General features: G+C 41.6%; 1 pseudogene; it reads right to left on the bottom strand.

Moving 5' to 3' along the window:
* Window positions 1-41,242: 41,242 nt before the first annotated feature.
* Window positions 41,243-121,604, bottom strand: LOC101616078 (annotated as a pseudogene).
* Between the last annotated feature and the right edge of the window lie 22,575 nt (window positions 121,605-144,179).

Genomic DNA, 144,179 nt, shown 5'->3' with positions numbered 1-144,179 from the left:
CAGACCAGATTTAATCTTGGAGTGTTATTAATCCTACCTTTTGGAGTCCCTTTGGTATCGTCTAGGCGTGTTTCTGTTTCTTCCTCCACCAGCCAGTGTGTACTTGGAGGGAAATCTTATACTGGCGATTGGTGTCTTAGCTCAGTTCTCGGCTCAGATCCAATTGTGTAGCTCCTTGTCTATCAGACGTGTTGAGCAAGAGCAAAATAGAATTAAAAATCCAGTTTGGTCACCTTTATGTGACAGAGAGTTAAGCCAAGTTGTGGACAAAATAGGAAAGAGCGTCTATACCTTACAACTGTTCATATTAGACCATAAAACAAGTAAGATGGAGAAATGAGAGATATCTATTTGGGCTATTAGCTTTCAAGGCAATGAAGAATAACTGTAAAATACAGGCCTGTGGTTTTAAAAATCTTTGGATGAATTTTTCCTTTAATATTCCTATGTTTTACCCTGTTGAAACATATAGATTTTTTCTGAGGTAGTATTTGATACACATTTATAATTGTGACTCTTTATTAATAGAAAAAGTTTGAATATATCCCCACATATTTTATATAAATTACTCGCCTATATTGCTCTTTATAATTCTATGTATACTTCAAATTACAAATTGTAATTAAAAGGAAATTAAAGAAAATTATATTTACTCCAAGCCGAGCAATGCTGCCATATATACCCATTGACAGGAAAACTGTCTTTAACTCTTCATTCTCCAGACATCATATTTCAGGAATGACTAAGTGCTATCAGTGTCATCTCCACATTTTTCCTCAAATTGACATCTGTGATAGCTGCTCTTGATGGTCAGATTAATTGGATTGAGAAGCATATAGCGTATTTATTAAAGCACCTCTCTTGGTGTGCTTGTGATGGTATTTATAGGTAAATTAACTACAGAGTGAAGATCTATCTTCCATGTAGGCAGCTTTATCCCATAGGCTGGGGATTGGGTGGAATAACAGGGGATAAAGGAAAACGCCAGATGCAAAACTTTCAGGCAGCTACGCTGTGCTTGGGATGGGATATACGCATGCTCCTATCCTAACAACGCACCTGGTAACCCCGGGCCCTCTCCCTCAGCCAGCCATGGACACCCTACTTCAAGCAATGGGGTGAATTGTTCCTTCCCTAACACCCCTTTCATAACTTCCCTTTAGTGGATAGTCTCCATTCAAACATCCTAGAGAGTGGGGCCATGCCCATTGGAACCAGTGTTTGTTTGTTTGTTTGTTTGCAAGGAGAGAGAGAGGGAGAGAGAACAAGGGCCTCCATCTGCTGCAAACAAACTCCGGATGCATGCACCACTTTGTGCATCTGGTTTTACATGGGTACAGGGGAATCAAACCTGGATCCTTAGACCTTGCAGGCAAGTGCCTTAACTACTAAGCCATCACCCTATCCCAGTCTGAACCAGTTATTTTATTTTATTTATTTATTTTTATTTTCGAGGTAGCCTCTCACTCTAGCTCAGGCTGACCTGGAATCACTATGTAGTTTCAGGGTGGCCTTGAACTCGTAGCGACCCTCCTACCTGTGACTCCCGAGTGCTGGGATGAAAGGCGAGCGCTATCAAGCCCGGATTTTGAGCCAGTTTTGACTGCAAACACAGTAAGGCAAAATATGACATCTGAGTGAATTGTTAGGGGAAAGCAAACTATTTTGGAACTTTATATGATTAAAATCAGACATGCATAAGAGAGAAAAGCTTGCATAAGCCATGTCTATAAATCAGAACTGAGAACCTCACAAACCGCCTCCTAGCAGCCAGCTCCCCCTTCTGAACCTAGAAGCCCCCATCCAAACGACTGCCTCTGAGTGCTCTGACTCCAGGGCCCCAGGCACTGCGGCAGCTCACGTGCTCCCCTCCCCCAAGTTCCGCATCACACCACGCTCCCTGCCTTCCCGTCCTCACTCCTTTGCACCGGAACCCATGCGGCTGGAAACATCCAGTCAGAGCCCACCATGCACACTGAAAGCTGTTCTGCCCTGCTTTGCCTTGTCTGCTGTGATGGACTGACTCTCCTGAAAGTGTGAGCCACGCAGATTCAGGCATTTTCTTCTTAAGATTGAGCTTGCAACTTGAGTCTCCAGCTGGCTGAGCCCTGTGGGGAAGAGGAGTGTCCCCAGGGCCGATCTTGTAGCCCAGCCCTGACATGTGTGAAGAGGCCTCTTGAGTGCTGGCTGCTCAGGTTTGCTGGTGGCTTAATCAAGTCTTTCTGCTGTAAGCTATGGAAGTGAGCCAGCCTTTCTGCCATTGAGCAAGTTTCCCTCAGGTTCTGTAAGACTGGAATAAACAGTTTCCTCCCATAAGCTGCTTCTGGTCAGATGTTTGTCCAGCAACATGCAAGACAATGGCCACATGGTCCTTCCTTGTTTAGATTCTCTATTTGAGGTACTTGTAATTCAGTGACATAAAGTCTAACACACCAGTTCTCCATTTTCTCTACCACTGCTACAGGTTAGAATCTCATTTCCACAGGACTCCTACCTTTTTATTTTCTTTATCATTTCCCCCCTTATATGGACTTCATCCAGTGGCCCAAGAGCACTTTATAAAGCACAGGAGTGGTCTCTTAATGTAAGTCTTTCTGTGACACTGCTGTCCCTCTGAACATCATAGCAGCAGCACACATCTGGCTTTGCACACCTCCCTAGCGAACCCTCCTCCTTCCCCAGCTGACTCCATGATGGCCTGGTTGTCTGCGCCCAAAGTCACCAGTGATTTTCTTCCTTTCCTTCTCACTCTTCTTTGGGATATTTTATCTATCAGAGTTAGCTTTTACTTTTTTAAAATAGTTTGTTTATTTATTTGAGATAGAAGGACATGGACAGAAAGAGAGAGAAAGAATGGGCATGCCAGGGACTCCAGCCACTGCAAATGAACTCCAGATGCATGTACCACCTTGTGCATCTGGCTTATATGGGTCCCAGAGAGTCGAACTAGGATCCTTTGGCTTTGCAGGCAAATGCCTTAACCACTAAGCCATCTCTCCACCCTAGCTTTTACTTTTTGTCTACTTGGAAATCCTCATGTTCAGTTGAAATACCACTTCTCTCAAAAGGATCTCCTTAATACTCAATACAGAATTAAGCACTTCCCTTTCCTGTGCTCAAAACATATTGTTCATATAAGATGAGATAAGTTGAGCATCTGTCATACTACTAGAATGACTTTGAGGTTCTAAGTGACAGGGACTGGTGAATTTTTTGTAGTAGTGTACTTGATCTGCACTAATGAAAAGAGCGGCGGGGTAACTGCTTATAGAACAAATGTCTGATTTTGGTAGCCATAAAAGAAATGTTAAAATGTATAGTCTGAAATAAACCACAAACATGAAGACAATTTCAACTTCTTATCTGGAATTTATCATCTTTCATTAAAGCTCATCAGCCTTAAGGTAATTTTTAAAGGTATGTTTCATTTTTTTAAAATATTTTATTTAGTTATTTATTTGAGAGAGAAATATGGAGAGAGAGAAAGAGAGGGAGAGAGAGAGAGAGATTGAGAGAGAGAGAGAGAGAGAGAGAGAGAGAGAGAGAGAGAGAGAGAGAGAGAGAGAGAATGGGCATTCCAGGGCCTCCAGCCAATGCAAATGATCTCACGTAGCAATCACCACCTTGTGCATCTGGCTTATACACTGAGAAATTGAAGTTGGGTCTTTAGGCTTCACAGGCAAGCACCTTAACTGTTAAGCCATCTCTCTAGCCCAAGTTCTGTTTCTTATATTGCTTGATTAAATCAATAAATAATGATAATATAAATAACATGTATGAATAATTCTTGAGCCTCACCTTCATAAGAAATGTATTTCTGGGCTGGAGAGATGGCTTAGCAGTTAAGGCACTTGCTGGAAAGACAAAGACAAAAGACACAGGTTCGATGATTCTCCAGGACCCACGTGAGCCAGATACACAAGGGGGCGCATACGTCTGGAGTTCTCTTGCAGGGGCTGAAGCCCTGCGGTGCCCATTCTCTCTCTCTATCTGCCTTTTTCCCTCTCTCTCTCAACCAAATAAGATAAAAATAATAAAATAAAATATTTTTTTCAAAAGAACTGTATTTCCATATCTAAGCCACCACACAGCCTTTAGAAATAGCTGCTGGTAGCTCCTTGCATGCGGCAGTGGCGTTGTAAGGGGCGCAGGGCGACTCTTTCCAGTGGAACACCGCGGCTCAGAGACGCGTGTCCTGGAGGCGGCGCACGGTCACTGGAGGGCGTGGACATAGGAGGTCGGCCACGCGGCGGGGAGAGCACTGCGAGCGCTGGGCGCTGCCCGCGCCGGAGAGAAAGGCGAAGAAAGCAGAGGGCAGCCTTCGTGCAGGTGCCGTGCGCCCGCCACGCCGGGTGACTCCAGTTCTTTTCTCAGAATATCCACCCTGGCCTTCAGGTCCTTTCCCTGCTGCCTTGGAACATACCCAGCATTTTTATGAGTGCTGCCAGTGAAATATGCAATAAATACCACGGTGACAGAAGACGTATGTTCCACGAAGTTTCCAGAAACCCTTTGGAAATATCCCGCCCACGATGCTGAGCGGTCGGCAGGCCGAGGGCTTGACTTGCGCGCCCGGCCCCCGGGCCGCGTGCCGGAGGACTCCGCGCGTCTGCACCGGCCTCGCCTCGGCTGGGGTCTCGTCTCAGCGCTAAACTGCTTCGTCGTTTTCCACGGAATTCATAGTGACGTAGGTGGCGAGGGAGAGCTTTAAAAATGCTGTTTGCGGGCTGGAGAGATGGCTTAGCGGTTAAGCGCTTGCCTGTGAAGCCTAAGGACCCCGGTTCGAGGCTCGGTTCCCCAGGTCCCACGTTAGCCAGATGCACAAGGGGGCGCACGCGTCTGGAGTTCGTTTGCAGAGGCTGGAAGCCCTGGCGCGCCCATTCTCTCTCTCTCCCTCTATCTGTCTTTCTCTCTATGTCTGTCGCTCTCAAATAAATAAATAAAAAATGAACAACAACAACAAAAAAATGCTGTTTGCTCTGTTTTAAGTCAAAATGTTGGTTTTTGTTAATTTTTAATTCAAACATTATAATCAAGATGATGCTGTTAGAAATATGTGTGACAGGATAGGACTGTAGAATAGGGAAAATTAAATGATAGCTAATGAATTTAAATTTGGAAAAAAAATACCTATTTATACAACTTCATCTGATGCGCAGATGTTTTGGTATTTTTTTTTCTGCTACTTTAGAACTACTTAATGTAATAGGTATGTAGCTATTTTAGTAAGTAATGTAAGAATTATATTCTTCCCTCAACATGGGAATGAAGAAACAATTTTATTTTACAAAATTTTAACATCAACTATCAACAACTCAAAGAAAACCCATTGAAAATAAAATGAACTTCCCATTAATAAAAGAAATCTCTTGAAAGTCCTTTTGCAAATGTAAGCCATTTATTTAGGATTGATTTGTCATTGTCTGTATCAAACAATATTTATTATACTTCCCACACACAAGACTACTAGTCTCCACAAAGCAAATAAAACAGGATCACACAGCACTATCAAAACCTACGATCATTAACCTGCTATCATTAAGCCTTAAGCAGGAATTACACTCATGAGTACTTTCCTCCCATTTCCCAAGGCCAAGCTTAATGACCAAGCAGAGGTTTCCAGAGGGCCCTGAATATGCATGCAGAAGCTAGGCATAGCGGTGATTGTAGAATGTGGGATTAATAAATAGAAAACTTTTAAAGGATTTCATCTAGCTCCGATTTATGCCAACAACTTAGCAATGTACACTTGACACAAACCTAGCTCCCAAATTGGAAAGAAAACTTGGATGAACGTTGCTTCCTTGGCATACCTACTTAAATGTCTGTGCCCCCCCCCCCCCCCGGCCTGCCATTGCTCCATTGCCCTCCATCTTGGTGATGGTGCCAGTATGCATACATTCATGCCTCCCCTGGCATGGGATCACACTCATTTTCTCTCCCTCTTGCTGTCCACCTGCTGTCCAGCCCTCACCGTCTTATCAAGCACATGCAGCGTAGGGCCATGCAGGAGCCCGCACTGCATTTCCTCCTGAACAGCCTTCATAGCGCATCTGATTCCACAAAAGCCAGCCTGTGTGACCTGGCGCCTTCCTCCTTCCTCACCTTCTTCTCTGTCACTCCTTCTCATAAACTCCCCAAACCCTGATGCTTATTTTTTTAAGCTCCAATGTTCTCTGCAGGAAGCTCTTTATAAATGGCTACTTCCCACATTTAACACTTACGCTCATCCTTTTCTCGGTTTCTTCCTTCCAGTCATGAAGGCGTCACATTTTTGAAGAAATGCACCTTTTCCTCCACATGACCTTATCTGACTATGCAAATCATCTGTGGTTCTCTTCCTATTCCCATGAGTCACGTTTGATACTATAACATGTTTCACAGCATTCTTTTTCAAAATTTTTTTTTTCAAAACATTTTTTTTCACAACACTTAAACCATTGGCATGTCTGTATTTACCTATCACTTTGTCGGACCGTTGTGTTTGCCCAGCAGACTGTGCACCCTCTCAGGACAGGGTCCTTAAACCACTTGCTCACTCTGTGATGACCATAGCCTGTAGTCCATTATGGCAACTTCATAAATGGTTGTCAAGCAAATAAAACTAACCCATAAAATCTTTAGCTTTCTTAGCATTAAAAAAGGAAAGTGAGTTACAAGTGGTAAATCTGATTTCCAATAATATACAGTGATAAAAAATAGGGAGAAATACCAGAGACGTATCAATAAGAGTAATTAAGTATATACATTCAATTACTAGCTAGCTTCAATGTACGCCTGTTTCAAATGACCTCCCATTGTGAAATCCAATAAAAGCGATGTTGATAAAGGACTGTACCCCATTTTCACTTGCATGTTAAAAAGGAACCATAGAGCTGCTGAATTGCTGCTTGGATTTTTCTTCTTTCTTGCACAATTTTTACATACAGACAAAGCGGTAGGGTGACCTGCTCCTGCTACTTAGCCAAGGGACCCACATCGTTATCACTCACACAGGGCCTCAAGTTCCATTGTCTTTGCAATTATTTCAGAGATGAGAGCATAAAACTAAAATTCTACAGTAAGCCAACTGCAGCTGGAAACCATTAGCAGCAGAACTGGGTATGGAGAAAAGAGCAGTGGGAGGCTGCGGTTATCTCAATGGAAAGAGGAGGTCAAAAGCACTGTGTGGAATCCTGATCCACAAATAACAGTGCCTCATGATGTTATTCTCCCTGCAACCCAGGTACAAAGCACTCTACTTATTATTTCCCTTCTAAGAGTTTCATGTGTGTCTATAGATTGGAAAACATAAGTCAAAATGGTAGCTGCCCTTGGACGTGGGGACAGTATTAAAACACATCTGTAAAAGAGAAGCCAATGGGCAGGAAAATCTAGTGGCAATTCAAGCCTTGTGCAGAAGTAACTGGAAGTGATTTGTGAAGATTATGGTCTTAGGGATAAAGCATCTCCTAAATTTTATCAACATTAAGCAGTTTTATGATTACCTTCTGGGAAATATGAAACTAAAATAAAACTAGGTGTAACCAAAGCCATGTAGCATGGCTACCAATAAGGATAGTTTCAGGATAGAAAGTTTCTGCATGGGGTGGCAGGTAAGTGACATGTATGATCTGAAAGAGACCAGGGCTGAGCCCTTCCAGTAAGCCTAACCAGCCTACAAGACAGGTAGTGAACACTGTCAGCTTACGAGCCAGCGGCTAGAATCTCCCCCCCCCTCACAGAAAGCTCTTCTAGTGACCATCACATAATATCTGTACTTCAGACACTCTGCTGCTAAAATAACCATTAAAATAACAATGATAGAGATATTAAGCCTTTTATTGTAATCTTATTTATTTCCTTATATTTAAAAGCCTGGGATAAATAATCCATCCATACTATACTCTTTCCTGGAAGTTTTACCAGTCTTCTTTCATCTTGGATAGCTATAAATCACCAAGTAAAACCTATAAATGTTCAGATTTTAGAAAAAGTTGTTGTCTTTTCCTACTCATAAAGCTCACCTTCCCCACTGCCAGCTGCAAGTTGCATTTGTAAATATTACAACCTGGTTAAATATCTTTGTATACAGGAACTATGATTAGCAAACAAAATAGGACTCTGGCTTTTATAATGTGTTGTTTTGGAAGTCTATTACATAGATGGAACAATACTTTTAGTTCATTTGCTTACATATGTAAATAATTACATATTTTTTTCAGCAATCACTTCAACTAGGCAGCTTTTAACTTTTGGAACTTAGGAGGGTCTTTCTAAATCATTACTAATGGTAGTCACTTGCCTCCAGCCTCTTCTTTCCACCACTCCCCTTTATCATGATATCATTACATATAAATTCCACTCACTTAATGTCTATAAAGAGATACATCTTTATAATAAAATCATTACACTACAATCACAGATGACATGGGAAAATGGCAGAAGGAAACAGGTGTTTGAAAGACATTTATGTAGCTCTGTAGAATTAGTGGAGGCTGTTGCTATGCACTGTTAGCAAGAGGGTCTTATCATGCCTTCAGTGTAATTACTAGTAATGTGGTTTTCTTTGGTGCATAGGATGAAGGTGGGGCCATGAAGCTGAGAGGCTTTGAGCCTAGGTTCACCTGAAAGTCTGCGCCTGTATACTTCACTGGGATGCTGTGTGTTTCTGTGTGTGTGTGTGTGTGTGTGTGTGTGTGTGTAAATGTGTCCCTGTAAATGAATACTTCCAGTTTGAAAAATTCTCTCTGTGACACCTGACATGTAGATATAACATAAGGTGTATGTTTTTTTAACTTCAGAATCAAGAAATAGAATATGTCTTTAAGCTGTCTAGTGGTATCTTTTAAAGTTTAAATAATTTTTTCTTTACATTGTTATGAGAACAAAGTGGCCCCTAGGAATAATAATTCAGCGATGAGTTTACCATTCGAGTTTAAGTATCCAACTGTTACAGTGGCATGTACTTTGTTCAAACAATGAAGGTTTTCTTCTTTTCATTTTACTTTGTTGGTCCCATCAAACTAGGCTCACTTTATTGAAAGGGATTCATCTTTTCTTTATTTTGTTAAAGAACCCTTACATAGGGACACAGAATAACACAATGTGGGGCGTATTTCTATTAAAGATGGAAAGAGCAGCAGTGCTGACGCAGAGGCTAATCCTCCCTAGAATGAAGGCTTCAGGTTCAAAGGGCAAAACTAGCCCATGCTTCTTAGGAGGAAAGTGATGGGGGGATTGCTATTTTGACCTAACGGGAACCACAAAGAGAAGAATGAGGTTACTTGACCCTACGCTAGTTTGTAAATGACCACTTTCTTACAGAACAATTCCACTTCCAGAAGCTGTCTACCAACTACATTCAGAGAGAGAGAGAGAGAAAGGGAGGCAGGGAGGAAATTGAGGTGATTTTAACCACCCTTCCATTCTAAATACAAAAAATATGTCTACCTCGAATGTTATTCAGTAGGTTTAAGGCAAGTTAATTCAAAATTATCCTACATTATTCACCCAGGGGTCTTGCCTTTCTCTTTAATCATCTTTGTACAAGTTCTTTCTTGAGTATGTTTAATGCAGGCTTTGTCTTATCTTGGCTGCTTTATGCAGATTTTTAAAAGACATTTGGGTACAGAAACTTGAACTACCCTTGTGTCTCTTCAGGGACCCACTCAGCAAGAGAGAACAATTGTTCGTGCATCACAAATGCTTCCAAGGCAGCTTTTAACCAGGCAGCCCTGGCACAGATCCGGCTGCTGCTGCAGTGCAAAGAGCTTTCTGTCTTGTCTGACTCCATTTGATCAATATCTTTATGATAATACAATAGCACTATGAAAACAAGAAAGGAAATACACATGTGATTAGCACAATTGAGAAATCTTCAACCTGAAATGAGACTAAAAGGCTCAGGAGTAGAAAGCAAGACAATGGGACAAGGGTGGACAGCAAGAAAGGAAGCCATGGAGATGGGCCCCATGCAGGCATTGATCGGCCGTATCGATTTCTCTCCTCTCATCACCCCTCCTCCAAAGCAGCAAGCCAGCTTCAGACTTAATTCCAGAGAGAGGGCTGGCTGGGTGTGGGATACAGAAAGAGGAAAGAGAGACAGAATCTGTTCAGAAGGAAAGCAGCCATCACTGCTCATTTTTTAAAAGCACTTAGGGGTCATTAGTCTAGCACTGCAGGAAATGCATTATTCATTTTGCCTTAGCCCAATTCCTTGGCTAAGAGTTTTGCAAGAAAACGATACACAGTTCAGTAGAGAGGTGATTGATCAAGCCAGAAAGAACAGAATTTGGGCATCCTGATAAAATTTTTTCTCAGTCTTCTCAGTTAGAATAAATCAATTTTATTTATGTAGTATCACTTGAATACTAACAACCCTGTGCCATCCGTTGGGACAAAATTGATGGCTATACCTTTAGGTTAATATTACTTGAACATTTTGTTCTGAATAATTTATACACACTTCTGTCTGACTGTCAATTCATGATTGTTTATCTGGATTCAGCAAGTGTAGCTGAACCTTTGCTTTTATTAAGAAAAGGTTTTCATCTCTGTTTATTCTGCACATTAAAAGACCCTGCCCTGTTTGGGGGCCTTAATGTTATTCCCTAGGAATGGGAGCATGGAATCATGATGTGCTTATCTTTGGTTGCATACATCTTCTTATCTTCTTTTTAAAGAGCTTTTTTTTTTTTTTTTTTTGGCTAAATTATTTGTAGTTTGCAATGGAGAAAGCAACAAGGATTACATAGAAACATATAAGAAGCTGGCAATGTGAAGGTGAGCAGATATTTAATAATAACCCTTACACATTTTTTGTGAAGAGGATGTGAGTACATTGCATTAACAGCCTCAACTGCCATTTTCACTCTTTGGCAAATAATCTAATCTGCCCACCAAGGCTAGTGCTAACACTACCTTCTCTTTCCGGGTGACTCATGGCTATTATTCAACTTATAAAGAACGTGACACATTTTATAATCATTCCATTTGTTGCCAGTGCCTTGGGTTTATGGTAATCACCTTCTTATTGGGCAGACAACATGAAAACATGCCTGTGTTCAGTCTCTGTGGCTGAAATGAAATGTTCATGAGGAAATGCTAGTCAATTTTATGCAGCAAGGGAACAGCTTTCTTCTCTAACTCACCTGAGAATCTTGACCTCTTCCAACCCAATTATGAGCTTTTAACTAATTGTGCTTTGATTCTGAACAAGAGCCTTCTGTGGCCAGGAGGAGAATCAGCAGTTCCAGGTACATGCTTGCAAAGCCTGTTGACACAAAATTAGCATTTGTCATGATAACATGCCTCCCTCAATGGGAGGCAGAGTCAGGAGAGGCCTGGCTCGTGTGCTGGGTAGCTATCTCTTATACACACATTAGTTTTCTTTTCAGCAACTTTCTCTTAAGCAGTTGCCATACATTTTGTCCTCATGAGATTGTCTAACAGCCAGTGGGAGGAAACAGCACGTTATGTGAGGTAATCAGCCTTATACTTGAGATGAAGAGAATCAAAATAAAATGTGAATTTCAAATAAATCAAAACTCTGACTTGATTTATGAAAATAACTTTTTTCCATGCTCAGAGTCCTCATTAACACATACCTGTACAGCTGCTGAATTTTATAAATGCACATTGAAACGCCTACACACACACACACACACACACACACACACACACAGAGAGAGAGAGATGGAGAGAGAGGGGGAGAGAGAGAGAGAACTGGAAATGGATCCTTGGCTCCATTAGGATAAATGTCTTCGGACTTGTCTCAGATGCAATTAATATGTTCACTAATAAAAATAAAGTGTAGCTACAAAGATAGATGTATGTAGCACTGATTAAAAAGTAGCCTAGGCTTACCTCTGCTGTGACGGTCACTCTTGAAGCTTTATCTCTTGAATACCTTCAGTAATCTATTCAGCAGATCTGCACTGACTTCCAATTAACTGGAAGACACTGCTGTAGAAGCCACATTGTTTCCAAGCTAACTTTGAATCCCTCAGTGACCTTATAATTTAAAACAGGTTGGGAATATGCATATTACAATAAGTATTGTTATTATATATGTATACATAGTATGTGTAAATACCCCAAGCAGAACAAACTTTGTAAGTGCAGTATAAAATACTTGGGAATTACTGCAGCATGATAAATTTTACTGAAGGCGTTTATTCTGGTTGTTCTGTATCCATTATGCATAATGCTATGCAATTGATCTAAGTGTAAATGACAATATTTTAATTAACAAGCTTGTAAGTACTTCATATGCACCATATTGTTAGGAAGGATTAGCAATTATTAGAGCCACACAGACTTACGGGCCATAGGGAGGATGGTCCATGCATTCCTCTGGGCTCAGGTGGGAGGATAGGCTCCCAGCACATCATGTTGAAAGTAGTCCAGCAGGTGGTAACCTTCATAAGGCTTAATCACACTGGTGCTTTGTATGTTTAAAAAAGATGTCTCATTACTATGTAACAAATCTCAGATTTTATAATTACAGTCTATACAATACAAATCCTAATATTATAATCATATCTTAGTGAGCATTTATTTATCGTCAATATGAATAGTATTGTTTTAGGAAATTAATTTGACCCTAGTTTGTAAAATGTAACATGCCTAAAACCATACCATTGTTATAAATAGAAATGTAATCATACATAAATTGCTTGTCTAATCTCAGTTAAGAGGCAGTCTATACAGAATACTTGTTAAAATTCAATAGTCTTAACAGTCAACACTGCTGAAGCAGCAATTAGAAACACTGACCACTATTGTTTCTCAATTAAATGCATATTTCAAATATTCAGTTTTCTGTACTACTAATTTGCATGATTTCTGAAATAAACTTAATTAAAGATTATTTCTCTTTTATGTAAAAATTTAACTTGGAATGCAGGTTTTAAATCTACCCAAATGCACAAAACTGCTTCATGGAGATATTTTTGAGAGGTAAGTAAAAACAAAACAAAACAAAAAAATCAAGAAAATGTTACGACTACCAAAAAGAACCTGACTTCTTATATCTGGAATAATCTCTAAGCCTCCTTGCTTTTGTCATTGACTTGCAGATTATTAAATTTTTCAGAACTGAATCCATTTCAATAGGACATAGACAACTGGATTTATGGGCTGCTGTATGTCAAAATGAAGTGGTATTCCAAGACTTTCCTGTTTAGATAGCTCTGTTGTGACTTGTGTTTCCCTGGTTCTGTTGTGGAGTGGGTTGGAATGAATGTGTTGCTGGGTGATTTGGCCATTATTTGTTTTTAGACCTGAGCAATACTGAGCACAAGAGGACCAGTCTTAACATCCACATTTCTTTTCTAAAGATCTTCCAAGCTTCTTGGGGTGATAAACTCGTAAATACTTAAAATAACCCAGCATAATAAATGTTACTCCAGCTATATGGTAGGAAACAAAGGCTCAGAAACCAGCACATAATAAAAATGGCTCTTGAGCTAGAAGCCAGATCCCGTCTAAAGGACACAGTTTTGGCTATTCAACTGGAAACCTGAGATCGACTCCTTAGGGAAAGGTACATAATTAAAAATAAATTTTATTCTGTAGATTTTTAATAAATAAGGACTTATGACCCAATTAATTGAAATAGACACTCTGATCAACGAGGTAAGGCTCTGGAATACAACAAAACTCACTGTTTTCTCCTGTGAATCCTACAACCATCTTAAGATAAAGCTGGAAAGTATCATCTTTGCTTTTGCCTGACTTCTCTTGTATTAGCTGATTTATGAAAGAAAAACACTACCTCATTACATTTTTCAAGTGAGTAAGAGAAAATAAAAATATACTTTTCACATTACATTAATCTGAGAGACATTCATTATGTTAAAATGGGCATTCTATCAATTTCCTATTTCTGCCAATGTGAGAGGCTTTCCCCGTGTGCCATGTTAGTCCACTCAGCTTGCTCTAACAAAATCTCTAGGCTGGGTAGTGGATAAACAATAGGAGTTTCTCGCAGCTTTGATGGCTGTGAAGTCCACGGTCACTGTGCTGCCAGTGTGGTGTCTACAAAGGGTCTTGTTCCTCATACACAGCCCACCATCGCCCTGCAACACGGCGAATGGAAAGAACGAGGAGGTTCTCTTGGGTATCTTCCTTAGAGGGCACTCACCCTACTCACGAGCAGTCTGCCACAGGAACCAGTCACCTCCCAGAGAGCTCATCTTGGGGACTGTTAGTTCACTCAGTGACTCGTCATGGCGCAGACTTCTGCACTGTAGTGGTGTTGCATAACAATGCCAAGCAGCAGGAAGGATGCTCACCTGGACCCATACTCTTGGCAGGAAAATCTGTCTTATCTTAGCCGTTTTGATGCATCGAGCGTAAGTATTATCATTAGCAATGCCTGAAGAACTTTGCTGGCGTATTTCTTCTATTGAGAACTTTAATACAGGGACATGCACTTGCCCTTGCTAAGGGGTAACTTGCAAGTCTGCATTGAGGAAAACCTTGAAACACTTGCATAACCTCCATGTAATCCCACTTCATTTAGAAACTCTTGGCTGACCTTTAGGTATCTGTAATTGGAGAGAAAAAAATTTACTTTGTAGCCAATTTGTCAACGGATGCTAAGTGGCTCCCTCTGTGTTAACTAAAGGTCTGGTTCTGTTATCTCTTGTCACAGATCATTTACTACATGCTTTACCACACCACTGTTGTTCAAAATGCCACATTGGTCATAAACTTATTTCCGTGTATTCAGTCTGCTTCCAGGCTTTTCATTATGTATACAAACTATGCATTCATGTTCCAAGATCATACTGTTGTAATTACTATAACCCCATAGTATGCTTTCATAGTTAAATGGTTATTTCCTCTCCTTGATTTATTTGCAAAACATCTTTGGACTAATTGTATGCTATCTATAGCCTATAAATGCATAAATTCATCAATAGTTATATAATTTTTTAGAAATCAGGTTGTGGTTACATTAATTATATAGAATTTTGTGGAAATGAATATTTAAAAGAACAAACATTTTAATGTGCTTAGATTCCATTTAAAGTTTTGATGATTATTATTTATCTTCAATATGCTAAACATTTCTTGTCAGGTTTATTCCAAATATTTTGTGCTTTATTAGCAACTACTTTCCTTAGAATTTTAATTGGTGACTTTTGGGGTATTTAGGAAAGGAATTATATTCATATACCTATGTATATAGATACACATGCACACACATATTTGTCTCTCTCCTCTTCCTTTCTCTCCTCTCCCCTTCATGTAGGCTGACTGCTGGAATTATTTGTGGTCTCCTGCCTCAGCCTCTAATGGGTTGGGATTTTTGTCCTGTACCACTGTCTGGGGCATAAGAAATACAATTTAGGGCTGGAGAGATGGCTTAGCGGTTAAGCGCTTGCCTGTGAAGCCTAAGGACCCCGGTTCGAGGCTCAGTTCCCCAGGACCCACGTTATCCAGATGCACAAGGGGGCGCATGCATCTGGAGTTCGTTTGCAGAGGCTGGAGGCCCTGGCGTGCCCGTTCTCTCTCTCTCCCTCTGTCTTTCTCTCTGTGTCTGTCGTTTTCAAATAAATAATTAAATAAATTTAAAAAAATACAATTTAATTCAAAGATATTAATAGTTTCTTCTCTTAATTACATCTACTGTTTCCACAAATTTTGTATATCCAAAATTAATGGCTGAAAATTTGAGGAGTTTATTTTCTTTCTTTCTGATATTGATATATCTAAGGTTTTCTTCCTTACTTCACTGGCTGTCTTTATTATAACAATGAAGACTACTAGTGATCACAGTGGGTAGTTGTTGACTGGGCAAGTGCAAACTCAATAACAATTGAGCAAACATCTGTAGTTCAAGTCCAATACACATAACCAGTGACTGACAGTCTCCACATTTTTCAATTCTGCCCCTCTAGCTGGGTTGAATAGCCAGGGCAAAAGTCCATCCAGAGCCAATAGGGCACTTTGATAGCTCTTTCATACTCCTGGTATACCTAAACATCCTTGCGTATCCACTGCAAACTGTGGTCCATCTTACAATGGACACACTAACCTATCAGGATCACCACTCCATGCTTTTATGCCAGGTCTCAGCAGTAGCTTCTGGACACATGTGACCTTCATGCCCCACTCCACGCACTTTTTATTCTTCTAAAACCAATGCCAGGTATTCAGGACATAGCCATGTTAATTCAGGGACAAAATAAATCATAACCTTGAAGAACAGGTTCTTTCCTTTCAATCAACCCCATTCAAAAGAGTTTAAATAAGGGAGGGGAGTACTTAGTAGGATGGTATTGTATATATGTAAGTAGAAGAATAGATTAGTTGGGGGTTGAAAAGGCCAGGTGAGGTTAGGGGAAGAGATTGAGTAAAGGAAAGGTGGAGGGAGGGTGAATCAAAATGTAAGAGGTTATAAATAAATGATATGCAAACCTACTGTTTTGGACAATGAACACTCAGGAGCCATAGATTGTTAATAGAAAATTTTCAGCGATAGGTATGGGGTACTTTCCAGTAAGTTGTTGGCCAGGAAGATCTCTGATGCCCCCAAAACATCACAGGCCATTGCTGAGGTCCTTGGTTTCCCACCAGTAATAGATGGTAAGACCCTATTGCTGAAGAGTCCACATGCTTGGGCTACAAGCTCAATGAGAAATCCTGCTGGAACTGAGCTGACAGAAATCTAGAAGAAGCCATTCTGCATACAGTTCAATGAGAGAGAGAAAAATCACCAGTGAAGATACTCAACAGTGGACAATGCAAGCTTTACATTTGGTCAGCCAGGCCAAATGAGCCAACAGGTGCAATAGGGGCACATCTGTCATGGTGGAAACCAACTGCCTTCTAATTAGACTGGGGGCCTACTCCATGGGAGGGAATATATCCCTGATACTGAAAACCTACAAGAGGGGTAGTCATGGGCCCTAGGGGTATAATATCTGCTGCTGTCTGGCTAAATGTATAGACTTTGCTCATCAAACTGCCCAGTAAGCACTTCCCTTAATGTTCATACCTATATACTAATGCTACTTTCACTTTTGGTAGAGAACCTTCTCTTGTCAGATGGCAATCACCTTGGAATGACTCAGAAGGCAACATGGTGCTGAGAAGAAGTGACAGGAGTGCTTAGCACTGCAATATCTCTATCACACCTTCCAAGGCTCAGGGTCCATTGTGGAAGAGGTGGTGGAAAGAATGTAAGAGCCAAAGGAAGGGTAGGATTCCTTACAATGTGCTCCTTCCAGACATAAAATGGCCTGGATATCCATGACCTCATAGTGCCAGACACTACCTACACAAGGCCATCATATAGGAGGAAAAGATCATGACATCAAAATAAAAGAGAGACTGATTGAGAAGGGGAGGGGATATGATGGAGAATGGGGGGGAGGGAGGGCATTACTGTGGGATATTATTTACAATTATGGAAGCTGTTAGTAAAAAATACTAAATAAAAGAAAAGAAAAAAGAGAGTTTACATTTCTACCACTCAGTCTTTCCTCAGGCATTCTTTCCATTGTTTCAATGTAAAAATAGTTGGGTTATCTTGCTTTCAAATGCTAATGTGTTTGACAATAATAGTTTCCATAACTTAAACTAGTCTCTGTGCCTATAAGTTTTATACTTGTTTGAATTTCTCCAATTTTAAATCTTATATTTCTCAGTTTCATATCTTTAGCTAAGCACATCAGTCCATTACAGATTTAACCTCAATCAAACTCTTTAGGTAGGGACAGAAGAAAACAGCCACCCTTTTTGGCAATACTACAATTCCAACAAAATTGTATGCAAACTTTTCTTCCACTTGAAAATTCATAAACGAAGTCTCCTAATACAATTCTCTCTGTACTTATCATTTTCAAACTCACACCAGAATAATCCATAAAACTTAGCTTACCACTCTGGAAGACATCTACAGTTGCAAGTACCAAGTCCATGACTATTCCTTCAAAACAAAAATTCTAAAAGACCAAAATCCACATGGTCAGATTCATCACACAGCAACACCCCACTCTCAGTACCAATTCTGTTGTAGTCAGCTTCATGTTGCTGGGATGAATTTTGAAACCAGGCACAGTTTATGAGAGGAACAGGATATGTTGAAGCTTACAGATCCAGGGGAAGTTCCATAATGGCATAAGAAAATGTGTTCCTCTCATAGGTCCACACACAGAGAAATACCACCACTACCACCATAAGCAAGAACACTCCAGGTACTTCAGACAGAGGTAAGATACTTTGCATACCTTCAGACTGGAATTGCATATCGGCCATCAAGCACACCTCAGGGCTTGACCTAGGATCTGCCCATAGTGACATCTTCTCCAGCCAGGCTAGAGATCTAAGTTACAAGCTTTAATAAATTCCTGAATCCATTGGAGAACATCTGTTTAAATGACCACACCCCCTACTGTGAACAATGCTTTCACAAACCTTATCATGTCCTGCATGTGTTTCCCTATAATGTAAAGAAGCATATGCATGTATGTGTGTATGTATGCAATCATGCATGTAGTTATGCATACATACATGCAATACATGCATGTATTCATGCATGTGTGTATGTATATCTGTCTGTATGTGTGTATGTATGCATGCATGTATCTTTGCTTTCATACATGTATGTATGCATGTATGTATGTATGTAGCATGCCAGGTGTTCTATAGTGAGTTCCTTGGAGTTGAAATGTTACCTCTGGATGGAGCAAGAAGACTCATCAGACTCAATGGGTGAACAAGTCCAGGAAAGCTGAAACTTATAAGATGCACAAGTACCCCCGCTAAAGTTCTGGAAGCCGTAGATGAGCCGTGAAGAGGCTCTTTTACTCCCACTGCCTGTAAACCCTGTAGTGATCTCTGGAAAAGCAGCTTTCGTGAATCACGACATATACTGTGCTGGACTTTGGTGCTGCAGTTGTCTTTGAGTCATCCAGGCTCCTGTCAGTAACCCCTTACCCTGCTCTGCAAGTAACGCAATAAACTCATTGGCTTACCAAGTTAGACTGTGGTGGAGCCTTTACTCCAGGCTGTCATCTGTGCCCTATCTGGAATGAATAGATATTTTTTAGTGCTTCCCCAGAAAAAGTTTTCACAACACCTGGTTATCAATAATGAATGTTCAACTTCAGAGCAACTATATTTCCCAAAGTTATATAACCACTTATTATGCATAAAAGATCAAGCTCTAACCCCTCCTGACATTTAGTATTGTCGAACACTTAAATTTTATCTCATAAATGGATTAAAATTTCCTCTTGTTTTTACCTAGAGCTTTTCCCCTTGATCTTACCAATGAAGAACATGTGTTCACAAGGGAGTCATGTCTAAGGAATAAGAACAAACAGCTAAAGAATTTTTTTCACCAGGCACAGTGGTGCACACTTTTATTCCCAGCACTCGGGAGGCAGAGGTAGGAGGGTCTCCATGAGTTTGAGGCCAACCTAAGACTGCAAAGTGAATTTTAGGTCAGCCTGGACAAGAACGAGACCCTACCTTGAAAAACCAAAAAGAAAAGAAAAAGAATTTTAATCTTATCATGCTCATAACCTGAAATTTTCTTTCTAGGGAAATATTTCTACATTTTTTATTATTTTAGATCAAAAGCCTGATTTCTTTGTAAAATAATTTAAAATGTTGTTTTACATGATAAGAAGTCTATGTCAAAATTTCTTAGCTGTTCCTTTTAGAAAGAATGAAGGCATGACTAATAAATAAATGAACAGCTATGGTTTGTATTCCAATGAAAATTTACTTAAAATAAGTAGGTGGACGGTCAGGTTTGGTATTTGGGTTATTGTTGGGTTATGCCTGGTTTAGATAGATCTTCAGAGCCCTCTGTTGCACTGCAGGCCATGGCTGGTTGCTAGTTTATCTGCTGGCAGAATGGCCAGATCTTATTTAAGAGAGTCATGCTGAACTAAATACATCCTTTGTGTTGGACTATATTATTGTATGCTATGTCCTGAATTTTAAAATGCATGTATTTTTCAGGCTTTTTTTTTTTTGCAGATAGCAAGAAAAATATATATAAACATTTTTAGCACAACTTTTAAGTTTAGTAGAAAAATTAAAACTTTAGGTTGGTATTTTGTATAGCAATTCAAGAAAAATAAATTTGATTTTTATCTCACTTATACATGAGAAAAAAGTGTTTTAAAAAGCTAATTAACTTTCTGACAGTCACACAGTAAGTAAATAGCAAAACTGTATTTCAACTGGGTTCGCCTGGCTCAGTGCTAATACTTTGACTTCTTCATGACCTCACGATGTCTGTGTGGAATGATCAATCACTATGGTCTTTACTTCAGGATCCTAACTGTCACCATTGCTAATGTATGCTTACTTAGTTTTGTTATGGCAAGCCTTTTGCATGCAGTATTGCAATTGCAATATTGAGTTTTTAAATTGGCTTTATACTACCCGGTTTTGCATGCAAAGAAGCTGCACCTTGTATGTGTGGTATGTTGCTCAAAGGTGTAAACACAGTGATCGACTGAACCAGAAATCACGCCAAAGCACAAAAACTGGGGACTCCAGGGACTCTGACTCACTGCCCTGCCTCCCCTCTGACCACATAAGCTTAACAGAGACCATTGACTTTTCCAGGGAAAAGGCAGACATGACAAAATTACTGGCTATATATTGTCTGACTTTGTGTTATTGTCATACACTGTATTACCATGTGTGCTTTCCTGCAATGTGTGATTTTTCCTCCAGAGCCACAAAATACCTCATGTTCTTCATTTCCATAATCCCAAGTATTTCTTTTTGGAAATAATGCCACTATTTCCTTTGAATAGCAGAAAAAGGCTGCTTTCTGAGGAAGATCACTCTGGCATGGTTGTCAAATATTGCTGTAAAGGACTCTGAAAAAATTGCCTTTTGATAAGGTACATTTATTCATTTGATTTGAGAGACATTCATAGTAATTCTTTTCCCTTCCTCCCTCCATCACTCCCTCCCTCTCTTCCTCTCTTTTTTCTTCCCTCCCTCCCTCCCTCTTTCTTTTCTTTCCCTCCCTCCATTCTTCCCTCCTTCCTTCCTTCCACAGCACTCAATTGTTCATTTTGTAAAATATATCTGTGCAACAACTAGTTAGTGGGTGACTACTATGTGACAGTCATTGCGCTCAAATTAAAAATATGACTATGATGTAAGGGGTCATTTTCTTCCAGGATACATGCACTGAAGAAAAAAAAAAAAAAAACAAAGTAAGTAAGTGCCATGAAGCCTTGCTACGAAACGTGTTTACTTGGGAGGTTGTTGAAAATGCGGAATGGTGGGGCTGGAGGGATGGCTTGGCAGTTAAGGGTCTTGCCTGCAACACTAAAGGACCCAGGTTCAATTCTCCAGTACCCATGTAAGCCAGATGTACAAAGTGGCACATGTGCTTGTTTGTTTGGAGAAGCTGGAGGCAATGGTGGGCCTATTCTCTCTCTCTCAAATAAATAAGATAAAATTTTAAAAAATTAAAAGTGCAGAATGGCAGTTCTACCCTCTTGAATCACGCTCTGCATCGTGTTTGTGTGCAGTAAACTCTGGGAAACCCTGCAGCATGGTGTTGTTGAACTGTGCAGCCCTGTGCACAGAGAAGCAAGGTGAAGGCTCTGCAGTGGCACCTGATACTTTGGGAGGTTCTTCAGATTGAGGTGTTGGCTAGAGAAGTGAGAACCAGGGTGGCTTAGGAGGAGGAGGGAGTCAGAAGTGTGAAGCCCAGCCTCTGTGAAGATCTGAAATTCTCAGTACTTGAGGGAAGTCACTGTGGATAAGGAGATGCTCTGCAGTGATATTGAGCCCATGCAAATATGAGTCCAGCCACCAGCTAGACCAGCAGTAACTCAGTCACTGTGACAAAGTGTCAGCCACAATGTAAAAGGATGAAGGATTTATTTTGGATTGTAGAAGTTTCAGCTGGATCCATTGTTTGGACCCTGTGGGGACCCAGAACATCATGGCAGTGAGCTCTTGAAATAAGTTGCTGAGAAGCAGGGGCTAAAGTGCAAAGCACCCTCGTCATCATTTCCTTCCTCTAGCCCTACTTCCTGAAAGGTCCACCGCTCTGCAGAGCGCCACAGTCAGGATGCAGCCTTTGCTTGTACTCTGTCCCTCGGGGAACATTTAACACTGAATCCATTAACAGTCAGTTTAGGATTTTGAGCCAGTGGTTTAGCCCTTGCTGCAAATTGATATCACTTTGAAACACGTTTGTGTGTGATGTGCATGTGCATATACCTGTTCACATGTGTGCTGGAGCATGTATATGTGAATATGTACACATATATCTGTATGTGGAGTCCAGGTGACTTATTTTACTGAGTCAGGACCTCTCACTTGAATGCAGAACTCACTCACCGGTTTGGCTAGATAAGCTAGTCTGCTTAGCAGCTTGCCCTTGGAAATCTCTTGAGTGCTAAGCGCAGAGATTTGCTAAACCTACCCAGCCTTTATGTGGCGGCGGGGAATACAAACTCTGGTTCTCATGCTTGCAGGGCAGGTAAGTTCTCTAGCCACTGGGCCTTCTCCCTAGCCCCTGACTTTGAAAGAATTTGGAGTTTATTTGTATGGAGTGAGACTTGTTTTAAAGCTTCCCAGGTAGTTCAGGTGTGCATAATGGATTGTTGAACCACCTGTTTTAGTCAAGGGGAAGCCTGTGACAAGTGTCAAGTATGAGTGGGGTGCTCTGTCCCCTCTGCTGATGAGCACAAACTATGGAGTCCTTTATAAGGGGGAATGTGGGATGAGCCTGGGAATGCCTACAAGAATCGAGCAGGTGTCCTGACTTTGGAATGTGGCCTGTGGCTGCCCAGGAAAGGTGGCACCAGTAGCAGGTTGGAGAACCAATGGCACCTGGACACAATTACATCCCACTTTCAATTCAAGATATCCATGAGCTGAGTCTAGTGCGGATTGCCCATTTATAACCCCAGCACAGTAAGGCTGTGTTGCAGACAGCTTCAGTTTGCTCGGGTAAACTTCTAAATCAGGCACAAGTTATGGGAGGAATGACATTTATTGAAGCTTACAGATCCAGGGGAAGTTCCATACTGGCAGAAGAAGTTGGTCCCCTTTCACAGATCTGTGCAGAGAGAAAAGCCACCACCCGCAGCACAGGCAGGCACACTCCGGGAGCCCCAGGCAGAGCTCAGGCACTTTGCATATCTTCATGCTGGAATCCCAAATCTGCCCCCATACCCTAGGATCTGCCCACTGTGACACTAAGTCACAAGCTCGAATAAAACTCCTGAATCTACTGGGGGATATCTATTCAAACTACTATATTCTGCCCTTAGCCCCCAATAGATTCATAACCATCTCACATTATAAATTGTATTTAGTCCAACTTCAAAGATCCCAATGGTCTTATCTGAGAGATTTAAGATTGTCTCGTTGCTGTGAGTCCTGTAAAATCAAAACAAGTTATATACTTTCACAGAGTAAACGTTTTCAACTGACATAAGACATAACAAGGAGAGGCTGAAACAATGAAAACTCAATAATTATCAAGCAAACATCAAACATCTGCAGTTCAAGTCTGATATCGTAATCAGGGACTGACGGCCTCCATCCATATTTGTTCCCATTTCTGCCCCTCTAGCTGGGCTGAGTGGCCATCCTGAGCCAACAGTGCTCCATTGTAGCCCTTGTTCAGCCCTGATATATCGACAAACTCTTTGGGTCTCCAGGCAAACTATAGTCCATCTTCCCCTGGGTTCACCAACCTCTTTATTAGTTCAGAGTAGGCATTTGAAGTACTATGGGACCTGCGAGACTACATATATCTTGTACTCTGTGGCTATTTGGGGTTGGAATGTAGATTAGAAAGATGCTGGTGTTGGAGCCAGAAGAATGACTGAGAAACTTGTGAAGGAACAGGCAAGTGGAGTAGAGGGATAAGGTCTGCATTTCAGGAGCTGGAGACTGAGAACGAAAGGTCTGTGTCTTAAAGAGCAGTGGAGAGCTGAGGTGAATAATGACCCAAGGAGCTGTGGGGATCAATGGCGCACTTTTGCAGAGTTGCTTTCTCATATGCATTCTCAACACTGTTATTTTATACTATTCAAAGATCAACGAACAGAGCATATAATATTGGAGTTAGAAATCCTGGAAATTAATAATGCCTGAACTTTTCTATTACATGTCCACATTGTCCCAAACAAGTGATATTGTTTCTGATTTAGCATTACTAGTGAAGAGAAATGTCAACCTTACAAGATAACTCTTTCTTATCTTATGAAAAGACTAAACAATTGTAACAATTGTCATATTTTAAAAATACTATCTCTTCATATTACTCTACTCATCATGCATACCAAGTCGGATTTGTTTCAACATTTATCTAGTAATCTACCTACTATGTAGGCACTGATGGTATAGAGGAGAAAACAACTGTATTCTAGTCCTTAGGAAATATGTCATATATTGAAGGACACAGGTGTCACCAGTTGCTTCCAACACAGTGTGGCAAGTGTAGCCAGGAAAATGCACCTGTGTTGAAAATAGCCTGACTGATATCTCCTGATGTGGCCTGGTGAGTCAGAAATGATAACAGCTATCTGGAAAACATTATATCTGTGCAGAATGATGAAGGCCAGTGAAAAATGGGCAAAGAAAAAAAGTACACATGTAAAAGCCAGATGCACAAAGTGCTGCAGGCATCTGGAGTTTCTTTGCAGGGGCGAATACCCTGGCGTGCCCTTGCATCCTCATTCTCATTCTGTCACTCTCTCTACCACTCTCTTGGCTTGCCAGGAATTAAATTAAATTGTTTGTTTTTTGTTGTTGTTGTTGTTGTTGTTTTTAAACTGGGCAAAGTAAAGGTGCAACATCTTCCAGGCAGTAGGAATGAACGTAATACTGCCGTCCTCGTCAGAGCTGCGCACAGGCTGATGGGGAGTGCAGTGTGAATGGAAAGCTACCTTGCACCACTAAGAAACTGGAGCCATGACTCATGGAGCCATGTGGCATATTAAGAAGCTGAGACTTTAAACTCTGAATCTCAAAAAGCTTTGCTGATATGCAAACAAATGCAGAGACCCATTAAGTCAAATGAACTTTGAAGAACTGGATGCATGGCTGTCTTCAACAGTCTGAACCATGGACCAGTTTCTGGGATATCTGCAGAAAATGAACTCAAAAAAGCAAAACAGGCAGCAGGAAGACCAGGTAGGAGGCTCTTGTCATTTTTCCTGGAGACAAGTGATTAAGCAATCAAATAGAAAGATCATCATAGGGAGGTCATTATGTGAGGCAGGAGAAATGGCCACATTAAAAGTAAAAAAAAGTGGAGGGGACTGATTACAAGTAAAGACAGGTAAAAAATATATATATAGTTTAAATGAACTTACATATTTGACTCAAGACAAGAGATATAATATAAACTGTGCCACAGTTCCTGACCAGAGAAATTTCTAAAGAAGCGATACAACAGTGCACCAACGATGGGCAAGAAATGTATAGTGAGTGGTGCACTGCTCTTCTCAACAGCAAAACGGAAATGCTCCTTAGTTTGGAGACATAGTCTGAAGGAAACAAACAAAACCTCTCAAACAACTAGGCGGATACAGCCCTACACACTCTTATGAAGAGAGTAAAATAGGTTCAAACACTGAGCCCGTTGGCTTGAAGCTGTCATGTGAAAACCTTCACTTTGATTAATATAACTGAAGTGTTATGTATGTATCTGCTAAATTGCAATCAAATCAGTAAAATGTTATTCATTTTTAAAATAAATTTGTCAGAAATTTTATGTGCATTCTGCCAACTCTGAATTGGATTTGCACAGCTTAACTGCACCTGTTACTATTTTTAAGAGGGTAAACTGAGGCATTGAAAACTCAATTTTTCATGAGATGGAGTCAATAGCTGACTTGCAAATAGACAAACCAATGTCCCCGTAAACCAAAGCATGTTGCCTCTGGTGATGCCTTTGAACAATGGAGCAGACTTGATTAAAGTTCTAAGTCAGCATATTGAGAGGCGCCTAGGTAGGTAATGCAAAGTGCACTGCGTTTAGTCTGTCCCAAGTCCCCACAAGAGTAAGTATCGATGACAAGTATTTTAAGTTTCTCTGTGGGATTCATTCTCAGAGGTAAACCGTGGCTTCCAGCCCAAGGAATTAACAAAGAGTTCGTGTGCAGTCTCTATTTTTCTAAGCCTGACACTGTAGACCTAGCAACCCTCACTGTGTCTCATGGCTGCGGCACTTCCTCCTCCCCATCTTCCCTCTCATCTTTATCGTCCTTGGCACCCAGTCTTTGATAGCTACTCATTTCGAAAATGTAAAGATTTGGGGAAATGTATAGAATCCTGTGAGAAGAAGCAGTAATTGAGGGCTATATCTTATATTAAGCAATGTATGCTTGAAGAAAATAGCACTTTATTGAATAAAATTTTAAAAATTCCATGCAACACCATATTTTTTTCTTCATTATTCATTGTGATAGTTAATCCTGCGAACTTGATTATATCTAGACTTACCTATGATATAAGTCCCTAGGCACATCTGTGAGGGAGTTTCTAGGTTAGAATGAAGTAGGGTTACTCTAACTGTGTGTGGCACCATGCCATAGCCTGGGTGACCTCGAATGAATAAGAGGAAGAAATCAGTCTGAGCGCTGGCAGTTTTCTCTCTCTGTTTCCTGACTGCTGATGCAAAGCTGCTTCATGTTCCTGCTGCCACGCCTTCCCTGTCCCAGAGGACTGTGCTTCCGATCTGTGAGCCAAACAAACCCTTTCTTGAATTGCTCAGCAATAAGGAATGTTAGCAGTTCTCTCATCAAAAATTTTGTTCCATTGCTGTCAAACCTGAACATTCTGTACGTGATTTTAACAAAATCTATGCACAAAAGGTTTGAGCTGTTGTCTTGGCATACCTGTATGTCTTCTTTACCCTGAAGCCTCTCCACAAGTGAGCCACGCTGTTATATACAAGTAAAGTTACTGCGTCGTTAACTCCTTGAATTGAATTGTAAGGAAGAGGGAAGGATCAGAGGTATGGTTCTGTGCAAGAAATGGTAGAAGGTAACTTTGAAATAGGATGTTTACTTATTCCATCCTTCCACCTTCTGAGATGTATGTTTTTATCCCCATGGACAGATGCAGAAGCTGTGGCTCAGACAGTAAAGTGATATGCCCTATGTGGTGGTTGGATTCAGGTGTCCCCCATAAACACAGGTGTTCTGAATGCTAGGTTTCCAGCTGATGGAAATTTGGGAATTAATGCCTCTTGGAGGGAGTATATTGTTGGGGGCGGGCTTATGGGTGTTATAGCCAGTTTCCCCTTGCCAGTGTTTGGTACCCTCTACTGTTTCTATTGTCTACCTTATGTTGGCCAGGGGGTGATGTCCACCCTCTGCTCATGCCATCATTTTCCCTGCCATTATGGAGCTTCCCCCTTGAGCCTATAAGCTAAAATAAACCTCTTTTATCCCGCAAGCTGCTCTTGGTCAGGTGATTTCTTCCAGCAATATGAACCTGACTGCAACAGTGATAGTCCTAGCATTAAGGAACTTATCTGTAGTACTGCTTGTCACCAAGAAATACTGGCTTGTCTGTAGTACACAGTGAGACCCAGCTATGGACCTCTTTCTCCTAATGGCCACAACAATGGCGTGAGCTTCTAGAATGAAGGTCTTACAAAAGAAAGGGTTGTTATCATTTCTATCCCAAGGTAAGAATGTAGGCTACCTTAGAACCATATAAAAAATAATGTTGCTTCTGAGTTGTCAAATGACTTTTGCTTTTAGCCAGCAGATCTTGAAACATGAGGCAATAATAATCTATAAATTTCAGATGAGTTATAAGATTTCAAAAAGATAAAAATGCATACATTGATTTGTTAATTGTTCCAAAACCCAAAAGAAATCTAACCCCAAAGGATTGAAGATCTAAGTCACATAAAAAGATATTGGAATGAAAAATCTGAATTTGTGATTTTCAAAAGCTACTGCTAAGAAGTACAATTAGATTATAAAACCATTTAGAAAGCTAAAGATTATTGGAACAGGAAAATGTTCATACAATATTGAGGACTGGTAGTTATTGGATATCTCATTATAGGGGAAAACTAATTTCCCAGTATATTTAAGAAAATATTTATTACCTAAATCTTTAAATTGATTGTAAGAAGTTAATATCACATTACACTATGGTTTATTCAAGGCCCACTTATAGTAAATGTGTAGGGTTCTTAGCATGTAATTTGTGTGCCAAATTTCATACTTTTAAGCAAATTTCAATTTTTACTTATTTGAAACAGAAAAACAGAAAAAGGCAGATGGAGAGAATGGGCATGTCAGGGCCTCTAGCCACTGCAAATGAGCTCCAAATTCATGCACCATCTTGTGCATCTTGCTTATGTGGGTTCTGGGAAATCAAACCTGAGTCCTTTGGCTTTGCAGGCAACTATCTTAGCCAGTAACCATCTCTCCTTCCCAATTCCATGCTTTGTATATGCTTCTTAATCTCATTTTTTATTCTAAATGATCTTCATATTAATGGATGGATATACCAAAACCAAATCATTCCGAGATAGAACAGCTATTTAAATGGCAAAATAAATGAGATTCACATGTTGAGCACCTCTAATCCAGAAGTCCCAGGTCTAAAGTTCTCCAAAATGTGAAGCTTTCTAGTGCCAACATGATGTCAGAAGTGAAATATTATACACCTGACCTCATGTGACAGTTTCAGTCAAAATACACATGTATTAAAAATGATGTATAAAATTACTGTTAGGGATTCCACTCTTTCCTCCAGGGATACTTGCTCAACTATGTTTGTTGCAGCTCTATTCATAATAGCTAGGAAATGGAATAGCCCAGATGCCTATCAACTGATGAATGGATAATAAAAATGTAGTACATACATGCAATGGAATTCTACTCAGTGGTAAGGAAAGAAATAATGAAATTTGCAGAAAGAAATGGATGGCGTTGGAAAATATTCAAAGCAGTCATGTAGGTACTGACGGCCAAACACCACTCTCTCACCTGTGGCTCCAAACTGCGAAGAACTGAAGATGAGTGCAAAGTATGGAAGCACAGGAATGTGGCCATGAAGCTAGAATGGGACCAGGGAATGAGGATGAGAAAGGCGAGGGAGAGAGAAGACATAAGGAGAGAGGAAAGGAGGAGTTACTCGATAGGTCAGGGAAAGGACAGACCATTAGAGGTTGGAGGGTGGCTTAGGGAGATAGGCAGTCGGGATGAGGTGGGGGGGATTATACAAAAGTTGAGACATGAATCAGCTCCACAGAAACCTTCATTTGGGCTAGCATTCTACAAGATATAACCACTAATAAAGGGGGAGGGCAGACTATCCGGACAGAAGGTGGAAAAAGCTTAACTTTAAAATTACAGACTCTGGCAGGTAAATTCTCAGGCCTGGAATTGGGTGTCCACCCACTATGAGCTGTTGGCCAAGGAGACCCATGAAGCCCCCAAAACAGTGTAGGCTATTTCCAAAATACTTGATGACATACCAGATCTAAAAGGTAAAACCCTATTTCTAAAGACACCACATGCTATAGTCACAGGGCATAGGAACATCATACTGGAACTAAAAGAGAAACTAGCTCCCACCTGGCTGGTCTTTAGAGTGCTGGAATGCTCTCTGGGAGCTATTGGAAGATAATCATCACCAACATCATGAATAAGCAGGAGATCCTAAGACAACAAAATCAGCCAGTCAGTGAAGAAGTGCACACTGGTGCAACAGTAGCAAGCAACCTCTGCGGGTCACTGACTATTCTCTGCTTAGTGGGAGAGAACTCATATCTGGCATTGGAAACCCACTGGCAGGAAACTCAGACTTCAGGCAAATGCCCTGCTGCTCTCTGGGGAAAAAGAGTGGACTTTCACACACATACAAAAGTCTCAGATTTGCATACGCCCAAATAACTTAAGCTACTCTCACTGTTGTTTAAAGAATCTGATTGATTTACAGATGGCAGAGAAATCAGAGGAAAAGTAAGATCCATCAATAAGACAAGAAGTTAGCTGACCACCTAATATGAGATGTGCCACCTCTACCACATCTGCCAGGGCCCAGGAGAAACTGCAGGGGAAGTGCCTACATGAACACTGCTCCTACTGCTGGCCTGACAAGCAGTGCCAGGTTGACGGTGACAAACACTGTGATCAATCTAAACCTGTCAAAACAGAAATCCAGAGTCTACAGAGAATTCAACGCCAAATCGGACTGACAACAGGCCTGCCACGGCTCATGGGACATTGTGGAAGACGGGTCGAGAGACAGGGAGAGCCACAGAGTGGGTGAGGATATCCTGCAGCAGGTCCCCAGCCACCCCACAGGGACTGATTGAGGCCTTCATGACCCCACAGTGAATACCATAACCCCACTGTGGAGGGTCTCCAGGGTAATAGGAGCCGGGGTGTGAGGATAAGAGAATGACCTGTTATAATTAACATAAAATAAAAATTAATATTAAAAATTACCTTTAGACTATGTGGATAAGGCATATATGAAATACAAATTAATTTTTAAAAATTTTTTATTTATTTATTTGAGAGCGACAGACACAGAGAGAAAGACAGATAGAGGGAGAGAGAGAGAATGGGTGCGCCAGGGCTTCCAGCCTCTGCAAACCAACTCCAGACGCGTGCGCCCCTTTGTGCATCTGGCTAACGTGGGACCTGGGGAACCGAGCCTCGAACCAGGGTCCTTAGGCTTCATAGGCAAGCGCTTAACCGCTAAGTCATCTCTCCAGACCACAAATTAATTTTGTATTTAGGCTTGGGTCCCACCATTAAAATATTTCATTGCGTGTACTAAAGTAGTAAAAAAAGATTGAAAACCTTGAAATACTTCTGGAAGTTATCTGGTGTCAAACATTTTAGACAAGGGATAATCAACCTGTATAGCCATACTCTAGGCAAACCATTTGCAAACCAACCAACCTCAAAAATAAAATTATTTGTTACTAATAACATATTCTAATATCTGTGGAGGCATCAAATGAAGTCTATTACATCTCCCCAAGATTTAATGAGACTTTCAATATAAAAGCATATTTCTTGCTCATAGATGCTAAGAGATGAGATGAGGGCGATGGGGAAGAAAACGGTCTTCTTTCTTAGAAATTACGTGCATGGTGGCTGGAGAGATGGCTCAGTGAACAAAGCGCTTGTTCTTCATAGGAGCATCTTCCGTGTAGGCCCAAGAGAAAGGAGGCTCACTGTACACTGTGAGGACCTGGCTTCAGTAAATTGTCAGCCAGGAGCAATGTCCAAAGTGACCAGATCTGGTTGTCTCATGAGAAAGGGGCTTAGGGGGACAATGCCGGGAGTCCCCAGGTTGGGTGACTGGGTTCAAGGAGCAGCATTGCAGAGTCGCAGGAGCTCAGGTAGCTGTGGGCACCTAGAGGCAGGGATCCCTATAATGATCTCTTCCATAAGAACAATTTGGTGGACAAGCCGAGGTTTGGCACTGTAGCCTGGCTGAGTGGTCACTGCCCATTGATGCAAACTATGTTCACTGGGCATTACCAAACATAAAGCCTGGATGAATTAAAATAAGCTCTCAGCCTTCACTCTAACCACAAAATCCTTGGCACAAGTCCCCAACAGGCTGCCAAGGTCACTGAGTCCCTCTCCAGTTGCCTGGGGAGAGCTGGAGGACATCACTGCTACCGGAATGCAGGGTTGGAATGCCAGGGTTTGCGCTGCTTGCTTTGAGCCTGTGCTGTGGGAATGGACAGCACCCGGGACTTCCAGCTCCCCTTTGCTGGAGGCAGGGATCTTAACTCAATGAGACTTCTCCGCTGTAACATTCTTTCAAATTGGAAAATGTCACACAGCCAAAACAGTTGACAAATATTTTTGCAAGATCTTGAATGAGATCGGTCAAAGAGCCTTTTTACCTAATACAGAATCCAACCAAAGTCAGCAGGTAGATAACAATGCATATTACGAGGGAGTGATGTAATTTGGGGAATAAAAATCCATCTTCTCCAGACAGAAATGCTGTTAGTAGTAACCTGACGGCCTTGATCGGGTCTCTGTGCAGCTGAAGAAGAGGCCATCATGGGAGGCTTTGCCTGTGACCAGCCAGTAGTACAACCCATCGAAAAGAAGGGAAGGAGAGGAAAGAAAGTTGTGCTGTTTTTAATTATGTGTAGTGCTGCCTCTACTGCGTGGAGAGCCAGGTTTTCTAGGGAAGGAGTTCAGGTTAGAGCGTCGTACGACCGACATCTGCCTTTCAGAGATCTAGATGCGCTTCTCTAGGTCCAACCTCGTGCGTGACAGGAGCAGAAGTCCCCCTCCAACCCCGCTCTTAGCAAGTCATCCTCGACAAACACGCTGCTCACAAAAGGTCCACACACAAGGGTGTCACTACGGGACTTGACAGGAATGGGCATTCCCATAACACTTCTGGATTCATTTGAAAATGATGAAAATTTTGCTGATGTGATTGCAATTTAGTTGGGTCATATATCCAAAGAAGTCTATATCCTACCGCAAAGACACCTGCACATCCATGTTTATTGCTGCTCTGTTTATAATAACTAGGAAGCAGAATCAACTTAGATGTCCATCAACTTTTGACTAGATAATAAAAATGTAGTACATGTGCTCAATAGAGTTTTACTCAGATGGAAAAAAAATGAAGTGATCAAATTTACAGAAAAATAATGGAATTTTTAAAAATTATACCAAGTGAGGTAACTAACCCAAGACAAGAAAGACGAAAAATGATCCTGTTTTCTTTTTTAAAGTTTGTATGAACGCATACAATAGGGGATGTCAGAGTGAGTGTGGACTATGATTCCAGGTAGAAGAGAGACAGAGGTGATGAGAAGGCGGGGCAAGATCAACAGGAGATATGTAGTAAGAAAGAGGTGAGGAAGCTATAGGGAAGGACTCGAAGAGGGAGGGGAAAGGAGAAGGGAAGGGAAGCAAAACACTGAGACCTTTTAAAGACATACTTTTAAAAATAGCTTATTTATTTATTTATTTAGAAGGGGGAAGACAGAGAATGAAAGAGCGAATGGGCACACCACCCTAGGCACTGCAAACAAACACAAGCACCACCTTGTGCATCTGGCCTTACGTGGGTGTTGGGGAATCAAACCTGGGTCCTTTAGCTTTGCAGGCAAGCACCTTAGCCACTAAGCAATCCATCCAGCCCAGAGGCTTTTTCCCTTGTTCCTACTATATATGCATTTAGGATCAAAGAATGTGGCTTGTGTCTTAGTCAGGATCCCAGCCTGCTGCAGGGTTTGCCATCTGGAATGTGCTTACTTTTGTTGTGATAGAAGAATAAACTTGAAGGGTTTGTGCAACTATAAAATCTGTGGGTAGGAAGCACTGTGTGCCCTTCCTTCCACCAATCACTGTCTAGAATTAGTAACGTGGTTCCACTTACCTCCTCAGCAGCCAAGAAATGTAATCCAATCACTTTCCCAGACTTAGCAAAGAATCAGGGATCAATAAATAGGAAACCATTACCTGCAAGTCATTCACCAAAGATGAAAATGCTTTAACAACAGATATCTAGCTCTGAGGACTATGGATGTGACTCAGTGGATAATGTGCTTGCCACTCAAACCTGGGCACCTGAGTTCAGAGCCCAAACCCTATGCAAGAGCCAAAAGCTGTGGTAGGTTTCTACAATCACAGCATGCTGATGAGATGAGAGGCAGAAGCAGGAGAACATCCCAGAAGCACATAGACCAGCAGCCTTGAGCAACAATAATTAGGATGAGAGAGAGGTGAGACTGACTCAGTGAGGTGAAAGGTGAGGACCAGCACTTAAACGTTGTTCTCTGACTCCCACATACACACCCCTCTCTTACACACACATTTTCTTCAAGCTAAAAGTCAGCAAGTACTATAAGAAAAACTCATTTTAAAATTTTTAAAACATATTCATTTTATTAATTAGAAACAGAGTGTGAGAAAGAGGCATATAGAGAAAGAAAGAGAGAGAATGAGCATGCCAGGACCTTCAGCTGCTGCAAATAAGCCCCCAAAGCATGTGCCACCTGTGCCTCTAGCTTTCATACGTTCTGGGCAATTGAACCTGGGTCCTTTGGTTTTTCAGGCAAGCACCTCAACTGCTAAGTCATCTCTCTAGCCCTCATTCTTTTGTCTTTTCTATGGCATTGGTAGCAAATGAGAATAAAACTCCAGCTCTCTCTGCAAATATCCTTTTGGGATCCTGAACTAAGTCAGAACATTTACTTTCTTGTAAGCCTTCTGTTAGGTGCAGAGGCCTCAAAGATGACTAAGATATCAGCCTTGTCTGCAAAGATATCATGCTGTATTCGAAAAGATTATTATGCTACCATGAACATAAGACAAGTCAAACTGTGATAAACAATGGACTAGAAGGTGAGTAGATGAACTAAATGGAATCCAGCCACAAGCGGGAAAATTGAATGTGCAAAAAAGTTTGCAATCTTAAAGGGCATTGTTTTGGAATTGTCCAGAGCTCAGTGTAATGTGTCCATAGGATTCCCAAATCAAGAGTGTTAGACACTTCAAAATTCTTTGGAACTAGACAATAAAGGACCAGAAAGGACACACCACAGACTCTCTCTCTCTCTCTCTCTTTCATCAAAGCATTAGCTAATGCTTTTGAGTAGAATGGAAATACTTTAGTATTGAAAATATAGAATGACATGGAAAGAATGACCCAGAAAAAATAAAAGATGGAGGCTGGTGAGATGGCTTAGTTGTTAAGCACTTGCCTGTGAAGCCTAAGGACCTCGGTTCAAGGCTCAACTCCCCAGGACCCACGTTATCCATATGCACAAGGGGGCACATGCATCTGGAGTTCGTTTGCAGTGGTTAGAAGCCCTGGCACACCCACTCCCCTCTCTCTTTCTCTCTCTGTCTGTCACTCTCAAAGAAATAAATAATAAAAATAAATAAAGGATGGTCCCTGGCTTGATCATATAATCAGAGTAAAGAAGATTAACAGTTGTTTTGGCACAGTTACACATGATCCTAACATCACAATTGTTTCCTAAGATTGAAATGAATAGCATGTAGCAAAAGTGTGAACATGTTCGGGCCTCAACTCGTCTTTTGCTGCATACATGTTTGAGGTAAAATGTGACTAAACACAAGGGTAAAAGAGGGCAGGGAGGTATGCCTAAAACCTCCAGGAACCCATTTCAAGGTGCTAAGAAAGCACCTTCCATACTTGAGTACTAGATGTAGGTAGCATCCAGTTTGCAAGGTATTCAAACAAAACCCATTACCTGACAGATGAAAATACAAGTTCAGAACGGGCACATAAAGACCTATACCACATAGTTAGTATTAATAGGCCAAATCCTAAAATACAAGTCTCGTAATAATTGGAGGCAGGACTGTAATTTGCTTTATGTGGAAGTGACTGCTGAACTACCTTTTAAGACAGTGGCCACTTTGATGTCTGTCTGTGGCCCTCCATTTCATGTGACTTCCTTTCTGTTCATTGAATGTATGCTGTTCCCTCCCCACCCCCAACATCTGCCCATACATTTTCTTCTTGAAGTTCTTCTGTATACCTAAGGTGGCCTCTAACTCAGAACTTTATAGAGACGGCATCCTTTACAGCAAAACCTAAATTATACTTTGAAAAGTGAGCTAATTCTACCAGTTTCACAGGTAGCTACTATAAGGAATAGAACATATATAGCTTCAGACGCCACTGCTACCGACAATATGCAGTAATCTCTCGTCCACAAAAGTATTCTTGTTATGGTTCTGAGATAATGCAGCTTTATATTTTATATTCAGATTCTGCAATGTGCAAGTTTTCATCCCATTTGCAAACACTTAAAGAAACTGCCTAGCTTGTGTAAGAGAAAACTTGTGGGAAAGCTGGTGGAGAGACAGTGTCATGGGACCTCAGTTCCCAGATAACTGAAAGAGAATGGAAAAAACGAGAAGGATTCACAATGGAAGATTCTGGAGCTGTGTAATTTTGGAATAAGATGACTTCTAGGACCTTTAAGTTTTAGCCTTTCCCCTAATTGCTGTTCTTTTCAGAGACATGAATCCTGGTGACTTTGGCAATCAAAATAGTTTTGAGAGCTGGAACTTCTCGGGCAGAAGAAAGAGTCAGACATCTCTTCCAAATGTATTAGCTGTGTTTCTAAAGCACAAGTGCACAGCTGTAACAAAAAGACCATGGAGAAAATTCTACATGATGAGAGACTTGCCGGAAGCTCAGATTTGAAAGATATAAATTATGGTATTTTGCCTTTTCCTAGTGTGCTGACTCCTTTGTGGATGTCAAGCAAGGGATTCTGCTTCTGTCCCTCAGACCTTATGGTCCATCTCTCCCTAGTACTCTCAGACTCAACAGTCCTAATATTAGACCAAGGTAAACTTCCATGGTGCTGGGTAGGATGTTTTTGGCAGCATCTGCTCCTTGGCAAAGTTTCCTCCCTGGTATAACTGAGGGAATGTCTCGTCTGAGTCCAATGAGGCCCCTCAATGTTCCTCTGTTCTTCGTAGTGCTCTGACCCATAACATCTGCATCTGCATATGTGCCTACCTAGGCAAGACTAATCACAGATAATAATTCTCCAGCTTTCCATGTGCAGTTGCTCTAAGTTGATTCAAGGGCAAAAAGTCAGAGACTAAATACGTGTGTGTGTGTGTGTGTGTGTATGTGTGTGTGTGTGTGTGTTTGAGAGTGAGAAGGAGAAGAGAGGAGTGCAATGGGTGTTCCAGAGCCTCCTGCCACTGCAAACAAAACTCCAGATACCTGCATCATTTTGTGCTTTATGTAGGTACTGGAGAATCAAATCCATGCCATCAGGCTTTGCAAGCAAGTGCCTTTAAACACTGAGCATTTCTTTAGCCACAGAAACTTTATTTTTAATACTAGTTTTTGCAGCAATTTCTGCAGTGACAGAAGTTGGAAAGTCAAGCTCTGATTTAATCTGTTTTAAATCTTGGTTGTGGCTCCACGGCTTTGGAAATATCTCTCTGTGGATTTGTATGTTTCTTGGGTTCAGCATCACGGGGTGACATACACTTTAGGAAACCAGCGCTTGGATTGGTATGTCTCTTGGTTGGTTGGTTTATCCTGAATAAAATATACCAATTTCTCAGAATCACTAACCTTATTATCCTTTGTTTCCGATGTTTATATCACATTTCTCTTCTTTTCTCCAACACAAACAACATAGTTTTGCTTCTTTTTTTTTTTTCAACCATTCATAGCCGAGTATGACCAGTGCCATGAATTCATCACAGACATTGCTGGGTTTATGATATTTCAGAGTCCTCTTCTGGCTTCCAGCTGAGCTTATCCATGGTTGAGGTGATTCACAAAGCATTGGCAGCATCCCTGCTTTCTTGGGCATGCAGATGGCCACTTAGTCAGGAATTCTAGGAGAGGAGATGGTTCAGTGCTGTCTGACTTGGTTTACCCTATCCTAGCTCTGCTTCTTGGCATGGATACATTAAATCCACATCCTTTCTTTGTGTGGGAGAATTCTGGACAGTAGTAACTATGCAGGGAATGGAGAGACTATTCCTATTAGCTCTTCCTCTTATGTCATTTGCTTGCTTAAAGTCTAAGTCTCTAAGATATATAACACTTGTATAATAGGAGCAAAGGGGCCAAGCATAGTTTCACATGCCTGGGATCCCCGAAAGTGGCAGGAGAATTATAAGTTTGACAGCCAGCCTAGGCTACATAGTGAGGCCTTGTCTCACATAAATAAATAAAATAAGTAAAATTGGAGGCTGGTATGGTGGCACATGCCTTTAGTCCCAGCATTTGGGAAGCAGAGGTAGGAGGACTGTCATGAGTTCAAGGCCATCCTGAGACTACATAGTGAATTCCAGGTCAGCCTGAGATAGAGTAAGACCCTACTTCAAAAAAACAAAAATAAATTGGTTTGGGCCATAGACTCATAGACTTGGGCCAGAGCTAAATATAAAGAACTTAACTGTAATATTTTGAGATTCTCAAAAGCCTCTTTAAATGGATAGAAACTTAATGATAGGAAAAGTCCCTGTAAGAGTCACGGCAGAGCTCTGTGACACCTGTGCTCCCAGAAACCAATAAAGGACTTTTCCTTTCAACCGTAGCTGAGGCTTTCAACGAGCAGTCATTAGCAGACTCCTCAGAGAGTCTGTCAGATACCTGTACCATTCTGAATGAGGCCTTCTCCGAGTCTTCTTAGAATCACTAACTCAAGCTAGGGAGGAAGCAGACAGCAACCTTTCAGTCTTGTGTGGCTTGAATAGTCACCAGGGAGTTTGCTTTGTATCAGATATGTTTGGCTTTGAAAACCGTTGGCTCAGACCATATGTCATGTGCAGCAGTTCCATTAGGTAACAAACATATCCCCTAGATGGTCTGTCCCTCTGTCTGCATTTTCTTGGTGTTGAGACAAAATGCCTGATGATAATCATCTTAAAGAACAAAACAGTTTATTTACAGTTTACAATTTCAAGGGGAAGTCTGTTATGGTGGGGAAACATTGCAGGAGAAGGAAGATGGAATCGCATTGTCACATCCACAGGGAGGAAGGAGAGCCGTGAATGCTGAGTGCCTCATTCTCTCCTTTTCTACCCAGTCCAGGACCACAGCCCGTGAGATGTGCTGGTGCTGGCACAGTTAGGGTGTCTTCCCACCTGAGCTAATCTAATCTAGAAAACCCCTCACCAGATGTTTGTTTTCAGGGTGATTCTAAATTCTGTCAAGTTGGAAACCAAAGATTAAATATTACATGCCCTAATTTCCAGCCAGAGACACTAGCCTTAGCTAATGTCTGAGCTTTCATATTTGCAGAAGAACCTTGTATTCTCAGAGTGAATGGTTCATTTAATTCCATCAACTATCACAGCTATCTAAATCCATCTCTGTGGACTTCTTACATAAGCATGGCCTATATTATTTATCAGCTTTTCTCCTCCCCAAGGCTAGAGAAGGGTGACCAAACAAGAAGAGGAAAAACAAGCTAATGGTTTTCAATGACTCAATTAATAGATGTAATAGTATGTATAAGAATGCACATTAAAAAGATGAGAAGATAAAATAAATTAAGAAACTAACAAGTGAGATATTTAGAAGATCTTGGTGGGAAGGGAGAGCTTATTCATGAAGCTGTTGGTCATGGGCAGAAATGAGCTCACAGAGCTGAAGTTCACACCTCCTCGCCTCAGAAGCCTGGAGCCACTCCACCTCAGGGCAGCCAGATCTGTCTGTGACTAGGGCCTGTCTTGGTTCAGATTGTACCAGGAAGTGCCTTGTGAGTTTACTCAGGTGTAAGTATTAAACTGATGGCAGTTGGAGAAGGTCAGCATTACATATTCATTTTATTTTAAATAATTGATGATGTTTCCTGTCTCTGCTTACATTAATTGCTCTCAGGTGTTAGAAAATGGCTCAGTGAGCTGCCTTTTAATGTGTTTCTTTAGAAAGACAGTGTGGCTGCTCTTTAGAATACTAAAAGCAGCATGCACCAAGCAGGACTTTCTAACTGGAGGTTAATAGAAGGAAATTGAACATATGCATTGATGATCTCTACTGGATGGAAGAGAAGAATGAATCTCACTATACCGACAGGAAGTGACACTGACAGTGAAGTGTGAAATTCAAAAGTCCTTTCCCATCCATCCACAGGAAACTATTTTCTATCCCATACAATCAACAATCTGCTCTTTCAAAGAATGCAGTCTTCCAAAAGAATGGCATATTGTTATTTTTAAAACTGTTCAGACATATGGATGAGTCTGGCTCCTTCTATAAGGTTGACTGCATTGCTTTGTAAACTAATAGCCACACTTCTAGCCATATGTCGAAAGGTCCACTCTGTGAGCTAGGCCATTGTTTTTAAGGAGAAGTTAGGCAAATAATGAAATAATGGTGCTGACTATAAGCCACAGCCCCATTCATACATTTGCATGTGTGGTTCTATAGTGGATATTTATTTAAAGAAGATTAAAGACTGACTTTTGAAATGCATCACCTGAATGCATGCTTCCGGAGTGGGACACTTTACTCATGTTCTCATTGAGTCACCTCTGCGTAAGCTGAATGTCAGATGGACAGTTCACTGCTTAGAAGGAGCTGGCGGTGGCTTTGGGGATGTCCTGGGGGACGTCATCCAAATAGGGGCTTATATATCTGGCGGTGGCAGTCATGAGCGCTGGTGGGAAGGGACTTGGTGGAAATCCCTCTTCCTCTGTTCTTCTACCCAATTTGCAGGTTGCACAGGAGGAAGGCGGTGAAAAATCACAGAGAACATTTACATTTAAAAACTAGACTTTTTAAAGAAGAAAGCAATAGCAGCTAAAAGAGCTTTGTCCCCAGTCTAAATTTTGATGCAAGAGAAAGCAAGATATTTTTAAACTCACAAACTATAAACCAGTTATTGACTTTATGAAGGAAATCTACATGGGCTTACACAGTCATTTACATGTGAGAAAAATGTGTGTGTAATATTTAGAGATACTCTAGGTGTGTGGCCATATGCACACAGATACCCAGATAGGCACATCAAGTCAGCACACCAGCTGTTCAGCATTATTTACAATATATTGGCATCACTGCTGACCTACAGCACTGAAGAAAATAACAGGCTATATTTTCAGCTTAGTAAAACCCTGCAGTAGGGAGCCCTTTATGGACAATTACAAGCATTTGCTGGAAATACATTCGCTGATTTAACAAAGTGGGTAGGACAAATGTTGAACATGCTGTCGTAATGATGTTCAGATGCTTTTCTTAGTATTCGTTGATCTGAGATTATGCGTTCTTGCCCAATCATGCTACAAAGAAGCAGCGGAAATAAATAAATAAAGAGATGTAATGTGATGCGCTCTCACAATAGCAGGGCTGCTGACTGCCCCTGACAGATGGGGGGAAGTCAATATGATGCCTGAGACAGCCCGGCTTGGTGCTGCCGAATAAATCACATGATTCGCTGAATGCTTGGGCTTCGTTCAGACATACAAAAAAAAAAAAAATTGGAAAGATAAAAGCTTGCATTGGCTGCAGATGATGTTTACTGCTTGATGGATTTACTAGCAGCCCCAGTACAGTAGTACTGTATTGAATTATTGGCCTCTATTTAGCTGTGTGTCCGCCGGAGCTTGAGTGTCCATTTAAGCATAAGTGAGCTGGAGTCCTGCCAAGCCCGCAGAGGCTCTGGGCGCAGAGAAAGACGCCGGCTAGCTAACGGCCACCAGCTTGAATAACAGGGAGTGTGAGGACATGATGAGGCCACACAGCCCCGCTACGGTGTACTTTCTTATCAATATTAATGCCAAAATAAATATTAATGGGGGCTGCTCGACACAGCGATTTTGAATATGCCTTGTTTTCTTTGTATCTTAACACAAACGGCTGGAAATGACGGCGCGATTTCCCTCTCGCTTTCACACTCTCCTTCTTGCTTTGGATCTGAGAAGGCATTGGGAAGCCCATTAGCTTTCCCAGGGCCCGTCAGCATAGCAGCAGGGCTTCTAGACGTCAAATGGAATGCTGGCTTTGGGAGGTGCGCGGCCGCCAATAAAGTGCGTGATTGCAACAGTGATGCAGGTGCCCCGGCCACTGCCAGCGGCTCCTCGCGGAGAAGCGGCTGTTCCTGCAGCACGTGGGGGAAGGTCTCCCAACTTGAGAAGCTGAGGGTGGACGGTGGGGTGGGTCGATAGGGGCTCTGCGCCTTCTCCTCCGTTTTGCTGTGAACTGCTCCAAAACCGCAAGCGTATTAAGTACATGAAAACACACCAGGCACAAGGGCAGCACTGGTGTGCCGGGGTGTGGTGGGAGGAGGGCGGGCACCCCGACAGTGGGTTGCTGCTGCACCCCGCCTGACATGCAGCAAGCGACCTGTGATTGTTCACCACATGTGCACTGTGAGAAAGAGGGGGTCACTGGCAAAGGTGTGACCGACACAGGGAAGGTCAAGGTCTGGTGATTACTTCCAGACTCATTGCTATTTATGAAAGATCAGGGAGGGTTATAGCGCAGGTCTCGCGTCAGATCCACATGAGAGTTCTCAGACAGCCGCTCGGGGCAACTGCTTCCATTAGCAGCACAGAGAGGCCAAATGCTCTGGGAAGAGGCATGGGGAGCATGCCAGGTGACTAAATCCGCAGGGCTGGGTTCCACAGGGTCTCCACGCTCTGGCAGGAGCCAGCCCAGCAGTCAGAAAACAAATGGCTGCAGTGAAACGCCCGCATCAGCTTACACGCAGGCAATCACATCGATCCTTTGGCCTGTCCTACAGGCTTTAAAAAGAGTTGAGAATACTGCCACAGTCACAATTTATCTGTGGGGAGTGAGTGATTACAGACATGTGGGTGATTTCAGCAACACATTTTAGAATTTCATGTTCATATTCTTATTCTCTTCAGATCACAGTGATGGGGTATTGTGGTGTCCATTTTATAGAAGAGAAAAAGTGAGACACAATCGGACTGCAGGTCACACAGATAATGGAAATGCTGATGACCCCAAGCAACCCTATCACATCCTTTCTGGGATATCCAACCTGAGGGTGATCACTGTCCCCTGCTGGGGCAGCAGGAGGAGCCTGTGACCTAGTGGGTTAAGTGCATAGTAAATCTGGATTTGACTTGCTATGGAGACTCTAGTCAGGTCTCCAAAGTCTGTCTCTTGCACCCCCATCTATATATTATCTATCTATCTATCTATATCTATCTATATCTATCTTCCATCTATCTATCACCAACTATCTATCTAACCTGTCTATATATCCATATCTACCTATCTATATATGTACAGATCAGATCTGCCTTTATGGGAGGGTGGTGAACCCTGGAGATTTTGCATAGGCTAGCTGGGGGGGGGGGGGGGGCTCACGGCCCTGTCTGGCATGAAATCCCAGCTGCTCTTGGGCTCAGCAGTCTACTTGTGGCTATGGGGTGAGTGATGCCAATGGGGGCACAGTCTGTGTTCTCCTGGGTGTTGCTTCTGCTCAGCACCCAGTGGTCAGCAAGCATCTATTTCTGCATCACCAGATCTGCCACAAGACACCCAAGCCCGTTCTTTGGATTGCTGTTTCAAAACAAAAGAATCCATAAGGCAGATGGAAATCATCACTGTAGCCCAGACTGACAATAATGGAAAGAAGTTGCCATTTTTCATCTTGGGCCTGGACGTCCATCATCTCGGGGTTTCTGTCAGCACAGAACTGCCGCACTACCAGCACTGCTCCTGTCTCCACAGACATGTGAGCTGAGGTTGTAGGAGGCGGAAACCTTGGTCAGGGTCACATACGTGCTGAGTCATGAAGCTCAGCTTCAAAGCCCACATTCGGCTGGTTCCAAATCCACGTTTCTCAATGAGCAGACATGATGCCATTCCTGAGATGGCTCAGAAAGTGTTGGCTCAATGATACAAGAGAGTAGGTCATATATTTTAGAAAGACTTTGGTGTAAAACTACCAACCTTTTATGATACTTTCAGAGAGAAAGATGAATTCTACTTCTGATTATAACTTACTGATCTTACCTCATTTCTAAACGCTCAAAGTGATTTGGTGTCATGTCTATCTAGAATGACTACCTAGAATCAAACTCACCAGAGTTTCAGACTCCACCCCAGCAAGGGCTAGTGTTCAGGCTTTGAGTACAATACTCCTTCCCATTCCTCATTATACTCAAGTGCAAGTGAAAGGACTAACAGCGCCTTGCTTGTAAGGTTGCTGTTCCAGGCATGGGACTCACAGAGCACCGTGCACGTGGATGGGTCATGGGTTTCGACACGCGATGCCCTGTAATTACCTGTATCAACACTGTTGACTTCATGGTTTAGTACCTATGGGGCATCTGCCTGGTCATGTCTGGCAATGAGCAGGTCAGGATGGCAGGGCATCCACTGGCTCTAAAAGACACCTTGTTTCTTGGCCAAAATGACATAATTTGAGACTTGTGTCTTTTGTCACACTAGGGTTTAGCAAGAAGGGACTCTACAGCATGACACAGAACATTGTCACACGAATCCCATGGTGTAACTCTGGAACATGATTTCAGCCTTTATAGCAAGACTGTATATAAGCTCTGATGTAATGTGAGAAAATTGGCTTGAAATTCTATTGGTAGATGCATTTAGACAGTTTACAGATTTGTGTTACTGTTCTGACGAGGTATGACTTCTTAAAAGGAGATACACTGAACCACTTTAATAAGTACTTTTAAGAAGTAAAGCTTGGTATGGGCAGATTGCTTGTGTTTGAAAGGGTACCAACTCAAACCAACTTCTCAGAACTCATGTAAATCCTGATTCAAAGTGGCACACTCTGTTACCACAATGTGCTTACGTCAATGGGACCTGGAGACCAGGTAGACGGGTTCACAGGAAGTGAAGCAGCAAGAGGAAAACAATCACAAGGGAGACCTTGTCTCGAGTGGGATGGAGGGAGAGGACAAGCATCCCCAGGTGGTTCTCATGTGTACCATGGCATGCATGTGCCCATTCACATACACACATCATCATCATCATCCTAATAATAATGATTATAATGAGGAGGAGGAAGAAAAAGAAGTAAAGCATTATATAAAGTCCCACATTTGATCTTATCAGAAATAATAGCAGCAACCATCTTAATTTCATACCATACTATCTCTATTATTTGTAGATATTTTGAATGGTTAGCTTTAACCCTTCAAGCTTTCTATAAGTGCTTGTGTCCAAGTTGACTGAGGCTTAGTATGACATATATCTGTATGTTCTGTGTCAGATCAAGTATACTATTGCCTAATAACAGGCACTCTAGACAGGACAGTTCAGTTAAAACCTATCAGTAATTCTACTGAGCAACAGATTTGTTAATGGGACCTAAATTAATGGATGTGCTCATTATTCCTTGTGACAGTTCCAGGCACTTGTTTGATAACTAGTTGAGGCAAAGACAGATCCCAGAACATTAGAGTAAGCAGCTCATCCTGGCCATTCCCTCCTTATGCAGTCATAGTTTCAGACTCCAAGATACACACCCATTGTGGAGGCTTTGAGTCATGAGAAATATTAAAATATAAAAAAATTATTGTGTTGAGCAGATTTATAATTTGCAAAGAAAGAATCGTTAGGTGGGAGAACACAAAGAAAGAAGATAATGGTTAACCTTACTATTGAAATGGCTAATAGGAAAGTTCCCTTGGGATCAATCAATACTAAAGCCACTAGTTGCTGGCATATTTGTTAACAACTGGAAGATGAATAAGGTGACAAGTAGGTGAATTTATCGATGACAAAACTGAAAGAGTAAGGAAGATAGTGACTATCATAGAAAAATAATCTCAGAAATGTATATATTAAAACAAAGTTAAATAAAACACAAGAAAGAAACTTGGATACACTAAAGTATATTTTTTCTTTAAATAAAGATAAGAGAAAGGATGAAAGATACTGTTTATTAATTCAGGAAGAATCTTTTCTGAATATTCAAGAGCAGACTAAATTTGATTAAGGACTTTGAGTGCTGCTGTGAAGAATTTTGTTAATTAATGAGAACCAACTACAGGAATGCGTGCCCATCCTGGGTTAGAAGACAGCAAGCACCCCTGCGGCTAGCCTGTTGCACTTCTCAGTGCTCTGCCCCTCCACTGCTGGCCAAGTCCTCCTTCCCTCGTCCACCCCTGGACTGCTTGCTTTCCAAATGGCAAATCTAGGAAGGGCAGCAAAAGCGCGGGTTGAAATGAACGGGGAGCTCTCTTGAATTGAAAAATCGCCTAAAACTCTTACGTTGTAAGTGCCTATGAAGCTTCCTTAAACTGCTTGTATTTGGTCAGAATATATTATATTATATGTAATGTATTATACTCTGTTAGTCAGCTTTCTGTTAGGGTGATAAAGTGTTTGAGAATACCTAGTGGCAAAGGGAAAAGATTTATTTGGGCTCAGAATTTAAAATTTTTTTAATTAATTTTTTTTTCAAGCAAAGACAGGAAGGGAGTATGAGAGAGAGAGAGAGAGAGAGAGAGAGAGGGAGGGAAAGAGAGAGAGAGAATGGGTGTCCCAGTGCCCCTAGCTGCTACAGGGGACTCCAAATGCATGCACCCCTTTGTACTTAGGGGTACAAATGGGTACTGGGGACTTGAACCTGGATTGTTAGGCTTTGTAGGCAACTGCCTTAACTGCTGAGCCATCTCTCCACTGGGATCATGATTTTAGAATTTCTAGTTCATGACCTTGTCACTTCTGAGCCATGGTGAGCCAGAGCATTATGGTGGGAACAAATGGAGAGAGATGATCACATCATGGCAGACAAGGAGCAGGAACAAGAAAAGCCCTCCAAGGCACATGCCAGTGCCCCACTTCCTCCAGCCTGGCCCCACAGCACGAGACAGGCCCGTCCACTATAAACTCATCATTTTATTGATTCATTCATAACTTATCACATTTTAGATCCAATCACCTCTCAGTAGAGCCACCAGCCTTTGGGGGGCTACTGCATATCCAAACTATAAGATAGTTTCAGCAATGGTGCATGCTGGGAAGAGGAGAAAGATATATTTTTTTTTCTGTGAGTGAGTGAGACTGTGTGTGTGTCCACCTATATATGTGTGCATAGAGTATGTGTGGTGGTGGTGGTGGCAAGTGTGTATGTGTGTGTGTGTGTGTGTGTGTGTGTGTGTGTGTGTGTGTGTGTATGTGTGTGTATGAGTGCGTGCATGTGCAGAGGCATGTGCTCTGTGTGCAAGCATACTAGGCCAGGGGAGAACGTTGGGTGTCTTCCTCTTTTTGATTATCAGCCTCTTTCCTTGAGATGGAACCTCTCACTCAAACCAGAGCTTTGTTTTTGCCCTATTTTTGGTCAGTAAGCTCAAACAATTCTCTTGTCTCAGGCCACCTTCTCTCCTTTGTTTTAACCCCAGGCACTGTCAGCTCTGGAAGCCACTTTTCCTTCCTTGTTCTATAGTGGTTGCTGGTGAGTCGCAGGGTTGGGCCCCTCCAAAGCCCACTGGGTTCTGTCATGTCCCCCGTGTGTGAGAACATGTGAAGTCTCCAGCTGAGGTGTGGGGGGCTGGTACAGAATACACTATCCTCAGAAATGAGCAGGACTTTCCTCAGGTGAAATCTCCTGATTTTCAGAGAACCTCTGAGCCATGTGGAAAGACACTTAATTGGTCCCATCTCCATTGCTTTCCCAGTGAGCCAGTGTGCCTTCTGTTGACACCTTAGAGTATCATTTGCAGTGTGTGTTTGTGTGTGTGTGTGTGTGTATGTGTGTGTGTATGTGTGTGTATGTGTGTGATGTATTGTTCTTTATATATACATGTGCATATGTATGTAGTTTTAGAGAGTTCAAGCTACTATAATAATACTAGAGATAACACTCGTTAGTATAAATAATCCTTCGTTTCTCACAGTTCTGAAAGTACGAAGTTGGAGGTGCGGGTGCCAGCATGGTTCCATAGTGGTCTCCTCTCTCTCATGCCCATGCACGTGCAAGGAGACAGGAAGGAAGCAGACAATATCTCTTCAGCCTGCTCCTGTACAGGCTCTAATCCTATTGTAAAGCCTCCATGCTCACAACACAATTACCTCCAAAGGCCCCTTCTCAAACTCCCAGTGAGGATGAGAATTTTCAATATGTAAATATTATGGAGCATCATTACATGTATGTATGTTTCTATGTGTATGTGTAGGTAGAAATATTTATTCTCATAGGATATGAGACCATTAGATGAAGAATATTGGAAAGAAATCTTCCATATAATTACAGATCATATAAAACTTGTTTTTTTATATAATATAATTTGTAAAATTTTCATTATCCAAATATCAGCATAGGCAGAAGCTCAAGTTAGAGTCTGAATTATTGCAATAACAAAGTTGTAGGAATAAAAATGAAATCCAAATGATAGTTGTGCTGCCATGCCCAAGTTTCAATACTGATGTCCATAGGCATGAACCCTACTGTGTAAAAATCCAGGCTAATAGAATTGCTAGATGAAGGCGCACAGTTGTTAACACTTTTACTAAACACTGTAATATTTCTGATGGATGCCCACAAAGTATGTGGGGAAAAAATGGACCTGTGGTGGTTTGATTCAGGCGTCCCCCATAAACTTAGGTGTTCTGAATGCTAGGTCCCCAGCAGATGGCAATTTGGTGATTATAATGCCTCCTGGAGGTAGTGTATTGTTAGGGATGGGCTTATGGGTGTTATAGCCAGTTTCCTCTTGCCAGTGTTTGGCACACTCTCTTGATGCTATTGTCTACCTGATGTTGGCTAGGAGGTAAGATCCACCCTCTGCTCATGTCATCGTTTTCCCCTGCCATCATGGAGATTCCCCTCAAGTCTGTAAGCCAAAATAAACACTTTTTTTTCCCACAAGTTGCTCTTGGTTGGGTGATTTCTGCCAGCAATGCAAAACTGACTGCAACTGAAAGTTTACATACATAATTACCACAATGCCTACAGTAGTAATAAGAGTACTTGGTTTTGCTAAGTATCTTCTTACCTCTGCTAGATGTTTCTCAGTATTACAATTCAGACTGGAAACCTCTGGATATCAGTAAACATTAACCATGGTTAAAAATTATCTAGAGTAGGCTGGAGAGATTGCTTAATGGTTAAGGTGCGCACTTGCAAAGTTCAAGGACCCTGGCTCAATTCCCCAGTACTCACACAAGCCAGATGCACAAGGTAGCTTATGCAACTGGAGGTCCTTTGCAGTGGCTGGAGGCGCTGGCTTGTTCACTCACTATCTACGTCTTGCTCCTGCTCTTCCTCTCCCTCTCAAATAAATAAATAAATAAATAAATAAATAAATAAATAAAAATTTAAAACTTATCTACAACCAATTCACTGTCTATAGCTTCCTTAACTTAATGAGTCAAGTATAACTAAACTAAGAAGTTTTGCTCCTGTGAAACATAAATGATTATTTTAAAAGGTTATTACAAGGAAACAGTGAGACTAGATAAACACATAAACATATGAGCACTTTAAGCTACATTCTATATGTACATATAAGTGCATGAATATATATCTCCTTGTTCAAATTTGGTATATATCACAGGAAATTTAGTACAAGGTAGTCTTTACAGCATTCTATCAAGGAAATTTTTTTCCTGGTAAATTACAGTGATTTTGTTAGGCAAGGAAACCCTGGATGGGAGAGCTCTCCTATAGCATCTCCAGGGTAATACTGTAATTTTGAGGCTCTGATGTGAAAGGTACCTCTATGATCTTGTATAACACACACATATATTTGAAATAGGATATTGCAAAGGGAAAAACTTTCCCCAGTAGAATCATTCATAGTTAAGAAACTAATGAGATCATCCGCCAAAGATAATGAATCCATTAGCTGTAAATCAAATTGTAAATCTATACCCTATACTTATGCTGTTATATATAAATATTGAATGAAATATGTATGGATAATACCTCATCTTATCACCCATGTGTCCAACTGAACCATTTCCAAAGTAAATAAAGAATCTCATTGAAATCGTTTCTTGTTTTCATGATCTCACTGGGAAGAGAAAGGATTTTCTTCAATAGTCTGTTGTTGCGCTGTCATTATGCAGCGGTGAGGTAATTTGCTAAAACAGCTGCCTCTAATGAGTAAACCTTTCCATCTGGCACAGCCGATGCAGACACAAACAACCTCATCAGTTAAAAAAAGTAAAGACGAACTCCATTCCTTGGGGAAAAGAATGAATTCCATTTTCTGGTGTCTCTTTGAACGACACACAAGCTAGAATGCATTTAGAAGCAATGGCCATTTTTGCTTCCTTGGTATAGACATTGGGTCTTTTTTCTACATAGAAACACACAAACTTCACGCCATACTGAAAACACATTGCCTCTAGATAGATTCCAAAATAATTCTGTACATATTTAAACTACAAACATTCAACACAGAAAAACCCCAGACAAAAGGGAAGTTGTTGTAACATGGTAACCTGAAACTGGAATATGTAGATAAACATGGCTTTCATAATATCTGCATTTCTAAACTTCTCTTTCATTCACAGAAATTGCTTAGTGTGAAATGTCATGTTCCATTCAGAAATATTTGATAGCTCACACACCAGTTTCATTAACAGATATTCAAAGAAAGATTTATTTGAATAATTGGGGGAAAAATAGCATCATGCTGTAATCTTAGCTGCTGATTATTTGTGGTAAGGATTTATAAGACATTGTTTCTGTTTACTATTCTCTTTACTAAAATATATTATTATTTTTCAACATACATGTATAGGCATAGATCTGGGTGACAGTTTGCAAATTTTACTTTTTGTTTAATATTTTGGATTTTAGCAATTAAATATAGGTTAGTTATGTTTTCTTTTTTATGAGCTAATGTATTTAGACTTATTCTTAAAAATTATGTAATAGAGATTTCTCAGTTCTTCATACTGCATGCTTCTGAAGCTATAAATCTAGGCATAGGTGAAACTGTATTTAAAAAGTCATAATATTTAGGATAGAACTGGATTTTAAAGCCTTGATCTTATGAAATGTTACCTGACCAAAAGCTAAATAAATGTTCATTAAAATGGAAACCAGAGCTGGAGAGATGCTTAGCAGTAAAGGTGTTCGTCTACAAAACCAAAGGAGCCCATTCAACTCCCCAGAACCCAGGTAAAGCCAGATTTACAAGGTGGCACATGTGTCTGGAGTTCCTCTGCAGTGGCTAGAGGCCCTGGTGCACCCATTCTTTCTCTATCAGCCCCCCTCCAATAAATAAATAAAAATATTTTAAAAATAGAAACCAGCGTTAACTAGGATGCAGTTTGCTATTCAAGTGTTCATAGACCAGTAAGCAACACACGGTGCAGGCTCGGCCTTGGCGGGCCTGAGCCTTGTGCAAAAGGCCATCAGCTCTTGGGGAGGCAACAGCAGGAGGTTTGCTTTCCTTTGTGGCCACAGGGCGTCATGTAAAACTAATGCGTATCACGTCAAGGTTGTGGCAAAGCAGTGCTTGCAGGAGAAAGCGCTTTTCTCCTTGCCCTCCAAACACTTGACACATACCATGCTAACACATTTTTGAGAAGTAAACTTCTTTGTACTTGTCAATAGTGGAGCAAATAAAGGATGTTTTCCAGCACTAGTCATTCAGGTAGAGCTTAATAGACCTCTAACACTTTGTCTGAAAACAGCAGAAAATTACTTTGTTTTTCATAAACCAAAAATAGTCCACCTTATCTAACACTAATGTAATAACAGGCAATTCAAGCAAAATATTTACTCAGCAGCTATCACATGCATAGCATTGTTCTCAGAATTAATGAACTATGAGGAATAGTTAAAAACAAAAAAAATCTGTCTTCCCAGCATTTAAATTGCAAATCAGGACTCTCAAAGTCTAGCCTCAACCTGTAGGCCTTTGATAGGCTCAAAAATAAGTATTTTTATCAAGAATTTCACACATCATACCAGAAAGTGAAGTCATTAATTATATATGCATATATTTGAGAGAGAAAATTTGGGCACACCAGAGCCTCTTGTAACTTCAAACAAACTCTAGACACAGGTGTCACTTTGTGAACATGCCTTTTTGAAGATACTGGAGAACTGAACTAGGGTCAGCAGGTTTTTTTTTTTGTTTTCAGCAAGTGCCTATAACCTCTGAGCCATCTCCCCAGCCCCAGAATGTTCTATAATGAATAGCTGACTTGATTATTCTATCTGAGTAGGATGGGAACATTTAGCACCAACAGCATATTCCATATCATCATCGGCTTTTCTGTTAGCTATAACCTTAGATACAAGTCCAGAGGTGGGGGAACCCCAGGGTTAGAATGATAAGGGGGTGTGTTCTTGGGGATAGAATAGAGGACTTTTACCACTTTTCTAATATGAGCGTTTTTAAGTTTCTTTTATTTGTGTATATGGGGTGACGTCTACATGCATGTCAGCAGTTGCATGCACTTGATCTACATGCCTGTGGATGCTGAAGGAGAATGAACGTCTGATGTCCCTCTCTTACCTCTCATCCATGTGTTTCCATGACACTGAGGTTCCTCCATCAACCCAGAGCTGCTGCAGGTTAGTGAGCTCCACACCCCTCATGCCCCTCACCGTACCACCTGGACCACACCCCTCTTGTGGCACAAGTGTTCTAGGGAGTTGAACTTCATGCTTTCCAGCCTGAGGGATCCCCAGTCCAGGAAAGATTTTAGATGGGGATTGTGGTGGTTTGAGTCAGGTGTCCCCCATAAACTTAGTTGTTCTGAATGCTAGGTTCCCAGCTGATGGATATTTGGGAATTAATGCCTCCTGGAGGGAGTGTATTGTTGGGGGCGGGCTTATGGGCTTTATAGCCAGTTTCCCCTTGCCAGTGTTTGGCACACCCTCCTGTTGCTGTGGTCCACCTTATGTGGGCCAGGGGGTGATGTCCACCCTCTGCTCATGCCACCATTTTCCCTGCCATCGTGGAGCTTCCCCTCGAGCCTGTAAGCCAAAATAAATCTCTTTCTCAGAAGCTGCTTTTTGTTGGGTGATTTCTACCAGCAATGCAAACTGGACTGCAACAGGGATATCCTTCCTGACTACTTAAGAATGATAGTGGGAAGGGGGATGGAAAGATGGCTCAGGGGTTAAAAGCTGTTGATTGCGAATCATTCAGCTACTGTTCAATTCCCAAGCCACTCACATAAGCTGGTTGCAGAGAGTGGCACAGAAAGAAGCCCTGGTGCGCTCTCTCCTCTCCTCTCCTCTCCTCTCCTCTCCTCTCCTCTCCTCTCCTCTCCTCTCCTCTCCTCTCCTCTCCTCTCCTCTCCTCTCCTCTCCTCTCCTCTCCTCTTCTCTCTCTCTCTCTCTCTCTCTCTCTCTCTCCCTATCTATCTATCTATCTATCTATCTATCTATCTATCTATCTATCTATCTATCTATCTCTATCTCTCACTTGCTCGCTCTCTCTTTCACATACACACACAGAAAAGAAAGAAGGAAGGCCAGGCATGTTGGCACACGCCTTTAATACCAGCACCAGCACTCAGGAGGCAGAGGTAAGAGGATCACTGTGAGTAAGAGGCCCGCCTGAGACTACATAGTGAATTCCAGGTCAGCCTGGGATAGAGGGAGACCCTACCTTGAGAAACCAAAAAATAAATAATTAAAGGAAGGAAGGAAGGAAGGAACAAACGCATGAACCTGTAGGGAGGGAGAGGCAGACAGGTATGAAGTGCTGGACTAGCATACAGAAACATGTCCTGGCTCAACTTCCAGAACCACTATACAAGAGCCATGAAAACAGGGACAGAGAGAAGGCGCCCGGAGGAAATAAATGTTTATTCAGTACACTTTAGAAGAATAGGATTAAATGACAGAATGGGTTACAAGCATAAAGTTATAATGAAATTGTTAATGTAAACATCCAAACTAGCACAAACTACTTTATTACTTATCTTTTTTTTTTTTTTTTTTTTGTTTTTTGTTTTGTTTTTTTGAGGTAGGGTCTCACTCTGGTTCAGGCTGACCTGGAATTAACTCTGTCATCTCAGGGTGGCCTTGAACTCATGGCGATCCTCCTACCTCTGCCTCCCGAGTGCTGGGATTAAAGGCATACGCCACCACGCCCGGCTAGGTTTTTGAGGTAGAGTCTTACTCTAGCCCAGGCTGACCTGGAATTTCCTATGTAGTCTCAGGGTGGCCTCGAACTCACGGCGATCCTCCTACCTCTGCCTCCTGAGTGCTGGGATTAAAGACATGTGTCACCACACCTGGCCAAACTACTTTTTTCTTTTCTTAACAGTAATGAGGACAGAGAGAAACTATGTCCTATGATATTATTTGAAATTTTGAAAGAATAGAACTCTATTTCCTGCCCCCTAATATGTGGGTGCAAATCCATAGTCCTCCAAAGGAAAACTGTAACTGTAATTTCCTATGCTACTAACAATGTGCAGTATTGTACGAGTATTAGTCGTAGCAGAGGAAGATGGGTTCACGGAGGCAGGCAGGTAAGAACCACCTGTATGCTTATCTTACTTTTTGAGAAAGTGAGAACAAAAACGGAGGCATAAACCAAGCTTAAATAATCAGGACAATTGTTAGAATAGACAGCAATTTTAGGAGCTGTTTCATTTTTTAATATTTAATTAATTTTCATTTTATTAACTAGTGAGAGAGAGATAGATACACACTGGGCACGCTGGTGCCTTCAGCTGCTGTAAACAAACTCCAGAGGCATGCATCACCTTGTGCATCTGGCTAACGGGTCCTGGGGAATTGGACCTGAGTCCTTTGGCTTTGTAGGCAAATGCCTTAACCACTAAGCCATCTCTCCAGCCCCTAAGAACTGTCTCAACTCACAAAATTTATTGATACTAGGTGCTCAGACTGTAGATATTTTAGGGAACCCCTAACAAGGTAATTCTACTCTGCCTCCATAGTAGTAAATTATGTTAATCTTCTCATATTTCCAGAGCAAAATACCACAGATTAGGTACTCTAAACAACAGACATTTGTTAAAAGTTAAAGTATATAATGGGCTGGAGAGATTGCCTAGTAGTTAAGGAGCTTTCCTGCAAAGTGTAATGACCAGGGTTCAATTCCCCACTACCCACATAAAGCCAGATACATAAGGTAGTGCAACATCTGGAATTTGTTTACAGTGGCTAGAGGCCCTGATGCAATCATTCTCTCTCCCTCTATATCTCTCTTCTGTCTCTCTATTTCTGCTTGTAAAAAAAATAAAGATTTTTTAAAGATATAGTATATGATTTAGGTGTTGGCAAAGCTAGTTTCAGTGACTACTCCTTTCCCAGCTAGTGCCTAGCTGCCTTGCCAACCAGGTCTTTCCTCTGTACTCACTTGGACAGAGTCTTTATTTCTCTTCATTTAAGATAGTAGTTCTGTCATCTTAGGATCAATCTTATGTTCTGATTCAATCCCCATCCTTTCTGTGTAGACTCCACCTCCAAAAGCAATCACATTGGGGATTGGAACATCCATCTGATTTTGGTGTGACAAAATTTCACCCGTATCAAGTATGAAGGATTTCTGTGTACTGTTGAAGATAAGAACTGTCAAGCATAAAACTTGAACTTAAATAAGATTATGTATAATTCTTAGTTATCACACAGTTGCAATTACCTTTGCATTGCTAGGACAAAGTATCCACCTTAAAGCAGCTGACAGGAGGAGGAAAAGATTTATTTTGGCTTATAGTTTGGAGGGGAAGCTCCATGATGCCAGATGAAAGCATGGCATGAGCAGAAGTTAGACACATGGACTCTGCCACAGCAGGTGGAAAAAGAGCCAAAGGAGAGTGAGCCAAGTTCTGGGTAAGGAGAGCCAACTATAATATCCCTAAGCCCTCCCCCAACAACACACCTCCTCCATCAAAGCTCTACCTCCAAAATTGCCACCAGATGGGGACAAAACATTCAGAACATATGAATTTATAGGGAACATCTGATTCAAACCACCATGATCTTCCCCTCTACCCCATAAATTCATAACCATCATGATGCAAAATACAATGTGTTCATTCCAACTTTCAAAGCCCCCTTAGTTTTTAGAAGTCCAAACACTGTTCAAATATCCTCATAGTTCAAAATCTCTTAACTATGAGGTTGTAAAACACACATAATGACACAGAGTAAACATTCTGTCTGCAAAAAAAATGGCTTTGCAAGGAAAGATTGAACCAATGTAAGCTCTAAAACAAATAGGGCGAACATTAAATCCTGTAGCTCTTGCTCTGACATCTGTAACTAGTGATGAAGTCTTTGGGGGTTTCAACTGTGTACCTCCAGCTAAGCTGTCCACAGTTTGGGGAAAACTCCATCCTAAGTCAGAAAATCTCCTTGGCAGTCCTACCATAGTTCTGACATTTAAAAAAAAAGAAAGAGAGAAAGAAAAAAAATCCTGAAATCACCGCTGCAACCTATGGTACATCTTTAGGGCTCCATGGGTGATGTGTGGAGATGCATGGAGACACAGGGATTCCAACAACCCTGCCTTGCATTGCCCAGTGGCCATTTCCAAAAAAAGAAACTGTTCAAATCCAATGACTCATTCTTTTCTTTTCTAAAGCTCTTACTGTTGTACTCAGCTCCACATTGCTGGGATGAACTTCCAAACTGACAAAGTTTGTAAGAGGAAGGTTTAATTTCAGCTTACAGAACCCAGGGGAGTCCATCAGTGGTGGAAGAAGCTGGCTTCCCTTTACATATCCCAGCAGAGACGCAACCAAACAGCCAGCACCACAAGCAAGCACCAAACCTGCAGGGACCCCTGGCAGCAACAGGGCACGAGCCAGAGCTCAGACAGTCTGCACGCCCTTGGCCTGGGATTCAGCTCAGCCCCCAGGAACACCTTAGGGTTAGATCCCAGGTTCTGCCCCCAGGGACAATTCTTCCAGCCAGGCTACTGGAAACGCAAGTTTTAACAAAATACCTGAGTCTATTGGAGGACATAAATTCAAAGTATACCACAGTTATGCCTCCATAGTGCCAGGTAGGCTACCAAACTTGTGAACTCAGGGGAGAATAAAGCTAACTTTGAGGAGCAGGACACCCCAGCATTCAGGCTCCCTGCTTTCAAGAGTCAACTTTCTTTCTGCTATACAGAATCGGTGGCCCAATCTCAATGACAATAACTTCTCAAACAATTCTAGCTGAATGGGGCTGATGTGCCCTGCTCATCTTTGATTCCTTTCTATGACATATCCTTCTGCTCACACCAGTCCATGCCTTCTAAACTCATCCCTGCTCACGTTCTCAGAACATGGAAGAGCACAGCAATCCACTCACACAAATTGCCACTTGCCCAGTGCAGACAAAACTCTTTCTTCCCCTCTAAGTCATGGCTCACAGACCACATTTCTTTTTGTATTTAGATCTTAAAAATCCCATTGAGCTGCGCTTACAGCAATGCAAGGCATATCTGAGGCTAAGGTTTCAAATCCTTAGACATTCTTTCACAAATCAGTTATCAAAGATCAAAACCAAGCAGAGTTCTAGTCGTCATGACCCCCTCCATAACAATTTTCTACTATACTTTCCTTTGAGCTGCTTACACAAAGCACCCAACCAAAAGCAGCTGAATGGAGGAAAGGATTTTTTTTTTTTTTGGCTTACAGTTTGGAGAGACACTCTATGATGGCAGGAGAAAGCATGGCATGAGCAGAATATGAAGACATCGTCTCTGCTACAGTACGTGGACAACATAAACAGGAGAGTGAGCCAAGTTCTGAGACAGTGAGTTGTAATACCCCTAAGACTGGCCCCAACAAAACACCTTTTTCATCAAAGCTCCACCTCACAAATTGTCATCAGCTGGATACCAAGTGTATAGAATACTAGAGTCTGCGATAGCATCTGAATCAAACCACTTACTGAGTGTTAATATCCAGGTTTTGACATAGGAATATAAAAAAATTTATTTGATTATAGAATATTAGTCTGAGACTCATCTTGGGACATATGGTTATATTTGCTTTTTATACCTTTCTAAAACAAGAAAATAGAAAATTATCTCCAAGGGTTATAGATAAGTAATTGCTGATTGAGAACACTAAGTTGTACTTAGAAATTCTACTGAAGTAATAGCTTTTACTATGTTGGCCTATGACTACATAGAAGGATAATATCATGGACATATTGATTTCCAGCCTTAAACTTTACGAAAATGTTCAAGTAACTCATACAAATGCAGGGAATGGGTTGGGTGAGAAAGTAAGTGAGCCAAAGAAAGGTAGTTAAATATCAGAGTGAATCATTAAAATGCCAATGTTTACATTCATTTTTAATGATCTGTGTCTACTAATTAACACAAAATGGCAAAGTGAATTTTAACAAAACCAAAGACTCGAAACAAAAGAACCCCTCAAGTATCTACCATCTGTAAGAAACTCACTTCAAATATAATTATGTAGCTAGACTGAAATAAAAAGATAGAAAAAAATGTCATGTGAACATCAACAAAAGGAAAGTAAGAATAACTATATAAGTAGCAATTAAGTATTTTATTGATAAAACCCAATAGTTGCAAGGAGGAATATTATATAATGATAAAAGTGTAAAACCTCCAAGAAGAAATATTAATCTTTAATGTTATGCATAGACTGGCAAGTAGGGGAAGGAAAACTTGAAAATAACATAAGAATGTGTCCATTCATACTTGCAATATTTGCATATTCAAATACCTTTCTCTCAAAAAGTGATATACAGAGCTGGCAAGATGGCTTAGTGGTTAAAGTGCTTGCCTGCAAAGCCTAAAATCTCACATTCAAATCTCCAGGTCCCACATAAGCCAGATGCACATTGGTGCAAGCATGCAATGGCACACATGCTCACAAGGGGGTGCATGCATCTGAAGTTCATTCCCAGCTGCTGAAGGCCCTGGCGTGCTCATTCTCTCTTTGTCTCTCCCTCTTTCTCTTTCTTTCAAAATATAAAAGTTAAAAAAAAGGTAAACAAATGTTTAGCAATAACTTCCAACACAATATAATCCATATTTATAAGATACTATATCATTTAAGATATTCTTTTTAAATGTTCATGAAATATATACCCATATAACCAATATACTGGAAGAATATATAAATGAAATGAAATTGTACAGTGTGGTTTCCAAACATGATGGAATAATACTAGAAATCAACAACAGACAGATGACAGAAAATTTTTCAAAATTTTGAGAATTGGATAGCACACTACTGAGTAATCCCTTGGTCAAACAGAAAGACTTGAAATAAATTTAAAAACAAGCTGACTAAATGAAAGATATAATACATCAGCTGGTTGAGCATAGCCAAAGCAGTGTGGAATGGGAAATTTGTACTGATAAACATGTATATGAGAGAAAAAAAAAGCAAATGTAATAAATTCTCCTAAATTCCCCCTGAAATATTTACAGGGGGGAAAGAAGCAAAATGTATACAATATACACAAAGGAAGAAATAAAATAGAGAATTTGAGTGAAATAGAAAACAAGAAGATAACAGACAAATCAATGACACAAAAAGTTGTTTCTTCAAAAAGGTCAATAAAATTGATGTACTTCCAGCAAGACCGATACAGAAACTGGAAGAAAGGAAATAAATTATTAATGGTGTCAGGAAAGAAGATCCTGAGGTCATCAAAAGGAAAATGCACACATGACCACAACGTCCCCACTATGAATGTGCACACCACCATGTTTCCGCATGAAAACAGGCCCTATATTGAGGAAATTAAATACAATATACAATTATCTTTATTTTAACATCTGCATGTGTGCTATCTGCACATGTGCATACAGAAGTGTGCGCCCTGTGCACTTGCACGTGGAGGCCAGAGTAGGAGGTTGTGGGTCCTGCTCCAGGGCCTGTCCACCTCACTTCCTGACGTACAGTCTCCCACTGAACGCACAGCTGGCCATTTTTCAGCAGGACCAGTGAGCCCCAGTGCCTCTCCTGTCTCTGCCTCTCTGCCTCTCTCGGGGCTGAGGTTGCAAGCATGCATAGACACACCCAACTTTTTTGTGGGTACTAGGGATTGAACATCCTGATCCATGCGCAGTAGACACTCCTCACTGAAGCCATCTTTATACCCCTATTCAACGAAGTCGGGAGTGGTGGCGCATGGCTTTAATCCCAGCACTCAGGAGGCAGAGGTAGGAGGATCACCATGAGTTCAAGGTCACCCTGGGACTACATAGTGAATTCCAGGTCAGCCTGAGCTAGAGTGAAACTCTACCTCAATAAACAAAAAAAAAAAAAAAAAAAAACAACAACAACAACAACAACAAAATTCAAAGAAAGAAATCTCCAGGCATAGATGATTTCACTGGAGGATTCTCCATGTTTAATGAAAAATAAAAAGCATTACATAATTTTACTTAAAAAATTTAGAGGAGAAGACACTTCTCCATTCTATAAAGTTAGTGTTACATTGATACTAAATGTCAATGATCATACTAGAGCACACGAATGTGAACATTGATTTGGCTCTGATTTAAATGTGGTTCTCTACTGTGCATATGAAACCTCTCCATGCCAAAGAGTGAACTGGAAATGGCCTTCCCAACGTTCTTTCGTGTATTAGATGGAAAGTAGATACATTCCCATGGCCGTTAAGTATCAGCTTCTGGGCACTCTGCCATTATTGTAAGACAGCTAAGAAAAGTGGTTCTTGAAGTGTGGTCTATAGTCAACTGGAAATCTTCCAAGTTTTCTGTTGCTTCAGAAAGACAGTAAAAGGACAGATCACAGGAAATCTAGGCATTTAAGTGCTTTTCTCCATGGCACATTTAGAGCTACATTAAAAATCACAAAATCGGGCTGGAGAGGTGGCTTAGTGGTTAAGCGCTTGCCAATGAAGCCTAAGGACCCCGGTTCAAGGCTCAATTCCCCAGGACCCACATTAGCCAGATGCACAAGGGGGTGCACGTGTCTGGAGTTCGTTTGCAGTGGCTGGAAGCCCTGGCGTGCCCATTCTTTCTCTCTCTCTCTCTCTCTCTTTCTCTCTCTCTCTGTCTGCCTCTTTCTCTCTCTGTCTGTTGCTCTTAAATAAATAAATATAAATTAAAAAAAATTAAAAATTACAAAATCCTGGGCTGGAGAGATGGCTTAGTGGTTAAAGCAATTGCATGCAAGCTCAAAGGACCCAGGTTCAATTCCTCAGGACTCACATATGCCAGATGCACAAGGTGGTGCATGAATCTGGAGTTCGCCCATTCTCTTTCTCTCTTTTTCTCTCTACCTGCCGTTCTTTTTCTCTCAAAATAAATAAATAAGTACATTTAAATAAAAAATAACAAAATTCAACTTTTCTCTTGTTCTGTAGCATTAATAAAATTTAAAAAAAAGAAAACCGCAGCCAGGTGTGGTGGCACATGCTTTTAATCCCAGCACTCGGGAGGCAGAGGTAGGAGGACCGCCATGAGTTCAAGGCTATCCTGAGACTACATAGTGAATTCCAGGTCAGTCTGAGCTAGAGTGAGACCCTACCTCAAAAAACCAAATAAGTAAAATAAAATAAAATAAAAGTAGCACAAAAACAAAACCAAACAAGAGGATGGCTCAGTGGGAAAAGTTCTTGCCACTCAAGCCTGAGTACCTTAGTTCAGTCTTTCCACGACTCTAGTGGAAAGCTTCTGGAATCCCAGGTCAGAATAAGTTCCTGGAAGCTCTCTGTACCAAAGGCAAACAGCAGAGCAAGATCCAGGGGGAAACTGCCTCAAAAAAGGTGGCAAGGCAAGGATGGACCCACATGTCCTCTGACTTCCACACATGCGCCATGACACACGTGTGCCTGCACTTTCCTGTGCATACCAAACACACACACAAGTATACACACTAACACACAAAATCCAAACTAAATACAAAGGAATTTCTTAATATAAGTAGCTACTTTTTTCCACTAAGTACAAACCAGTCCTCCAGAGCCCTGGAGGAGTTGGAAAAACTTAAACTGCAGATGTCTTTTTCTTGTTCTGTATTACTAGACTGAGTTCTTTTCCCCTGTAACCTACCTTTCTGAAAGAACCTAACAATGATTCTTACATGTAACCAGGCTTTGAATGCTACAGCTTTGCCACATAGCTGGCCTGAACATCAAAGTGTAATGTGAGCCACCGCTGAATTGTCTGACTGAGACTGGGCTGCTTGCAACACTTTGCTTCACTTCAGCCCTGGTAAGCTGAGCTACAGGCAACCTTCCAAGGTCACCTTCAAAGATGACCAAGAAAACAAAACTTCTGAAGCAAAGTAGAAATGTAAATAAGGAAGTATCTGGGTTTCTTCTAAACCACTGTCCACGAATCAAAGTATTATTTCTAGTGGCCATATCCAAATTCACTTCTACTGTTAAAAATAATGTGTTATGTGCTTATTTTTAGCCAAGGTCTCATTCTGTGGCACCCCTGGCCTAGAACTTGCTGCATAGACAAAGGGTGGCCATGAGTTTATAGTGGTTTTCCTGTCTCTGCCTGGAAATGCTGGTATGACAGGTGTTAGCTACCATAATCCACATAAAACCACTTCACCATGAAGACTTCACAATGAAGGAAACATAACGGTTAAGACCTAAAGCCCTGGTGGAAACAATTGCTTTAATGGTTCAATGGTGAGAAATTAAAGAACACAACCCTATTAGAATAAATAGGAAAGTTTTCAAAGATTACTGAGTTTTTATGGGCTTAAAATTGTCAGAATATAGGGTCAAGGGGTGGAAGTAACCAAGACCAACAATTCTGGAGCCATCTGGCCAATCCGCTAGGTATCACTTAAATTTTTATACAAGAGTTTATTACTCATAAGAAATAAAAGATAGGATCATAATAACTAAATAGGTATTTTAGTTGTAGATTAATGATGACTATAAGTTAGATACAAACCTTTGAATTCTTGAAGCACATAAAAGATGCATGTAATGTTACAAGAATACAGAGGTCATGACTAAAACAGAGTGGAGCATCATAATATTCTACAGAGAACTCATTCGGTCCAAAAAGAAAGGTGAGAACATCCAGTATTCCTTTTTCTTTCAGTTTCATAGTTGGTTCAGCCCACCTGCTCTGCATCTGTGGTTCACTATCACACTATCCCATGATGACCAGTTGAAAGCGAGTTGGTAATTTGGAGGGGGATAATCCTAGATTTGGGAGCTACGACCCTGCCCAGCTGAAATCCCAAGGTTGAAGCTCTCAAGCTATGGCTCAGTCCAGCCTCCTGCCTGGGCCCCCCTGTCTCTTGTTGTTCCTCGTAGACGCTGCAGCTTATATTCTCTCCTGTCAGTCTCCTCAGTTATAGTCCTAAATGAGAAAGTCCATGTCTAATTATCTTTGCATTTCTGTAGTACAAATTACATCATTTTGCACACATTCAACACTGATGCAGTTTCACTAAATTTCAGAGACACATAAAGGTGACCATGGGACATTCAGGGTGTATTAGACCACATAAGATAACATGTATTCAGACTTTAAATGTCACAGAAACAGCATCAGGAGGTGATATCAGAGTTGCCCAATTTCAGCAAGAAACCTAGCTAATCAGCACAGTGGTGTGGCTGGTCATGGAAAGATACTTCAAGAATATCTATCACCCTTGCCACCTGATGGTTTGGGATATTGACTCGTATATTTATATATAGAAGTCACAACACCTTTCTGCATTTACTGTAGTTTCTTCACTTTGATCTACTATATTCTAATTTGATAGAATAACTTCAGTCCAGATAGTCTTGACTCATTCATTCTCCAAGTGCTCAGTGATTTATTCCAAGATCTGCACATTTTATGAGTAGGAATGTATAATCAACTATCTATCTCTATTGGGATAGTAGCCAGGGAGATGGAGGGAGTCAATGCCATAAGGAAACCTAGAATTTTATAGGCTAATTAAAAATTTACCTAAAAAATCTATAAACAAATGGATAATATATAAAAGTATGTAAAGTTACATTAGCTGTTTAAAATGAAGAAAAATGCTTATTTAGAGAAACAATTGAATCATGTTATTGTTGTTTTAATTAACTTATACTGACATCATTTTTAATTACTTTCTCTCAAATTAGCTAAATATATAGATTAGTTCCATTTAGATATATTATGTAGTTACACTACAGTTGATCTTTATCAAGAAGCCATCTGTGTTAAAGGTATGCTTAAGAGGACAATATACACCTGCCCTATATAGAAATACCCTCTGGGGAAAAATTCATTATTTATCTCAAGTGTAAGGATAGGATCAACTATACAATTTAGAGGTCAGTGGTGTACAGTTGGTAATTTAGGAATGATTAATGGTATCTTCAGCTATAATTTAAAAATCTGAAAACTACTAGGGTCTGGGGAACAATATTTTGCCCATTAAAATATTCATTTGTTTTAGAATAATATATACACTCTGTACTGATGAGCAGAGCTATTAGTGGTCAACTTAATTTTAAACAAATTTAAATATGTTAATTTTCCTAATAAATATCTTATTATCTATGCTGGCAACAAGAAATAATTCTGCAGCCTAGAGTCATGTGGAGGTATTTAAAGCCTTGGAAGGAGGGAGTAATTTTGTCTGTGAGCACCTCTTACAATCTGGAGTTTCCATGTGCTTCTTCAAAACACATACAGCCTTCATTCTTGCAAACTGGAGCCACATGCAGATGTAATAATTTCAGGTTAGCCCTTCCCTGAACATATCAATATGAGGACAGGGTAGTGGTAAGAAGTGTAACCAGCGACCTTGCTTCACCAGCTGCATTTGTGAGTGACAGCTAAAGTTCCTTAACAGCTCTGTAGCTCAGTTTCCTCATCTGCAAAGTAGAGATGCTGCCAATAATAATCTGCATCTCAAAGGATAAAATAAATTTAGAGCAAATAACTTCCATGCATGTTTTGCAAAAGTTGCAATGTAGGAACTACTAGCAAATGTTGACTAATGCACGGTGGTCTGTAAGGCAGCTTTGGAGCTTTCAGGGTGAGTAAAACACCTCCCCTCACATTCGAGGAGGCAGTCTGACGTGGCAAGCGGGCGGAGGTAAGTGCAGCTTTGTCCATAATCACAGTGGCACCTTCCCATGGCTGGCCTCAAAGAGGAAAGTGACAGAAGTGCATTTTATACTTCCAACACACATCCTTTGCATAGCACCAGAGCAAGTTTTATGAATTGGGAGAATTTGGTCATAGGGAAGGTATTAAATTAAATAAAGGCTAAAGGAGAAATAATTTCTCATCTATTAGTACCCTGCAGCCCTCCGGGGAAAAGCATTCCCTAGGAATTGCTTTTGCTAGTCTGTTGTGGTTATAATTGGTTTTCGAGTATCACTGATCCTTCTCACCAGAAAGTGGCTGGAAAACAATAATTCATTTCTAGTACCTTCTTGCAAGAGAGATAAAATTTGAATTTATTAGCTCAAGTTTAAAAGATCCATACACATTCCCAGGCCTGCATAGACTTTCATATCATAAAGGCTATTTTTTTTTCATTTTTAAAGAAGCCAATGGCTTAGCTAAAGTGTGCTATCATTTTTACAAAGATAATTACATTTGGATACAGCCTAAGGCAAGAACAGTCACAAGGGGACATATAACATGACCTTTGAAGTTTTTGAATTTTCCTTTCCCCTCTAATACTCAGTAACCTTTCCTCTTTCTGTGATAGGAACCCAAATATAGCTGGCTTGAGAAGTATTGGCTTATGTTAGGAAAAAAAATGGGATAAAAGGCAGTTGATGGCTGAATGGATAAAATGCATGCCTTACAAACATGAGGACCTGAGTTAGGGTTCCCAGAACCCACATAAATGCCTGCACTGAAGAAGCAGAGTCAGGGGATCCCTAGGGCTCACTGGGTAGCTGTTCTAGCTCAGTTAGTGAACTTGAGGTTCAGCCAGAGACCCTGACTCCCAAAAGCTGGTAGAGAGTGGAAGACACCCGATGTCACCCACTGGCCTCCCCGCTTGTGTGAATATGTCCACAACTGCCCACCTACACACACCATACCCGCATACACACACATGAGAAAAGATAATTTTTAGCATAATTTTTTAATTGGGATTAATTGGATTTGGGCAGGTGGATCAGAATTCAACAACACCGTGTCTTTATGCATCATGGCGCCATGTTCCCTAGCAGCTTGAGTCCCTTTGTGCTGAGTGGACAGCCTCTGCAGGACAGCCGGTGCCCCTCTCTACTATCCCCGCTTCCTCGTTGGTGGCCACGTGGCGTGTCACCTAACCTCTCTGGAGAGGGTACTGGAGTGAAGGTCATCTCGCCCTGAGAGCAGTGCTACCGTGAAATGAATACAGACAGAAGTCTAGAGACATGCTCTACAGACTTGGATCTGAGTCCTGTCACTTGTTAGCTGTGTGACATTAGACTAACTGGTTAGAATCTAATTTCAAGATATGAAAAATCGAGACAATAGTTAATTGAAGCCAAGTGTAATAGCACATGCCTATAATCCTAGTACTTAGAAGACTGAGGCCAAAGGATCCCAATGTGAGGCCAGCTTGGGCTACATAGCAGGATTTTATCTAAAAAGATAGTAATGAAGTGCACTGAACTCACAATCTCATTATAGAAAACAACTGCATTAGCATCTGAGGCATACTGAAAGAGCCTGCCACCTATATCCACCCACCAAACATGAGGAATGCTCCTAACTCCAGTGATGAGCATTTGGAGGTGGTGGGAGAGGAGGTGGGAGAGGAGGCTAAGAAGGAGCCCAGACTGATTCCCACCGCAGGCCCAGGGGGCCCATGAAAACCGCCTTCAAGGGAACTGACGGGCTCGGGCAGAAACCAACAACAAAAGCATGCATTAACGTGCCCCTGCGTCAACCTGCTATGCTCTGCCTCGTTCTCTAATTCTTGTCCCTGTATTTTGATAGTGGATTGTAGTTAGCAAATCTCTGTGGATATCCCGACTTGTCTTAAATATACATGGGGTTGGGCTAGAGAGATGGTTTAGCACTTAAGACACTTGCCTACAAAATCTGAGGACTCAGGTTTGATTACCCAGTACTCACTTGAGCCAGATGCACAAGGTGGCACATGTTTCTGGAGTTTATTTGCAGTGGCTAGAGATCCTGATGTGCCCTTTTTTTTTCTCTCTCTCTCAAATAAATAAATAAAATACTTTAAAAATATAAATACAGTTTCTTCTCTGCTCTCAAAATTGCAGCATGTTGACAGTTGGTTTAATACAGATATCTTGTGAATATGCATATTTATACATATGTGCATATGTAACTAATATAATAATATTATGCACAATTGTATTAGGATACAAAAATTTATCATCAGGCATATCTTTATTTTTTTTAAATATGTTATTCCCGGGGGCTGGTGAGGTGGCTTAGCAGTTGAGCACTTGCCTGTGAAGCCTAACGACCCAGGCTCGAAGCTCCATTCCCCAGGACCCACGTAAGCCCGATGCACAAGGTGGCGCATGCATCTGGAGTTCGTTTGCAGCGGCTGGAGGCCCTGGAGAGCCCATTCTCTCTCTCTCTCTCTGCCTCTTTCTCTTTCTGTCACTCTCAAATAAATAAACAAAACTAAATACAAAAAAATTTTATTCCCTAAAACCTTCTTTCCTCCAGGAAGCGGAGTGCGGTCGAGGGAGGGAAGCAGAAGCAGAAGCCCGCCGCTCTGGGCGGGGCACTGGGGAGGCGGCGGTGACCAGACGCGGGTCCCTCCGCACGCTGCAGGGCTGTGCGTGTCCTCGGCTGCGCGGAGCTGATTATGCGATTATGCAACATGAAAGGGCCTGGCAATTTATTTCATTTCACTCGGAAACATTGCCGAAAGTGAGGGCAGTAGGATTCATTTGATCAAGTTCTGTTTAAAAGAAAAAAAGGAAACAAAAAACAAAAAAACAGACTTCAAATGTTACTATAGAGCAAAAGGAGGAAGTGCTGTTGTGTATTTATTTTATTTATTTATTTTTTTTTAGCACACTAGCTGCAGCATCTGGGTCCTGTAGATGGTCTGGAAGGCAAGGGGTTGTCTTTTTTGTGGTTCCCATCAATTCCAGGGACTACTGTGATGGAAGCGTGTAGGTCAGTCGCTGGTCAGATAGGCCAAAGCCATCTAATCTGACCAAACTCCCATGTTCTGGCATTCCTCAATCCATTGAGGCAGAATGAAAATGTCATGCCACAGTATTTAAAGGCTTCTTAAAAAAAAAAAAAAAGAAAGAAAGAAAAAAACCTTGCAAAGCAGAAAGACTTGATGCAGGGCGTTGTTTTGGGTGAGAATAAATATGTGCTACATTAAAAAACCCTCTTAGATTTAAGAAATCTGGTCATTTTAAATTTTAGTCGACAAATTCAGATTTTTATTATTGACTTGCTTTTTTTATTTGCCTGGGTGTTTTGAGAGAAAATGTCATATTTCCTTTTAAATAAAGTATGTCATTCCACCAGCACAGTGCTTGAAAATGAGGAATAAGTTTTTAGTTCAAAGACTCATATACGTTCCTAAGAAACCTAAATCTAGCTAGGAAAGTGTTCTTACCCTTAAAGATTTAAAATATTAGTATTCGGCCATACTCCTAGATGAGTTATTTATGATAAATACACAAATACAGATCCAGATGTAGATGGGAAAGATAAATACATTCTCCTGCAATCATTCAATTGAAAGATTTGCACCTGGACACATCCTTCTTAAACAATTACTTCCCTTTTTTGTGGAGGGGGGTGGAGGGGGGAGGGACGATTTGAGGTAGGGTCTCATTCTAGCTCAAGCTAACCTGGAGTTCACTATGTAGTCTCAGAGTTGCCTCAAACTCACGGCAATCTTCCTGCCTCTGTCTTCTGAGTGCTGGGATTAAAGGCATGTGCTACCACACCTGGCTTAACAATTACTTTCTTAAGCAAGTCAGCTAATGATGGATTCTGTCTTTGTCATTTATGTCAGGAATCCAGGTATTTTCACTGTCTTAAATGTAGGTTTTCCTTGCCAAAAAAAAAAATCATCCAAGCAACAGAAATGGAAAACATTAAAGGGAAAATAACTTCCTTGGATCTCTCAGCCCCCTCAGGAAACATTAGTCAGTTGTCAATATTTTTGGAGCACCTGCTGTGTTTCCGGCCCTGATTTAGGAACTAAGGAATTGCAGCATTTGCCAAGAGCTGGCGCTGTGGACTGCTGTGTGAGCTTGTGCAGGGCACCATCCGTGTGGCCCGCGTGCAGAAGAGCTGCCTAATCCTAGCCCTGCTGATGCCTTCCTGCAGGGACAGAGTGCACGCTAGTTCGCTAACAGGAGCGGTAGATAAGAGCTACAACTCCCATTAAAAGAAAGAAGGCAGGTGACATTTACAGACTGACTGTACCAGGAAATAAGCCAAGAATTGACAAATGGGGCTGCATGAAACTCAAGAGCTTTTGTACCGTAAGTGGGAAAGAGTCTTAGCTAAGTATAAATTTGGCAAGTGATTAATATCTAGAAACTATTTTAAAAAACTCACAAAAACTACATACCAAAGCCCAAACAATCCAATCAATAAGTTAGGTCATTAACCAATGGTTCTCAGTACAAGTGGCCAATGCATATATGAAAAAAAAAAATGTTCCGTAGTCCTAACCATCAGGGAAATGAAAGTTAACCCCTCATTGGGATGCTTCCTCACCCTTGTCTGAATAACAGTGATTGATAAACAACAACAGATGCTGATGAGGATGCAGAGAAAGGACATTTGTCTATTGCTGGCAGGAAGGTAGTTCGTCCAGTGACTGTGGAAATCTACATGGACTCAGTTCCCAGAAGAGATAGAGAGAGAGGGGGACTGAGGGAGGAAGGGAAGAAGAGAAGGAAAGAGGACATGAAGAGCGGTGCCCTGGACAGAGAAGCAGCCGCCTTTAAAGTGTATCTTCAGAAAGCCTGGTGGACAAGCACTTTGAGAGTCACCGGAGGGCGGGGGGGGGGGGGTTAAGTCCTGAGGAGCCCCTTTGCACCTGGACAGTGGTGGGAGGTTTTGGACGCCAGCAAGTCCTGTCTGCACCGAGGCCCTGATTCTGACCTGGATGGAGCAGAGCATCTGCCTTTGGAACTCGACCTAAGATGAGCAATGTGGCAATGCCTCATCACTGCTACGCCCCAGACGCCGGGCCACCCAGGGATGCTGGAGACTTGTTTGTTTGAGTAGCCATGTAGCAAAGTCTCCCAGACACTGAAGTGTACATGTTTGCTCTCCTAAAATTAATGGTATGCAAACCAATGGGACAATGAACATACTTTGAAAAGAGCTGCTGCAGGCAGTGGACCATGAATCAGTGGCCTCTGATTCCATACACTCCATTGAGGTATATGTAGCTTCGCGTTAAGTATACCACTGAGTGCAATGCAATATTTGATCACAACCCAACACTGAGTATAGTTTGACAACCTGTATATTTATACTGATTTATGTATGCCAAGCAACATGGAAATGTAATCAGTTTTTTTTTAAAATCTAAATTGACATGTATTATAGAAAATAACAAAGATATTCAGGAATTAAGTAAAATTTTATGTCTCCTATTATAATAATAAATAAAATGGTTGCCGAGTGTGGTGGCACATGCCTTTAATCCCAGCACTCGGGAGGCAGAGGTAGGAGGATCACCGTGAGTTCAAGGCCACCCTGAGACTACAGAGTTAATTCCAGGTCAGCCTGGACCAGAGTGAGACCCTACCTCGAAAAACCCGAAAAATAAAAAACAAAAAAATAAAATAAAATGGTCAAGTTACTGTCTAGACTTCAGCCTGTCATTCAATAAAAATGTTATTTAAATTAATGTGTTTATGTTTTAAGTTATTTTAAATAATTTTTATTCCTATTTACCAGAACGTTTAATTACAAATGGTATAAATGATTAAAATTATTTATAGTATATTATATATTAGTAAGGTTTAGTATTAGTAACTTCATTCTAACATATCAGGCCATATCATAGGTGTGTGCTCTATTTGGGGGATATATTTCCATATAGATTACATGGAATGATAAAATGATTGATTTTTTTAGAATGATTTATGAAACTCTTAGATAAGCTTTTCCTAAATTTACCCTCACAAAACAGTTAAATCATAGAGAGATGCTTAAAAAGATTCCCAAAGATGGTATTTGTGGGCAACTCATTAACACAAGCACATGACAATAACAACAAACTCATTTGGCAATTCAGCAGTAAATGTGATGATGTTTTTCTCGTATTTTGCTCTTTCTTTTTTTGTTGCAGTACAAATTATACACAGTGAAAGGCGTACATCCTAAGTTTACAGTTCACTGGGCTATGACAAATGTGTACCCCCATATAAACAGCATCCCCCACAAAATTTCACTGCCCTCCTAACCATTCCCTTACCCGCCCTGCTAACAGATTGCTTGTCTGATATTTATTACAACTGCTAAGTTTTACCTACTCTAATAATTCATTAAAGAGTATGATTTCTGGCAATAAAAATGAAGGCAGCATTAACAGGAACAGTATTATTGAGAGTCTCTGAATTATTGTAACTGAAAGATATCAAACAAAAGGGTACATACTATATTATTCTATTTACATAACATTCTACAAATGAAAATTAATCTTTAGTGACAGAACTCAGATCAGTAGTTGATCAAGGGGTGGGATGAGAAAGGAGTGCTTGTAAATGTGCCTGAGGACAATTTGGGAGTAAATTCATGTGTCAACACCCATCAAATTATGCTCTTTAAACATGTGTAATTGATTTTGTCAATTATATGTCAGTGAAACCATTTAAAACTCATAACCCTCAAATGGCAAATCACTTTGTTAAATAAGAAAAGTTCACCTTGAATGTAGCACTGAGCTTGTGTCTTCAATAAGAAATAAAACTTCCATATATATTTTTTGAAAAGTTTAGACCACTTTTCTTCAAATTTTTTAATCTTACTTTTATTTATTTATTTGAGAAAGAGAGAGAAAGAGGGAGAGAGAGAAGGACACACAAAGAGGCACGCCAGGGCCTCTAGCCACTACAAATGAATTCCAGATGCATGTGCCACTTTCTGCATCTGACATATGCAGGTACTGGGGAATCAAACCTGGATCCTCTGGCTTTTCAAGCAAACTTTAGCTGCTAAGCCATCTCTCCAGCCCTCCAATTGTTTTCAACACACTTCTTCCTTATCCTTTTCCTGTAATTCTAGATTCATGGGTGTTAGATATCTTCATACTGTCCTCAAATAAAAACGCTCAACCTAATTCTTTGTTTAGTTTTTCTCTTTAGTAGTCTTTTCTTTTGGGTCCTTGCTTGTCTTGTTTCTATTGATCTATCTTCTACTTCACTGATCTTTTCTGATTTTCAAACACCTGAATTTTTCACTGCAATTCTCAAATTTCTACCTAAATTTTATAGTTCAGTTCTCCTTTGTTATTGTGAACCCCTCTCAGCTCACACATTATATCCATATCTTAAATTCTTGAAAATATTTGTACTAGAGTTTCAGATTCTTTGACTTGTAAGAGGCTCTAGTTACATGTTCTCTCAGTAAAACTTCTAAAGTGATTGTGAATACATGTAATTGAGTCTGAATACGCAGAGTAGTTTTGATATACTACTCAAAGTCCAATCTTTTTTTCCTTAAATCTAAACCCTTTATACAAATGTATGTAACATTTTGGTTTTGTCATGAGCTCTGAACTGGATTTAGAATTTGTGAAGATCAATATTTAATTAATTTAATATTCAATATTTAACTTAATATTTGTAAGGACTTAAGTGGTTGGTATTGTATATATGTAAGTAGAAGAACAGATTACTGGGGTTGGAAAGGCCTAAGTGAGGTCAGGGAAAAGACTGAGCAAAGGAAGGGAGAGGTAAGGGTTAATCAAAATCTAAGAGGGGATTCACCAATGGCACCTCCAGCTACAGAAAGGCGCACAGCTGGAGTCCTGGTGGTCCAGAGCCTTGAGGAGGATCGGAGAAAGACCAAGGTTGTGGAACTGTAGCCTGGCCTCTGCCATTGACTAGTTGTGTGACTTGGGTAATTCTGTTTCCCTGGAAACCTAAACTTTCTCATTTATAGGTGGGATTAGCTTTTTGGGGAGGAGCAAATGAGATCCAGGGGTGAAACAAATTCCAAAGCAGTCTATAAAATAATTGCAGACTGAGAAAAAAAAATCTAAGAGGGTATGAATAAGTCATATGAAAACCTACTTTTTTGGACAATGGCACACACAGAAGCCATAAATTATTACTAGAAAATTTTCAGTGCCAGGAATGGGATATCTTCCAGTGAGATGTTGGCCAGAGAGGTCCCCAATACCCCTAAAACATTGCAGGCCATTGCCAAGGCCCTTGTTTCCCCACCAGGAATAGATGGTAAGACCCTATTGCTGAAGACTTCACATGATCAGCTGCAAGATCACTGAGAAATCCTGCTGGAGCTGAGTTGAAAATCTCTAGCTGACAGAAAGCTGGAAAAAGCTACACTGTATGCAGCTCCATGGGGAGAGAGATGCCATCAATAGAGATAAACAACAGTGGACACTGCAAGCTTTAAGTATGGCCAGCCAGGACAAAGGAGACAATGGGTACAATAATGGCATATTTGTTACGGGGACCAACCGCTGTCTAAGTGGACTGGAGGCCTGCCCAGTGGGAGGGAATACATGGCTGTGCTGGTTTGATTCAGGAGTCCCCGTAACCTTAGGTGTTCTGAATGCTAGGTTCCCAGCTGATATAATTGTGAATTAAAGCCTCCTAGATGCAGTGTATTGTTGAGAGTGGGCTTATAGGTGTTATAGCCAGCTTCCCCATGTCAGTGTTTGGCACACTCTCCTGTTTCTTTTATCCACCTTATGTTGGCCAGGGGGTAATGTCGCCCCTCTGCTCATGCCATCATTTTCCCCTACAATCATGGAGCTTCTCCTTGAGTCTGTAAACCCCCCCCCCTTTTTTTTTCCTACAAGCTGCTCTTGGTCTGGTGATTTCTGCCAGCTATGCATACCTGATTGCAACAATGCCTGATACTGACAGTCTATGACAATGGAAGTCATGAGCCATAGGGATGTAATGCCTGCTGGTGTCTGGATAAATGCATATATTATGCTCACCAAACTGACTGGTAAGCACTCCTCTGAAGTTTCACACCCGTATATTAATTGCACTCTTACTTTTGGTTAGAAAACCTTCTGTTTTCAGACGACAGTGACCACTGGGATGACTCAAAAGGCACCAGAGTGCTGAGAAGAAGTGACAGAGGAGTGCTCAGCACTGAAATATCACTATCACACCTTCCAAGGCTCAGGGTCTATTGCAGAAGAGGTGGCGGAAAGAATGTTGAGAGCCAAAGGAAGGGTAGGACTCCTTACAACATGCACGTCCAGACACAAAATGGCCTGGATATCCATGACCTCACACTGCCTGGCACTACCCTCACAAGACCATCACAATAGGCGGAAAAGACGAGGAATCCAACATAAAAGAGAGACTGATTGAGAGGAGGGAGCTCAATCTTTGGAATAATTTTCCACCTTTTATGTTATGTATACCTATTATCTTCTATTATAAATAATATATAAAAACAGCATATTGTAGCATCTGACCATGAAAAAATAAATAAACTTAATTGATATTTTATTCCATATCTGTTTTTAAACTAATGCTATATTATACATAACTTTTTAGAACCCACAAAATAAATAATATGCTCATATCTTAAATGTTTGGTTTCATTATGTTGACGATAGTTTACCTCTGTAAGACTAAGTTAGCACACAGAGCTACTGCATCTCTCCAAATCTCCCTGCTGGCCTGTTTCCAGGAAATTGGTATTTCCCTAAAACTAATGCACTTCTGATTTTGTGAGCATGACATAGCCATTCTTGTTCTTGGAATTCATATAAAATGTGAGAATGTATTAATGACTTTGCCTCTAGCTTCCCTTATACAAATAGCTTAGCATTTTCTCCTGTTATATGCACCATTCCAAATTGTATCTTATAATGTTTTCATACAACAAAGTTCACAATTTTAAAATCTTTTCTATTTTTAAGTTGTATTTAATTATATAAACATACAACAGTTTCATTATTTATTTTCCTATTAATAGGCTTCTGGATGGTTTTCAAATTTTACTATTATGAATAAAAATCTACCACTAGGGCTGGAGAGATGGCTTAGTGGTTAAGCGCTTGCCTGTGAAGCCTAAGGACCCCGGTTCGAGGCTTGATTCCCCAGGCCCCACGTAATCCAGATGCACACGGGGGCGCACTTTGTTTGCAGTGGCTGGAGGCCCTGGCGCGCCCACTCTCTCTCTCTCTCTCTGTCTGTTCCTCTCCAATAAATAAATAAAAATAAACAGAAAAAACTTTAAAAAGTTAAAAAAAAAATCTACCACTAACATTATTAGGAATGTTTTCTTCTGTAGGCATGTTTTAATTTCTGTCTGTTTAGTATCTAGAAGATATTATCTATCTTCAACAGATTGCTTTTTCCATTTACCATCAGCTTTCTTATGATAAGTGTTTCCATGGGGTATGCTTTTTTGATATAAGTTTAACTTGGTAGTATTTTTAAATGTAAAGCTTCCTATATATGTTGTGCACATGGGTCTTGTTTATTTATTTATATATTTACTAAGTAGAAACTTTGTATGGACACATCACATGTTTGTACCATCATTTCTCCCCATATTATCCCCACTCCACTGAGGGCCCCTCAGTGGGGCTGCTGGTATTCACTGTGGAGTTGCGGGTTATGATTTGTTAGAGTAGCGGTCATTATGCCCGAGGGGGGCACTCTGGATATTCCCTCCCACCCGTGACGTGCCCTGGAAGCAGCGCTCTTGCTCGTCTCTCCAGTTCCCCCGTGGTTTCGTCTGGGCCCTGGCTGCTGGGCGAGGGGTGACTCGTCTCCCGCCAGGAAGTCAGCTATTCCTGTCTTGTTGATAGAATTTGGTTGTCTTCAGTTCACATTGTTTTCCGAAAAAGAAAAACAGATTTTCTAATGGAGAGTGAGATCAGGATAGGTTAAAGGGGTGAACATTGTTAATTTAGAGAGATTTTGATGGGTATAGCCTCAGGTTTAGACAAAGATTAATGGGAGTGTCTCGTTGGAGTCCATAGTCTTGGTCTGCATAATGTTCTAACTTGGTTCCCTGTTCCACTTACGGGTTCTTTCCACTAAGCATATTTCATAGTTTTTCATATAGACCGAATTTCTTTCTAATGGAGTATTTGGTGTATTTGTATTTAATGTAACTAAGTTTTGTTAAGTTCAGTTTAATTCTAACATCTTGATATTTGTTTACTATTTCTCCCATCTGTTATTTGTGCTAGTGTTTTTCTATTCTATATTTCTATCTTTTTGGAATATTTTATATTTATTATATTTATAAATATTCATGGTGCCATTTACTATTCAGTTTTATTTGCTTTGTGGATTTATTATCAATACTTCTTTGTCATCTGTTTGTGCATGGTTTGGTAGTTAACCAAAATATTGCAATATGTATACTGCCAATAATGTCCCTTCAAACAGGATTGCACTGGTTAAAGAACAATCCAAGAGCTAAGCAACAGTATGATTTCACATGTTCTACTCCATTCATTATATTCATACCATACATTTTAAGTTTTCATCTCATAAACCTAAAAATTCCTTGTCACCGATTTTGTGTCAGATAACTAATGGTCATTTATAGAACTTCAGTGACTTCATAGGCCTAGGGATACTAAGGTGAAATTCAAGGGAATTCATCAAAGGAGCTAGGACCTGAAAGACCCAGAGTCTAGACCAAAGAACTGAGCACAGCATCCAGATCATTTTTCTCCTAGAAGCATTTGCTAGTTTGCAAGGAGTGTGGGCTGAAATGTAAAAATGGTAGGCAGGAAGTAGCTGATCTGGGATTAAGAATCTAAGGATTTTTGTCAATTTTATGATTATGAGAAGATTTAAAAAATGAAATTAAAATACCACTATAAAGAACTGAAACCTTCAGTTGAACCCCAGAAGGGCATTAACATGTGAGGTTGAACTGGAAATAGACCAGCATTACAGACTGCAAGCCAGCTGTGAATAACCTCAGTCTTTGGTTGGATTAAAGTAATCCATGCTTAAGATAATTACCTCCCAGAAGCTAACGACATCCTCAAAGGAAGAATAGGATTCTCAAGAAAGGAAACTCTATAATTTTTACACAAAATTTCATAATTCCATAAAAATTGCCAGTTATACAAGAAAAATATAAAAAGAAGGCAGTAGAAATTATGCATAGAGCTGAACTGTTGGTCAAGGAGCCTCATGAAGACTCCAAAACAATGTAGGCCATTGCCAAAGCACTTGATTACACATAAGAACTAAACTGATGAGGGTACCACAGGCTACCATCACAGGACATTGAGAGATCCTGCTAGAACTTCCACGCCAGCTTTCAGATAGCAAGCTCTCAGAGTGCTGAAAAGTGGTATATGAGCTGCTGGAGTATAATGGTTATCAATGGTGTGAATAAGCAGTAGATCCTGAAAACCGAACAGCAACCAGCCAGGCAAGATGTACACACTGGTGCAATCATGGCACGCGGGCTATGGGTTTATATGTTCTGATTGGACATGAGGCCCACTTAGTGGGATGAAATTCATTCCTGATACTAAGAATCAAGTCAGAAGCCTATGGCTTGGAAAGTCATAGACCCTAGAGGCCAGCTTCCACCATTCTTTAGCTAAAAGGAGAGGTTATGCCCATGAAAAAGACTTCTATATGTCCATGTTTATGTATCCCTTTGCTCTAAGCTATTCTCACTCTTGGCTAGATAATATTTTACAGATGGCAGTCAATACCAGGGAGACCCAAGACTCATCAATACAATAAGAAAAGAAAGCCAACTGCCTATCATGAGATGAGTCATCTCTATTACACCTTCCAGCATTCAGGAAACATTATGGAGGAAGTAGTGGGTTAAATATGAGTTCTTGGACTGGAGAGACAGCTCAGCGGTTAAGGCTCTGGCTTGTGGAGCCTAAGGACCCAGAAGCCACATGAGCTAGATGCACATGGTGGTGCATGTGTCCGGAGTTATTTTGTAGTGGCTAGAGGCCCTCGTGTACCAATTCATTCTCTCTCTCTCCAATAAATAAATAAAAATAATTTTTAAAATGAGTGTTACTCTCATTGCTGGCTTGAGAATCTCTTCCATGGAGATGGAAGTAGACCCTGAGGAGACTCAAAACTCATCAAAGCAGAAAAACAGAGGTTGCTAAGTGCTCAACACTAAAGATTTATAATACACCCTTCAGACCCCAGGAACTTGTGGAAGAGCGAGGGAAGAAAATGTAAGAGCCACCGGGTGGGAAGGTGTCCCCTCCACTGAGCTGTCACGAGCGGTCATGATCCCATGGTGAGTACCTGTTACACCGCTGAGGAGGCCCTTAGTGGGCTGGGGTAGGACAGGGAGCGTAAGAGTCTATCCCAGTGGGAATGTGCAAAATTTGCAGTATAGTCATATAATAAAGTTCTCAATAAAAATGTCTCGCAACAGGTTTGTCCTGGGTTCCTTGGTGCTTCCTCTCTGTCTTCCCCTCCATTTCTGTCTCTGTCATGGTCCTGGGTCACAGAATTCCTGGTTTAGAAACTCCACTATCGGTTCTTGTCATCATGACATTATTTTGAGTTAATATTCAAAAGGGAGAAAGAGAAAACTGAGCATGTTGCAGCATCTAACAATGGATAACAAGGGTACAGATCATACCGTGGCAGACACAGAGCCGTGGCTGTGCAGAGAATCCACTTAATTAGCATCTTTTCTCTGGCTGTATCCACCTACTCTCCAGTTTGACACTCTAGGAGATGACTGGAATGCTTCTTTCTGTCTTGTTAGCACTGTATTATAAAGTGTATATTATTGTAAAAATTGACAAGGTGATGAGCTGTCACTTTAGCTAAAAGAATACCCTGTTTTAATGAATATTATTTCATAAGGAAATGTGCTGATGACAGCTTACTTCAGGGGAAACTGTTGATGCATAATCTTTTGCTAGACAACACTATATTAGTAATGACGATTCCTAACAAAAAACTACCCTACATGCCAGAAGTATGTTCTCAAGAGTAATTTTTAAGGAGTGACTGCATAAGACTAAGCAAAAGTATTTTAATATATTATGTAGACATTGTATTTAGGACATTTTGCTTATTAGAGATAAAGTATTCATTTATATCCCAATAATATTTGGCTTTAATATGTTTTTCACTTAAGCCTGTGATAATGCAAAGACATAGCTTCAGAAGAAAGTTACATGTATTGTGGAATGGACGCATGTGCACATGTGCGTGAGTACTCACTCAGGTGGTCCCCAACATTACCTTACAATTTTTATGTACGCGTGTGTGTACACATGCTCATATATGTGTCCAGGTGCACGTGCACAGAGAGGGCAGGGTGGGGAGGCCCAAGGACAGCCTGTGGTGGAGCTCCTCAGGCCCATGCGCCTTTGTGGACACAGGGTCTCTTATGGGCCTGGAACTTGCCAGCTATGCTAGACTGGCTGGCCAGGGCTTACCAGGGGGCCATGTCTCTACTTCCACGGTACTGGGCTTACAAGCATGCACCACTATGCCTAGCTGTTTTTTCTTTTCAATATGGATTCTGGGACTGAACTCAGATACTCGTGTTCATACGGCAAGCACTTTACCAACCTAGCTATCTCCCCAGCTCATGCCTTAAATTCTTACAGTCATACAAAGCACCCCACACTCAGCAGAAGCCCTCCTTACTGGCTACACGAGACATTCTGTAGATGCTGGGTGGAGGCAGTGAGCAGCAGCTGTGAGACAGCCACGCCATCCCCAGCTTAAGCAAGGCACACTGTTGCTGGCTGTGATGGTTTAAAATGACAGCCTGTCAAGCCTAGTATTGCACCACTCTCCCTGACCTGCCTACAACTATCTGAATTCCAGATGTGATTTACATTTAGTGTCCCAATTACACAGTAGAAAGTAGATATTCTAAAATGTAGATGCCCCAACAATGATGACATTTACTGTTTGGATCTGGAAGGTTCACACTTTGGATGATCTTTTATTATGATGATTTTCATTTTTAATTTTATTAATTAGAAACTTTGTTGTTCAGACAAATCATGTGTCTCCCCTCCCCCATTCCACCGAGGGCCCTCATCAGCGGGTTTACTGGCATTCACTTTGAGGCTGTGGGTGATGAGTTAGGAGAACAGCCGTCAGTCATTGGTGGGGTGGACAATATCTCTGCATATTCCCTCCCAAGTGTGGCTCTTACCATCTTTCCTCCCCCTCTCCCACAATGTTCCCTGAGCCTGGGCAGACGTGTGACGTCCACTTTAATGTTGAGCTTCTGGAATTCTGCTCTGATAGGTTTTGAGTGTCCTCAGCATCTATTGCCATCACCCTGGCGCAGGTCTCCAGGCTCGCCTTGACAGTGGCACTCACGCTGGCCTGGCCAGCTCCTCTGTGGGGTCCTCAGGACCCTGGCTGATGTGCTGAGAGGGACAGGTGTCAGCTATCTTTCCTCGTCATGTGGATGGATTTTGGTTCTCTCCAGTTTTCTGCCTTCTGTAAAAGAGAAGGCAGATTCCCCAGTGGAAAGTGAGACCAGCATAGGTTAATGGGGATAAGCATATTTAATTAAGAGTGATTTTGATGTGTTAGCCTCTGTTTGGGCCAGAGACTCATGGGCACGTCTCACTGGAATCCATGGCTGACGTGTTCATAGGGTTCTGACTTGGTTGCCAGAGCCAGCTATGACCCTGAGAGGTCTCCTAGCCAATCAGGATGACCCGGGTGTTTCTGAGGTTGCTGCTGTAGCCAGCTTCACGTGGGAGCTGCCCGGGAGTGGGGCTCCACCGTGCTGCTGGAGGTGGGTCTCTTCATGCTGTGTCTCACTCAGGAGACAAGGGTAGGAACCGAAATGAGTGTGAAAATGAGCAAAGAAGCTGCCAGATGTCGGGAGTCCAGGCCTTTAGATGGTGTAGTAGCCATTCTATGGTATTCTTGCTGATTAAACTATGTCACAAGGTCAGCCCTAATTGTAAGACAAGTGCCTACATTTCTTGACAGAAGAGATGTGAAAATAAACAAGTGACAGGAAGTCCTGGGTTATCTTTGAAGATGATCATCTCTAGTTCATTCAGTCTTTGGCTCCAGTAATGCACATCTTCTGAATGTGCAGAATATGTCATCTCCTTTTCAAAGTTCTAGAGGTCCCATTCAAGTGCAGGACTACCTAAAAAGCTAGGGTATTACTATTAAATCCATTCCAGATGCAGGAAACTCTCCATACTCCAATTAAACCCACTGAGTTGTAACTATTGATCAAGTAGAAATTACCCGTGCACATACATACAGTAAAATGCACGTGTGAGACAGGGGTAAGGTAATCATACCAGACATTCCTATTGGAGAAGAGGCATGGGCTGTGCCATGTGCATGCATGTGGATAACCCTTGCATTCATGAGGTAAAGCCTTGGGCTACATAGCAAGTTCTAGGCCGTTGTGAATTACATAGCAAGACTTTGCCACAACAAACTTGAAGGAAGGAAAGATGGGTGGAAGGGAAGAAGGCAAGGAAGAAGAAAGGGAGGGAGAAATGGAAGGTGCTGGGAAGTACAGAAAGCCACTGATTGATGGAAATTATGAAATCTGGTTAGAAGCATACTTCAAGGCCCCCTATATTAGGAACAGGGAATGAGCTGTGCGTAGGGACCACCACTGCCTTCTGGAAACAGTTTTCTGATCTGTGGTTTGCTATTGCTTTGGGCTCTCTGCTCTTGGCTCTGCCCTGTGACTCACTACTTACTCTCAACACAACTAAAAACCTATGGTCAAAGCACATGACATACTTGAATGGAAATTTCTTTATGAAATATATCACTACGGACAATGAATGTAACATCAATAGAAAAAAATCTAAGAGGACTTTTCATACCCAGGGTGCCATTTTTATGTGATTTGCTAACAATGTACTCTGCATGCTGACAGCTGACCCTTATTAAAGTTCAAATGATGTGGGTGAACTTTTAATTTCCATAAGTGTGTTTAACTGTGTATAGAGAAATGGTTAGGTCATTTATATAATTAAATAAGCTCTCTATAACTCCCTGAATAATCTACATAATTAGCATGCTAAATGTAGCTGGATTCTAATGCAATGAAACCAAGGAAACATTTCATGTGACTTGAGGAATGCAATATTATTTTAATATCTATTAAATCTGCTATTTTTGAGTTCTGTTTTTTTTTGGGGGGGGGTTGAGGTAGGGTCTCACGCTAGCCCAGGCTGATCTGGAATTCACTATGTAGTCTCAGGGTGGCCTCGAATTCACAGTGATCCACCTATCTCTGCCTCCCAAGTGCTGGGATTAAAGGCACGTGCCACCACTCCTGGCCCCTTTTCTTAGTTTTGAGGGAAAAAGAATGATCTTGCTCCACCCAAAGACAGAGAGAGATAATACTACTGAATAGCAGACATGTGTCAAAAGAAGAAATAAGAAAAAAAAAATTAAGCAAATACTTACCATCTCTCTCAAACATCTGCAATAGGAGGGAGTTAACATTTCACATTAGATACAGCTCAGTGGACTTTGAGAATAATGCTAATGGTTTTCCCTCCTGTTTCCTCCCCGTTCCTCTCTCCCCTTGCCTTCCTGCACTTTCTTTCCTCCTCCCTCCATTCCTCTACTGAGGGCATGCTCCATAATCTGCTTCTGATTCCCTGTTGAAGGCGGGTGCACTCCTTTAATCCCAGCACTTGGGAAGCCGAGTTAAGAGGATCACTGTGAGTTCGAGGACACTCTGAGGCTGCATAGTGAATTCCAGGTCAGCCTGAGCTGGAGTGAGACCCTGCCTTGAAAAACCAAAACCAAAAACAAGCAAACAACAACAAAAAAAGACAGGCATCTAGACAGCCCTGTCTGAAAAACAATAAACTCAGTGAAAATGCCATCATAGGCACAATAATAAGAATGTTTCCTATCCAGAGACCGAGAGGCCCCCAACACCTCATCAGTGAAGCAGACCAAAAATGAACCCAACATGGCTCAGGGAAATTTTGCAGAAGAGGGGGCGGAAAGAATGTCAGAGCCACACGTTGGGTCATGATATGCAGAGACATTTCTCCTACCCATAACTGTGGGCTAACTCCACAATATACAACCCATATACCTCAACAAGGAGGGGCCAAAGGGGAGGGGGTAGAACATGGATGAGCCTAACAATGGTACCAACTTGACTGTATTCACTGAGTACAAAACTAGTTAACAAAAAATTAATAAATTTAAAAAAATGTTTCTGTCAATGATGGACCACCGCTTGTGGGGTGGTGGCCTCGTGGGAATATATGTCCTTTTTTTTTGTTTTTTTTTTTGTTTTTTTTTGTATAAGTAGACTCTATGATGTTTGCACAATGACAAAATTGCCTAAGGATGCATTTCTCAGATGATAACCCTTCCATTTTCCATTTTGTTTTTGAAACAAGGCCTCAAATAGCCCAGGCCGGTTTTAACTCACTGTGTAGCTGAAGTTGACCTTGAACTCTTAATCCTCCTGCCTCCACCACTCGGTGTTGGGATTATAGGTTTGTACCATCAAGCCAGACTATACACTCTGTGTGTGGTATAAAGCAAATTGTAAACTTCCAGCATACCAAGAATTCTAGCTGTTGTTTCAGCCTATTGCTTGCTATAACCTGAAACAGCAAGGAAAACAGCAAAGCAAACAAAATGTGTATTGTGTCAATAAAATAAACAATATAATTTTTATTTACATAAGACTAAATTTCTTTGTTTTCCTTCAGGGAAAATTTTGCAAATGGCTCCTTAGGCACTTGTAAATTATTAATAATAAATTATTCCCAGACACTAGCTCAGTACTTTTATATTATACAAATTTATATTAAATAAAAAATAAATATTAATTGGAATATTTATATTTCCAGCTTCTGTTCTACAGTTCCTTAAACAAGCAAATAGTCATTTCTAGATGAACTAGGAAGGATATCTCATAATAAAAAGCTAGGGAATGTCATTTTCTTTGGCATTATTTTATGTTGACTCAGATCCAAGTCATATAAGCCTTGGCAAAGAAACATTAGAAATTTTGTGTAAGTTTTTCATATAATTTGTGTCATGCTTGAAAATAATTTGGTTCAATTGGTATGGGCATATATATCTCTCTATATAAATATATTCCCGTGTAAATTCATATTTCTGGACAATTTCATGGTCAAGCTAAAAGTGGTAACTCATTTACGTATTTAACATTTACCCAGCCACAGTTAAGTACACGGGTTCGTGCTGACTGGCTGTACTGGCTTCTCCCAAGTCCTCACCGTGGGATTGCCCTTCATCCTTACTGCTCAGAGCCCGTACGCATGCTTCGTCTAAGGGTGTCTCCCGAATCCCATGCCCCTCTGATCCCTTCAAGGTCAAGGAGTCAGGCTTCCTTCCCGCTGCTGTGAAGCCTACAGTGTTCTCCACCGTGTCCAATGGGCAAAACTGTCTCCAAATTTTCCCTAAATAAAATAGCACGTTCTTTTCTAAAACAACCACGATTCAAGTAACTTCTAGGAGAAACTTAATGAAGTATAAGTTATTTTAAGGGCATCCCTCAGAGCTATAGTGATAAATTAAATTATATTGCATTTCCTAACAAAGAGGAAACTATGTTCTCCAAAGTCCATAAAATTAGCTCCAAAATTAAAAATTTAGAAGATTTAAATGAATGACATCAATTAATTTTTATAAAAGAATTGAAAGAATTTTGAAAAAATTACTTTTAAATGAAATTTAGATAAATAACATTATATCATGAGAAAATTATTATGATCTGAGAGATAAACTTAGCAAGTATTTCAGTCTCCAATTAAAAATATCCATCATCCAGGGTCTTCCCCAAATCTTTTCCCCAAAAGTGAGTAGAATTCAAAGAAGATTTTCCTAGACAACAAAATAGGAGCTGGGGGTGGAAGCTTCTTTTTGTTGTAGTCTTCGGTGATACAGAGTTGAAGAAGGACCCAGCATTGACTAAATAAATGGTTAAATTCTCAGTTGTTCACAGTCCCTGCCTACAGTGAGACCCAGGGAACTTGAATATGTCTTTGCCGCGTGGTTAGACCTTCCTGGAGTTCAGCTGCAAGTTCTTGCTTCTGCCTGCTAAGGTCTCCATGAAGCACATGGAGGAGGAGGATGTGGCAGTTTGAATGGATGTCTCCCAATAGATTCGGAGTTTCTTAAAGCTTGTAACTTAGATCTCCAGCTGCCTGGAGGAAGGAGGTGTCACTGTGGGCAGATGCTAGGGTGCAGCCCTCAAGTGTGTCTAGGGCTGGATCTGAACTCCAGCCTAAGGTTTGCAGAGTGTCTGAGCTGTGCCTGGGGGTTCTGGAGTGTGCTTGCTCTGCGGCGCTGGGGAAGGTTGCTTTTCTGTCTGCTAAAGGGCACCAGCTTCTTCTGCCATTATGGAACTTCCCTTGGATCGGAGGCTTTAAAGAGATCTCATTCTTCCCATAAACTGTGTATGGTTTGGAGGCTCATCCCAGCAAGGGTGAGGTGATTATTTATTACCAGGCTGTGGCCACAGGAATCTGGAAAGTTCTGTACAGGTTCTTGGACCAATCTGTGAATCTGAGAAGCGATACAGAAAGACACAAAATTCAGCCTCTGTTCATTTTCATTTTTATTCTTTTTCTTTGAGGTGTTGGTGAGAAAGTCAACAGGAAGGTCTTCCTGTGTCTGCCTCTGGCCATCCCACTCACAGGTACTGTTTTCTTCTCTCCCCCACAAACGCATTTGTCACTGGTGCTAACGCGAGTTAAATATCTAGAAACATCCGTGAGGCCAGCTCATTCGTTCCCATCTTCTCAGTGTGCATATGGTTTGAGTCCCAAATAGCGTAACTGACCAGAAACAAGATGAAATGGACCATTTCCTGTGTAGTTTCACTTTTTTTAAGGAATGAAAGCATTTGCTGAAATATGATATCTGTAATAACAAGCCACAGAAAGAGGACAAAAAGGAAAAAAAGCAAAGCATGCTTGCACAGGGCTGGTGTACTATTGCACTTAGCATACCCACACAAATTGGTCCCAGCAGTTTTCTCTTTAATTCAGGATTTATGGAAACATCTGAGATTATAAAATTAACTAAACAAAAACAGATGCTATAATTGTGAGGGGCCCAATTCTTGGATGAATACCAAAGCTAAACATTACTATATGGAGTGGAAACATTTTAACTTGAGTTTCTGTATCAGTTTACAAGCTGATGTAAATATTCCACATGAAAATAGCTATCTAAACAGCTTGGAGAAATGAAATTATGTTCACATAAGTGGCTCATTTTTCTCCCTTTCAAAAGGAAGATGATGGCTATTAAAATGATAATTTCCACAAGTTTCTTAATTAATAATATAAAATTCGCCACTTATATTTACAGCTTCGGGAAAGAAGGTGGAAACGGCAGGTCTTAGATCTAGTTCCCATATTGTGCTTTTATTTTACTCTGGGGTTTTGCAGAATAACGTCATTGCCATCTACTTTGCATATTTATTGTGGAAGACCATTCTAAGCAGTGCTGAGCATTTGGACAGAGTTGCTGCAGCTGAAAAGAGAGAAAGATGTCTTGACCTTTAAAGTAACTATTTAAAGGTAGAAGAAAATATCCTTCTAATATAGGCTGAACAAAGACATTGTGAAAGCCTGGAAATTATTTGTACGAGGAAAAAAAGCTATAAAATTGTTCAGTTTGCTAGTTACATTTTTATATAAGGACTGGGTGTGGATGTATGGGTGCATGCCTTTGCAGAGACTGTTTATAAGGCGTACGAAGGAAACGAGAGGCTTAAGATAATCAATGTGTTCTTTTAGCAATGAAGGGCCTTTAAGGAATCTAAGGATGCTTTTTCTGTAAAGCAATAGGTTTCTCTGAATAGAACACATGCCAAAGGCTGTGGTTCTGAGTCTGAGTAAAAGGACTTTGTAAACACACCCAGAAAAATGTCAGGATAATACCTCCAGGGGACCTTAGCCAAGATTTGTTTATTGGATTTACACAATTGAACCAATCATGATTAAATTGCCTCAGGGCCAGAGTTCAAAGGGATAACAATCAGAATGCATAAACGTGGGGCAACAACTGGCATATATTAAAATAAATAAGATGTCAATGTAAAGAGATGTGTCTCTCAGTTCTTTACAGTTCTGCTTGTAGAAGGTCATTAGACAAAGATTGGGCCAAATTATAGCAAACAAAGAAGCCCACAAACACGAGCCTTGCGCAGAACCCGGATTGCTTCTTGAGCTCTGTACAGAGGCAGCGTGGTAGCTTAACCGAAGCCCTCCAGCTGCTTCATGCTTCTCCGAAGCCGAATAAGCAACATTTCCCACAGTGTTCCAGTGAACACGTCATCTGCATGCTGTTCATGTGTTAGCTGACCACTTGCTTTTCCTGCCCTGATGGCTCACCCAGGTAATAGGGATTTCAATCCCTTTACCATGTGGTCCATATTTCTACAGTTTGGCTTTTCCAAACAACCCTCACTCCTTTTCTAAGTAGAATCTTGCAGGAATAGTATTCATTTGGAACATACTTTGGAAACCTCAAACATAAGTTTAATTATATGCAAACACTCTATTGTCTTTGGTCTAAAAGATGAAGAGACTTGGTTTGTTGTCCACACTGTTCCCTAGGCCTCATCAGTGCATTTACTGTCCACAATAGGAAGCCTTCCTTTTCCCTTAAAAGTTCAGCCTCTTCCTGTCCTTTTTCCTCATACACTGATATGACTCAGATTAAAATAAGGTAAAAATGTTCAACAATAGCTTTATGATAAAATTTGACATAAAATAATTAAATTCATGCTAAGGGCTTTTGGACAAGCAAGGTAAACAATGTGGAGGACATTAATGATGGCATTTTCAGGATCCTGGGTGTCTTGTTCCAGAAATGACTTGCTCAAGCTATTGAGGGCTTGGGAAATAACATAGCCTTCTTAGAGATCTGGACTTAAGAGATTTTTTTTAAAGTATTTTTAGGGCTGGAGAGATGGCCTAGCGGTTAAGCGCTTGCCTGTGAAGCCTAAGGACCCCGGTTTGAGGCTCGGTTCCCCAGGTCCCACGTTAGCCAGATGCACAAGGGGGCGCACGCATCTGGAGTTCATTTGCAGAGGCTGGAAGCCCTGGCGCGCCCATTCTCTCTCTCCCTCTATCTGTCTTTCTCTCTGTGTCTGTCGCTCTCAAATAAATAAATAAATAAATAAAATTTTAAAAAAATATTTAAAAGTATTTTTAAATTTTGTAATTAATTTTTTTAAACTGTACCTAGAGGACTTTTAATGTTGTTATATTTTGCATGTGTATGTGGCGTGTAGGTGTATTCATATGCGTGAGTGCATGTATGTATGTGGGTGGGGGTGTGTGGAAGTGACAGGTTACTCCCAATTAGTCTCTACTTTTTTTTTTTTTTTTTTTGAGATGGGGTCTCTTAATGAACCTGGAGCTCACAGATTCTGCTGGCCTAGATAACCAGTAAGTCCCAGGGACCAGTCTGCGTTCACCTCCCCAGCGCTAGGATTACAAGGGTGTGAAGTCACAGCCAGCTTGTACTCATTTACTGAGGATGTGAACTCAAGCCTCCAAACTTGGGTGGCAAACACGTTACTGACACAGCTATCTCCCCAAGGTCTTTGAAGCACTTTTTTTTTCCTCAAGTTTCTTGTATATAAGCAATTTCATGAGTCACCTTGATGACAAAGCCACAGTGATTTCCATGTTCAATTTTCTAAGTATTCACCCTTGAGAATGCAAGTTTGAAATTAGACAAAGCCCCCTTCCATGAAGTAGCCCTTAACAACCATATTTCAAAGAATTTCCCAGACTACCCTTGTGGTACTTTCCCGATATCTCCCACTTGTCAGCTGTAGTTCAAAATCTCCTCTGCCCACAGAACATCAGGTAGAAATGAGAATCACATGTCATTTCACAGTCTCTTCTCCAAGCTCACTGTGATCCCAGAGCATCAGACCCTGAATGCTCATATCAAGCACTAGCTTTACTGTCAATATCACTGTTAAATTCAATGCTCAAAGCCAAATTTTATACAACTTAGAATGACAGAGACATGTCACTTACGGACAGTGGAGGTCCACTATCCTATGTCCCAAGTCCTTTTCTGCCATTAATCCATAATAATTTCATTATGTTGGGAAATGCAGTGAAATAGTGTTCCATTTATTATGCAGCTATATCTTTCCTAATAATATCCCGCCATCGCTAAATATTTCTGCTTTTATAAACCCCCTGAAGTTGATTGGCACAAAAAAATATATTACAGAGAAATGAGAAGATAATGGCAGGAACTAGCTATAAAGTAAGTTCCTTGAATATTAAAAACAAAAGTTTTAATGAATATAGTGAATGACCGGTTTAGGTTTTATAAAAATCCAGTAGAACATTAAAGACATTTTAAAGTATTGATTTGATCATAAGTGGCTTTGCTAAAATGTGGTTTGAGACATAAAAACTATATATCAGCTATTTTTAAATGCTTCTTTGCTGGACTTTGATACTTTAAATGTGACTTGCTACAAAGGTTAAATGATTAAGGCTTTGGAAGTGAAAAAGGTAAGTCTGACTGGAGAGATGACTTAGTAGTTAAGGTGCTTACTGGCAAAGCCTTAGAACCCAAGTTCAATTCCCAAAGACCCACATAAAGCCAGATGTACAAGATGGTGCATGCATCTGGAGTTTTATTATAGGGGCTGGAGGCCCGGGTGTGCCCAACCTTTCTCCCTCGTTTTCATTCTCTCTTCTCTCTCTCTCTCTCTCTCTCTCTGCTTAAAAATAAATAAAAAATTTAAAACTAGGAAAGTCTCCACCCTTTTGGAGCCTATCATCTGCTGGCAAAGAGGAGAATGAAATCAGAAAGTATAAATAAAAATGTCAACAATATTTATATTCTTAATGGCCATATTTCATTATAGTCTCTAATATTAGCTCTATTTTCAAAGAAATGTCACTAATTCAGTATATTTTGTCTTATGTTTGAATAATTGATATTTTGTTTAAGTTAAGAATATTATGTATTTTCATTAAAATTTATCTTGTTCTTTTCTAGCCTCATTGTTAGCTGTCTCTTTGGCTTATTTCTTCCAAGAAAAAGTGATGGTCAGTCACATTAAGAATGTCTTCACTACTGACCATGAAGTGTTTTTCATGTGATAGAGGACAAAGGCAAGGGCATTGGTCTGTGCTGTTTCCTAATGACTATTTTCATTGCTGACCTCGTGCAAAATGATACAGTGCTTGGGGTTCCATCGATGAGATCTCACTTAGTCTTGCAACGAGTCCTTTCACTGACGTTAGAAACTCAGACCCAAAGAGGTTAAATAGTATTTTTTGTTTGTTTTATTGTCAGATCATTTGTAACAGAATCCATGTCCTCTTATGTGTACAGATTTCTTTCTCTTAAGCTATATTTGTAGGTTTCCAAAAATCAATAACCTATACTCTGAGTACAATTGTCAAAACTTCTTAGAGTGTACCTAACACACAACTTAACAAAGTATCGTTGGATACAATAAAAGACTTGGCTAAGTAAAGTTATAGCATTTTTATACAGACAATTCTTCTAATTTATTAATTTGTTACCCTGGCAGTTCTTCCTGTTACTATTCTCAAAAGAGGAAGTTAGCTTAATTTTGTGTGAGAGATTACCACAATCTTTGATAATTTATAAACTGTTAGGTGAAAATGTGCTAAAATATTACTGAGGATTCTGTGTCAAGTTCACTAAGCTGAACTTTCATGTCTGCTTGAATGCATGCATGTGTGTTTCTCTTGCTCTCTCTGTGAGTGTGTGTGTGTGTTTGTCTTTCTCTGTCTTTCTGGCTATTTTCCAGTTACACATGGCTTTTCAGGAATCGCTCATCTCTGAGATCCCGTTTGCATGATCTTTTTCATAACCTAGATTTATATTCATCTGACCCAAAATAATTTGATTCAATTAGTCACCAATTTCTGAATTAAATGAACTGAAATTCTTTTCTTAATTTTTTTAAATCTCTTATAAACCTTTAGAAATTGCTGCATGTGTCCCCAGTACTATGCTGGGCATTAAGACACTGCTATCAAATGTACCAATGAAGAGTTGATGTGTAACACAGAAGGAAAATATATATACATGGAAACATAAAGCAATGAGATGAAGCTCATGGCAGAGATGAGATAATATATCAGGACAGAAAAAAAGAGTAATTAATGCAAAGATCACTTCCTTTCTTGTTGTTTTTAAATCAGAAAAAAATATGATTGAAATGTTTTCTGTTTGGGATTTAATTAAATATTTTCAAGTGCTTTTGACAATGCCTTTCTTATTAAAAAGACTTAACAAATGTCAACTCTTATTAGGATTCTTAACATTAAAAGCATCAAAAGACCTTTGATCAAAATAATTTCTACTTTTTTTCGAGTCAGAGAATGAAACTCAAGACACATGAGGACGGGCAGACTAGGGGTTCACCTTCGGAGGACTTCCTAAAATGTGGTATCATTTAAAATGCTCACGAAAGGTGGTCCCCTCATTCTTGTAAACATTGCTCAGGTGTGCACGGATGATTGCCTAGGATGGCTTTGTGCATCCAGCGAGAGGTTAGATTTCCCTTAGAATAACAAAAATGTCACTTGCGAGCTCGTGGAACGGCCTGACTGAAACAGCCCAGACAGGAGGCTGTGCCGGGCTTGGTGGGAAGGACAGCAGCTGCGTCATTCTTGGGAATGGGAGGGACGGCATCAGAATCCCTTGGCCCTGAGCTACCTGTTTCCTAGCTAAGGCGAGCTGGCACAAGGGCAGCCTAGCTGGCAGTGGTTCGTGTGGGGATTTCGGGGATCCCTTGTGTGCACTGTGCAGTCAGTGCTCACAGATCCCAGCGCAAGTCTGTGAGGCAAGAGCACCCCAAGAAACATAAACGTCCATATTCAAATACTCGGCAAAAGGGCGTGAGAGTCTTAGCTATTTTCTCTGTTGTTTTTAAGTTGTTTTATTTATTTGAGAGAAAGAGAGAGACAAAGAGGGAGGACCTGCAGTCGCTGCAAACGAACTCCAGATATATGCGTCACCTTGTGCATCTGGCTTATGTGGGTCCTGAAGAATTGAAACTGGGACCTTTGGTTTTGCAGGCAAGCACCATAACCACCAAGCCAACCCTCCAGCCTCTTGGCTATTTTCTTAGTACAGGATTTATTCATTTACTAAACAGTTGTTAGGCTATGTTTTTAGATTTAGAAATATTAAAACAATTAAGGCCATAGGTTCATGCATGGCCCTTACATTTTAGTTGGAGTTTGATTGGGATAAATAAGCATGAAGTGTCAAGTGATACAGAAATACATAAAAAATAAAACCAAGTGACATGGTGCATAGTGATTGCTATATGACCAATGCTCAACAACTCCAGCATCCATAGATAAGGATGAGAAATACAAGCAGGGTCACAGAGGCAAGTCAAAAGACCTGGAGAAATGCTGGGACAAAGGCAAGGATACAGGTAGGGGCATCAAATACGAATGAAAGCACAGGCCATCTGGACTAGGTAAAATTATTTCTGAAAGGTGGCTTTTCTGCTCTAGCTAAGATAGCTCTCAGGTGTGCTTGAAGAGTTAGGTCATGAGTGGGTTCAAAACCCAGCATTGCTGCGCGTGGTGGCGCACGCCTTAAGTCCCAGCACCCGGGAGGCAGAGGTAAGAGGATCGCCATGAGTTTGAGGCTACCCTGAGAGTACTTAGTAAATTCCAGGTCAGCCTGGGCTAGAGGAAGACCCTAACTTGGAAAACAAAATAAAAACAAAACAACAACAAAGAGGCATTTTACAGTTTGGGGAGCCTATGATAATATCCTTAAGAGCCAGGTTGGTAAAAGCTGCACCTCATTTGCAAGCAGACCTCAGTGAAATCTTCCATCTGTACAACTAACCTTGCCTTCACATACATGCTTCTTCTCCTGGGCTAACATAAGATATGCAATTCCTGCTTCAGTTGCAGAGGGAATATCATATATTGCAAGGTATTGGAGCAGATGATGATGGGAAAGGATGCACCTTCTCTTGATACAAAAATCTTGATTTTCTAATTCTGTTAAGCTAGCAGCTATTAGTAAGATTCTGTATAGGCTCTAGACTTTGTAACTTCTATTATAAACAGGCTCAAAACATAACCGGGGACTGGAAAGCGGGCGTAGTGAGCAAAGTGCTAATGCGGAAACAGGACAATCTGAGTTTGGATCTCTAGGGCCATGCTAAACCAGACACAGCACCGAAAGTCTGCAGTCCCAGCCCTCCTATGGCAAGCTTGAAACAGAGACAGGAGAATTACCCAGAGGTTCATGGGCCAAGCAAGCCCGGAGATGCAGTGGTAAATAACAAGGTGGAATGCAAGGACTGACTCACACCCAGTGCTGTCCTCTATCCTCTGCATGCATACTATGGGATACACACACACACACACACACACACACACACACACACACAATTTAAAACCTTTGTTCTGTAAACTCACACATTTTTCCAATTGGAAAAATTGAAACTACTTATACTTTCATGAATACTTAAAGTATATGATATTAGATATTGACCGGGGACTATTATTTGAATCATAGAATTCAGATGACTGAGACAAAATGATAAATTAACTTCCGGATAATTGCATATTACAACCTGTTGGGTTCATCCATAATTAGCCTGAAAAATAATACAAAAATTGCATCTCCCCCATAACTGACGGCTGCCCCTACAATGCATGATGCACATCCCCCATGGGGATGACCAGCTTCCCCAACAAGGACGGTCCCTTTGGAGGGGGCACAGGGATGAGGGAAAGGAGGGTATCAACATGTGCTGTTTACACCCTGAGTATGTCCATAATGATAAAAAAAAGAAGGAAAGTTCTTAACAGTGAAGACTTGAGAAAATACTGTGCAGTTGACTTCTCGACAAATATAATCATTGTCCTGATGGGAAATGTATACCTAGCAAAGTGATTTTGAAAACAGCAACAAATATTAAATAAAACAATTGATCAAACATGAATTAAAAATATGTTTGTGGCATGAATTACTATGAGGAGAAAAATGATCCCAAACTAGCTATCTCACTGTTTAGCCATGTAACAAAATGTGGTTCTAAAACTTTGCTAGTATTGACCGAAACATTGTTATAAGTGTAAGTTTTTACAATCGACTCCTAAAATGAGAGGGAAAAGAAAAAAAAACAAACAAAACAGGCTAAAGTACAAACTAAAATGGAAAGCAGATTTAAAATTCACTTTATCAAGAATCTTAGTGACCTCAGTGCTTCATGCTGTGTTAATGTTTTAGAATATTGCTTTCAATATTTGCTCAAAGTTTATTTTCTATTTTAAGCAAACACACTGCCTACTTACTACACATTATAATCTGTTAACAGTCTTTGAAGGGTTCGTAAAGAAAAACTCATCCCAGTTCCAGAACGGACATTTGTGTATGTTTTTCACCGTGACATGAATGCCTATGGTAAGGAACATACCTGGTCATGCTCAGTGCATCATGGAGAGACTCTTCATGCTGCCCCAAACGTCCACTAATCCCAGACTCTACCCACAAGTAAGTTACAGTTGTATTCTTTGCTCTAACATAGATTCTCTTGCCTTCTGTGGTAGCTAACATTGTTCCTTGACAGGATCTAGTATCACCTAGAAGACGAGCCTCTGGCCGTATCTGTGAGGGGGTTTCTAGCTGGGGTTCATTAAGGTGTGACAATCCACCCACGGTAGCCCCTGCCATGGGCTGGGGGCTCAAAGTGAATCCAGGAAGGAGGCGAGTGAAAAGCCAGCCTCCATCTCTGTCTGCTTCTGATTCGGGCGCAGTGTGACCAGCCGCCTCCTCCTCCCGGGCCATGCCTTCCCAGCCGCGGTGGCCACAAAGGGCTCTGAGGGACCCGGGGCCTGGGAAAACATGCATGGGTTCTGTTTATCTTGCTGCCATGGTTCATGAAAGAGAAGGTGAGAATGCAGAATATTTTAATACTTAGTCAACCTGATTAAAAAAAAAAAAATCAGAGACTGCATCACCAGACTCTGGCTATGATACTGGTTTCTAATTCTTGCTTTAAGATAATTCACCTCTTACTGTCCTCTAAGCTCCTCAACTGTAGATGATAACATTGATTGCTCCCTTGTGGCTTACACTTGAGCAAAAGGAAATAAAAGCTCTTTCTGAATAGAAAGCAGTTTGTAAAAAGTAAATAATGATGACATCCGCTCCAGCTTGTGTATACTGGTGAATGTTTTTTGACGTTGCTATCTTTCTTGGAAGACTATTCACAGAGACTCAGATGCACGTGTCTTTTTCTATTGCATCATTTGTCTTGCTCTTTCTCTACAGGAGCCCCGCTTCCAGCCCTCACGCCCACTGATAGCAGAAAAATGTCTCCCTGCTGCTGGGTCTGCAGCCTCCTTTCCACAGATCTCTCTGGCTCTGTTAGTCCATCTGATTTAATTTCCTGCTCTCTGCAGACCTTCCCTTATTCTGTCATAGATCTTACTTTGAAAAATCTATTGTGCGTTTTAGGTTTTCTCCTCACCCTTGGCTTGTCCACCTCTCTGACATCTCATTTTCTTTCATGGCTCTCTCATGAACCTCACACTGCCTTTATTTAATACTTCAGAAGTAGAAAGGTGGGAAAAGGTGAGCTTATAAATTGTAGAAGGAACCAATCTACCTACAACTAAAATAGTGTCCTACTGATCTAATTTGTCAATATATTGTTTAGTAGCTCACAAAATCAGACATGAACAATACGTAGTAAAAATTGACCAAATTGGAAGACATAAATTCCTTCTGATTGCAGGTCCAAGGAAGCAGAAATCTATATTCCAGAGTCATATTGATGGAGGTGCATTTGCTAAAGGGCTTTAAAATCGCATTACTGATATTTCGGGGAAGCATTCAGTCCGAAGTCCCCAGGAGCACCATGGAGGACACACACGTGTGGTTGTAATGCAGTATGAGATTTTTAAGGTACTCTGACCCATGTGCTCACAGTGTGTGTTACGTGAACGGAAGGCACTCTGAACAATAAGGTAAAACAACCATTTCACGCCTTAATACGGTGTAGCATATGAGGTCTTAAAATTAATCTTTATTAATCTTAGAATGCCTAGAAATGCAGCTCAGAAGTTTCTCAGAATATGATTTTGAGGAGTGAATTAGATGTCCTGCATTTATCTTCCATTCTTCTCAAGACGCAGTATGGATCTTTCACATAAGACATTGCAGCTTTCTTTTTGATCTAGTGAGAGCCTTTTCCATAAACAAAAAGATATCAACAGCACATTCTGAAACGCTAGGATCAAGGTACTTACCACAGCTATAACTTGAAAATAATGGAAATGTTCTCTGCAAGGCCATGATTTCCTATGCAGTGTTTTACTCTTAAATAGTCTGTAAATCCCCGAGGACTTAAAACATACAAGATGACATCAAAACTCAACTATTTCACGGTGTCTTTCCAGGACAGGTCTGCCTGGTTTCTTCCCACCAGGCTTCGCTTACCTCCTCTTTGTTGTGGTCTTGCTTTGTTTTCTGTGGTGTTTTTTTTTTTTTTTTTTTTTTTTTTTTTTTTTTTTTTTTTTTTTTTGAGGTAAGGCCTCACTCTGGCCCAGATTAGCCTGTAATTCACAAGATAGTCTCTTCCACCTTTCATGGAAGATATTGCAAAGAATTATAAAAATTGATTAGCTGCTGTTCCTAGAAAGTGTGTTGATCATGTCATGGAACTGTGCTCATCCGTGTTCTCCTTCCTCTATCACTGCTGATTGAAGATGGGTCAGGGTTTTCGTGCTCGGAGCACGGGCCCTCCTGTTTTCACTGGGGACTAGACTATGTCCCTCGGAATGAGGTTATTTGGTTTTCTTGAAGCAATAAACTGCCGAAAACAGTTATAAAACAAACAAAATGTAAAGGTAAGGGAAATAAAGGAGTTCTTCATGAAAAAATGGAAAGAAGCCAGATTATCACATAATAAATTGGTCTTTGTGTGCTTAATTTACTTCTTATAATTCCCCTGCACTTCTGAGTTCTTGAAGAAACCAGACTCTTTGCAGTAGAGAAGAAATTAAGTGTGGACATTGCATTCTCATGGTTCTTGTGTATAATAACAGCAGTTTTCTGGGAATATCATTATTGTTGTTGGATGTCAATGCATGTGTAGGGGTGAGTATGTGTGTGTGTGTGTGTGTGTGTGTGTGTGTGTGTGAATGTATGCGGGAGTGTATGTGTGAGTGTGTGTGCATGTGTGTGTCTGTGTGAGTGTGTGTGTGTGTGTGATGGGGCAAATTTTATGCACCTTGACTTTTCTACTACTTGATTAAAAGACTAGCCATTTCCCCTTGAGATTTGTTTCCCTGCCTAATGTGCCGTAATTGCAGCAGAGTGCTTGATACAGCGGCAGTGAGCCCTTTTCTGTAATAAATTTGGGTCACTGCAGAGTTCATCATGTAGTCCTTGGCAACAGGAGATAAAGCGCTGGTTACTTTATCTCTTGCTTTCATCTGCAGTGTCCGTGGTTCTGCTGCCTAATTATATTAATGCATGCAAACTCTCCATTCCCAAAGCCTTTTTCTTCTCACTGTCTGCATAGTAGTTTTTCTCTTGAAAACATTTTTTCCAACAGCAATGGGAGTCAGAAGTGTAGAATTGGGACTTGCAAAGAAAAAAAAAGAAACAATTATTAGGGGTTGGGAAGATGGATCAGTACGTTACTTTTTTTTTTGCTGCACAGATGTGGGAACCCACATACATGTTAGGTATGACATCCTTTCTGAAATCCCAGTGCTCAGGAAGCAAAGACAGACAGATGCCCTAGGCAAGCTGGCCAGCTAGATGAGCCAAACGGGTTAGTTCTGGGTTAAGAGAGAAACCCTGTCTCAGTAAATAAGGTGGAGAGCAGTTGCAGACGATACCGGATGTCAGCCTCAGGTCTCCACAGGCACATGCCTATGTGCATGTCTACCTACACACACCCACCCACGCACACCCATATACAGAGAAACATGTTCATACATGCACATACACATATACATATACACATGTATGTATGCCCTAAAATTGCTCTCCTTTGGTCTATTCTTTTTTTTAATTTTTTTTTGTTTATTCTTATTTATTTGAGAGCAACAGACAGAGAGACAAACAGGCAGAGAGAAAGAGAATGGACACGCCAGGGCTTCCAGCCACTGCAAACGCACTCCAGATGCGTGCGCCCCCTTGTGCATCTGGCTAACGTGGGTCTTGTAAAATCGAGCCTCGAACCGGGGTCCTTAGGCTTCACAGGCAAGCGCTTAACCACTAAGCCATCTCTCCAGCCCTATTCTTATTACCTTGTTTCTTTGAATCAATATTTGAAAAGCTGTCTCAAGCACACAAGTTCTCTCATCTTACTCTGTAGGAGAAATATGATTAGAGCTTCAATCATGGTTTTCTAAAGTGCTGTATGTTAACTAAATGCTCTGTGAGTTTCATGAACACTTTTCTTTAGAGAAACAGTTTTTGCATACTTCCTTACGCTTTCATCTCAGAGGTTCCTATTTGCAGGTTACCATCCCCAGGACTTAATTTCTTGCAACGTTAAACATATTGCATAGGGTGGCTGTCAGGATCCAAGCTATCTAGGCCATAACCACACGCAACTCTCCCCTCCCCCATCTCCTACTCTCTTGCACTGAAAAATTTAACATCCATTAATTATGAAACCTAGATAAATGTACTTTTGAAAATCATTGTTTTAATAGAATTTGGAAAAAGAGGATTTGATGAAAGGAATTTAAGCAGTAAGGCAGAAATCAGAACAAGAAAACTTAGTGAGATTAAATGGTTTCTTTTGAACTCTAAGCAGTAGGCTTCAGATGGATGTCTGAGATATGCCCTTTGCTTTTGAAGATCTTCCCTTAAAATGCTTCTGAGGCATGTCGTAAGTAAGTTAGGACTATAAATCTTGTTATAGCAAGTGAACATGAAATGTACAGCCAAAGAGCCAGCCTGGCAGTGCCTGGAGGGGGTGACGTGCCCTCACTCAGCTGTGACATCAGGATGGAGCGAGTACCTGGCCTCCCTGCATGTTGATAAACATTCCATGCTTTTAGAAGAGAAAAGATTCTACTTTAAACACATACCTCTACTTGTTACTCATTTGTTATTTATATTTACAATGCCTTCATTTTCACTTTTGTCAGTTTTTATGCTGTTGAGTTTTCTTAGTCCCCACATACGTGTCGACTATAACCCTCTTCAGCCAGTGTTCAGTTGCAGAGAAAAAAAAAATCTTCATGGCTGAGAAGTGTTGTGGGCAACATGCCCTCAGGAATAAAGGGAAGCCTCAGAGCAACATGACCCCATGCTTCCCCATCAAGAGGAAGCAGAGGAAAACATTCCAGAAACATATGGATGCAAGGAACAAGAATCAAATACTTGAGACAATGGGAACCTTTCCTGGAGCAGATAGCTGATTCCTAAAACAGTTTACTTAGGATTTCATTCCAGTTGCCATCAGCTATCCTGAAAGGACCATAGACCAGAATACAATCATAATATTTGGTTGCCCACCATAGTAGATAATCAATCACTGATCTTGTTTATTTATGCTTGACCTTGGACATATCTTCTCTGGATCTCATTGATTTCCCTCTGCATTATTAGAAAATGTCTACATTACAAGGCTATGGAGAGTATTAAATGAGCTAACATAACAAAAACACTTGAAAGGGGGGCTCATTCAACAAATTACAAGTCCTTACTGTCCCCTCTTAAAATGCAAAGGCTTTGTTTTATTAGGCAGAGAAGACACATTTAAATAATCTTGGCAGTGGACTTGGAATTTTTACACGTTCCACATTCAACCCATTGCAGACTCTCATTGCATCTTATTCTGTTTTCTTTCCTCTTTTTTATCCACCCCCCCACAAAAGGATGCTGGAGTCATTTATTTCCTTGCAGAAACACTGTGGATGTCTTGGTAACCCTGATAGTATTATCTGACAAAGAATCAATGTTGGGCTATAACCCTAGGGCCTCCAGAACTTAGAGGACATCATTCAGAAGAGTGTCGTGGGGAAGGAGGCCAGCTCAGCATAAACTGTCTTCTACAGAGAAACCACCGCGCCATGCTTATGCAGGCTCTCGGCCATAGCCTGCCCCACAGTGCCAGACGAAGCCCAGCCTCCTGCCATCCTCTGTACCTGGACAGCTTTGCTTTCACAAACCTGGGACAATGCGAGCCCAGCTGGGGTTCAGTGGTGTGTGTCAGGCAAGTGACAGAAGAACCCATGTCTTCGTGCTCTTCATTTTACAGAGAGGTTAAGGTGACCTTTTAACAGACCCATGATAAAATTGGAATCTGCAAAAACTGTGAGATCCAGGCATACAACACTCTCCAACTTGACAGATGTAAATAGGACAGAATAATTCACGTGGACACGGGATGAATGAATCAAATCCACTCTCACTTAAATATATAACCTCATTGTGGAGACACAAACCATGACCAAGGTGTGATTTATTTCTGGAAAAGCCCAGTAAAATTGAAATTCTTAATGCATATTCCAGACCACCTTCAGAAAAACACACATTTAGAAATTCTTGTATGTTCCTTCTCTTAACTGAAAAAGCGGAGTCACAGAACATAGGTGAAGAGATATTCACTGGCTTAGCATTTTGTGCTGTATGAAAAGTGAGCATAAGGGCTCACACGTGTGCTGAGGCTTTGCGTTGTTAAGTGCTTGATCTCTGTGGTCAGGACTATCCATCCTGCAGACAGAGATCGGCAATAGACAGAGAACTCTTTAAACTGGAAAACAATTGGGCATAAAAAGGCACTGCAGAGTGTGTATTAAAAATAACTTGTATACCTAACAGATAATTGTGATCCCCTAGGCCGCTCTGCTGCTTGCAACCAGCTTTGTTATTTTGAGGAGTCTGCAAAATCAAAGGCATTGTTGAAGTAGAATTGGAAAGCACGATGGGCCACTCCTGAGAGACAATGGGGAGCAGGGGAAGAGTGGGCAAAGAAAAGCTCGGGGCCACACTGAGGTCACTGGAGTCTCCAGAGAGATTGTAGTCATTGTGAACAACCACACCAGAAACGATGTTTGCCCTTACAAGGGTTCCTGGACAACAGGGTTAAGAATTTGAGATCTTGACCTAGGAGACAGGGGGTGTAAAATGAGCTGCTCCTGTAGTATTAGCTTGATGAACTGGGTTCTAAATCCTTACCCTCGTCTCTTCGAACCACACAAGAGAGACTGAAGTCCAAAGCGTGCTGGACACAGGCTCCAGCCCCTACAGATTGTTCCCTAAAAGGCCAGCAGTCCCACTTCAAAACAAAGACGACTTTCAGTGTACCAAGCTTTCTACAAATAACTTTGGCAATTTAAGTGGTGTTGAAAGTGTTTTATGCCATTAAAAGTCGTTTGATGTTCGAACCTAAGAGAATGGTGAGGAATATAGCAGAGACCGGTGTAGGCTGAGCAGTAAATTCTGGGCAATTTCAGAAGACCTTTGAAAAATCTTCAATTCATGTATTTCAACTTACAAGAAACATTGTTTTATAAATGATGAACATGAAATTTATAACTTAATTTACATATTCTCTCTTTGGAATCAGATCAAAACCGTGAATAGCTTAACCAAATAGCCTTATAGACAATCACTTGCCTCGCGAAGGCGGCATGGGAGCAGGGAAGGCAGCTCAGTTGCCAGGCTGCTTGCCTAGCAGAAGGAAGGCGCAGGGTGCCATCCCCAGCCGCCACATGAGCTGGGTGACGGTGCACTTCTGTAAGCCCAGCACTCGGGTAGTTCAGCCTAGAGGACAGGAAGACAAGGTACTCCTCTGTTGCACAGTGAGCTCACGGCCAACTGTAACTCCATGAGAACTTATCTCAACAACAACAAAAAAAACATATCATGATTTGTTCAGGAATGATTATTTATAAAGTGATTGTTACAGACATGTGTTAAGTATCTGTGTTTACATCTAAAGCAAAGATCCCTGTCATTGCTCTTAGGAGAAACCACCCCAATCACATATCAGTGATTACAATTCACAGTTACTCTACCTGACTTTTAAGTTAGAGCTTATATTTAATTAATTTTTTTCTCTGTCCATATATCTATATATTCTATTTCCTACCCAAGGCAGCCACAGAGGTCTCTCATTGTGTGCCTTAGGTTAGAAAATGGACCTATATATCTCCCAGACACCCCAGAAATAAATTGTACAAGTGTCACATATATTTTAATTAACTATCTCAAACATAACTTTGAAACTTATTAAAACTCTACCCCATATTCCCATGTGTAATACAGAAGATTATATTTGATTTTGTGATGATTTACCATAAGTGTGATCTATTTTGAAATGCATTTAGTCCTTATGTCTTTTCCTCAAGATGAGGTAAATTAGATGGTTAAAGTGGCCTCTATAGCAGGCGCCAGTTGAAAGCGTGGGCAGATTGTCTACCCAAACAGCACACCTGGAGCATGTTGGAATTATACAAATACCCACATGCCTTCTCTGGAGTTCTGAATTTAGTAAGATCAGAGGTGAAAATCTCATGTCTAAGTATCTTTCCTCCTCTCTAGTGTTGATGTATAGCCTAAGGAAACAAAAACAGGAGGAAATTCTTAAGTTCCACCAAAACATCACTCACAGTTCCACACTGTGTGGGGGTAGACCTGGAGCTAGTTGCCCTAAAAGAGCTCTAATGGAAGCAGAGAAGGTAGTGAAACACGCAAAACATTGAGTTGGGTCCCAAGGAGCAAAGCCCTTGGAACTTGCCAGTATATTACCTGCATTCCCAGAGGGATGAAAGAAAGCCAGCCGCCCTGGGCGGAGCTTAAAGATGCATCAAGATCCCTGTGCTTAGAAGACCCAGAGGAAATTAAAGTGCCTCAGGATGAATTCTGAGCACTCATGTCGCCCATATAACACTGAAATGAAATCAGAATGAAGTGGATGGAGTGATTTGGATGCCAGAAGTTCATTCACCCTCGAGGAAATAGGATTTGGGACTTTTTGAACAAGTCCGGGTTCTTTTAAAAGATGGTAGTCTGGAAGCTTCCTTGAAGGACTATGCTCTTTAATGGTTAGTTGCAGCAAGGAGCACACATGCTCAGCACCACACGGCTTATGCTCTGAGAGTGTGGCCACATGTGACGTTTGGCCACCAAGCATTCACTTACGACAAAGCTGCCTGTATTGAGTTGCTGTGACTCAGGGTCAGCTTCTTCCCTGGGCCCAAGACAGTCATGAGGGTCCACAGGAGGGTCAGGGACCATGAAAATGCTTAAATTTCTTCTCACATCAGGAAAAAAGAACTTTTAGGTCAAGAAAAGTGTAAATAGATTGACTTTTATGTCCGTGCAGGCGTAAAACATGATTCACTATATCTTTATGGAGAAGGAATTCCATACAGGCGAAATTATCTAGAACCCACAGAAGCACCAGGCGGGCTGTGATGCCCTTGATCATGCCCAGCTACCTGATTTTATGACCGTTAAACAAAAGGAAAAATAAAGGCACCTTGTGTGAAATGTGAATGCTAATCAAGTGCCGGGTGAGCATTAAGTGCAGGAAGGGGCTGTCTGAGGGCGCTGTCCTGTGCAGCTGGTTTTGATAGCTGACTGACGGCACCGAGATACTGTCACAAACTAACGTTGCATGGTCAACTGTGGTGCACATCCCTCAGTACTCAGGAGGCTGTAGCAGGTGCATCATGAATTCAAGGTTAGCCTGGGCTACTTAGCAAGACCCTGTCTGATCAGACAAATCAAAAACAAAGAATAGGGGCTGGAGAGATGACTTAGCAGTTAAGGCTTGTTTGCAAAGCCAAAGGATACTGGTTTGACTCTCTAGGACCCACATAAGCCAGATGCACAAGGGGGCACGTGCATCTGGAGTTCGTTTGCAGTGGCTGGTGACCCTGGTGTGCCCATTCTCTCTCTCTCCCTTTTTCTCTCTCTCAAATAAATAAGTAAATTTATTCAAAAACAAAAATGACAATACCCAGGATCTTCATATGTAATGTGTCATACCTTCTTCTATTTCTAGTCCCCTTTGGACCTCCTACCGGAGCTAGCTAGTAGGAGGGTAACTGTTGGCTCTTCCAGGAGCTGGGCTGAAAAATGTTGCTCGTTTCATGACTACCATTACTCTGATGATACTTTAAGTGCTGCCTTATCTTTGAGCAGGGAAATTTTTTTTCCTGCTCACTCACAAATATAGCTCATAGTGACCTTAAAATATGAGTGTTAACGATATCATACCTTATCTTTGCATGTGTCACTGTCACCAGGTAAGGCTCTTGCTACTGCTGCTTTGAAACACACGGTGGCTGGAAAGAGAAGCTCGGCTGTTAAGCCTGCTCCAACACAAAGTCGGCGGTACTTATTTACGATGTTACATGAATCATCTGCACTTTCCCTGATAAGCCCTGGGCGGTGTGTCTTTCATTTCAGCTGACATTTTGCTGCCATTTGCCAGGCTAAGTAACTACTGTGCAATCACTCTGAGCTGATGCATGGTCATTGTTTTGTACAAAATGGATTTTTTTAAGTCAGTTGAAAGGCTTTCTGAAGAATATAATTTGACAAAGTAAATTTTTGCCCATATAACAGAAATCAGCCAGGACTGCACCGAATGTATTTTTTAAGATAGCTAAAAGGATTTCTGCAGAGAGTTTGACAAAGTATTTTACTTTTGTGCACAAAGCAAAAATTGATTAGTTTTGAACAAAAAGGATTTCTCAGGGTGCTAAAAGGCTTTTCTCTGGAATTAAATATATTCTTCAGCTTGCAGGAAAAGGTATTTGAAAGTAGTATCTTTGAGAAGACAAATAGTTGTCAGTGACAGTTTCCCCCCCGCCCCCCAGGAAGACGTTAAGAGAATCTTCTTAAATGACATTTCGACCACCTGAGCTGGGCCTGGCTGCAGATGTCTAACTGCTGTGGAGAGGCGACCCATTTCCAGGGCCTGAGGCTTACTGCATGACTCACTGGCTTGCTTGATCCTGCTCTACAGTGATTGAATCACTGAGTAGACATTTTACCAGTTTTCTCCCTTCACTTTAACAATAGGAGACAAGAAATCTGAACAAATTGAAGGGCATGGCTTTTTAACATAAATTGTTTAGCTTCGGAGAAATTTTGCTGACAATTTTCAATATCCATGATATTTCTGGTTGAGGAGAAGAGGTGATTTGGAAACATGCAACTTGTAGCAAACCATGGATCCAATTTTTCCCAAAAGTATCACTCTGCTAGACCAGAGAATAGATGTGATGTCCTATTTATCCAATTTTCTGTAAAAGTTCTGGACATAGTGTACGCCTGTGTGTGTGTGTGTGTGTGTGTGTGTGTGTGTGTGTGTGGTTAGTGAAGGCATAGTAGAAGTAAGCATATGTAGGGCTCTGATTAAAACCGAATTTTGGGGACAATGATCCTTTCTAAAATAGAAAAGTTGCCTTTTGTAGTAGATATATATCTTGACCTATATCTTAAATACTTTTTCAAGACTTCAAAAAAATATTTTATTTGTTTGCAAGGAAAGAGAGGAGAATGGGTACTCCAGGGCCTGTCGTCACTGCAAATAAACTCTAGGTGCATGTGCCATTTTGTGTGTCTGACTTTGCATGGGTACCCTCAACTCATGCCATCATTTTCCCTGCCATCATGGAGCTTTCCCTCAAGTCTGTAAGCCAAAATCAAACCTTTTCCCCCAAAAAGCTGCTCTTGGGAAGTTGATTTCTGCCAGCACTGCAAACCTGACTGCAACAGGAAAGTTGGTACCAGGCGTGGGGCTGCTGCTAGACACCTGACTGTGTAGCTTTGGCCTTTTGGAGCTAATTTTCAAGAGGAATGTGGAAGGATTTGAAACCTTGGTCTAAGACACCTTTCAGTGCTGTTAGTCCAGATTGGTGGACTACTCTTGTCAGAGTTAAAAGACCTGAATGTAATAAGAACTATGAACTGTGAGGTTTGGCTTATGAGAGTGAGAATGAGCTTTGCCTGGACTGGGATAAAAGAAGTTTGTGTGAAAGGCTTGCCATTATGGCTGTGTCCTGAGACATTGTGCAAGTTTTCAGTGTGTAGAAATGGACTGGTGTGAGCAGAGGGTTATGGCACAGAAATGAAATCTTTGGGCTGAAACTTCCACCTGTTCAAACTGCAATTGTATGAGAGGTTACAACCTTCAAGATTGGTCCAGTTGACCTGCCCTGGGGCAACAGTAAGAACATAGTCTTTTGAAGGAACCTAAGTGCTCAAGGAGTGTCCTGTTCTTAAAAGTCTGCTTTATTCCCCCTGGATTAACCAATTGGCACTCCACCTAGTATTATGGAACATAGTAATTCAGGAAAGAGAGGGTCGTTGAGTTTGCAATGCGGTCTTGTGTTTTGGAAATGGCCATGGGCAATGTGAGGCAGGTTTGGTGGAGGCCTGCATGGAGGTCCCAGGGTCATGAGAGTGAACTGTGGAGACCCAGTGGAGATGCAGGGACCATGAGATGGCAGCTAAGGAGACCAGCCAGTCCCAGATGAAGTTTTCCAGGACTGTGAGCAGCCTAGCTGGAGGGGTGGAATTAGAACTTCAGAGACTTGTTAGAATTATCAGACTTGGAAACTTGTCTCTCAGACTCAGAGCTACAGAGTTTCATGTTTTCCCTGTTTAAATCTTGTATTGGTTGAATATTTCTTTGCTATGCCCAATGCCATTTTTTGCAGTGTGAGTGATTGTTCCATGCTATCATGAGTTTTGGGGGGAATTTTTGGTATTATGGCTCAGTTAAAAGACCTTAGATTATGGGGATATTTGAACATCATTAGGATTGATAAAAATTATGGGGACAGGGGTGGAATGTGGTAGTTTGATTCAGGTGTCCCCCATAAGCTTAGGTGTTTTGATTGCTAGGTTCCCAGCTGATGGGTATTTGGGAATTAACGCCTCTTTGAGGCAGTATATTGTTGGGGGAAGGCTTATGGGTGTTATAGCCAGTTTCCCCATGCCAGTGTTTGGCACACTCTCCTGTTACTATGGTCCACCTGATGTTGGCCAGGGGTGATGTCCACCCTTTGCTCATGCCATCGTGGAGCTTCCCCTTGAGCCTATAAGCCAAAATCAAGCCCTTTTTTTCCCATAAGCTGCTCTTGGTCAGGGGATTTCTGCCAACAATGCAAGCCTGACTGCAACAAGTACTGATTCTTTTTTTTATTTTTTAAAATATTTTAATTTTTATCAACATTTTCCATGATTATAAAAAATATCCCATAGTAATTCCCTCCCTCCCTCCCAACACTTCCCCCTTTTTTGATTCTTTTTTAGAGTTTTATTACTTAGTAAGACTGGATTCCTATGCCTAAATCAAGTCTGGTTTGTTTATATTAACACAGGAAGCCAAATATGCAATCTTATTTTTGTTCTCTTTTCTGTATCTAAATCAAAGTAATTTAAGTAAAACTGATTCCTCACATCCACAAAACACACCTTAGAAAATTGTTTCTCAAGTAAAGATGTTTAAGTAAAGGCTCTGAGAATCTGTGGGTCTACTCTTTGCATACTACCGTTCAGCATGAGGAACACATGTCCAGGCTCATGCCCTTGAACACACTTACATCAACATAATTACTTCCTCAAGCTTCATAATGAGAAAGCACATTGCCTTATTTACCAAGTCCTTGGGCTGTTATCAACACAAAACACAGGTATCGGGCTTTGAATATAAGCATTTCTACAAAGTGAGTCACAAGACAGACACCATTTCACCTGACACTTTGACTAAGTGCACAAGTTAATGTGAAAGTGCCGAGTTCACAGTCCACATCTAGGACACATGATCTACTCATAACTAGTGTGCAGGAGCTATTCACTACAGCTGTTTAAGTGCAGGGTGGGGCTGTAAGATGGCTTAGCAGTTAAAGGCACTTGCTTCAAATGCCTAGTGGCCCAGGTTTGATTCCCCAGTTCCCAAGTAAGCCAAGACACACAAAGAGGTACATGTGTCTAGAGTTCCTTTGCAGTGAGAGGAGGCAAAGGCATGACCATTTTCTCTCTTTCTTTGAAAATAAATGAGAATATACGACTAAGTAAATAACAGGCTGGAGAGATTGCCTAGCGGTGAACTCACTTGCCTACAAGTCCAAAGGACTCAGATTCAATTCCCCAGAACCCATGGAAACCTGATGCACATCACACATGCATCTGAAGTTCGTTTGCAATGGCTACAGGTCCTGGCATGCCCATTCTCTCTCTCTCTGTTTCAAATAAATAAATAAAATATTTTAAAATAAATAACTAAATCCAGGGTGACGACAAGTGGGGAGTGAGGCTGGGAATCATTTTTGGCATGTGGTGTCTTGGTTCCGGAGGGAGCAACATCCTGTGACATCAGAAGGATGAAAATACACAGCAGCCACACAAGCCCACCACCCCGGGGTGGCTGGAGTCCTGCAAAATGATAGCTTGTGACTCGATGCAGATGAGTATTTGATGTGTTGCTAATTATGAGAAGGAATTGATTGGAATATGCTCAGATTTAAAGCATGCAGGGAAATGAGCACCAGTCTTTAAGAGCTTCCGAAGCAGAATAATTTACCTGCAACATGGAAACAAGATGAGCTCATAAAAGCTAAGAAGCAGCTAAAAGCTGATAGAAAGAGGAGGAAATCTAACCGTCCGCAAGGGACTGCTTCATGATGACAAATCGTGGTGTTTTCCTCGGCGAATGGGAGAATAGAAAGCATCCGGGTTGCTGAAAAATAAATAGTCATGGAAGCCAGGTCTTAACCATCGCTCACCCAGAAGCTGCAGCTACTATTAATAAAACTTCAAGGGTGCAGCCACGGCTCCCCTCACAGTCACAACTATAAAGTCAAGTCTGTTTCCGGTAAAAGCTGCAGGCCCTGTACAGGAACTACATTAGGTTAGTTTCTTTATACTTTACATGATTTTCTTTCTTTTTTTAAAAGATTTATTTTAATATATTTATTAGAGACAGAGAGGAGAGAGACAGAGAGAGAGAATGGACATGCGGGGGCCTCTAATCACTGCAAAGGAACTCCAGACACATGCCCTACCATGTGCATCTGGCTTACGTGAGACCTGGAGAATTAAACCTGGGTCCTTAGGCTTCACAGGCATGCTCCTTAACTGCTAATCCGTCTCTCCAGCCCAAGTTACATGATTTTCTTGGTGATGGTGCATTCTAGTGTGAGTGTGTGTCACTGCCTTTCCAAAGAGGGACATTAACTCATGTCTGCTTTGAGGAAATAGGTTTGACATCTAACATATCAAAGGCAAAAGAGAATCGGGCCCCAGCATGTGCTTGCACTGGAATGTTTGGCATTCCACCCACATGTTAATAAGAATCAGATCCAGGGTGACTCCTGAAGGGACGAGGATGCCTATTTTCTCCCTGAGCCTGATATCGGCCAGTTCAGACTCACTATGCTCACATTATTCTCATCAGGGCATGCCAGCACTTCTTATGATACTTCAATGGAACCACCGAGACCAAGAGAAGTCAGAAACTTATGGGCGGTCACTCTCAAATCTAGTTCTGTCCAAAGTCTCTACTCCTGACTTTATCACTAGCATCCTAAACCCTTTGCCAACACAGATCCACTGTGCATCCGTAAACAAGTTACTTTTTGTCTGTTTTGCATACATCTGAGCTCACCCACTGGTAAGGTGGCAACAGCAATTCTCTGTTGGTGAAAGGAGAGGAGGCACATAGAACACTTAGCATTAGACCTTGCACACTGGAATGGTGGTGTGGCTACCTTCTCTGCTATGCGAAATTTTGGTTTCACTCTGGGCCAGAGGTGCCTGACCTGGGTTCACAGTGAGCTTCCGTTGACAGTGTGGGCTGTGGAAAGACTAAAGGCCTGAAGTTGAGAGACACAGTTGTGTGGATGTACAGACATGCATGCTCATATCATTGTCAGGTAGGATTTCCCTGTCGGCGTGTGAGAGACAAGGTGACTGGCAAAATAAAAACCTCTACTCTAGAGAAGGGTATATCGCAGTGCATTGAGGACAGATGATCCTGACTCATCAGGCAGCCCATGGCAGTCAGAGACACTTGAATCATTTTAAAGCTACTGTGACACCAAGCAAACTTCATCTTCTCCCCTGAAGAGCAGTAGCTTGACTACTTCTGCTAAACATTAAGGAAATGACTTCTCCAGAATGTAATCTTCATGCTTCCTGGGTACAACATTCAGGCTCACATAGTAAGAATCTGATTGGCCACTAAGCTCCCTTTCCTGAATTCTTCAAAGGAACATTCTACAAAGGTTCAATTTTTGGTGTATGTGCATGTGATAGAAATTGTATATGGGTGAATACAGGCATTTCATGTGTGAATGGATGTGCATGCATGTGTGTGTTCATGCATGTGGAGGCCAGAGATAGATGCTGTGTGTTTTCTTCAACCTCTATACACTTTTACTCTTTAAAACAGGATTTATTTATTATTTGAGAGAGCAAGAAAGAGGAAGAGAGAGAAAATGGGCATATTAAGGCCTCCAGCCACTGCAAACTTCAGAAGCATGTGTCACCTTGTACATCTGGTTTATGTGTGTACTGAGGAATCAAACCTGGGTCCTTAGGCTTCACAGGCAAACACTTTAACCATGATGCCATCTCTGCAGCCCAAGATAAGGTCTCTCACTGAACTTAGAGGCACTAGTTCAGGTAGACTAGCTAGCCACTGGGCTCCAGGGACTGCTGGTTTCTGCTTTCCCAGCCCTGGGATTACCAGCTACAGCCCTGTCGTTTTACTTCAGTTCTCTGCATCCAGACTCAGATGCTAACATAGCAAATACTTTATACTCTGGGCCTTCTCCCAAATCTAAAACCCAATTTTGAAAGTGGAAAAAAATGTTTCAGGAGTAATTCTAAGTTAGGTAAGACAAAAAATAAAAATAAAATAGAAACCTTCTATACCTGCTCAAATTTATAAAGCACTAAATTAGAAGCTGGTGGCTTAGCACACTGATTTTCATTTAGAAGGTGCAAAATAGCCACTTATTTTGTTTTCCTTTCATATCATGCTTTTAAAATCTCCCCTTTTTTTATTTCCCCTTGGAATGATCATCTGGCAAGGAGCCAACCCTCAACCTCCATCTTCAATGACAATTGGCTTGAACCGAGGGCCAGCTATGCCTACTGGTACACTTGCCTACCGTGCTGGCTGCCAGTCTGCTCTGTCGGACATCGTGCCGCCTGGCAGGTCTGTGCAGCGTGCCCTGCATGGCTGACTCCTGGTGCAGGAGCTGAGAAGGGTTGTAAAAGCAGCGCTCACGGGCTGTTGAAGTTTAGCTCACCTATGTGCCTAAAGGTGACCTTTGAACTGACTGTCACCAACCATTGTTTAGTTCGTCTCCTGTGGAGTGGTTTAGCACAGTACCCACTCAAGTCTTAAGAGAAAGACAGACAAGGAAATGGGGAGCCTTATCCAGGAAGCAGAAGCAAAAAAGATTAGCAAAGTATTGACGAAGAAATTGTTTTTTTTTTTACTAGAGCCCTGTAATGTTGGCTTAAAACCAATGTGGAGATCATTAGAACATTTCACTATTGATGTTACAAGGTAAATCTTGCACTGAGGTTTTCAGTGCTTCCTTCCATAAAACTGGCCTCTAAATACAACAAGTACATTTTCTCCCCACGTCTTTCATTTAGTGAGCACCCTCGTCTCAGTAGGCTCTGGAGGCTGAGGACAGACAGGAGAGTGTGACAGTGTCTTCCCCTGTGGAACGTCACATGGGTGAGCAGTGATGTGAAAATGACTCAGTGTGGCTTGTTGCTGGCCTGTGACGTGATTGAATTGGAGAAAGGAGATGGGGTGGAATCTGGAGGCTGCATGCCAGGCAAGGGGAGCAAGGAGAGGCCTACACAAAACATTTAAAGGGGAAATAAAGAGAGGTATCTTGGAAGTAGGAACAGAGGGAAGCTCGGGATTTTAATAGCAGGCACTCAGACCTCCTCGTTCAAAAGAAGGCTCGTCACCCCAGTACACAGAGGAGACCTCACAGCGAATTTCAGTGGGGTAGTGACAGTGTAGTCACGTTAGGCACGCGTGTCTGGATGTGTCCACAGCCACTGTATTTGTTCTGCATGTCACCCCACTTCCTGCCATTCCCTGACATCCAACGTCGATAGCCAACATTCGATCATGTCGCTTCTTTTTCTTTTGGGGGAGGGGTTCGAGGTAGGGTCTCACTCTGGCCCAGGCTGACCTGGAATTAACTAACTATGTAATGTCAGGGTGACCTCACAGCCATCCTCCCACCTCTGCCTCCCGAGTGCTGGGATTAAAGGCATGTGCCACCACGCCTAGCGACATGTTGCTTCTTGACCATGGTTAAATTAACCATATTTGGGGGCTGGAGAGATAGCTCAGCAGTTTTAGCACTTGCCTACAAAGCCAAAGAACTGAGGCTCCATTTCCCAGGCCCCACATAATCCAGTTGCAGAAGGTGGCATGTGTATCTGGAGTTCCCTGGCAGTGGCTGGAGGCCCTGGGGTGTCCAGTCTCTCTCTCTCTCTCTCTCTCTCTCTCTCTCTCTCTTTCTTTCTCTCTCTACCTTTTTTCTCTCTTTTTCTCAAACAAATATATAAATAATGAAATATTTTTTTAAAATGATCATATCTGGTTTAGAGAGATGGCTAAGGGGTTAAGGTGTTTGCCTGTAAAGCCTAATAACGCACGTTCGGTTCCCTAGTACCCATATAAAGCTAGATGCTTAGTGTCACATGCATCTGGAGTTTGTTTGCAGTGGCTGCAGTCCCTGGCATACCTATTTTCTCTCTCTCTCTCCTTTCAAATGAATAAATAAAATAATTTTAAATTAACCATATTTAAAATTAAACTTTTTTTAAAAAAATTTTATCACCAAATCCCAGAACTAATCATCTTGTTTCAACCTGAAATACTACTTCCCATCCTCATCTCCTATACTAATTTATCATTGTGGAACCAAATCTCTGTGGAGCAACTCCAGAAGGAAGGGGGTGTTTCTGCTTACAGTCCAGGGGACACGGCCATGCTGGCGGGAAGGCACGGCAGCAGCGGGGTGAGGCTGCCCATCACGCAGCCTCTGCAGTCTAGAGTGGAGTGTGGGTGCTGGTGCGCTGCTTGCTTTCTCCTTTGTATTCTGCTCAGGACTTCAGCCTGGCTAGGGATAGTATCACTCACAGTTAGGGGTGGATCTTCCCATCTCAATTAATCCAGTCTAGAACGCCCCTCATGGACATCCCCAGAGCTTTGTCTTGGAGATGGCTCTAGATCGTGTCGAGCCCAAATCAGTGTTGGCCATTCCATCTCTTCAGCCCCAGGCTCCGTCCCTAGCACTTGATATACTGTGTTATAATTGCTTACACGTCTGTCACACCAGCTCACATGCAAGCCGTCTGGAACATATGAGCATAGCAGGTTAAATATGCCTCCCACACACCTGCAGTTTTTGGTGCTGTTTTCCAAAGAAGTCTACCTTATTTTCTATGACTGTGACTTTTTTTGTGGAAAAAAATGTTCTTTGCAGATGAAATCACAAAGGATATCTAGAAGGGATAATACTGGACTATTTGAGCATATTCAACTCTAGCGATTGTTCCTGTGAGAAACAGAAGAAAGGACACAGGTTGGAAATGAACACATGACAGGAGAGGTAGAGACTGGAGGGATGCACCACGGGATGCCAACAGTTAGAAAGCTGTCAGAGACACCAAGGGACCCTTTCCTTTGGAAGAACTCAGTCCCATCCACATCTTGTCTTCTGAACTCTGGTTTCTGGACTGTGAGAGAATAAATGTCATAAGGTACTCTTAGGGTGACAATTTTTAATAACTGCCCTAAGAAACTAATATAATAGTCTCAAAGGTTATTTGATGAAGTCATAATGTAGATTTCTCTTCACTCCACCAGCTGAAAGTCAATAGAAGAATCATTGGCTTATTAAAAATGAGTATGAGGGCTGGAGAGATGGCTTAGCGGTTAAGCGCTTGCCTGTGAAGCCTAAGGACCCCGGTTGGAGGCTCGGTTCCCCAGGTCCCACGTTAGCCAGATGCACAAGGGGGCGCACGCGTCTGGAGTTCGTTTGCAGAGGCTGGAAGCCCTGGCGCGCCCATTCTCTCTCTCTCCCTCTATCTGTCTTTCTCTCTGTGTCTGTCGCTCTCAAATAAATAAATTAATAAAAAATAAAAAAAATTAAAAAAATGAGTATGAGGGGCTGGAGAGATGGCTTAGTGGTTAGCCTGTGAAGCCTAATGACCCCAGTTCAAGGCTCGATTCTCCAGGACCCACGTTAGCCAGATGCACAAGGGGGCGCACGCGTCTGGAGTTCGTTTACAGTGGCTGGAGGCCCTAGTGCACTCATTCCCTCTCTCTCTCTATCTGCCTTTTTCTCTGTGTCAGTTGCTCTCAAATAAATAAATAATAATAAACAAAAAATTTTAAAATGAGTATGGTAGCCGGGCATGGTGGCACACGCCTTTAGTCCCAACACTCAGGTGGTAGAGGTAGGAGGATCACGGTGAGTTCGAGGCCACCCTGAGAGACTACATAGTGAATTCCAGGTCAGCCTGGACTAGAGTAAAATCCTACCTCAAAAAACTGAAAGAAAAAAAAAATGAGTATGGTAGATTCAAATGTCATAATCAGAGAACGATGGGCCATCTTTAGAATAAGTAAATATGAAGTGCAGAGCTGGAAAGACAGCTTAGTAGTTAAGGCGCTTGCCTGCAAAGCCTAAAGACCTAGGACACCTGAGTTCCGTTCCCCAGTACCCATGTAAAGCCAGATGCACAGAGTGGCCCGTGCATCTGCAGTTTGTTTGCAGTGGCTGGAGGCCCTGGTGTGTCATTCTACCCCACACCCCCATTGCAAATAAATAAATAAAAACATTTATAGATGAGTTCCATCCCACTTTTCTCCCAGAAACAACAGAGGCATTGAAAATTGCATAAAAGTGAAGGTGAATTTCCTGAATTGGCCCTTTCAGGTTTGAGAGCCGCTGTGTCATCCTCCTAAATGCTGGTGACATACTGGCCACCACCTCCAGGGCCATCTCATGGCCAGGAAAGCTGCTCTCAAAGAGCTCATGGCTCATGGCTGAGAAGGTGATGCCTGTGGATCCCAAGGGCTTTGTGATGCTTTTTGCTCCAGGAAGAACCCCCCCATGCTTCCTCCCCCACTCTGAGTACAGGATCTGCCATTAGAGTTAATTAACACTTGGCTTTAAAACATATTTTTGAAAAGCACATAATTTAAAACAGTGTGGAACTGCTTCTATATTACTAATTGGGAGGGGGAAGGATAGGTAAAAATAGTATATGCATATTGGTTGTATTTTCTAAAAAATAAATCTAAAAATAGAAATTAAAAATATAGTGATGACGAATGGAGTTTAAAAAGAACAGGTATTAGCATTCAGTATTTTCACTAAGTGAGGTGGCTGCTTATGTCAATTTTGAGCATTGTTCTTTTCAATATTTTAACTGCTTGTGTTTTCTCCATTAAAACAATAACAACAGATATTTTCAGGTAAGTAAAAATCTATGAAAGTACAAAATAAAGTGGAGGCATCGTGAGACTTCAGAATCTGAGATGATTTTGGAGGCTGGCGTTTGCATGCAGGCTGATCAGAGTGTGAATATGCATTCTTATTATCATGTGTACCGTTGCTTTAAGCCTGTGAGGGAAAAGAGGGGACATGCAGGCAGTGGAGAGAAGCACATGGAGAAAGATAACCAGAGCTGGAATCTCAGGCCTTTCATGACCATGTGCTTTTGTGCAAATTTCTTAACCATTCTGTTTTTTGCTCTGTTAGACAAGCAAATTAATGGATTCTCCCTCAAAAAATAAATGAGATAGAATGTAAAAATCACTTGATGTAACATCTAGTACATAAGGAGCTTTAAGTACATTTGATAACCTATCAATTGTCAACGTGTGACTTATCAAGCACTTAGAGAAAACATAATTTTGAATTGATATTCCCTCACAGAACATCAAATCATTCATATTAACTGAAATAGAATCGCTCCCCCCGCAAAGCCTGGCCAGTATCACCAGCAAAGATCGGGAGCTGATCTTACTCTAGTCTGGGACAGTAAGTAGTGCTGGATGACCTGGAACCAGATGACAATGAATAATGGGGAGACCCAAGATCTATCAATACACATAAAGAACCAGGAGTGGTGGTGCATACCTTTAATCCCAGTACTTGGCAGGCAGAGGTAGGAGGATTGCTGTGAGTTCGAGGCTACCCTGAGACTACATAATGAATTCCAGGCTAGCCTGAGCCACAGTAAGACCCTATCTCAGGAAACCAAAACAAACAAAAGCCAGCCAACTGCTTGGCACTAGATGAATGAGTCATGTGCGTGCTCTCTCTCTCTCTCTCTCTCTCTCTCTCTCTCTCTCTCTCTCTCTCTGTCTGTCTATCCGTGTACCAGGGCTCAAGACATACCAGAGGAAGTGGTGATTTAACCTTGAGTGCCACTCTCACTGCTAGCCCAACAGTCTCCTCCAGGGGGTGGTCATCGTCACCAAGGAGACGCAACACTCACCAAAGCAGAAATTTAGAAGACGCAGAGAGCTCAACACAGAAGGAGACGTATAGCACATCACCAGGGCTCAGAGAACATCAAGGAAGAGGAGCAGAGGTACGAAAGAGGCAGAGTGCAAAGGTATATCTGGAGACCTTGTCTCTTCCTCCCTTCTCCACAGAGGCTGACTAATGCATTCATGACCCCGCTGAGGAGGGCCCTCCGTGGAAAGTGTAACCTAATGGGAATATGACCAATATGCAATATGTTCATACTGCAAAATCCATAATAATAAAAATAATTAATAAAAAGAACAAGATACTACCTACACAAGACCATCAAAATAGGAAGAAAAGATCATGTCATCAAAATAAAAGAGACTGATTGAGGGGGGAGGGGATATGATGGAGAGTGGAGTTTCAAAAGGAAAGTGGGGGGAGGGAATTACCATGGGATATTGTTTACAATTATGGAAGTTGTCAACAAAAAAAAGTTTAGAAAAAATGTGTGCACCACCAAAAATAAATAAAAAGAATAAACGAGAACATTTGGAATGCAGTAACCTGAAGTTGTCGTTTTAGGGAACTGTTCAGTCATAGTCAGAGACCTTGCGGTGCCTGCGGCGTTCATGGCCGAAGAATGACTCAGAGAGGCCAGTTCAGAGACTGAGTGGACGGCAACTGCATCCCTCCGATTAACTTATCCATGGCTGGGGACAGCTCAGTCAGTGAAGGGCTGGGCATGCAACGAAGAGGACGTGGGTTCAACCCCTAGGGCGTGTGTTACAAACATGCAGATGCTGCATGTGACGGCACACGTTTGCAATCCAGCACTGGGGAGACAAAGAGAGTCAGAATCCTGGGGCTTGCTGGCAGCCAAGGTAGCCCTCTTGGCAGTTTCACAAAGGTGGATGGCATCTGATGAATGAGCCCCATGTTGTTCTCTAGAGAACAACATCTGTATTCACATAGTCGCATCCAAACACAAGCATACACACACAAAAAAGAGGCTACCCAGTCCACCGACTGGAAAACTCTGTTCCAGGCTTACTTGAAACACCATCCCTGTTGTTATTTATTATACTTTCATGAATTACAAAATCTTGTTTTGATCTGATTCTGGACTTTATGTCCAGTTCCCATAACCAGTTATACTTATTTTTGTACACTGCCTTCCCTTCTAATCACCAAATCCAAAAATCTATCAATTCAAGCTTTTAACTTCCCTTGAGTCAATATTGGTCATTCATACTTTTATAGGAAATCATTCATATAATTCTAAAATTTTGAGACAAAATCATGATTTTTTTTCTGTGACTATGTTTTTTTTCTTAAATTACATGTTTTTTCTTTAATTATTCCATCCACAGGTATGGTTTTAAAAAATTCTTATAAGAGCTAGAAAGATAGCTTAGCAGTTTAGATGCTTGCCAGCAAAGCCAAAGGACCCAGGTTTGATTCCCCAGTACCTATGTAAAGCTGGATCTACAAGGTGGCATATGCATCTGGAATTCTTGTGCAGTAGTTGGAGGTCCTAGCATGCCTATTCTCTTCATTGAATGTGACACATACACTGTCTATCTCTCTCAGGTTAATAAAATATTTTTTAAATCTTAGGTTTACTTTCTAAATCTACCTTTTTATTTTTCTAATTAATTATTTTTATAACATTTTTCTTTTAGTACTTCTACTTATTATTTTCTGTCATTGTTTTGCTTTTTATTTCATTTATATTTATCCCTCTAGTTGTTCGTGGGTTTACTTGAACGCTGCTATTTTTGTTATTTCTTGAGCCGATGCCTAGTTTATTTTTATCCTTATTTAACTAGTCCCTTGAAGTTATTGTCACACATGTACATAATGCATTTCAATCACAATCCCTTCCCATTACCTTTTCTTACAAGCTCCCCATCCCCTGTCCACTGAACCTCTTCTTGCCACCTTGTTCTTCTGCCTGTTCAATGTGCCTTTTCCCCCTCTACCCATGCAGAATAGAAATGGGCTGATGTTGTGCATGTCTTGTGCAGACAACGGCAGTCACCGGGTAGTGGTAAATGAAACGTCCTCTCCAGGCCTAAAGGACAGGGCTCCACAGCACTCTGCCCCACCCTGTTGCTCTTACATTTTTTCTGCCCTCACTTTCACAGTTTCCTGAACTTCAGAAAGTGTAACAGAGATGTTTCGTTCAGTACTGAGCACTTGTCCCTTACTGTTTGCATTCAACAAGCTCTAAGTCTCCCCAGTACTTAGCACCAACTGCAGAAAGAAGCTTTGGTGACATGAGGTAAGAGCGGAGCAATCTATGGGAGTTAACAAATATTTAGAGGCAATTTGATGGACACAACATAAGGCTGTAGATTTTTAAAGTGATGGTTTTCTTCTGTCTAAGAATTTGTTTTTGTTGTTTTGTTTGTTTTTTGAGATAGGGTCTCACTCTACCCAGGCTGACCTGGAATTCACTACAGAGTCTCAGGGTGGCTTTGAACTCATGGTGATCTTCCTATCTCTGTCTCCTGAGAGCTGGGATTAAAGGCGTGTGCCACCACACCCAGTTTATTGTCTCAGAATTTTTGTAAGTAGTGTTTCAACTTTTTTTTTCTGCATAGTCCTTCATTTTGATTTTGATTCACCCAAAACTTGCTTAAGAAAACACTTGAGTTTATAGTGAGAGAGATGTTAACAGGCTTGAGAATATAATGAGAGCTATGGCTTTATATTATGAACAGTTTTTTAAAACTTTTTCTACATGACTTAAACTTTTAAAAGTCCTTATTGTCTAAACATCAGCTTGTCATTAATTATATGTCTTAAAGCCTCTGCATCTTTATTTTATGTCTCAAAACTGATAATAGTATATTATGTTTTCTTTGTAATGTTGTGTTTCTTTCACTTTAATTAGAGTGATGAAAATTCTAAGAGTAAAAACTATCAGTAAATATGAGAATTTTTTAAAATAATTTTAGTGAAGGCAATAAATGTCTATAAAATCAATATATAAGCAGAGTGTAGGGGAACACCTGTAATCTTAGCACTTGGGTTGACAGAAGGTTGAGTTCAAGGCCACTCTGGGCTAATGCAGAGAAACAGAGATGCGAGCATAGAATTCACTAGCAGCAGGACTTCTCCACATGTCTTCTTATACCTCAACTTGACAATGCAACTTCATTAGATTTGTAAGAGAAAGCCACTGATGGGAAAAAGCAAATAAGAAAGACAGATAAGAAAATCAAAAGCATGAACCCGAAGGAGCCATGAGGGTGGAGCTGAGTTGGAGTGTATGCCCAGCATGAGCAAAGGTTGGGGTTGATTCCCCAACAGGACTGGTAGCACTGAGCAGTTACCTTCTCATTGTTGACAAAAGACCAGGAGCTGCTTATGTTAGGAAAAGGCTTGTTTTGCTTTCCAGTTTTGAGGGCAGTGTCACTGTGGCAGGGACAGCGTGGCGCAGGCGCACGGCAGGGCGCCCCACCTGTCACATGGCTTGGAGGAAGCAGCAGCTGCGCGCCCTCCTGGAACACCCAGCAAACTGGACTACTGAACCTCAAAGCCTGCCCTGGTGATTGCCCTCCTCCAGCAAGGCTCCAGCTCCCAAAGGCTCCCCCAGCTGAGCATCGAGGATGAGGCCTAATCACAAACACACAAGACACTGTGGAGGGCATTTTATCCCATGTTTATAATCTAAGAACTTGGTAGGTGAAGCAAGAGGATGAGAAACTCATGGTCATCCTTGGCTGTATAGTCAGTTCAAGGCTATATTAGACTCTGTCTCAATAAAACTAAATAAATGAATGAAAAGGAAACACAATACAATTGCATTAACAAAGAGAAGAATGTTGGGGAGATGGCTTATTGGGTTAAGGCACTTGTTTGCAAAGCCTGCCAACCTGGGTCTGATTCCCATTGTCCATATGAAGCAAGATGATAGGCATAGAGGCACATGCGTCTGGAGTTTCTTGGCACTGACAAGCGGCTGTAGCTGGCCTACCCCCACTTACAAATGAATAAATAAAAATAAACTTTAGTAGGAAGAAGCTCAGTGATATTGAGAATACAATAAATTAGGTTGAAGGACACAGATGTCCTCTGGTCTTTCAAAAACTGTTTGCTTTTTCTGGCAGGATTGAGAGAGTTTACACTTGTTTAGAGTGTGATGTTTCAGCTATAGAATTTGTTCTCATGTTCTGTCTTTTAGAGTTCCTCTACTCCACATCAACATTGAGATATCCCAAGGCATTCTCCTGTCCTTATGACCAGAAACATGCTAACACAATTACTTTCTATCGTTACAGTAGGTGCTCTACCTCCACAGTTCACGTTCTAAGATACCTAGCTCCTCTATCCAATAGCCCTGCTCCCACAGCCACGGGACGAGCCATGCAGCTGATGGCTTCTTTATCCAGAACTGTTAGTACTCCATGCAATCACCAGCACAAATACTTTATTAATAATTTGTATTTATGGACCATCTGCCTCCCAAAGCGCTCAAAGCTGTTTACAAATATCGTCTCATTAATCCTGATGGCAACTCCTTTCCTTACAAGGTGGAAATATGTAAAAGCTAATGGGTATTGTCATCTTCATTTGACTCACGGGAAAATTGAAGCAGGAAGAAGACTTACTTTCTCAAGGTCAAATAGTAATCTGGGAAAAGGCACAGAAACATGATCCAGAATTTCTGCTTTCTTGCTCTTTATATCCTCCTGTAGAAACCACTCATTTCAAATCACACACATATTCAGTGCTAAGCATCATAATAAATGTTTAATATGGCTTCCTCTCCTGAGGTTAAAAAAAAAATCCCATAAGCTCACATTTAATAGCTTGGTGTACTTTCACTTAACTTTTCAAGAGGTGATCACTGTTGTCAGCTACAACAATCAATCAGTTCTGGAAATAGACAGCATTTTCAGTGCAGCTGGGAGATGCTATGTGGCCTCTGCATAGGTTCCTTGTGCACTCTGGAATGGGAAGAAATAGCATGAAAAGGACAAAGAAAATGGCAGCCCTACATACCTTCAAGAAGGAAGAAAGTGATGGCTTTCCAATTTTCATTCATGGTGGAAACCCCACTGTCCACTGCATAGGTATTGATGAGGTAGGCCAGTGAGCCACAAAGAAATGATGTCACCTAGGAGGATCAGCCCTGCAAAATATCCTGGGATGCCTTCTTCCCAGTAGATGGTCGCAATAGAGTCACAAAGTCCACAGTACTTAGCCTCTCTGCCAGTGGATTGTACCTTTGATCTCAGAGTGGTCACGTGGAAGGGACATGTGGGCAGGGCAGCAGCAGAATGAGCAATCACCTCTCGACCTGTCTCCTTGATAACTGTCAAGGGAACATGAGCCTTCTTTTTCTCCATTTCCATGTCCTGACTCCTCAGGTTTGTCACACTCCTGGTGATACTCTAAGACCTTACCATGGACCACAGTTCCAAGGACTCCTGAGTGCAGTCTTGGAGTTAAGTCTGTGAACAATCCACGCCTCCCATTGATGCTTGCAATGTGCTGAGCATAACAAAAAAGACCAGGAAGCTGACACACGTGCCGCCCTATTATTGGAGGAAGAGGGGCTCATACCCCACTTGGATGAGCACTTTCATATACATGAGCGGCTGGGACAGGATGGTGAGACCCAAGCCCAGGAGCACCTTACTGGCTGCATCCACCATGATGGCACCCACAGACCGACCATTAACTTGCTTTCAACTGCTATAATGAAATACATACTCAAGGCAAGTTTATTTTATAAAGAAGAAAAGTTTATTCAGCTTACAGTTTTGGAGGCTGAATGCCCAGATAGCAGAATTCCAGCTCTGGTAAAGGACCACAACAGAAATCAACAATACTTTTGTGAAGAGGGGGGTATCTCAAAACAGTTCACCAGAAGTGTCAGGCTCCCATAATCCCTTTCTCAGCCATTACCCCCAGTTGACCTAAGAACCATCCCCTGGGGCCCTCCTCATAGATTCTCTCATCTCTACACACTGCCCTTCTTAGAAACAACTCAGGAATTTTGGATGAACACCCAAGACTTACCCAAAGTTTACCTGGGAAAAATCTTCAAAAACTTTCATGAAGCAGATGACCTTTATTTTAATATACTTTCTAGAGGCACTGGGAAAGTTAAATACTTACTGTACATATGAAACAATGCTTTCTTTTAAAAAACATTTTTATTTATCTATGTGCAAGCAGTGAGGGGGGGGGGAGAGGGAGAGAGGGAGAATGGATGCATCAGAGCCTCTTGACACCGTAAACAAACTCCAGATGCATGTGACACTTTGTGCATCTGGCTTTACACAAGTACTGGAAGCTTGAATCCTGGTCATCAAGCTTCATAAGCAAGCATCTTTAACCCCTGAGCCATCTCTCCAGCACTTGTAATGATGTTTTCTATACACATTTATTTTCTGATCACTGTGAAGTGGGTTCTGTCATTATCCTCATTTTCTGGATTGAGAAACTAAGGATTAAAGAAGTCAGGTACTTTGTTTTAACCCACTGGGTTATTAAACTCAAATCTTTGACAGCTCTATACTTCCACTGTCAGCTTCCACTTGTCTTTAGTAAACTCAGACTTGTTAATGAAAATGTTCTTTATATAATAGGAATTCATGTTATATGATTAAATGCCTGAATAGTGACTAAAGCTTAATATTTTCATCATAAATCAATGCTGATTTTGGTTAGGCCTGTATTGGTATTTAGTGGTCAATAACAAACTAATCAAAAAAAAAAAAAATTAAGGTGAAGATGGCCGTTGGGATTCATGCTCCTGCATGGTGAGGGAAGGAGTCCAGTCTCCTCTACTGCCATGTAAATGATCGGATAGCCAAGGGCGTGGTGGCATTACTGCCTTTCACTATTTTCCACTTACGTGCAATAGTTCAACATTCCAAGTACAGAGAAGGGTGCAAGTTTTGAAGAACCGTAGTAATGGCATGTAACTACCATCTTCACTTAGTAAGTATACTCATTCTGAAGGCTTAGCATTTCTCTGAGGAAAAAGACTGATAATCATATGCAAGTCTTCACTTCTTTTCAAAAGTCTGTTTGCTGTTTCCTCCCCAGAGTCGTCACAACCTTAAACGTGACTTTCTGTGTGTTCTTCACAGCACATTTCTCACTTAAACTGTACTTTTAGTTTTCCATGAACAATATGTAGTAGTATTTGGTTGTGTGTATTCACAATGTCTACATAAATTGTATATAATGTATCCTGTTTCTTCTTTCCTTCACATATTGCAACTTGGTTAATGTATCCTTTTGCTGCCCAATTTCTTGTGATTGAGTTTTCTTGTTATAATATCTACAAAACACAAAATTTTGACTACTTTTAAGTATATGGTTCAGGGACATTAGGTGCATTCTCATTTTTATACTGGTTCATTACAGTCTTATCTTCAGAGTCTTTTGATTTTCCTAAACTGAAACCCTATTAAACAGTTGCTCCGCTTTCTCTCTTACATCTCAGGAATTCAGTGTCACCCTCAGCTATGCAGGGAGTTGGATACCAGCCTGGATTACATAAAACACAATCTAGGATTTTTAAAAAAAGTGGCAGAAATTAGATTATTTCCTGTCTTGTTACTATTATAAACAATATCACATTTCCCTACATCTCACAGACATGACAATGTCCCTGGGCTACATTAATAGGAGAGGAATGTCTAAGTCTTAGGGCATGTGGAATTCAAACCCTAATATCCATTGTTAAATACCTCTTCAAAAGGGTGATTCCCATACTGTGCTCCCACCAGCAGTACAGGAAAGATCCTATCACTCAATACCCTTGACAACAATCATAAATGTCTTAAAAGTATAATTTCTCTACTTGTTATAGTTGGAAGAAGTTCTGTTTCTGCTCAGTACACAAGTTTACAGTGATTTTCCTTTGCTAATTTTTTTTTTTTTCTATTTCTTCCCTGACTCTTCTATATATGCACCTCAACCCTCATGATTTCACTCTCCCCTTTTTGGTGGCAGTTCATAGTAGATTTTTCAACCACTTACGAAGCTGTCCAAAACAGTATGCAATCGGCTTTTTCTAGAAAATTTAGCATTATGATGGTTCGAATGTGAAATGTCTCCCATAGATTCATGCGCTTGTGATTAAGCTTTCATACTCATTCTCCAGCTGGTACAGCCTTTCTGGGGTTGAGCCTTGCTGGAGGAGGTGTGTGGCTTTGGCGTGTTATATATCAGCTGTCCTTTGCCAGCACTAGTTCCTGTTTGCTGCTATTTTCTAGATTCTATAGCAAGACATAATGTCAGCCTTTTCTCTGTTGTCCTTTCCTTCCCATCTTGAAACTTCCCCTTAAGACTATAAGCTGAAATACATCCTTTCCATCTATTTGCTGCAGTTCAAGAGGTGTTTTCTCTTAAACATGAAAGGTAACTGCTGCAGAAAATTGGTATTCTAGAAGTGCGGTCATTACTACTAGACTCTTGACCATGTGGTTTTTAGTCTTTTGGAACTGGTTTGCAGGAGGAATATGGAAGGATTTTGAAACTTTGGACTAGACAAGTCTTGTAATGTTGTAACCAGAACTTGATAGGACATTCTGGTGAAAGTTTGAAAGACCTAGAAGCCAAAAGAACTGTGGACTGTGGGGGCTTGGCTTATGAGGTTTCAGAAGTGAAAACAGATGTTGTTTGGAACTAGGCAAGAAGCAGTTTTGGAGATGCATTGGCAGAAAGGCTGTGGTCTTTCCATGTTCTGGGAAGTTGAGCACAGTTGAATTTTAAAGACTGGTGAGTTTTTGTGGGGCATATATGAGCAGGTTTGTATCCCAGGCACACAGAGTGCAGCCTTCAGGTAAAGTTATTGATGATATTACCACCATTGAGGATGGGCCAGCTGCTCTGCACTGGGAAGGTGTGTTGATTCTTTCAGAAGGAGAAGAGCTGGAGGAATAATGCTAAAGGAGTTTTATGTTCCCTAATGTAGACTTTATTCTTCCCTGAGTTAACACTCTGGCAGCCTGCCCAACTTGTATCAGTCCTGGAAGAATGACAAGTTCAGGAAGAAGGATTGTGGAGCACAATCACAAACAGTGGGAGAGCAGAGTTGTTGTCACTGTGTGGAGGCCTTGTGAGGCCATAGCATGGAGCCATCAGGATGGACTGGGGGGGTCTCAGTGGAGAGCCTAGGAGTTTGGGGGTTTCAGGTCTGTGGGACGGCCATGAAGGAGAACTGCCACTTCTGGCTCAGGTTGATCTGCCCAGGAAGCAAGCAGTCAAGGTTGGAGGGGTAAAATGGGGATCCCAGAGAACTTTTATAGGCGCACAGTTAAGACACTACCTTGGGTCTCAGATGAGGCTAGTGCTGGGATTAGTAAAGATTGCAGAGGTTTTTTAAGGTGAAATAAATGCATTTTTTATCATGAGATAATCATTTCTATGGGGTCCAAGGGCCAAATGGGGTAGTTAGAAACTGAAATGTCTCCTATTGCCTCATGTGTTTGTGATTTACCCAAGTACTAGAGTCTTTGGAAAGTGGTCCTTGCTAGAGGAGGTTTGCTGTTTGGAACAGACTTTAGGGTGGGTGTTACAGCTCAACTCCCCCTTGTCAGAGATAGCTTATTCTCATTGCCATCCCCCAGCTTCTGTGGCAAGATAGGGACTCAGCCTCTGCTCTGCCCTTCTTTCCCTGTCATGATGAAACACCCCTTTTCAGACTGTAAGCCAGAACTAACCTGTTCCTTCCATATGCTACTTTTGGTAGGGTGTTTTGTCCCAGCAGTGAGAAGGTAACCCCAACAAACATAAAGTCACTTACATACCTCTTAGATCTTTCTAGATGGTGAGTTAACATCCATGTGTTAATATTCAAAGCTATCTGTTAAGCCATTTGTTGTATAAATTTTGGGGTAAAATTTTAAGAGCTAAAGACAGGAGCTTATAAGGGGATATCCAGGTCTGCATGGAAACATCAGATCCAGGACTTTTTCTACAGATCCAGGACTGGGGCCATTCTTTGGTAACTAACTAAGGCTGAGGGAATGAGCTAACACTAATTCTAAAACACAGCTTCTGCACCATTGTTCAACCTATGAGGTTTCCTCTAACACAACAGCCAGCTTTGTTCAAAATGAAGAGAAAGAATCTAGGAAATGCCTAAGCCTCTGTAGCTACCACTGTGATTTCACCTAATGCCCAAGTAACGCAAGAAAACACCAGGTAGTGTGAGGCAATGGCACAGGACTAGTGAAGACAAAAGCAGTCGGGCCAGCCCGTCTGAATGGTAGTGAAGTGAGACTTCAAACTTTAGTGACTCACCTGAAAAGAATGGGGTCAGCCGGACACCCCAGCATCCAACCCCACAGCCATGGCCTGAAGCAAGGCAGCCCATTTGTACCTGGCTGGGGACTTGCAAGGACAGTTTTCTCTTTCACTATAAAAGCATTATTGTTGAGTAAAGGTGTGAGATGTTTTATGAATCTAAGCGGCAGAACATAAGCATCAATGGACTTTTCAGTTAAGAAACAGAATTCCTATAAAAGATGTTGTGTGTTTCATTGAGGAAGTGTGTCTTAAATGATAAAATTGGGAGGAAAAAGACCCATGCTCAGATAGATGTCTTCTCAATCCCCTGAACACTCACAGCATAGACCTGGGGGAAGAGTCTTGTTCTCAGTCCTCTCAAAAAGCCAGGAAGGGTTCTAGTCTTGAGCCCTCACACTTGGAAACGAGCTTCTCCGTATCAGGGACAAGGCCAGTGGGTGTGGACGACCCACTCACCTACCATGTCCCCGCACGCTGCAGGAGGCGGCGCTGGGCAAGTCTGGGACAAGAGCCCACTGCTTCCTTTCAGCGCTGGCGAGCTTCGAGAGCTGGCAGAAGTCCGTCGATGACGAAGATCATCGTCCTTCACGTCGCATTTGCTTCCTGGAAAGCAATGGCATCCCAGAGTCAAAGTCTGTGCTTTCTTTTGCACGGGCATGTGGCGCTCTGTGAGTACGTGTGTGTCTCTGTGCTCGGGTTGGGGGAAGCACACGTGTGCGGGTGCGCGAGCACACGTGTACTCATGCTTATGGACATCAAGTGTCTTCTCAATCCTTCCACCTTATTCTTTGAGGCAGGGTCTTTCACTGAAGCTGGACCTCACAACGTGAGCAGACAAGGGATAAGCAGGGCCCAAGGCTCCCCTTTCTCTGCTTCCCAGGGCACAGAGCACAGCCAGAAGCCACCAAGTGCCAGCTTCTACCCGGGTGCAGGGATCACGGCTCAGGTCTGCGTGCTTGTAGGACGCTAGTTTTACAGACGGAAGCAATCCCGGCACATTGATGGGGCTTGAATTTAGATTTTGTTGGTGGGGGAGGGTTCATTAATTGCTGCCTCTAAAATAATGATAGTTCTGCTTTATTCAGTGTCTGGTATCTTAATAAATATGAATATGGCTTAACAGCTAGACTGTAAATTCCTTCTAATGTCAGCTTGGGGGGATCTGGGTTATAGAAAACTGCTTTTCTTATTACTATTCCTTCTTAATGCTAAAAAAAACTGGAATAATATTCTCTACTCTTCTCACCTACTTGTTAATCTGGAGTTGGTTAAAGGAAGCATATTGCAATGAATGAATAGCTGTTTAAAGAACAACTGTGAAGAAACATGACATTAAACAGTCCAGATGATCAGGTTTTACTGCACCAAACCTCAAGGCAATGTCTTTTCAATATCATTCTTTTAGAAAAAAAAAATCTTTGAGACCTCATTTAAAAAAAAAAAAGGCATATTCAGAGGGAAGGAAGGAGCAAGAGAGAGAAGAAAGAGAAAAGAGAGAGGAGGTTGGAAGAGAGGAAAATGGGGTAGAAAAAGAGCTTTTATTTTAAAAGCAGACAACTCAGTGCTGCATCTTTGCCGTGAATAATAACGAGCGGATCTGTACTGTGTTCCTGCTTTAATTAGCTCCTCGCCTGCCTTCTGCAGCAGCACCCTGTCCCCCAACATGGCACCCCGAGGCCCCACTTGAAGCACGGCACGAGAAAACCGCCTAAGAAAGGGCTGTAAGTAGTCTGATGGCATATGTGAAGAACTTTCATTTTCTTCTTTCTCCAGCTTTGCTTTTCTCCCCGCTTTCCCACCCAGGCGAACTTGTCTCTAGTGTTTGAAGAGCTCTGGGCCCCAGTTTGCCATTTTTAAGAGCCTCTGTCATTCTCCGGTGTCTGCTCACCTGAGGGGCTGGAGCCGCAGTCTTACAGCTATTAAGGTGGGTCCTGAGGCTTACTCCAGTGGACTCTCAGGCCTTTTTGGCCGTCGTGTTTGCACAGGAAGTGCCCTTAACCCCACAGCCATCTCGCACAGCTAGGAGACTTCAGCCTCCAGTAAGAAGGTTCCAGAATGACAAGTCCAGACCCCCAGTGCTCCTCTGGCCTCCTCAGGCAAGTGCACCCGACCAAGGCAAGCACACGGGACACTGCACGGGCACGTATACATGCTCGCACCACACATTACGAGACAGCTACCCCACCACACACACGCACGTGAGACATGAGCACGTACGCGCACACACACGTGCATGTGTGCAAGGTAAAGTTTTCTTCATTTAAGAGTTTCTGAATTATCCCTTAACTGACTGAATTACAGAGCTAAATACTTAGCAGATAATTTAAATGACAATGAGTGCAAAACCAACAATAGAATTCACACCATCAAGAAGAGAGGGGTGGGACTGAGCCCTGGACACAATGTGCACTCAATGAAAGCTGTGTTCAAATTTTAACACAAGCACTTCTGGCATGAAGACAACAGAAAGCTTGTTAAAGCTGTATTTTCTGCCCTCCTTCTTTTTGGAAGAGATTGAGTGGTCTAAAGTCAGCTTTGAAGTAGCAGAGGCCAGAGAGGGATTCTGATAGAATCATATATAACTTTATAATTTTCTGCAAGGGACATTTCAAGTGCAAGTTTTGGTGGGATATGAGGAGGAGATATCAGTTAGGAAAATGAAAAGAAAAAACAGGTCTTGAAAATCATGCCTCCACCTCTAATTAAAAAGCATTAACAAGCCGGGCGTGGTGGCGCACGCCTTTAATCCCAGCACTGGGGAGGCAGAGGTAGGAGGATCGCCGTGAGTTCAAGGCCACCCTGAGACTACAGAGTTAATTCCAGGTCAGCCTGGACCAGAGTGAGACCCTACCTCGAAAAACCAAAAAAAAAAAAAAAGCATTAACAGTCGGGCGTGGTGACACATGCCTTTAATCCCAGAGGTAGAGGCAGAGGTAGGAGGATCACTGTGAGCTCAAGGTTATCCTGAGAAGGCAGAGTGAATTCCAGGTCAGCTGAGCTAGACTGAGACATTTCCTTGAAAAAAAAAAAAAAAAAAAAAAAAGACAAACATTAACAGCATTCCTGTCAGCAAGCTTTGAGATGAAAGTGAAGACCGACAGGCACCTCTGTTGTATGAATGTTTGCATGCGTATATATGAATACACATAGAGCAGGCTATTAACTCATTTTCCACTGCCAGCATTGCTGAGCATGCTCACACAGCTAGGTCAGGCAATCTAAAACTGTTCCAGGACTTGATTTTCGTGTGAGTGCAGCCTGCAGCTGCATTTCTTAGTGCACCGCGTTGAAATGACACTTTTTCTACAAGGTCTTTGGTGGAATACATCTGCTGAACAGAACAGAAACAAACTCTGTGCCTTGACTCAAACTTGTGGAGGAGAGCTATCCAAGAGGAAGCCTGCACGAGTCCATTTGCATAATATGCAGATGAGAATCTAATGAGAAAGGTGCATTGACAGGCACTGCCTTGTTATCTGGCTGTGCTGTGAGACATAATCTCCTGTAATGTTATTTTGCAATTTAAATGTTTTTACCTTCCTCCTAAAGAAGACACACGTCAATAAGTGCCAGGCATCAATAACTGTCATTTGAGATGAGATAAAGCTCACCAGCTCGCGCAGACTGAGTCAACTGCTTGATTCTGGTACATGGGGCTGTACATTGTGAGATGGTGGGGGGGGGGAAGCCCCCTGTTCCTGATGCCTCACTTTCACTTGCATTCTGATGGCTGCTCTCTCAGCCTCGGTGCCAATTCTGAGTATATTTCAAGGAACATTGCTGAGAACAAAATCGAAGGCCATCAATATTAATGATCTGAACCAGGAAGATAGCTTTTAGTGTGCAAATTAATTACCCTAATCACAGGGTTTTTTGTATCCATTTTAATGAAATAACTATTTATTTCATTGAATCCTGTGCTTTTCTTTTGCAAATAAGGCACATTTACATGATAAATACATGAAATTTAAAAGGATGACTAAATTAAATTGAGAAAAAAAGACCTTTTTAAATACAATTTTCTTAGGAAAAACAGCTAGATTAATGGGTTGGTTAGCTGACTGGCATCTGTGATTAAATCTTTTTTAATGTACGTCAAATAGAATTTAATGGACCTTGAGAAATGTCTGTGCAGTGAATAACATTCAGGGACTGGGGCAGATTCCAGTGGTCTTGCTGTTTGCTGGTGAGCTACCGGAGCCTGGGCAGGGGTTCCACATAGACACATGGGTTCTACACTTTGGCTACATGAGTACCTCGTCCTTCTCCTACCCTAACCTCTTCAGACCTCGGCATCTCCTTGAGCCATGCAGCCAACACAATCACTTCTCAGAGGCAGAAGCCCCCAAATAACACTAGTAACAGGAAGTAGTAAAATATTTTCAAACTGCCTCACATTAAATCAGCAAACTCACATTGGTTCAGACTGTGCTGCCCTTGATAAAGAGATTGATAGAGATGGAGATGGAGAGAGAGGGCAGGACAGGACATTAATTAACAGGAATTTTGATAAATCTTTTAGAGTCTATGGATTTCAAAAACTTTATTTTGGGAAGCTTTGAAGGGCTACAACTTAACAGAACAAAAATTGGAAACAATTCATCCACCCATTATTCTTTCTTTTTCTCTCTCTTTATCTCACCTTTCTTCCTTCTTGCCTTGCTCCTTCCTTCCTTCTCTCTTCTCCTCTCTTCCTCCTTCCTTCCTTTCTTCTTTCATTCTGATAACAGACGCAAAGAACAGAGCATCTTTTTTCTTACTTATTTCCTGCTGGTTGCACGCTGGAGACATCTCCCTCTTTGATTGACAGCCAGGCAGGTGGCCCCAAGCTCCAGGAACAGGAGTGCTCTCTCTTGCACATTAACATTTACATTTCAATGGCTGCCATTTTAAAGATAATTATAACCTTTCCACATTAATAATGTTAGGTGGCTTCTCCAATATTTTAACAATGTAAATATTAATTTAGCAGGTTTAAAGAAAACCTCTCTCTCTCTCTCTCTTCCTGTTTCCCCTCCTCTGTCTATCTTAGAGAATGCAGAGCCAAGACTTCAACCCAAATCTGTTTGGGACTAGTGGGGCAGGAAGAAGGTTAAATGGACAAATTCACAAATCTTGGGTGTAACCCAGCTTGCATCATATATTTTTTAAAGTAAATCAAGTATGACAAACTAGGCTCAGTGATCAGGGGCAAAAGACGCACCTGCTGCTTTCTGCATAAACGATGCTTCTAAAGCCAGACTTTTAAACAAGCAAATGGTTTTGTTTTATCTATCCTGTGCATGCTGGTAGACATGAAGCACAGTTCTTGGATCATATTCCAAGAGTGGTGGGAGAGCTCAGAAAGATGAAGCTGTCTTGACAAACTCAATAGTCTTGAAAGGAGAAAAAGGGAAATTGCCCGCAAAATCTATTGAGACTATAAAGAGGCTTATATTTCACTGTTACTGCAAACTTCCTTTCTGCTTATTATCATTCCAACACTTTATTTCCCACCAGTTGATGCAGCTGGGAAAAACATCACTTTGCACAAACAGATGTCGACTCACTTAAATTGCCTGACCACGCTCCATGGACCATGATCTATTTTTTTACTGCCCCACAAGTGTTGAACATGTTGTAGACATAGGGACATGAGTTTCTCTCTTTTTCTTCTTTATACATGCATTAGGTTGTTTCAAGTATTCTTTTCGGGGCCTGTTGCCTTATATTGCTTAGCATCATTAAAAATTTGCATAGTGAATCATGTCAGAGGGACATGTTGCTCCTAGCTCCTGGTGAATGAGAGGCACCGTGCGCATGAGGAAGAAAACTGCTCATGGTACTGGTCAACTGTTGCAAGCAGGCCCTTCCATTGCTTACCCTGACGAACTATTGTGCTACAATAATTGCCCTGAGACCTCAGTACAGGCAAGACCTTTATTTCTTAGGCACCAAAGTTGAGGGATTGAACATTGCTTGAAACTGACTTGGGGCATAAAACCGCTCATGAAATATGCAAGATGAACACATAGGTTGCCGGGGGAGCTTCGTCTATTATGTATGACTCTTCTGTAATTGTAAGGAAACGATATTCATTTAAGTGGATATTTATCACAGCTAAAGGTGCACCTAACGAATCAAAGGTCATAAGCCTAAAACCAGGAGGTTATAGCTCTTTTATTGCATCATTTCTTTCTGTGTTTGAAAAGACCTGCCCTTTATTCACAGCTGTTTGTCTAACACCTGTGTGCTCTGTTTATGCAGCCTTAGAAGTTCCTGTACCTATATTTAAATGCCAAAAGGATTATTACATTAAATATTCTTCTAATATTATATCCGCTCACCTGGGAAATAACAGCCTGCAGTGTGCAACAGAAAACAGTTCAGGCTAGAGTTTTTACATATTGACATTTGGTTAGCAGAAGAGTCCCCCTTGACATATACCATCCCATTTCTGTCTACAGGAAATAGCTACATAGATAATCTGGAAAGAATTGGGCTTTTGCTCTGTAGTGGGCAGTGGTATGATCTTTCTGGAGGAGACCAGTTCCTTAGGCAAAACTCCGGGGTGGCTTAGCTCTCAGTGCCACAGATGGGGGCGGCAGTCAGTGACCACAGACTGCCTCCTCATCCCCAGTCTGTGCTCACTGAGTGCCTGTGGGCAAGTGACGGGCCTGCTTGGAGCGTAAGAACAGATGTCCTCTGTGCTTAACAGGGTTTCTATGAAGACAAATGAGTGTGCATCCTTCCTGTCACATAGTAAGTAGCCTATGTTTGTTCAATAAAATGCATAGACTCTATGGCTAATGAGTTTTGTTGCCTCCACCCTTCAAACTGCCACTGCACTTCGTACTCAGGTACCTTCCTCTCAAGCCCACATCCGCTTGTCTTGGTCCATTCAGCCTGACAGAAGAAAGCATCACACATCAGGTGGCTTCCAAACAGAAAGTTGTTTCTCACAGGTCGGAAAGTGGTGTGCCTGAGAAAGGTGTCTGCATGGTCAGGATGTGGGGAGGGCCCATTTCCTAGTTGCAGGTAGCTGACCACACTGTGTCCCCACAGGGTAGAAAGGGAAAGCAAGCTTTCCTGGGTCTTGTATGAGGACCCTGACCCCATTTATCTAGGAGAGGAAAGCCTGATTACAGTTCAAGGACGCAGCTCCTAGTGTCATCTCCCGAGGAGTCAGAATGCTGACCCTTGGCGTTGTGGCCGTTAGCGCTCTGAGCAGGGCACAAGTGATGTCTGGACCACGTCTGGGCAGTTCTCAGCACTCCCAACTGCGGCGGTCATGGATGGCGACGGGGTGCCATGAAGGCAGCAGTGCCTGCACCGTCCCCTGGGAGCTCACTCCCTCACAACCCAGGAGCACCCCAGTGCTTTCCCGGGCTTGCTGACATTTACTGAGGAAAAGGGATTTGGGGAGATGTCCACTCTACTAAAATATCCACAGAGAAAACCCCAGGAGTCTGCAGCCATACCACTAGATCTCCTCTGACCTCTGGAGCTAAGCAGGGTCTTCATGAGCTAAATTCAGATTAATGGAAAATTCCAGATTGCCTTAAACTTATTTTCTTTTGCTTCATGTTGTGAGGCAGAAAATAGAGATGCTTCCTTCTGTGAGGAGGATATAGTTATTCTAGATGGTTCTGCAGATGTCACAACACATTCATTCACTATTTCCTCCTGATCTCTAAATTAGCATTTGTGGTGGACAGGCTAAAATTAACCATAATCTACATAAATCAGGCTGGAGAGATGGCTTAGTGGTTAAGGCACTTGCCTGCAAAGCCTACGGACCTAGGCTTGATTCCCCAGGACCCGTGTAAATCAGATGCACAAGGTAGCACATGTAACTGGAGTTCCTTAGGCAGCTGCTGGAGACCCTCATGTGCCCATTCTTTCTCTGCCTCTTTCTCTCTTAAATAAATAAAATATTTTTTTAAAAAACTGGTTAAATTATAAACTCCCAATTTTTGCTGTGGGAAATGTCAATTCTTAGGATGACCAAATTGTCTCACATTAGGTAAAAAACTGTGAATGCAAATGTGAAAATTAGACTTTTAAACTTCTTTTTAAACATGCTTTATATTTTATTTTATTTATTTACTTGTGTGAGGAAAAGTACATGCAAGAGAGAATGGGAGTGATGGGGCCTCTAGCCACTGCAAGCAACAAAGTCCAGATGCATGTGCTACCATGTGCATCTGGCTTGTGTGGGTCCTGGGGAATCGAACCTGGATCCTTTGGCTTCACAGGTAAGTGCCTTAACCACTAAAAAATCTCTCCTGCTCAGATTTTATAAATAGTTCAAGACTGGAAATGATAAATAAGCCAGTAAAACAAATAATAGCAAAAACCTGTTTAGTTTAACGAAAAAAAAACCCACTGTGCCATGATCCTATGTACCAAAGAAGTCGTGAAGGAGGCTTGCTTACGTTCACATCCTGGCTGTAGCTACTGCTATCAATGGCCTAGCGGGAGTTGTCGTATCTCTCTATGGTTAGTTCCTTAGCTTCTCATGCTTCATAAGAGTAACAGTTGTACTAGGCCATAAAACATTGTGCATATTAAGCCAAAGAACACATATGAATTCAGAACAATATCTGGTTCCGAATACTCTATTCCTATATGCTACATATTGTTATTATTTTTCAAATTAAAACCAACATTTTAAGAAGTTTTTGCACTACCATACTCCCTCCCATCTGTATTTTCTGCACAAAGGATTTTCACAATGTTTTTCATACTTCTTCGCAAGGCCACTGATAATCCGCCCTTGAAGAAGGCAGACCTCACAGTTCACCGTGAATGAGGGCTACACTCAGCGACTAAGTTCTGAAGATATGAATACAGTGGAAGCGACTGGTTGTGGGGAAGGAGACTCGAAGGCCAGGTTTTAAAAGGCATTTCCACTCTTCTCACAGACCCTCTTAGAGCACTGACTCTGGAGGTGTGTCAGCTGTCACCTTGCGGGGATACTCAAGCAGCCTCGGAGTTGACCTTGGGAAAGAGTCTCGCTGCAGGAAAAGTTAGGCTTGCGGGTCATGTTAGTCTCGTCCTCTGAGCCTCTCAAGCGAAGCGGAGACACATGGGCAGATGTCAGCCTTGTTCGCGGTGTCCTGCTGGGAGTACAACCATAACTTCCACGCTGTTGCTATACGCCACTAAGTCCGGGTAATGTGGCATACAGCGCGAGACATTCGCCGTAGCCTCTTCAACACGCAGGCAAACATGGTAGCCGGCAGGCCGAGGCCTTGGGCCTGTAGAGGGACGGGAGAGTTCCAGGTTTTAGGTGAGTCTCCGTGAGCATGGGCTGCGGGGTGATGCGCACACCAGACTGTATGTCCCGTTCATGTTTTTACAGGAAGAAGTTTTCTTGCATAAACCCAAGAATTCCGACTCATACACTGTTGGTTCTAAAATGACTCACCCATCCCCATTACCCTATGACTGACCTGGTTTTAAACAGTGAAATTCTCGTGTTCAGGAAAAACACTCGCTCCTGGGTCAGCCCAGATAATTGGTCTCTGTTTACATCTCACTGGACAATCATCCATAGCACACCTGAACCAACTGAGCCCCACGAATTCTGACAACAGTAAAGAGACTCAGGTTCAAAGCAAGACACGGCAGAAGAGGAAGGGAGTGAGCCCTTCTCACACACCAGGCCAGAGTGTACGGGGCACTGCAAGAGCACACCACACACACACACACACACACACACACACACACACACGGGGAGAGAGAGAGTGAGACAGAGAGAGAGAGACAGAGAGAGAGAGAGAGAGAGATGGGGGGGAAGGAGAGAGAGAACCCTCTAAAATTGGATGGTAAAGAATGGCATTGGGGGGAGGGGAAAAAAAAAGAATGGCATTAAGAGAAAAAATAATTCCCTATCCAAGATTTTGTCTGAGGAATACCAGATTTGTCACTGCAGAGAGAAAGCTACAAGGACCAAGAAAACCTACACACGTTGCAGCCACGCAAGACGAGGCAGACGTCACAGCCCCAGAGACTCCTCCCTACCTGCCTTTTCTAGTTGATAATGAGGAACTGTTCAGCATCCCAGAGACTCCTCCCTACATGCCTTTTCTAGTTGATAATGAGGAACTGTTCAGCATCCCAGAGACTCCTCCACTCCATACCTTTCCTAATCGATAATAAGGAGCTGTTCAGTATCCCAGAGTCTCCTCCACTCCATGCCTTTTCTAGTCGATAATGAGATGTTCAGCATCCAGGTTGAGATGTTGATGGCAACAAGCGCGGTGGTTTTGGTCTCTGCATTGATTGATGTATGGCTCCATTGCATTCTGATGCATACCTTTAATAGACACAAATCACTCTGGAAACTGAACTGCTGATGTAGCCCACCTTCTGCAGACGAATAAAGATAGAATTCTTTGGGGGAGGATTAGGCATTAAATTTCCTAAAAATTGTCTGAGGTAAGCTATTGTGAGAGAATGCACACAAATTATTTTGTGGAGATTAAGAAATTCTCAAGTTTTTTGAAGAAGGAAAAGATCAGAGACATCCAACATGCTAAGGCAGAGCAACCAGAAGACTGGCCCCACCTGACTTCAGCTCCTACCACAAAGCTATAGTTACCAAGACAGGGCACGACTGGCAAAAATAGAGACAGAACAGGATCAACAGAACAGGAAACAGAACTCAGAAATTGAACAACGTGAACACAACTGCTAAGGTGCGTGCGTTAGAAATCGATCCTCAGCGCAGTGGTGTTGGAATGCATGTTCTCTGACCTCTGGGGGAGCGCTCCTGCCCGCTTACGGTGTGCTTGTCTTCATGGCGAGACGTCCTTGCGAAAAGATGACTTGGGTCTTCCATTCCCCCATTTCCTCTTGCCAAAATTATGAACTACATAAATTACTTTTCTTATTAAGTACCCATTCTCAGGCAACACAAAACAAACAAAGTTGAAAGCCCTTGCCAGGTGTCAGCCCCTCCTGATCTTGACAAAGGATCAAAAGGAGTGGTACTGAGCCAAGAGCACCTTTTGAACAAGAAGTCCTAAAAAAAAAAAAAAAGAAGAAGAACATCCACACGTAAACAAGAAGGAAATGAGGCGAAGATCATACCTCATTCACAAAAATGAACTCAAAATGACTCACTCATGGGAATATACAAAAAGCAAGTCTATTAATAGCAAACAAACAAGCAAAAACAAACAATGCCAGAGTAAAATCTAGACACTCCTGAGGAAGATGACATTTTTGGACTACAGCTCCTATCCATGAAATAAATCACTGGGACTCTAGAATTCATCAAAATTGAAAGCTTCTGCTGAGAAAGACACTGCCAAGAGAAATAGAAGACAAACCACAAACTAGAAGAAAATACTTGGGACCAATAGGCTAATCAGAAACCATGAACCATCTGATAATGAATTTCACAATAGATAAACACACACGCCCATACTCCAAACCCCCAGATCACGTGGAAGCTACTGGTCGGAGCCTGCTCGCACCCCCAGGTGCTGGAATCTTGGCAGATGAGGTGGGGTCTTTGTCTTCTGGAGACGGGCTTGTCTTACTCAGGTGCCCAACAGTGGCCATGACAGTTTCTGCTTTTGTTACTGAGTTCGCAAAGCTTCTTGATACCTGACAGAACATTTCACCCAGGAAAACGGGTGTAGAGGAAGTGGCTGAGCTGCGGTTGTTTCCACGCTTTCAGTATCTGCTAGGGTACTTTGGAGCTGGCTTTCGTTTCTTTCCAGGAAAGCCAGTTCCGATGGCAAAACCGCAAGTGCCTTCTGCACTGTGTGTCCTCCCGTGGTGACTCCTGCAGAAGTCACCCCCAGCCGCCCTTGTCATTCCCATGTTCATAAGTGTCCATACATTTCCTTTCGGAGTGAGCAGTCTGCACGCTTTCCTCCTCACAGTTTCATCTCATTTGTCCACTGCTATAGGCTACAATGTGGAACAAAGTTCACTTTCAAATCCGATCTCAATGAAATGGCCAGAACAGTCATGTAAGAGAAAGCTGGGCACAGCCATTAATACAGATCACCCTGCTGGTTCTCCAGCTGGTCCGTCAAAGGTTAGCTGGAGGAGTCAGCTCCCACGTGCAGCTGCTGGAGCTCTGACCCCGGTCAAGGGACACTGCCACTCAGAGGAGCTCCTGGAAACGCCTGGAGTGAGTGCTGGTTACCACTATTGAAGGCCACCATGAATGGCACTGCTCCTCTTTATCTGACGGCAGTAGCCATCCCTGGAGCCTTGCAACCACATAGTGGGAGTCACCCTAGATTTATTCCATATACCAAATTTTAGAATTAAGAGTGCCAAGAGGAAATGACAGAGCTTCTGGTAATTAACTAGCAACTACTTCCACAAAATGTTTACATCTCTGCTTGAGAGACGGTGGGTAGGTCAGGAGGCTTTAACCCCAGCAGTGGGTCTTGCTGAAGTAGACATGCATTGAGATGAGAGAAGCCTATCTCTTCTGTTGGAGTCCGTTTATGACTTGCTGGGTTGTCTTGAAGTAGTCAGCAGATACAGCTGTGGAATCTGGTCACACAGATGTACACACACACACACACACACACACACACACACACGCACGCACGCACTAGGGTAAGGACAAGGCCACCTCAGCAAGGAGAAGTAGTACTGCGGCATAGAAACTGCCCCGGGACTTTCTCCTGCATCGTCTTGGCATAAAAGTGGCAGCAGTGATTCGGAGTCGTTTTGCAAACATCCCGGCTTCCATTCCATGAAATGAGGCAGTCAGACGCTTCACTAGCTTGGGAGACCATGTGTGCTTTCTACTTCTATTGTGTCTTCATTTCGGTTTGGTTTGCCTTTTTGCTGGGGGGCCAAACCCACATCCCAGTGCATGATAGGCAAGTGCTTGCCCACAGAGCTACACCCTCAGCCTGCCCCTGAGTGTGCGATGAAACGTGCCGGGCACACTCAGAGAGAGCGAGCTCAAGCCCTCAGCCTGCCTGGTTGCGAACGTCAGGGACATCTAATTTTGGAAGAGCAGCAAAGGAGACACAGAGTGGCTGCAGCTCGGGCTCTGAATTTATCAGGATGCACAATCGGTGCCAGTGAGCTGCCTCTTTTCCAGAATTACAATTGATCGATCCTCTTTAAATAAATCTGGCTAGCTAACAAATCACATTCCCCTGCCAGCATTTTCTCAATATGGTCTCCAGACTCTTTATGCTATGAAAAAATTACCAAATAAAATTCATGAAAAGGCAACACGAAACATATCTTACAAAATTTCTGTACAGAATTCAGACATTGTTCTTGTGCCAAGAACACGCAGCTGTGGGCTTGACGTGGCAGACCATCTGAGGCAGCTTCCTCCCAGAGAGCTCTGAGAGGGGCTGACTTGGGTGGGGCGTCCTTGTTGAAACACACAAACCATAGCTAAGGAGCCTCCCGGAGTGAGTTTTTTCTCCCTCATTGCCATCTGGCCACTTGGATGGATGCGTCAAAGGAGTATATGCACAAGATGGTGCAGACAATGTGGGCAAAATACAATTGCTTGCTGCAAAACGGCTATTTGCATCTTCCTGCTGACGCTAATTCCAACCAGGTAGGAGACAGGCGCCCCTATCGAAAGCACAGGGCCCTCAGAACATGAGTGTCCTTAGATATGTAATATGCCAGTGGAGGCTCTTCAAAGGGTTGAGTTTTTTTTATTATTTACTGAATTATGTCATATGCCTGTTAAAGTAGTGCCTACCACAAACTGGCACTAAATAATTAAACTGTTGAATAAGAACTGATCATTAAATTACATAATAGTTTGCCTATTTTGTTAATGTTTTATTTATTTATTTATTTGACCAAGAGCGAGAGTGGGGGAGGGAGGGAGAATGGGCGCTCTAAGGCCTCTAGCCACTGAAAACCAATTTCAGACTCATCTGTAACCTTGTACATCTGGCTTTATGTGAGTATTAGGGAACTGAGCCTTGGGGCATTAGTTTTTTGTTTGTTTGTTTGGTTTTTCGAGGTAGGGTCTCACAGGCTGACCTGGAATTCACTATGGAGTGTCAGGGTGGCCTTGAACTCACGGCAATCCTGCTTCTGCCTCCCGAGTGCTGGGATTAAAGGCGTGCGCCACCACACCCAGCTGAGGTGCTCGATTTTGCAGACAAGCTCCTTCACCAGTGAGCCATCTCTCTGTTCCAGTTTATCTGATCATTTAAAATTATCGTGACATCATACTTTTCTGTGGCATTTTTAATATATACACAGTTCATTAATCATGCAATCAGTTATTTTCAATAAAATATTTATTACAAAGAAAATATGATGATTGTCACAAGTATGACTCAGGGTAGGCACCCTAAGGATCATGTCAGCGTAGCCATCTCCTTTGTAAATATAAGCACAAGCATAACCATTTTATTAGGAGCATTATTAAAATGTATTGTTTTAATTTTCCAGAGGAATCTTATCAAGTTCTATCATCACAAATCTAAGGAAGAGCCCCTTTTCAAAAGCGTGTTCCTCCTCCCATGCTCTCTGTCAGCATGGCTTACAGGGCTGAGGGCTGAGGGCCTCCAGGTAGGCCTGTCAGAGGAATGGAGAAGAAAGGAAGGGCTCTCTAACAGGATCCTGGAACAGAGCTTCTGCTTCCCTGGACCACGACAGTGCTCCTTCTGTGTCAAGGGTAGCAGATCTTAGCTGGCAAAACCTGTGGGTCCCTTCTCAGGAGCATTTATTTTTGTATGCATGCAGACAACAGAATATAAACAGTGGCAATCAGTTATGTCAAAATATACTTGTCAGACCACACAACATGTATTTATTGGCTGGAGAGATGGCTCATCAATTAAGGTGCTTGACTGTAAAACCTAAGAACCCCCATTTGATTCGCCAGGACCCAGTAAACCAGATGCTCAGGTGGCCCACGTGTCGGGTGTTTGTTTAAAGGGGCTAGAGGTCTTTGCATGTCCATTCTCTCTTTAAAAAAAAAAAAATTAAAGTATATTCATTCATTTATTTAACAGAGAAAGAGAGAGATAGAGGGAGAGAATGGGTACTCCAGGGCCTCCAGCCACTGCAAACGAATTCCAGATGTGTACACCCCTTTGTTTATCTGGCTAAAATGGGTTCCGGGGAATCAAACCTAGGTCCTTTGGCTTTGCAGGCAAGCATTTTAATCACTAAGCTATCTCTCCAGCCCTCCATTCTCTCTTTCTCCATTTGCCTCTCTCTCTCTCTCAAATAAATAAAATAAAATAATTTAAAAATGTTATTCATAATAATGTATAGCTAATAGCCTATTAAATAACAGGGCAGGAAAAGAACTGAATGTCCAATTCACTGAAATAAAAAAGTATTCCTCAATCTCCATGGTGACAAATTTGCAGATGCTCTGCTACTGCTGTGAAGCTTTGCCTCAATGCATAATTGAAGGAAATCATGAGTTTCAATAGGAGACTAATTAGTAAAGATAAAGTTGTTTCCTCCGAGTTCACTGGCCTGAAAACCCTACACACAGGCTATTTAGTCATCCTAGGATGAGCCCCGTATATTCCTTTCACAATATTACATCTTTGGACATGATGAAAGAGTTCTCACAGTCCACATAGTAAGCAAACGTATCGTACGACTGTGGAGCATAATGTGGTCCCAAACTCATGGGTCATTTCTCTGTCAAAGAAAACAGGTGTGCTACTCTTTAAGCTTCATGATGGTGACTTTTTGAATGTTACTAGGAAATTTCTGTTCTATATGTAACATTCTCATTACCATCTGCTCTTCCCGACATTGCAATCTCTAACATTCACCTCTGATTGTTCTCCCTTGCTCCACAAATACTTCTCTTCCTCTCCTGCCCTGCTTTTGCTTCCTTCCTACAGTGCCACCCTCACTCATCATTCGTCATGAGCAAATGCAAGGGTCCTATCATTTATTGGGTAGCCACATAATTCTCACTGAAACCATGCTGTAAGCATGACTGAAGCGCTCCGTTTCTGCTGGGTCCCACGCCGTCCCTCGGAGGCCCCTGACTCAACAGCAGTGAGGACACAGGCAGATGCCACACACTGCTTCCTCAACATATTCTCAGGGAGATGGAAAAATCTGTTCTTTTCTCCTGAGAGTTCTGTCACACTATAAATTATCAGAAAACTTGCTCGTTTTTCATTGGCTGTAAGAGCTACATGCATGAAGGGAGTTATATTTTCGATGGACAATTGAATTAAATGAACTTGCCAGTCTTGTCTACCTTTGAAATTCTTAGATTCCCATGGCAATTGTAAGTGTGCAACTAAACATTCCATATGCGGATTCTGTCAGTGCCAACCAGTTATGACTGGTGTCACAGGCTGTAGAATCAGCTGGGAGATAAAGATTAGGAAACCTTGTCTACTACATATGAATTTCATTTTAACTTTGTTGTTGGTTTGGGTTATCTTGAATGTTCTTGCTTCATAGAAGGTACCCTATCAAAAAATTTGTAAATGCTTCCTACTGAAGGAGATGATGGGATTGCAAAACTATTGAATGAATCAAAGAAGGAGGAGGAGGAGGAGAAGATATCTTTTTTTTTGGAAATGAGATTAGCTATATTTTGTCTTACCTCTAAAAATGAGAATTTTTATGACAAATTATTTAAATACATTGTAGTCATTATAGGAACAAATGTTAAGTTTTATCAAATTCTACTATGCAGAGACAACTACATGTACTTTATGAGCAGTCTTCCAAATGTCTGTCTACCCGTGTGAAAGTACGTGCACATAGATTGTCTCCTCTTCCACATGGTAGGAATGGGACCAAGCAGGAGCGCAGAAGCAAGACTTGGTGGTTCAATGGAAAAGGGCACATGTGATCATTAGCTCCCTGGCAAGAGTGGCACACAGGGAAGAGCACTCACTCTTCCCCAGAGGTGCTGTCCACAGCACTCATAGCCCAAATGGAAAGGAGCTATACCAGCATCAGCAGGAGCATCATGTTGTGTGGTTCACAGAATTTGAACATCTCAAAGTTCAAGCACTTACCATTTTTAAGTATTCGGTGTACCTTATGTGGAAGAAGAAGCTGTGTACATGATCTCACTTTAGTATTTTATTTATTTACTTACTATTCATTTAGTTAAGACAGAGACAGAGAGAGAGAGAGAGAGAGAGAGAGAGAGAGGGAGGGAGGGAGGGAGGGAGAGAATGGGCACACTACGGCCTCTAGCTACTGCAAAGAAATTCAGATACATGTGCCATCTTGTGCATTTGGCTTATGTGAGTATTGGGAATTGGAACCTAGGTCCTTAGACTTCACAGGCAAGTGCCTTAACCACTAAGCCATCTCTCTAGCCTGAGAATCTCACTTTAATCAATGATACAAATAATGACATGCAGAAAGTGTCTCAAAGAAAGGCTAGATGAGAACACCAATAGAAGAGCAAATCTACAACTTAGATGCCAGAGGACAGACACAAGGGAATGAACAAAAATCAAAGTGGTAAGGCTGCGTGTGGTGGCATGTGTTCTTAATCCAATCACTTGGGAGGTGAGGTACGAGGATTGACATGAGTTCAAGGTCACCCTGAGACTACATTGTGAATTCCAGGTCAGCCTCGGCTAGAACGAGACCCTACCTCAATGCCCCCCCCCCCAAAAAAATAAAAAGATGACAATTCCTCTCCTCTCAGTTTCAGGAAATTCTAATGGGACATGTAGCTTCTAATATTTCCCATAGGAAATAAACTTTATTCAATGCCTCCCTTTGAACTCATGCTTCTGCTAAAATTACTTACTGTCCTATCTCAAACACCAAATGTGATAAACACCAAGATAAATGCTTGGCGTACCCAGATAAGATGCATGGCGGAATCGGTAGCCACCTTCATTTCATGGTTTTTATGAGTGAGGCACTGTACTAGGAAGGCCCCAGGGAAACCAGGAAAGGAAAGATACACTCTTAACACCCAAGGACTTCAAACCTTCAGTTTGAGGAGTAAGAGGAGCAAAGGGGCAGGCGAGGGGCAGGAA

This window comes from Jaculus jaculus, chromosome 12 (genome assembly GCF_020740685.1).
Source record: "Jaculus jaculus isolate mJacJac1 chromosome 12, mJacJac1.mat.Y.cur, whole genome shotgun sequence".
Lineage (NCBI taxonomy): Eukaryota > Metazoa > Chordata > Mammalia > Rodentia > Dipodidae > Jaculus > Jaculus jaculus.
Note: the sequence above shows the minus strand (reverse complement) of the source record. Positions and strands in the feature narration are given on the sequence as shown.